This window comes from Amblyomma maculatum, chromosome 7 (genome assembly GCF_055883805.1).
Source record: "Amblyomma maculatum isolate TAMU_Amacu chromosome 7, ASM5588380v1, whole genome shotgun sequence".
Lineage (NCBI taxonomy): Eukaryota > Metazoa > Arthropoda > Arachnida > Ixodida > Ixodidae > Amblyomma > Amblyomma maculatum.
Genome location: NC_139350.1, coordinates 52,531,895 through 52,661,040, shown reverse-complemented (window position 1 = coordinate 52,661,040; position 129,146 = coordinate 52,531,895). Strand labels below are relative to the sequence as shown.

The window sequence follows — 129,146 nt, the reverse complement described above, 5'->3', positions numbered from 1 at the left end:
TACCAAAGAATGCCTATCAGCAGTTTGCCTGAAGCGCGGTGCGATTTGAAGGGCTCGGGTTCCCATCTTGCGTGCTTTAATTGTGCATGCATCGAAAGTTTCTAGTTCTACATACGTGTTATAACTTAGCTAAACGTCCGAAGAAGTTAAGATGAAACTATAGCGTGAATGAAAACGCCGGCGACAGCGCTCTGTTGCTCGCACACATGGTCCTTGGAGCCTAGAATGTGCGTCTAGTATAGTTCTCCATGCAAGTGCAATTGTTTGCACAAAATCCTCAGAAGTCTTCATTACAATACGGCACGTCGGTAGCTTCAGCAGGATAATAGGGTATAAAAAGCAGCTTCGTTTCTACATCGGCTCATGGGCATGCGCGCAAAACTTCGCTCACGAAAAAGAAAAGTCGCATCCGTGGTTATGCCAACAACTCGGCTGCGAATTCAACATTACGACTAAACTGAAATCAAAGACTAAAGAGCGGCATCGCATGTACAAGGCACCTGACAATGAGCATGCAGCGAATGCATTTCGAAGCGCACGGGCGCGCGCGTCGTCTGCTCCGTCAGCAGTGGCGCACTCCGGTTCACCGCAGCGCCACCGCGGCGATCATTCAGCGGCAGCCCCCGCCGCGGCCGGCGGACGACAGACTAGCAATATTTCCAGGGACCCTATCATCATCGCAACTTTTTTCTTGCCTGTTATCTTTTTCTTTGCATTTTGGCGAAATCGTGGACAGGTACGGAAAAGTGCAGCGGCGTTCGTTGGAAATTAGGTTAGTATTTTGAAATTACGCTCTGGTTTTTATTTCTCGATTTGTTTAAATGCATTGTGATAGTTTGTGATTTTCTTCCTCTGCCAGGTTCTTCTAGGCGTAATTATTTGTTCCGTTTCGATTTAAAAATGACGATAACATTCCTCAATGCGAGTCCCAACCTAGTTGCACGTTTATGAGTTCATATAGTCGTTTGTTGGTTTCGTCTTTGTGGCCTTGAGCTATTGCAACCGCGGAGGGACAAGGGACAGAAAGAAATGGTACAGCAAGGGGCGCGGAAATTTAATGTTGCAGTTATCGTCGTTGTTCTCGAGTTGATGGCACATACCTACTCATGCGCTCCGTCCTGTCTGTTTTCTTCTTTGTCCTTCGTGCGGTTGCAATATGCGTTAAAGTACTAACCACCAATTAGCCCCCCTTTCCCTGTTATCTTTGTGTCCGTCTTTAGTCGCGATCGAATGTCTGGTCCTACTAGTGTGGTCTGTTATGCTGTTGATGTCTTCTCATCTTGGCCCCGTGTTTTGCTGCTCGTCCTGATGGTTTTGCAAATGGCAGCGTCTAGAATACCGCCTACACCACCTGTCAGCTAGGCTGCGTCCTACAATACACCAAAGTAAAATTTCTAGTGCCCTCTCTGATGCTTTGCTCTGGGCGAGCAACTCTTGAGTTGCTCGCCCTTGGATGTGGATAGGTCAAGAAAGCTGTACGTACAGTACAGGAAAATGATCAGGGGGGAGGGGAAGAAACCGTAATGACATTCATAGTGATCTTTATCATATTTATCGTATTTATATGCTGTGAGCAAGAACGTTCTGATGCATTCTAGCAATGTGAGGAGGAGAAAGCTGTCTTATTGAAAGGTCAGGACATTGATTGTGGGAAGGTGCTGCTGAGAGGTTTGTGATGACCAGAGCCTGTTTAATTCATCAGCAAGCCTCACTGCACCATAATTACGATATGACATGAACGGCCAACACTGTTAAGTTGCGCTGACATATTCATGCGTTGTATGCATGCACAATGTCCGTCACTTTTGGTTGCTGAGTGGGCTTACACATATTTTTGATGTGATACCCAAAGTGTGAGCTCTTTTTTTTTTTTTTTTTGCCTTCTGTCGTGCAGATGTCCGTGCTTAGGCTACACATGACCACCTCTCTTGCATATGCTCTGGTCGACGGCTGGCAGTGATGCCCGTTTAGGTAACTTTTGGGTCGTCAAACATCGGACCTTCACATTTGGATGAATCCACCGTCAACTGGTTACAGGAGAATGATTCTCTCCTTGCTCCTCCAGGAGAGAAACCTAGCACATCTAATCTGACCCATTTCCTGGCACCTGCACGCCCTTTTTTTGTTGACCAAAGGTGTGGCCGTATTATGAAATACAGAATTGAAGCAACAAATAAATCTCGGCAATCTGCAAAATATGCTTGCACATTTAATGCCAGTATACTTAACCTAGCGATTACATTTCCCGACATTCTGTGAATTGCAATGCACGTCTGCTAATTATTGCGATTGCTGTATGTGCTGTACCTTTGTACCTAGGCAGCTGTTCACCCTCTTTGTGGTGAAGTTGCCAGTCTTCTGTTCGAGCAAAGATTGCGTTACCTCAGAATATTTTCTCACATGCATCAGTGTATACTTTGCTTGAATGCTTCAGTGCACCCTTTTAAAGGGACACTGAGGACAACTCTATTGAGTCATTGGTCTCAGTAAATATTTGATTTCTCTCATTATGGCTGTGTTGTCTGGCAACAATTGTGGCATATAGTATTTATTGATGAGAAAATTTAAATTGGAAGCTTTCCCGTGAGTCGATTCATGATAACCTTGCTGAGAAGGACGTGTCACTGCCACATTAGGGTGGCTCACGGCACAATGTATCTTGCAGTAATCTGCACCGAAACTTCTGTGTGGAAGCATGCATTTTACTTGCAAAATTGGCCGGTAATAGCAGCATCTTTGTTCTGTTTCTTGGTCTTTCCATCCTTTTAAAACCTGTGCTTTTATTTTAAGTGGTCTCTTTAATGGTTTGTGGGGTTTAAAGTCCCAAAGTGACTCGTGTGGTCTCTCTAAGGTTAGAACACTGTATCTTAGCAATACAGGAAAACTGCTTTCCATCCTCCTCAGTGTCCCTTCAAAGAAATCCGACAATAAAACACAATTCACAATAAGTATCTCAATATGTATTGCCATTTGCCTACTTTTTGCCTGTGGCTACTTGGAGCTTGTTTTACTTCACAAAAGGAGCTTTGTTTAACAAAATAAGTATAGTGTAAATTTTACTGGATGACTAATTAACCATATTAACAACTCCCTCTTGTGTCAACTCACTGAACATCTCAAGTGCGTTTTGTCAGCACTTCATTACTTCTGGGCTGCCATGAATGGCAGCTATGGCATGTGGTTTTTATGGTAGGCAACTTCCTTGGCAGGAATGTTGCTTTGTGAGCTGCATCAATTAGTGTCTGCCCAAGACTTGGACATCACTTAGGAATATACACTGTCAGCAGTGGGACTGTGTATATCGGACCTGTGTTGGCAGTCACTTTTTCAGAATTGCAGTGTTGGAACCAAGGACCATATGGCATTACCTTGGCCTGCATGTATGATAACACAACAAAAACAGGACATAACTCCACCTAACTGACAGGATTAAAATCTCCATGCAGGCCTTGTGCTCAACATATCACTAAAGGCAACAAGCACTGTTTGCCATGTCAGTCACAGCAATGGCTCTAGCAAAACTACTTTCGCTGTGTAGTGTTTAATATTTTTAACAGTGCAGATTTACGCAGTTTTGTTACTCTTGCAATGATTTATGTCCAATGTCCATATACTTTTTTATCCCATAGCTGCAGTTGGCTATCATGACAATTGGAGTATTTTGTAACCACCCGAGGGTATTGAATGTCCTGAAATCGAGATGCATGTGTGTATTTTGACACTACACTACCAATATGCAGTCCGCAATAAATGTTTCGTCTTCCGCTGGCAAGCAGATCTTTGAAAATACAACACATCATTAGCATGACTGTGTGAAACAATATGAAGGGATATCAGTCCATATCTTTGCAGTTTTCACAGCTGGCCTGTTTTCCCTAAGGCAGACGAAATAATTACTTGGCAAACTTTGTTTTTGGTGCATGCTGCAACTAGTTGCAAGGGCAATAACTGGACAAATATGGAATCACGAACGCAGCACTGTTTATTTATTGTTTTGACACTAGTCTACATGCTTGTCTACAATGATAAGCACTACAGGGCAGGTAGGAATAGCATCGATCGAATAGGACGTCGTGGGATGGTTTCTGAGAAAAAAAATATAATACAGGAATTCGATACAACAAGAACTGTCTAGAGCTAGGGCAGCTGGAAGATAAATACTGTGCAAAAATACCAGGACTTTCACAGCTTGCGCTTCGAGCCTTCAACTTTAGGAGCAAAACTAGAGGCAGGACTGCGTCGGGAGATGTGGAGAGCATTTTTTTTCTTTGCGCGGGCGGTCTACCTCTCGGCACTCTTAAGTACAGAAGTTTACTTGAAAATATGCCTGGGTTCCACGGTTGCAGACTAGTCCCGTAGGCCGGCAGCGAGTCGCTTGAGAGCTGTGATGAATAGCTGGCCTTCCCGGTTGAGGTTCTATTTACCGGTTAGTCCCGGGCTGGCTACTGTACCGGAGCTTCATAATAGATTAGCTGTGCCAAGCTGCCTGCATCAATTGGACACCGAATTCCTGTTTGTACATCCGATAAAGGCAACAAAAATGGCAAAACAATTGCCCTGCGGATACACCTCTTGAAATCCAGGATAGAGAGGCAATTTCGTACAAATTACAGGCTCCAACCGGCCTTTTTATACTGGTATTTCGAGGTGATTAAAGTTTACCACTGCTACTAAATAGTGGTGTCGAAGTCGAAGACAACGATAAAAATGACAGCGAGATTCCATTCAAGCACTCGATCGGAGACGAGTTTTTCGCATCCCATGTGTTGCGCTAGTTGCGCTGTACACCTCAGTCCAATTGTATACGTACTTCCGGATGATCCAAAGGCAGTGACTGGTATAAATTTCGGGAAATGCAAGTAAGTACATGGAATGCTGACCACACCAGTTATTTGCAACATACTGCAGGCATGTTCCATCGACAAGGGCGGGCTGACACGCATTGCAGAACTAGCGTCGCAGAGTCTCCACAGGTCGGAGACGGTGCTATCTGTAACTAAAAGAACGCATGGGAATATCACAGCATGCCACTTGACGAACAGCAGTACGCGAAGCCGAAGCTCAAGGAGTGTTATAAAAAGTGGAAAGGAACACGGCCACACACGGCCACTCGGCTACGATATTCAAACTACGATGCCAAGAAACCCGTCCGCCACCATCGCCACAGCAAAGTCCGGCTTGCGAGCGATCACGGAGCCGGCGACACTGGCGACCAGCTATCGGCCTATCGCTAGAAACAGCGACGAGAAGCGGCAGACTTTTTGCAAACAAAACATAAAACAAGTTTTACGTCACATCCGGCAAGTTATTCCTCCTCGCTTTTTTTTTTTTTTTTTTTTCAGCTGGCGCATGCGCAGAAGCGACAGAGCATTCCAATAAAGAAGGTCTTGGTATAGTGTTCTAGAATTGGGAAGTGTGCCGTCTTCGGCGCGCGGCAAAGGGAGCGACGTGGTCGCCGGAGCGATGAAAAGCGTAGGTGGCGCTGTCAGCCGTAGGAGCGCATCACAAGCGCGCGCGCCGCAGAGGAAACGCTTGGGGCGTCTGCTTCTGCGGCTCGTTTCCTGCGTGAATTTTGTTGCATCGCGTTGCTTCTCTGGCTGTTGTACTATGGCGCGTTGTTGAGCGAAGAGCGATGATTGGTCAAGCAGGAAAACACATGTTTGCAGAGAGCACAGTAACAGTTCCGTCCGTCTCGTATGACTTTCGCCCCCCCCCCCCCCCCTTCTTTTACTGAATGCTCTTTTCCTTTCTTTCGTTCTTTATTCTTGCTCATTGCGGGCTCTTTCTGCTGCCTTCCCTATTCGCACCCTTCCCTTCTCGAAATACACTCAAGGCATGGTTGACTCAAAGCATGGTTTCCTAAGCAACAGCACCGCGGAAGGCTTTCGGGTAACTTTGCAGTCCACAGTCGACCTCGTTGACTACTTATCTGCAAAATGCGGTTGTGCATACATTATTACATCGAGACGAAGCCAAGACAAACTAGAAAACCTCTTCGGCATCGTGAGGCAATTTAATGGCTGCAACGATCATCCCACGCCGGCTCAATTTTTAGTGACAGTTAATGCCCTGGCATTTTACAACTTAGCGAAACCCCCAAGGACAGGAAATTGTAATGCTGAAATTGTAAATGCCTTACTTGGAATTAGCCGTACAAGCGAGAATCCTACGCAGCTTCTTTCAAATCTTATTGATGAGCTTGACCGTTTGGTTGACGAGGGAAGGCTCGAGGACGTCGAAGCTACTTTGAATTCCCTTCCTTCAGATGACCACAGATACGTCACTAGGCACAGTTCTAGCCGTCTCATAGCTTATATTGCAGGATATGTCGCTAGAAAGTTCATGAAGAAGTCAAAATGCAGTACTTGCTCCGCTTATCTCATTTCAAGCAAATCGTGCGCGGCACAAAAAGAAGAAAATCAATGTATCTCAAACTTCGACCACGGAGGTCTTCTTTATCCGTCCTCGGAGCTTGCAAAGCTCGGGCACACACTGGAAGAGTCTTTCACGGTTTTTTTTTTAGTTCAAGAAAGATTAACGCAAATAGCATGCATGAATTTGCTTTTTTTTTTTTTTTTTGCAAAGCGCAGAGGTTTCCAAGTTTGGTTGCCCTACTCATGACAAAGAAATGACACTTAACATAGTGAAGTTCTACGTCCTCATGCGATTGCGTTTTTATGCCAAGTCGCTAAACCAAGAGCAGACCTCTAAAGCAGAGCAGGTAAAGCACCTAAAGCTGAGGAGGTGCAAGTAATCGTGTTTGAGGACTTTAATCATTCTGCCTTTCTCTTGCGTGTTTTCAAATTTAGCAGCTTAATTTATTCACGCCCTAGTACAGTTCATTAATATTCTCATATAGTTCTGTACAGTTTTATACGTTTGTACCATATTCTTGCACTAAGGCGCGATTTTTTTTTTCACGTCGTCCATTAGTGGTTTCGTTCGTTGCTATGTGCTCTCATTTATTCATTTCGTTTTGAGTAGGACTGCCAGTTCATATGTATTCGCCCACATTTAAATAAAGTCATCAGTAAGCGCTGGCATAAATTCTGTCTTCAAGCAATCTTCGCATACCTCTATTTACATGTGGCGCAAAACGTACGCTAGCCTAGCCTAAAACACCATTCACTGCGTTTTCAGTACGTGCGAGCGTCGATGGAAGACTTCAGTCTAGCCCGCATAAACCGGTGCATCCAATATTAAAAATTTACACGATCATAGAAATACGTTAGACATTCGTCATTGAACCTCCCGCTAGTGTTCGAGAAATAAAGCACCCAATACGTTCAGGAAATATATCTTGCCGTTGCTTGTCAGTTCGTCGGCAATCTGTATCTTACATTGCCTGTACGTATATTGCCGTTCCCTGACGACGGCCGCTTATTTTAAAGGGAAGTAGTTGTATTGCTAAAGACATAACCGTATTAATAAATTTGGACAAGCGTGTGAGAGCTAAAGCGCCTTCGGAGTCCGATTGAACTAGCGGTGACGGTTCACCCAGCTGTCTGCTCCGCGCTCACTGCGCTCCTCCTGCACACAGCGCCCTCTCTCCTGTCATCGCTGAAACGACCAGCTCGCCGGCGGTAGACGGCACACTTCTCAATTCTAGAACACTATAGTCTCGGTAGCTCTCCGGCCAATGATGCTTTGAGCGCCCATGGTGGCTGAGCTACAGTGCCTAGATATTCTAGACCTGAACTGGCCGTCTCCATGCACGGCCGGTCTCGAGGGAGAACGCGTTTCCTCGCCATGTAAACTCCGATAGACGGCAGCACAGCTTTCCCTCTAGATAAGAGTCTACGCCAATAAAGAAGGTCTGGTCCATGGAGAAAGGAAAGAACTTAGGAGAGGCTCTGACGTCATATTTTGGTCTCATTCAACGTTTTTAGATTAGGTCAGTTGGGAAAGAGCGCGCCCGCGCCATGTAGACGGAGCGGGCCCCTCGCGTATCCTGCGCAGCGGCGGCGCTGCTGTGGAGCCTTAGTTAGGATTAGTTAGGATTGCCCCTTCTGATGTCGTCTGCTACGTCTCAGTGTTGAACGGCGGAAGCAAGAAGCCTGCGCATCAACGTTAAGACCTTGAAGCAGCTGGGGTCAGCTGGCTAAATGTTATTTACGCACAGAAATTAATTTCGTGATAGTACACAGGAAAAACAATGCCTAAACTAGGCAACGGCCGAATTAAACAAGCTTGAACCGACTGTTGGGTGGTGGTAGCGGCTGCACCGTGCAGACGCTTTCCACGCTCCCCTCCAGCGCGGCCCTCTTAACACAAACCTTGTTAGTGATGACTCTGCATTGTGGCATCTGGTAGGACACGTCCCTACATCAGGAGAGTATATTCCGATAAGCGGCTGTGTTTTTCAACAAAACTGGCCCGCGGTTCCAACAAACTCATATTTAGCGCATGCGTTTATTTACAAAGCCGACTACGACGTAAAAAGGTATCGTTAATCGCCTTTCACGGTTGCGGCTACCCGTTTTATGCTATATATGGCGCTGCGGTGATATGAATTAGGTCAGTAAACTTGTCTCACTGCTGGGATGTTTATAACTTTACACCGTATTTACTCTACAGATGCCTCCCGTGCGCCGACCTCTTGGCTTTTTGAGTTATTCTGAGCAGCTTGGAAAAAGGCTTCTAATTGTAGAAAAGGAATGACTCGCGGTTAAGTGAAATACAAAGCATGGCTCAATACATAACAATCATAACGTATCTTTATTTACATGCATGCTTTTATGTCCCGTGGATGTATTTATTTGTCCAAAAGGCCAGTCTACATCAACTTCACCTTCTTTCTCACGGAAGCAATTGTGCCACAAGCAGTCAGCTGTTTGCAAGCATCCTTTGCTGCAAAGTGCATTCGCAGGACTACATAGTATTGCAGAAGGTCTGCAGTCAGTGTCCCTGTGAAGCACCCAACACCTAGCACACCACAGCCTATCAGTGAATCTAGAATATCCCAGAAAGTGTCCACACAGAGGCTGTTTTCTTGCAGTAGGGTCGATATCTTGTTTTCAACACTTCTAAACATGTTGAACAGCTCCCATGAAGGATATTTAAGGCATCCTTCCTTGAACTCTCTTTCAAGAGTTAGAAAAGCTTCTGGGCATGCCGTCTGCCACGGGGTAACGTCTGCCTGCCTCCTTCATTCCTCTTCCTTGTTAGCATTTTGAATTGTTTGGATTATATATATATATATATATATATATATATATATATATATATATATATATATATATATATATACACACAATTGGGACGGAGTTTGTGTTGCATATGTCTCCTCCCATAGCCAGGCTCATGTCTGGCGCGGGCCCGTAAATCCAAGCTTCTGGGTGGCTGGAGCGGGACTACAACACGGGTGAGCAGACACCCGAGAGCCCTCCGCGGAAGCGGAGAGGACTCAGCTGTGACCTGATGAAGAGGGACAGGTCAGCCTGGTGGCATTAATTTGTCATCGAGCAAACTAAGGCAGTTTTCCCGATGATGGGTGGATTGACTTTTGGTTGGTCACTGGGAGGGGCTGCGTCCTCCTGTAACCGAGAGGGGTGCAACCATGGGCGATGAAGCTCTGAGGGATAAGGCTGGGAGCAATGGCGCGCTCCTGTAATCGAGAGAGGCCACGCCGGTGAATGCTCAGACGGCCGACTGGAACCTCGGAGCCTTGTGCACTCTGAGGAAGTCTACCCCGCTAAAGCGGGGTAGATTCTCGGGCTTAGGAACTGCTACGCTGGGGCCCACTGAAAATGACAGCCTTTACCGATGATGTACCCTATTGATAAACGGGACTAGGGATAAGGCTGGGGAGCTCCCAACTCCCTGTAATCCAAGGTGGAAGCCGCTGGAGTTGGAGGTGACCACTCCTCGTAGCGGGAAATAAGAGTCTGTTCCCCGCCGGTGCAGTCCAGGGATGGGCTGTGCCGGCTAAGTCTCTATGTATGGACGCCGCGGGGGAATCCCCGCTGACTAATGTCATGAGGGGTAGGGGCAACCCCGTGTAACCCAGCCCGCGAGGAGGCATGGGGGCGCTGTTAGAGACTGTCTTCACTCCACCTCCGGCGTGCCAGGTCCGTCCTGGGAAACACTGAGGCCTTCGGGCGTCTCAGCAGGCTAAGAGAGTGAAGGCGAAGCGAAAGCAGAACTGGTGCAAGCACCCTCTGAGAGTCTGTGAGTAGTACCGCTGTGAGACCAGAGGGGTGGAGGATGAAGCCTCCACTCGCGCTTCCAGTACGTAGGCGGTAGGTCCCAAAGGTTGGAATACGGGGCCGGCGTCCAATCCAAGACGCTTAACAAAATTTGGTAGAATCGGGCTCTCGCGTGGAGCGCAGCACGAAGAGAGTTACCGAAGTCGGGGGCGCGAAGGCGTCTGGCAGGGGTGCACGTCATGGGAGTGTACCACGGGTGTTGCGATCCCGCCTGCCCGAGCACGTGGGTGCGACCCACAACACGACCAACGCGGTGGCAGTAGTTGACAAGTCCGCCACGCGCGCTGGGAGAGCTGCAGGATTCGTTTTCAGCTCGACGATGACCAGACGTAAACTGAGACAAGAGCGGTCCCCGGCGTGGGTGTCCGCCATTTTGTGGGACTTAGCTCTTGGGAAGGGGCTCGGCCTGGGCGATCCCATGTAAGCCTGGGGGATACTTGTTGGCGAGCTAAAACTCTTCTTACCGAAGCGGTGGCCTTGTGGTAGAGTATCCGCCTCGCATTCGGGAGGTGCCGGGTTCGATCCCTGGTGCCGCCGGTAACCCACCGGTTTTTAAATGGGTACAAGCTTTCCCCCGACCTGGTGCTCGGCTCTTCTGAGGTGAAATGCTTGGAAAAAGGGGTCACGGCCCAAATAGTTGCGCCGATGTGGCAGTGATTCGTTCCGCCATCGGACAACAATAAGTCCGCCTTGCGCGGCAACAGCCCATTATGTGGCCCTTTTTTTGACCGAAGGACATTGAAATTACGCCTTATACAATTAGATTTTTGCCTCCTGACAAAAACTCTGTCGTGCCTTACGATCTATTTGTGTTGATGGGACTGTTCAGCCTTTTGAAAAGCCGCATTATCGACAGGCATGCAGAGCCACCAAGATCGTCGAAATCCGTGTTTCGGGAGCAGTGTGCTTTGGTGAGAAGTGTATATGCTGCACGTGAAGAACCTCCAAACTGGATGCCGTATCTAGACGCATGTGTATGTCTCCCAGACTTTTGATGTTCTGATGATTGTGCATTGTCGGGCTGAGGATATGACGGTCTCGTATTAAGCAGCCCGGTAACTTTAGACATGGACATGTTTAAGTAAGTATTGTTCCTTTTTACGGAAGTTTTTCCATGCAATAAAAAAAAAAAAGAAGCGGTGGCCTTGTGGTAGAGCATCCGCCTCGCATTCGGGAGGTACCGGGTTCGATCCCTGGTGCCGCCGGTTACCCACCGGTTTATCAATGGGTACAAGCTTTCCCCCGGCCTGGTGCTCGGCTCTTCTGGGGTGAAATGCTTGGGAAAAGGTGTCACGGCCTAAATAGTTGCGCCGATGTTGCAGTGATCAGTTCCGCCATCGGACAACAATAAGCCCGCCTCGCGCGGCAAAAGCCCAGTATGTGGCCCTTTTTTTTTTTCCAGCACGGCCTTTGCAGACCATGGTTGTTCGAAACTAAGCCCCCGAAGGAGCACAGCAGGGTTAGCAGAGCCTCTCCCAAACGCACACCCCTGAAAGAGCCGGGCGCCGGGCCGGGGGACGCTTGTACCCAATTTGTATATATATATATATATATATATATATATATATATATATATATAATCCAAATTATATATATATAATCCAATATATATATATATATATATATATATATATATATATATATATATATATATATATATATATATATATATATATATATATATATATATATATATATTGGCTGCCACAAGAAGGGGGCAATGACACATGCTGTTCATAGACGACGAAGATTTGAACGGGCGATTCGGAGAAGACGCTGAAGCGAAACGGTGCTCCGCTTTTGTGCTGCCCTGACTGACTGTTGGTGTTCCTCGGTGCCAGAGTACAATATATATATAGTTTTTATTGGGTTTTAGCATATTGACACAACTATCTAAATTTGTGCATCGCATTTCTTTCAACTTAGATTTTGTTGATCAAATTGGTGGTATATTTATTGACTTCTCTAAGGCTTCTGACACAGTGATTCGTTAGAAACTCGATTCACGAACGTTGTATTAAAAATTCATCTTTGGCGAACTGGACATCTCTCTTTCTTTCTCTATACAATTATGGTGAAATCCAGTGTCGTCCCAGTCTCTTCTTGTGTGCCACAAGGACCTGCCTTAGAACATTAACAATTCTTATACTTTATATGAACGACCTGCCGAATAACGTCACATCTGAAATCCGCATGCATGCAGATGACTGTGTTGTGCATGCAGTATCTCATCTATTCCTCCGAGGATCACATGTGATCTTAACTAATCAGCTGCTACATTTTTGTAATGATGCAAAAATTGGCAAATGCCTATCGATTTTTGTAAATCTTTAACCGCGGCATTCTCTGACAGGTCCTCGCCCTCCGTTTTTGCGTATTCAACGCATATCACTTGAAAAGGTTTTTGAATATAAGTGTTTTGATATTATTCTCACTTCGATCCTTACTTATCTTGGTCAAGACCTATTGATTTAATTTGCGGTAATTAAGCCCTTAATAAATTTGGATATTTAAGACGTAATTTAGCTCAAGCTTTATGTGAAGTTAAGTTATTGATGCATACAAATCGTTAATCCTTCCCATACTTGATTATGATTGCATTTTATGGAATCCTCAGGCACTAATAACACGTTATCTCCCAGATCGTATGTCACAGTCTTATAAAGCAACACATAAAGACGCAATCACAAGCACCTCAGGAGAGTGCACCATCGATCGACGACAAAACACACAGCAAACGAAGCAATGAACACGTGCGCCGCGACAGCGGTGTCAGCGGCGATGGCCTCCCACTCAATCTCAACTAGGGTGTCTCGATACCAGCGGCGGCGCGCTACATCGAGGCACCCTAATCTCAACGCGACGGTAGCGCCACCCCTCGGATAGGATACGAGTTAGGGCCGCCTCTGGCGGGGTCTTTTCCAACTGACCCTAATCTAAAAACGTTGGTCTCATTTTTTCTCTCTGCTGAAATCTCGTGAGATTACGGCAAACTGGATGTCTGGCTCTGGCGGCATACGTCTCCGGACCATGTCCGGACTCTCCGGAGCACGTCTCCGTCATAGAGAAAGAGATTGTCTCCGTATCGACAGTTTGCACGCATGCGCAGTATAGTGCCTAGAATATATTGGTTAGTGTGCCGACCGAGGCCTCCCGGGTGTCACCACTAGCGATGAATGTTGGCGGCGCCGCCAGGAGCGCTGCAAACTGGGTGGGTACCAGCGGTGCTGCAGCCTACCGCGCCCTCACATCTTCGGCAAGAGGGCTACTCGCGCTGCATTTTCGCTCTTATTAAGTCGCAACAGACCCCACCTATAACTGAAACCGCTGACTACAAGTTTCAGGGTGTGTTTTGAGTCTTGGACTAGATGCGGCGCACGTATTTTATCGTTTCTTGCTTGCGAAGGCTTCTGCGATAGTCTCGAACATCCCGTGCTCACAAAGGGAAACACGGAATTTTTATTCTAACAACAATTAAAGCATAGGCATTTATTGATATAACATATATTTGTACTTTTTGGAACAAAGTGAAATGCTTCAGTTGTATTGACATGCATTTATGGTTTTTTCTGTGCACTGCACTTGCTGACAATTAAGTAAACACGTATACGCGCAGTTTTATTTATATATTGTATATATGTGAACACTAAAGAAACAAAGTCGCGCAACACTCATTTTATGTATCTGTAATAACAAAAACAGGCACATATGTGGCAAAATTGCATGAACAGCACAGCACACACTTACAGCGGTCAGTCCCCCCGAACAGTTTATACTTCGGGACCTCCTCCTGTAATACTGATAATCATGTATCTAACAATGAAAATAAAGGTGATTATGATGAAGTAAAAAAAAAAAAAGGTACATCGCGGCCTGTGATTGCACGCGTACCATGTTTTGCCAGTCACCGTCTTTTAAATAGAAAGACTAACAAAGTTCCCCCATAGAGCCCTCTTCTCTCACACATATGTGGCACCACTCAAAAGGGAAGCCGCGAACAAGCAGACTGGACTGAACACCGCGCAGAAGCTTTGCTGTCGCCGAAGGTGACGGTGCGTCGCTGAATCGTATGAAGAGTCAAAAACACCTGGATCATTGAAACTGCGCATCAGAGCGTTTGTTTGTTTTTTATACCGCTTTCATTTAACATTTTGCCTTAATTGGTTCGTTCCTACGGTCGAATATAGCTCAAGAACGAACTACATGACCCCGAAAGGAAGCCTCTCAGGATAGCTTTTCTTATTTCTCGTACCGTACTGGAAAATAAACGAGTTGAAAATCAGAGCTCGTACGTGCGGCCGACGGCCAATTGTGTTTGCTAGTCCTGCGCTATTTTCCCGTCGCTGAAACTGGCTATTGCTTTACATTGCATATTTCTGTGGAATACGTACTGGGCTCACAGGTGCGTTTGCTTTATTATTCGTTCACGTTAGCGCTTCCTGTCATAGAAAACAAGAAAAAAGCAGGAGAGTATTGGCTGTTCTGACCACTCGAAATCCTGAGTACTGAGAGGATGGAATCGTATGTGATAAAGTTGTACAGTTGTACATTTAAGCTTAGTCTATAAACGTAGGCCGATCGCACCTGACTTTACACCTGTAACGCGTTAATTGCGCGGTGTTTGCCTGTACCTGTCAGGGCTTAAATCTAATTGTCAGGGCTTGGAGGTCTTATACCTGCCAGTAGTATTTGACAAAGAGATCTGAGGCCTTCCGTGCTCGAATTTAAAGACTACATGAATATAAAGTAGGCAATAATTTTTATCTTGTTGTCAGTGATGGTCTGAATATTAACATTCCTTCTCTATTGTTTCAAAAACTTCGCAGTGTTTTAGAAAGAATCATTAATATATTTTCTGAATCCCGAGACAGAAAAATAACAAGTCGGTTTCGCCTATTCTGCACTCGCGCCAAGTCTCCCCGATTTTTTAAAGCATCGACTGAGCGAACTGTCGATATGCTCGCAGCTCGCGCGATATTTTGGTTGTATGTCGCCAGTCCAACATACCAACCATGCTACAGTGCTCTAACTGCTCTAACCATGCTGTTCTTACTTATTTACACACACATGATATATATATATATATATATTTTCTTCTGGCGTTCACTTGTGCAGCGAAATCAGTCATATTTTGCCCAGACTTTTTATTCAAGTGTATTTAAAGTAATTCATTTACAGAGATAAAATTTACAAGTATTTACTTTTGTATGATCTCGATTCCAGCTACGTTCCTCAATCGATGGCAAAATAATATGACAATTTGGTCTCACGAAAAATAAAAAATACGTTGCAAGTGCCAAAGCTTCATTTTATTGTGAGCTGTTTTCCGTCACATACTGTCGAGGACACTGGCAGAATATATGAATGTATCACTTCCCTTTTTCGAGTATGTGTCATGAACTGAGCCACATTTAAATATTTTCCCCTGAAACGATTTGTGCGCCACCCGCTTTCTCTCTCAGTTACCTTCTTTACTCCCTTTCCATGCAAGCTCGATCCCTCCGAAGGGGCCAAACAATTGCACTGGTGCCATTTGTTTTCAAAATGTGCCATGTTTTGTCAAGATAAAAATATAATTTACATGTGGCTTTCTATTTTACATGCGTGCATTTTTATGCCGTATAAGGAAGAAGATTTTGATTATATATAACTCATTATTGCTTAAATTAATTTCCGCGAAAATATATTTTCAATGGGTTTTCTGTTTTCATATTTCCCCGTGTATGCTCAGAAAATTAAGCAAAGCGCCATTTCAGAATTGATTCGTAGCTGTGCGTTTGCACTTCTTTCTATTGCACGGAAATCAGCCCTTCAACCACTGAAGAGATCAGAAACATCGTCGATCGTCAATTCGTTTCAGGATTGCACCTAAGCTGGCCAAACACGCCCAGAGCTTCGATCTGGACAAAACTGGTCTTTTTGTTTGAAGAAATGAAGTAATTTCTCTTTCTCTGAGTTCTGCAGTTTTACTTCATTGTCGTGTCTCAAAGCAGGGATAATTGTTTGTGTAGTTGTGACATATGTATACCATATTATATATTCGTATTGTTCCGCTTATATTACGCCACAGTCAGAGTTTCGGTACGCTTGTTGCACACAACATAATTATAGCAATTAAATACAGGCAGTAATAATTGATGGCCTCTATTGTTTATTTTAACGAGTGTCCGGAAGTCGTATATATTGTACGTAACCACTAATCTAGAAAAAAAATTAAATAAAATAAAACCTACTGCAGCCAACTGACTTACTAAAAAGATTAGGAAGAAAGGACCTATTCGGTTTTATGCATCTCCATTGCCAGCCAGGCGGGAAAAAAGCAAGAAAGCTTAGGATCGACGCTTACTCAAGCGTTTTTTTTTTTTTTTTTTCGCATTTTAACTCCGCCTTCAATCCGCAAATTTTTATTTTTGTTAATGTTGGGTTTCAGGGAAAGGAAGATGCAGTATCTGTCTCAGTTCTCGGTGAACACCTATACTTACAATCACCAGCATGCAGTCGGAGGTATATGTATATGTCGTCATTATTATAATTTTCATATCGCAATCTAGCCTTCATCTTGTCTAGCAAATGGATATTAAGTTGGAAGCGAAATGATATTGGCACCACCCTGAACACTGCGCAAAAAAAAAGAAAAAAAGATTGCGGCAAAGTTCTTATACGTTAAACTACCACATCTACCACATCTACCACATCTACCACACTACCACATCTACCACACTACCGAGTTCGATTACATGGGTCTGCAAGGCTATTTTGCTTTTATTTTTTGCTTCCCGTCGATTTTCGCGTGAAAACCATGGCAATGCTAACGCCGGATTTTCTCTGTGATACAGGGCCCCTTAATTTATTGCGTAAAAAGGTGGATGTTTATGAGATAACGCCGCAACGAACGCGGCGATTATCTGATCGGCCCTGATCGCCGGCGCCGCGCGTACCGGCGGCGGGCCGGCATCTGCTCCAGGAATCGACGCCAGCGCCACGTCGCGGCAACCGCCTAAAAAGCCTCACCCGGAGGGCGCCGCTTCTGCCACTACAAGGCCTTCTAGAACACTGTATCCGTACTATCCGTAATGTCTGTACGTCTCCGGAAAACGTCATACGTCTCCGGCAAGTTAAATCTTTTTGTCTATTATACAAGCGCACACCTAACTTGATAGAAATGTTAACTATATGACCAGTAAAAATAGCCTTGAGAAATTAAAACAACATTAAAATTAAAAATAAGACACGAGTATTTATATGGTTGAGCGCATTCGACACTGACGGAAAGTAGAGAAAGTTAATCGCCACTTCAATGCACGTGCGGCACGGGCACCTTGCGGGTGGCATCGTTCGTTCTTCGTGCCGTCTCGGCGTCTCGGTACTCGGTGGAAATGAGCTCAAATACGAGTAACCAGCAGCAACAGCTCGTGAACAAGCTTGAAGACTTTGAATTTCCGTACTGTGACGATGTCGCCAAATACGAGAAAATCGCCAAGATCGGTCAGGGAACGTTCGGGTAAGTTTTAGATCCATTTATTTCTGCCCGCTGCTCTACGCTGGTATGATCGCAGAGACGATGATACCCCATGGCCATTAAAAATGGTGTTCTCGGTGGGTTTAAGGTGGCGGTCCCACTCCAGCGATGAAGAGACGACATTTTTGGTGATTACTGTGCCTCACTAGTTTTGTTTAATGACTTAATATACTTGTAAAGCTTATTTCCTCTACTTTCGAATGATGCATTTGGTTTATAAATAACTGCGAAGATGTTTAAGCTGTAAAGGAAACCGCAAAGGTAAGAAACGACTTTTCAGCTCTACTTGTCTCAGGAAATGCAAAATTGCTGAAAACCTTTTACACCTAGAGAAAAACCGTTCGAGATGTTTTGAGATTAGATGCTAACGAACAAAGTTGAGCTTTTTTTTTAGTGTGCATAGCTTAGTTTATTAGCCACGCGCCTTTGAAAAGTGTAAGAATACAATAACTTTCAACATATGCATTATGCTGCGAAAATTTTTTGCACAGTTGGAGGAGGCGACGGGCTGAGGGCCGCCAAAGCATTGCCGCTCGTCGCTGTCGCTCAGTTTCTGGGTTTTTAGAAAATTTCGCGTGTCGCCCGGAAGCAGCTCGCGAGGCAGCCAATCGCAGAAGGCTTTAAAGGGGCTCAACGTCCGTTCTGGCTTTGTTTTTTTATTGCGTGTGAAGTTTGTTTTCCTAGTCCGGTTTGGGCGAAGAACCTGGTGCCTGCACGCGCTCATTCGTCTGATCCGTGTATATATGAGTGCATCGAGACAATTCAGTAAAAGCTTGGAAGGGTAGTGAAAGAAAAAAAAAAGGCTATTGTTGCTAGATATTGTTCATTTTCAAAGGAGCAGGAGAAAGTCACTGCTTGCAATGCAAGTCGGCATCGCAGTGTAGTAGCGCACCGCTGCGCTGTGACCCGCATTCGTTAAAATAAATTTCATCAGTGTTTTATCGTACTTCATGGTGTTCAGTGTTAGTAATGGGATATAGCGTGATTGCACTCCCCTTGACCGAATGACGAGGCGGCGGTAACAGAGCAACGCTGAAAACGCGCCTCTCTGTCGCTGAGCCCCGTTGCTCCGTCATGCACCAGCGACGACAGGCGTTGGCGGCGGCGTACGGGCGTGCGGCGTCGCGCGACGGATCGCTAGGAGCTGTCGCCTCATGCGGTTACCGTTTAAGTGCGCCAGCTCTCCATGAAATTTTAAGCACGATTGAAATGCTCCATGGCTTTTTTTCTTGCGAGTATAACTTAAAGTTTCGGGCTTTCGTTCCTTTATTCAACTGGTAATAATTGTCAACTACAAAGTGTACAAAAAACAAATAGTGAAATAGCAGAACCATACGATGATGATGATGAGTCAGTGGTCATTCCCTTCGTATCGGGAGATTCCCCTGGATCAGACCAAAAAGTTGTAAAAAAAAGTCACTTAAAACACACTGGCACAAATTCACGCACTGGCACACACACACACACACTGTGGCAGTCACTGAGTGCGACATTCAGTCATTTGGCGGTCATCGCCGAGTTATCTGCCACCACTGTTGTAGCCAAGCCTTCGTGATGGAAACACTGCGACTGCGACTTGTGATATAGCATCCTCGATCAACTGCACTGGTGTGCACCCGCTGTCCTCGATCACCGGAAGCGCCCCTTGCCGGGGCAGTTTTTCGTTGCCCCGTCACGCACCCAGAAAATCGGTGGTTCGCAGGGGTGAAATCCCGGCATGCACTGCAGGACGCGCACTGCAGAGAAGCCACTTTGCCCTGCTCAGTGTGCACGCAGACTGACGCGATGGAGAAAAATAGTGCGAATGGTTGCCGCAATCGATAAACTGCTATCAAGATCATCTGGTTACGAAGACGGTATGACAATCGACTTCACACAGCGTAAACACTGTGAATGCCCGAAAGTCGACCAGTGTTTTCATCGGGCCGATCATCTGGCGCCTCAACGATAGCGAGCGGCTGTTTACGATTCCCTGCTTAACGTAGCAGCTGTGCAGAACGTCTGACACGTCAAGCTTGTAACATACGACATGTGCCTTTGAGACGTGAAGTGTGTGATTTATATGCAGTTCTGACAGCATTTCTGGGTGCTTCAATGTGATCGGCACGGCTAGAGAAGTCATGCTTTTAAGCTCAGCGAGGCCCTTACCTAGAGAAGACTGCTGAAAAACCTGTTCTTTCATTTCTTGTTTTTGAATAATCACAATTGTGCGCGTAATTACTGGATTTAACTCATTTATGGTATGTGGGAAACAAAAGTAGCAAGCAAGCTGTCACTATAATATTTGGCATAGCAGAAAATATGCTCTGTATCATTCGACCATGTAGCCGCTTCCATGACATGATTCAGTTCTCTTCAGACATTGCCAAATGATGCCTCATACCGTTGACATTTTTGCTTTCTACAGCGTTGTGTACGGGGCACGGAGTTTGGCGAGTTTGCAGCAGACACTCCAGAAGAAAGGTGTAGCTGCAGGCATGCACCCGCGGGGTGCATTTTGTCCTCGATGTTGAACTTTCTCAGGGTGCCACCGCCGTGGTGCACAAGGCACCGCGGCGGTTTTGGGGCGCACCCAGTGCGTTGTGATCAAGGAGGCTAATAGTGTTCGTTTCGCCCGCTTTGAAGTCCAGTGCGCGCAAGAGGGTGTCGCCATCTTCTGTGTGTCGAGGAGACAACCCGTCGCAGTGGAGCACCAAGTGTTCTAGGAGCTCCTCATGTTTCCGGCAGGCTCTGCAGGTGGCGGCTTGTGCCTCGGCGGAAGCATCGAAGCGCCGGCGGTACACGAGTGTGCGCAGAGCTCTGGCACGCGCCTCGAAAAGAAGGGCACTAGGCACTACCCCCGCTGTTGTCGTACAGGAGCTCAGGGGCAATTGCCTGCTCGTGCGTGCGGTACATCTGGAGCATTGTTTTGGTCTTATAGCGGATTGCCAGCGACAGGTCTGCTGCTTGCACCCGGGTCCGCACCGTGCGTCCGCTCTTCCGTTCAGTTTGCTCGTTGTTCTCTTGGGTGGAGTTTCCAAAAAAGACTGTATTTGCAACGCAACCGCTGTACCCGGGTGCACCATCGCGTTCTGGTCCCCTTAAAATGGACGTACCGAAATACTCGTCGTCGTGCCCATCGTGAGTCTGGCAGTATGCGGAGCCGTTCCTCGAACGCAATTTTACTGCTGGCCTCTCATGCTTCAAACGATGACCAGCCGAGGTCACCCTAGATTGTCTCAATGGCAACTCGCCCGTGACACTCCAGAACTACTCGGCCAGCTTTGTGTTGTCCGCGCTCCAGCCAAGCACGTGTGGAGCCGGTATGCATACCACAGCATTCGCGAATGTCAGGGCTGGAACGTGCACAGCCTTCCACAATTCGCAGACTATCACATATCGGCTGCATCCCCACAGGCACCGTTTGCGCAAAATACAGCACGCTCACTGGGAGGAACGTCGCACATGTTCTTCGTGTGCTGCTTATACGTCTCCCTGGACACTGATATTAAAGGGAATGAACACTGGCCAAAATATGTCATGAGATTATGGTGGAGATGAAAAGATCTTGCCTCATATAGTACAGATCGAGTACTACAATATCTAAGAAAAGTGGCTTTAATTTGCCATTGAAAATTGCGTAAAAACAGCGGAGGCGCTATCTAGCGGAGAAACCCTAGTACTTTCAGTGTAGCCCCCCACGTGATTACATGTCAGCAAAATATTGCCGATTTTCATAACTGCACATTGTTCTTTTTTCTTCTAGGAGTGCTTGCCATAATTTATTATATTTTGCGCTCTCTCCAGTGCGTCCTTAAATAAAAACCACCCCTGCTTTTGCACCGCGAGAGGTATGCTTTCAGATTTTGCCACTAGATGGCGCCGCAGTGTTTGTAATTTCGCGAATGAAGCAATTACAGTGCCCACTAAATCTTTTGTCGATGAGGGTGTGTGTTATTGTTCCGTAACAGCAATGAGTGTGAAACTGAAAAGGATGTTACTGTACGCAAAAAATGTCCGATTACTGCCTGGAGAGTGAAAGTATATTTGTTTTCGGTACGTCTGTTTTGTCGACCACCAGTCGTCATCGCGGTCGCTGCTCATGGTTTCCAGCATCGAACTACATAAAAACGGGCGCACACATTGATCGTGGTGGTCTGAGGTATGGGCTCTCCGCTTTGCAGATGCAGCATGGAGAGTGTGGTGCTGGGGCCCGCGAAGTACAGCACAGCTGATTTCTTTGCATTGAAGGCTAGCCCCAGTTTTCCGAGATGTTCGGCGGAGATGAAGACAAGCTTCTGCTTCCTCCGTGGCTAGAAGTACAATTCTATCTGCAAACACCAGGCCTGGTAGTGTCCAGGACTCGGGAATGCCATTGTGCAAGTATGGAAGGGCAAATCCGACACCAGAGCGGACCAAGTGGTGTTCGAGCTCTGCTGTGTAGAGCATGTACAGGATCGGCGACATTCCTACCAGCACGGGAACAGGGTCGGAGCAGGCATCGGCAAAGTATCCCACCACGGTGTTGTTGCTATAGAGTCGCTGTAGTAGTTCGATCCATCTTATTGGCAACCCGATAGTAGCCATTCTATGGAGTAGAAGCTCGTGGGGAACACTATCATATGCCCTACTTAAGTCCAGGAAGCATGCCACAAGCCCTCGATTTTCTTTGCTGCTATTTCAATGCATTGCGTCAGTACAAAGGTGTTGTCTTCCAGGCGACGATCCTGTCAGAATCCATTTTGCAGCTCCGAAAGCAGGCCCTTCACCTCGGCCCATGATACTATCCAGGTCTTCAGTACCTGGGCGAACACCCTGTAGAGTACACTAGAGATAGTCAGCGGCCTGTAATCCCTGATGGAGCCTCGATCCCCGCCTTTTTTCGGGAGGAGGCATACCTTGCCGCAGAGCAAGTCCTCGGGGATAGGGTCACCAGCGATGATTCCAGTGTATAATTCAGCAAGGTGTTCGCGGGCCTTCTTGTCAAGGCACTTGATCAACCCAGCGAGAATGCCGTCCAGTCCTCGAGCTGTGTTAGTCCCCATGTGGGCGATGGCTTGGTCAAGCGCCTTAGGTGTCACCGACCGGAAGTTGAGATCTGAAGTATCGCTATCGCACGATGTTGATACACATGTCTGAGCTCCAGTGTCGGATTCTTCCTGTTTATCAGCCTGTCCGTATACTGAGTGAAGGTGGTCTGCGAGATGTTGTGCTAGCTCAGTGACCGCTGCACCTGTGGTAGTGTCCCGTAGCACATGAGCTGGTGGCTTCCTGTCCAGGGAGGACACATATGCCCAGCATTTGCGTGGAGCGTTGCGTCTAGCTCTCGTGATTTCTTGTAGCTGTTTTTGATTGCATGCTGCCATTTTCACTTGGACAAGTTGTTGCGTCTCCCTCTTGCGAAGAAGGTACTCTTGCCAGGCCAGCTGACAGTCTTCCACAGTCTTCCACTGCTCTGCAATGCAGGCTGTTGGCCGTGTGCCGCGCTCATAAATGTAGTAGGTAGCGCCATTTACTAAATGCATGTGGAATAAGAATGTCACAAAATTACAAGAGTTGCGCTACAAACACCCTGAATCGAGGAGTATTTAGGAGAGGGTATGATATTTTTACGTTTTCACTCTGCCATTGCTGCTCAACCCACTGCTGACGGGTGGGTTGAGTGGTCGAGTCGAGCTCTAGTGCAGGGGTGGGTTGACTACTCGGCTCCCAGCTCGACCCCACTGCAGAAAGCATGTAAATTGTGTGGAGGCACAGTGGGACATCCTACCATGGATTTGTCATGGAGGGGTCATCCGAACAATTGCTGGAGTATTGTTCACGAATGGACCTTTTTCGAATAATTGCACACTCTTCTTGTGGGCGTCAGGTCAATTACTATTGCCAAGAATTTGTGCAGATATCTGTAGCACTGTGAAAGGCAGAGGAGCTTTTGCAATTGTGCTCCTAAGTGCCTCTTGCCCCTGTGCACTATAATAGAGAGTTGTGCTCATACTGTCACCCCCACCAATTTGGGGGGCGAGAGGAGCATAGGAGCACAATTGCCTATTGTAGTGTGCGCGATCCTGATTGGACCTGGCTTCCTCTACCTTTCGCAGTGCTGCAAACATCTTGTGAGATGAAGTATAGTAATGGGGTGAGCTTATCTTCCAAACAGTAGTTGAGTGCAGGGCTGGTCTGACAACAGGAAGCTAATGAGCCTGGCCGTGTCTTCTCTGTTGAGGCAAGCTGCGGCAGGCATGCGTGCATTCCGAAGGCCTAGCAGATGCAAGCACTGCACGCAATTATTGTGCAGCAGTTTGTGGCGTTCGTTGTTTCCTGGAAAAAAACATGCAGCATGTCCTTTCCCTATTTTCGCAAAAGGTCCATTGCCAGTGTACCCTTGCTTGCTTTGTGATTAATTTATCACCTCTCATTCAGTGTGCCATACTGATTGTGTGCAGAGTTGAAACTGCCGTCAGCTAAAGCTCTGGCGCGTGCAACTGAGGTGCGCCCCGGATACAGCCAACACTGTAGCCCAGCAAAGTACAAGTAGTGGCTTTCATAACTCGTTTTTAGTTTTTTCAGTAACACACATAATGGATGCTTGTGTCTGGCAAAAGCAGGCATCTCGCTGCTCATGAGACTGCCTGGCACGAGAAGCGAATAACCGCTAGCACGCTCAACACGATGGGGCTCAACGCTGCTAAACCGAATGTTGAGCTTTAGCTCAAATGAGGGAAACCACTGTAATCAAGAGTTCGACAAAACGTAGTCTGATCAGGTAGTGGTATAAAGTAAAAATATAAGGTCACTGACCAAGTCAAACTTTTATGAAAACATACTCACGTTTCGGAAGCCTTGACAAAAAGGATGCGTCTATATCTTCTCCAGATACTTTGACTTGATTAGTGACCCTATATTTTCTTATTTATTTTATGCGTGCATGATGTCCTGCCCTCTTCCTAGCTAATTCCGCTTCATGAAGAGCGCTATCCCGCAGACTATCGGAAGCATTGAGGCGTCTATGGTAAACAGTTGGATGTTCTCTGCCAGGAAACTGGTTCGGCTTCATTTTTGCACTAATGCTACTTGCCTGTAGCATCGCCCGCTTCCGCGCTTTGCCGCGTAGGCCGGGGGCGTGGAGCGCTCGGGCTAGTTTGCTCAGGCGCAACGAAGGTGACAATGTTGCTGTGATGATGGCATTGTTTATGATTCTCGTAAAAGAAACCGAAACTCGCTCAAGTGAGCAATAGAGCTAACACTCTAAAAACCAATCGGCAGGCAGACCGTTTCCAAAATAATGTGGCCCTTATCTCAAGTAAGGCAGATCTTGTGTCACCCAGGCGTCCACTCACCCGCCGTCTCAACGACCAGTTTGTTGCGTTTACATTTGAACCTTGCTTTGAAGCAATGCGACTTGTTCTGAAAGATTTTCGATCAGGTTAGCAAAACTGACATAAAAGCATATGAGAATTTCGAAGAATACAAAGAACGTGTTTCTGTTTGCCCAAATGAAGCAAAAACGCTGTACAGCATTGGTGTAGAAAAACTCATAAAATATAGCACATGCCAAATCCGACAGAACGCGATCTGATCGATGCGTCTGATCATTTGGCATTTCCAGAAAAAATATATTTGGTAAGCATAGGTGCTTTTGCATGGAGTAAAAATTGGGCTCCCATTATTATCCTGCAAATGTGTGAATGTACAGGTAAATGCCACATCTTGAAATTATTTACTACCAACGCATGAAGCTGAAAGGTGGGCTCAACACTACAGTATACATGCTTCATACGTGTGTGTGCCCTGTTTATGAGCACGACAATAAAGTTTGGCTCCAAGCTAATCATGCACACTATAGTCCCCTCAATATATAGGTTCAGAAAGCGCATGCATCATCACTGGAAGCTGCAAGAGGACATGGCAGCGTCTTCTATAGCGCGCTACTTTTCACTTTCTACATCAGGTTTCAGTGTAGAGTGAAATGCCACAGGAGAAAAATGTTCCTTGGGGATAGATTAGGTTATTAAAAATTCTAATTGCTTGAAAACAGTCTGCTCCTTCTATTGCATACGCGCTCTCTCTCACAAACACACGCATGTACACACATACACGCGCGTGAATAAATAAAATGACTCCATGGAGCATCCAATTGGGAGAGGGGAAGAGGACAGCATAAGTGCCTATAAAACTGGCCCCTTTCAGGCCTTTCTTTGGCAACGTTCCTGTGCAACACCCCTTCCCCCTTGTACCCATTTCCAACATAGTTTAGTGCGAATCTGCCTCTTCAGTGCCGAAGTGAACATGAATGCCTGCCTGCATCCTGCGTGGTACACAGCCTTTTGATGGATTTCATGTCTGTTTTGCAATATCGACTTATCTCAAAAGGGAAAAAAAAAAGGCAATCATTCACTTATCTGCACTTTGTAACTTGCCAACTCTAGTTTTTAAGGTTGGACAAGCACAAACTAAAAACAAAGGCGAATATTGACTGAAGTTCAGCTAATTATCATATATAGAAATCATATATTTTATATTATATGATTATCATATATTTCATAGCTAAGGAACGAACGATCTACCGAAGAAAACTGGTTGCTCTTCAAACACAAACTATCTGCACTGATAGAGAAACATGTTCCTCTGATTACAATAGCTTATGACATAGAAAATCCATGGTTCAACAAGACCCTCCGTCGATTACGGAATAAAAAGACGCGCCTATACAGAATAGCTAGATCTGCTCCTTCTTCAACCTCGTTGGAAAGATATAAACTGTGTTTGAAGGCGTACTGTTCTGCTGTTACCGCTGCCAAAAACAAATACTTCACTCATGATCTGCCGTCACTTTTGCAGACTAATCCTAAGAAGTTTTGGCAGACTATATCTCCCGAAAGTAAACATGACCTCATACAACTACACAATACTGATGGCTTGCCGCTAGCTGACACTGAATGTCCAACCACGTTCAACAGATTTTTTGCTTCAGTGTTTACTAAGGAAGATTATTCCAGTATGCCAATTGTTCTCGAGTCTGACTACCCATTCATGGAGCCCATCACCATTAGTGCTGAGGGTATCGCATCACTAATTAAAAATCTAAAGTTATCATCATCTGCCGGAGTGGACAACATTAACTCGAAGATACTTAAAAACACCATTTCAATTTCCAGCCAGATTTTGTGTCATATATTTCAGCAATCACTATCCTCCGGAGAACTGCCCACTGACTGGAAAAAAGCCAAAGTCATCCCTGTCTTCAAAACGGGTAACAAAACCTCTCCTGATAACTATCGGCCTATTTCGTTAACATGCATATGCTGTAAATTACTTGAGCATATTATCGCTTCTCACATTTACAACCATCTGGAACGAAATGACTTCTTCTTTTCAAATCAGCATGGTTTTAGGAAAGGCTACTCATGTGATACCCAGATATTTGAATTTACTACTGACCTGCACTTCAACATGGATGATAACCAGCAAACAGATTGCATTTTTTTAGATTTCTCAAAAGCATTTGACAGAGTTGCACATGGCCGGCTTTTTACAAAATTATCTACCCTTTCCCTTGATTCCCTCACATTATCTTGGCTTCGAAACTTTCTCTCATTACGTCAGCAATTCACAGTTGTCAACGGCTCTTCCTCATCCCTATGTGACGTAACCTCAGGCGTACCACAGGGAAGCGTACTTGGACCCTTACTTTTTCTAATCTACATTAACGACCTTCCCACTAACATTTCATCCCGTTTACGCCTTTTCGCAGACGACTGTGTTGTTTACCGTAAGATCGCTTCTGAGACTGATCACCTGACCCTTCAAAATGACCTTGACACTATTGTTGATTGGTGTCAAAACTGGCAAATGATTCTTAACCCTAATAAATGTAAATCAATGACTTTTAGCCGCAAGCATGTTGTTTCTAACTTCATATACTCTATAAATAATACCTCTCTATCAAGGGTTACGTCGTACAAATACCTTGGAATTCAGTTCACACCAAATCTTTCATGGTCTTCTCATATTTCTGCAGTCTGCAACAAAGCGTCGAGGACATTGGGTTTCATACGCCGGAACCTTCGAAACTCACCTAGCTCCGTTCGAAAACTTGCATATTTTACATTTGTTCGCCCACAGCTGGAATTTATCTCACCTATATGGTCTCCCCATCAGAAATATCTCATAGATATGCTCGAGTCCATTCAAAGCAGAGCTGCCCGGTACATTTTTAGCAATTATAGTCCCCTCGCAAGTGTATCCCAGCTTAAAAACCTTAATGACATACAGATACTTGAAATTCGTCGCTCCATTTCACTTCTGTGTTTATTCCATAAATATGTTCACACCCGTCCTTCGTTGTTACCTCTGGCATCACCTTTCCGCTCTTCACAACGCTTACACAATCAACTCAGCTTCAACCGGATATATGGGAAGACCCTGTCGTTTAATTCCTCTGCATTACCTAGAGCAATAAAACTCTGGAATGATCTTCCTGACAACATAATCTCTTTCATTGATCCTGGTGAGTTTAAAAAACATCTATGTATACATCTATTGCCATAGTGATGTTCGAAATGTACAACAGTTTCATTTGTTCTTAACGTTGTTTTTCGTGTCTCGTGTCTGATGTTATTTTAACTCGGTTTTGTATAAATTTCGTGTTCCTTTCTTGTATTTGACTTGTACCGCGTTCTTGTACGATATTCTTGTACCGATTTGCCCCCCTCACCCAATGCTCTTCGGGGCCTGTGAGGTACTAATAAATAAATAAATAAAATAATATGTAATAGCGTTTTGATAAAACAATTTTTTTGTTGTGCCCAAGAGCTGGCAGTTTACACTCCAGTCCAGGAGTCTTCGGATCCCTATTATATCTATGGCATCAACAATAGGAAGCTTTAGAATAGGGGCCCCTACTGCTTAGGGGGATAGGGTAATAGCGCAACAACAATGAGCACACGGAGTACTGTGATGTACAGGCGAGGGGTGCGGTAATTACTCTAGGCATGCACACTTCCCCCTCTAACCAATAAGGTCTCCGTATTCTAAAGCTCATAATCGCGTGATTGCACCATGCGAGGATCAAAAGAACACAAGACAGGCACTGACTTCAACTAAGGTTCATTGACGAAGCCTGCAGAAATATATGCATGAGACACAAACCATTTGCGTGATATCGCCACTTTCCCCTTTTTTGGCATCCGCTTTTCTTTTTCACTGGTACTAAATTTGCACTCTGATCATGTTGACACCCTGTTTTATTTGTGTTTATGGGAGCTAGCCTACTGCAGTCAAAGCCACCTAGACTACTCTACAGCAAAACTATACTTCATCTCACAAGCTGTTTGCAGCATTGTGAAAGGCAGAAGAAGCCAGGTCCAATCAGGATCCCACGCACTACAATAGGCATTTGTGCTCCTACACACCTCTCAAATTGGCAGGGGTGACAGTAGGAGCACAATTCTCTGTTATAGTGCACAGGGGTGAGATGCACTTAGGAGCACAATTGCAAGGACTCCTCTGCCTTTGGCAGTGCTGCAGATATCTTATGAGACCAAGTATAGACAGGAGAGGGAAGGCTCTTGTCAGTAGTGGGTGGTGGGGTGGGGTGAAGAGGAGAGTTGAATGAGGCAGCACATGCCACACAGGACCCGGACAAAAGTTCTTCCCTTCTCTGCCTGGACTTCCCTGTGGAGGCACAAAAATCTTTGAAAGCTTGCGCGGTAACCAAAGAGGCTTCAGGCAGGGCAGATCAAGAAGACTAGGCACTCCAGTTCCTCATTCATGGATTAGGGGCCTAGCCTGGTGGCAGAATCTGAACTACTTTCAAGGTGGCGACCGTGGAATCGCCACCTTAATGCCATTGCCTGTCGAGTTCTTAATGGGTGTTCGTATTTATTTGCTGCCGCAGTGACTTATTTGTTCGGTGTGATCGCGTGCGTTCGCAGAGAAGTGTTCAAGGCCGGACACAAGCAAACAAAGAAGCTGGTTGCCCTCAAGAAAGTGCTTATGGAAAACGAAAAAGAAGGGGTAAGTGCCTTGCAATCTGCCCTCCATTTGTTTCGGTGTAGTGATGCAACATTTTCTCGCAGTTCCCTATCACAGCCCTGCGTGAGATTAAAATCCTGCAGCTCCTCAAGCACGAAAACGTGGTCAACTTGATTGAGATCTGCCGCACTAAAGGTACGTTTTTGGGTCTGTAATAATCACCAACAGGGAATGTCGCTTATCCGAAAGGATGTTACGGCTGTACGCACACATCCATTCTACACTGGTTCTCACGACACGCGTGTCAGGTTGGCAGGCAGATATTTCGTGGGGGCAAACAGCGGTCAGCTGTTTTCCCGCACGAATGTGCTGTCAAATGTGCATGTACCTTTTGAGAAGGCTCCTCAGAGGAAGCAGCGGGCGTTGGTACCAGAGGCGACGTGAAGCGATGGGTGATCAGGCATCGGCGTGCTCTAGCGAGCAGATGGAGGCAAGAGGAGCAAGAAGGCAGAATAATATGGAAGGGAGGAGGGTTTTGAAAGACTCTCTGATGTTCTCTCATGCTCTAGAAGGGGCTGTAGAGGGGAATAAGCAGTTACAATATATTAGAAAAGGACACATAAGCCATATTATTTAGGAACACAAGGATAATGCAGGTGCGTAAAAATTTCACGATTTGCATTAAGAATAAATTGCTGTCTTTATATTACTGTAAGAGCATGTGGTATGAGTGGCAACCACTTTTTGACGGAGGCGAAAGCAAGGCGCCTGTATGCTGTGCTACATCAGTGCTTCTAAAGAACCCCAGATAGTCTAAATATCCGGAGCCCTCCACTATCACGTCTGTCATAGCCTGAGTCACTTTGGGAGGTTACAACAAAAGATTGCAGGGTATAAAGCAGTCGAGGCGAAATGCTAGGTGCCTGTGTACTGTGCAATGTCAGTGCACTCTAAGGAACCCTATGTGGTGAAAATTATATGGAGACTTCCACTATGGTTCTCCTCATAGCCTGATTTTCTTTGCGATGTTAAACCCCATAAAACAAAAATATACAGGCCAGTATTGCAAGGTTAATGTTTGTTTTCAATCAGTGTAGTGTAATCAAGTAACTGCAAGAATAGAATGTTTTGAACCTTTTCTTTTTTTATTTTAATTTTTCAGTATTCTGACTAAAGCTGCTGATGATTGATTCTAATTTGATGATGTCTTGGGAAAGAAAGGCACCTTGCAAGCAGTAATGAGGCAGCTTAGGCTGCCAACTTTGTCTGAATATGTGCATGAAGAAATTTAGGTGTTGCGCATTGTGCAGGGTTTTATGGCAAATAAGCAGCCGAGGCTGTCATGTGCCAAGCACAGGGTTCAGGGTGAAATTTAAGCAAGTGGATGAACAGGGCAACTGGTATGTTAAATTCAGGAAAAAAGCTCAGTTACAAAATCTTGTGTGCACCTCAAGGAATGGTAATGGTGAGTTAGGTATCTTGTATTTAATAGAGCTGTCATAAAGGGGAGGAGGGACAGTGAAAGCACGTATGGATGTCAATGCCTGCCTCACGTGCCAACTCTCAGAGGGGCAGCAGTGTAGGTCGGATCAGAGCTTTGTCGTTGCTCAGTTGGTAATAGTATGATTGTGCTTAGGGTCCTTCATTTTGTTTTACGTGGTACAGAATGAGGCAGTAAAAATTAGGCACTATCTTTGAATTCAAAAACTGGATAAAATGCAAGTTCTTGAAGAAATTCTTTCATAACTGGGTTTGGACTGTTCGTTTGGTTTTATTTTTATCTGTGAACAAATTTTCCTACAGGTCGTGAAATGCCTTTTTCTTTTTTCTGTCTTTTATTTTCAAATTTATTTCCTTGCATTCACTATCACCCCGTGTCAAGCATTTGCGTGACTATACTAGACTTCCTTGTCCTTGCATGTACACCCCAGTGTCAGAAAAATGAAACTTGCAGCGATTGCTGCAAGGCCAGATTATGGGGATCTCATAGCGGCCTTAGCATTGTCATCCTTCATGAGTGACTGAGCACCACTAACACAAGACGTGCTGAACAGTCCTGTCAACTGTACACAGATAGCTTGCAAGTAAACATTGCAGCACAATCTATAAGCATGAAGCCTGGCTTCCGCATTGTATGTCAGTGCAGGTGGCAGTCGGCAATTAGCTTATGTGCCAGTTTTGCCATTGTTGTTTTGGCTTCTTGGGTCACTAATAACATTAGTGTGAACTGCACAAACTGTGCCTGTGATGCTGAAAAAATTGGCTGCGGCGTAGCTCAGCCAGCCCTGGGTATGCAAAATGAAAGTTTGGTTTAGCCTGATTAAGTCTTGGTTTCATTTGGTTAACCTTTGATTTAACTGTAATTATTATACTTAGCTATACACTCGTCGTTAGGCCATGTATGATGGCTGTGCCTGGGTCGGTGGCTAGACATGACTGTGACGAGGCTTGGGTAGACACACTTCGTTAGCCATGCATGATTTGACAGACATATCAGTTGTCATGATAGCATGACATTTATTGTTGCTGCATATATATATCAGTTGTCATGGTAGCATGACATTTATTGTTGCTGCTGTTGGCTGCTGTCTCGAGTTCAGTCCCTGAAGCTAGCTTTGCACGCTTAGCATCGTGAACCCCTCCAGTGAAGCAGCTCACTGGATGATGTCCGCGGGGTGGTCATACTCTGCTTGCTGACGGCAGCTCAAAGCCTTCCGCTCCCGCGCAACGCTCAGAGAAAACATCCTGGCCTCACTGTCATGCATGTAGGTGAGTGTGGCGCTCCTCTTAGACAGGTACGTGGCGAGTCCTGTGGTCTGGTGGGGACCGAGCTGGGGAGAGCGCATGAGCTAAGCCGGTAGCGGCGGCTAGCGCATGCGGCGATGCAGCTTGGCACGACAAGTGAAATGCAGGGGACTGTGGCACAGCCGCGGTCAAATGAACGTCAAATCGCTGGTGGCGACAAAACTCTGCTCTACTAGGTTAGTAAAGCCTTTGCTTTAAAATTATGGTAGCTATTTTAGATGCCACAGTGCCTCCATGGTTTGAGTGCTTATCAAAGATTTATGAAAATTTAGTTTAAGAAGAAGCCATGGACAAATTTGTTTACAAGTATTTCAGCATGCGTTTTGGTATTGGCGTAATGGGGCCAGCTTGATCATTCCAAGTGAGATGTGCACACACGGGTATTTCTGATGTTACTGGTAGTGAAGATTTACCATGAATGGAATAATCTAAGGGACTGGCTGTGTTATGATATGAAAAGCACATTACTCATTTAATCATATTATGGGTCGTTCGCCATTTAGAACACAATCTGGAAAAGATGTTGACGTCAGTTCGTAGTTATCCAATATTGTTAGCACCTTTAACCCTTTGACTGTTGAACATTCAAAAAAAAATTCAACCCCCAGTGTCGAAGTTTTTTTAAACGCCATGCGTTTAGCGCAGTACCCATATGGCCAAAACAATTAAAGGGTTAATCTAACGATAGAAAGCAGCCATCAGCAAAAGTTTGGTCAAGTGTTAGAGTTTGAAAGGGCAGTCTCTAGTATAAATAAAAAAGGTGAACCGAGAACTGGGCCTTTGTGGCGCACAAGGTATTACTAGAATTGAGTGTGAGCTGTGGCCGTCATCATTCATGGATTGTGACTAGCACGCTAAGAGTTCAGTGTATGACAGTACATTGTTGCCAGTGTAGTAATATGGCACTTAAGTTTTTGAAATGCCTGTCAGGAGTCTAGGTCCCCTTCTCTCTGCATTCCTTGTGATGGTTGGGTTTCTGGAGTTAAGAAAAAATTTTCTTGTGCTGCATAGATGTTGGCACAAGTGTGAATAATGTGCTGGATTCAAGATACCTTATTAAGTGATCAAGAGTATATGACATGTTTCATGGTTTTGCAGCAAATTTTTTAATAATATTGGGCGTTAACTTGTTGATGAGGGCCTTTCACCAGATTAGCTGTATTTACCTGTATAAGAGTTGCGCTTTTTCTGACCTAGTGCAACTCTTACACTGGGCAGAGCTTCGGCTACTGGCAGAGACCTTGTTCTGTTGGTGCTACTGGTATACATACTAATGCAGTCACCTGCAGTTGACGTGCAGACATTTCAGTTTTTGTCATTTTCACTTTCTCCACTACTTCATGAGCTGCCCTTATTGTTTCCCTCCCAGAAATTCTTGCACTGAAAACAGGACACAGCGCTGCGCTGTTTTCAGTGTTCCTGTTGTCCCCGTCTTCCTGCGCTAATCCTCCAACTAACTAGCCTGCAAGGATGCATTTCTGTGCTTGTTGCAGAGGTGTGTTTACAGAGATTAAGCCTTCGCTGCTGCCACTTGACACTCCACTGCACCTTTCTAGGTGCTTATTTTGTCATATCAGTTTATTGTGCATCTTTAGACTCACAAAAGCCTTAAACTCATCCGCACTGCCTCATGCCATATCACTCTGGTATGACCTCTCCGGATCAGTTGTTTCATTAAATGACCTTGCTGCATTCTGTAAGCATGTGCTCAGCTTGTACTGTTTAGATAATCCCTCCACATTATTGTACAATCCTGGAATTTTGTTTTGTTATTTATATTTTGCACGCATTTCATCTATTTTGTTCCATGTAACCATTTATATACTCCGAAATTTGATGGATTTGACATTATGCATTGCTTGTTGTTTCGCCCATTATTAATGACATTTTTTTCTTACTGTAACCCCCCTTACACAATGCCCATTCGGGCTTGTAAGGTTCATTAAATAAATAAACCAAAACACAAAAAACACTACCTTAAGATAGTTACCTTGGTCAGGGCCAGTTGGACTAAATAAATGGCTCAACCTAGTGAGTGTGAGTGAGTGAGCCCAAATGAGTTCCTGCAGATGAGTCGCAAGTCGAAGTGAATCGTGAGCCGCAACGAGTTGTTGACTCTGGATGAGTCGCAATTCCGAGTGAGTTGTGAGTCTAAATGAGTGAGTTCATGAGTTCAGTCAGCCTGAGCTTGTGTGGGTATCAGGTTGAGTGAGCTCGCAGGGAGATCAGAATTTGGGAGTCTGGAGTGAGCACTCGTGATTTTGCCAAGGGATGGCCACATCTAACCAAGCAGCACTTTGAAACTATCCCTAATCATTCATGCAGGATCCCGAACATTATCGAAAACAAATTCACTTTTGATGAGCATATCCTTGTATTTTCCTGTAGTGTTGGGCCTCCTGCTCATTCTTGTTAACACTTTGGTGCCATTTTATTCCATGGTCTCAAGATGCACCTACATCACTAGCATATCATCCACGAGCAACTCTCTTGTATTTGTAACATGAAGTGTTAATGTGAAGTTCTTTAAATATAAATTTATTGGTTCAGAGCCCAAATATACATTTCATATGTGGAAGCCCTACAAGACATATTTCATTCATGCTTGAAAATCGGTGCGAAATTGGGCAGTCAGGTCTGTACATCCATTCAAAACCTCTATAGTGGCTTCGAAACTTTTGGACCTTTACATTTATTTCTACATTATGCATGCATCATAAGGTGCTTATGCGTACCACACTACATTGTTATCTTTGCTGAGTTATTTTTCCTCAAATAGCTGCTGATCAAAATGTTAGTGCCTATCAAGAAGGCTGCAACTGCTCTCATTTTGGACCTGTGATCATTTATTTGTTGTAATGCACCCGAGAATGGTCTCTGTCTTTCAATCAGTGTTTTCATATATGTGCACTTCACCTACTTGGTGACAGGTTCTGTTGTGTACTGCTACATGAATTGGGGTGTTCAAATGTTTTTGGCAAGTCATTTATCTCAAGCCAGGCATGTGAAATGAATGCAGAAATTATACGGTGCACGATTTCATATTTAATGGCAGCTCTCGTATGGCTATGGCAAAGACGCATTGAGACTGGCTTCTTTTGCAAGGGTGAATGCTTTAGAAGGTCTTAAATGTGCTGATTTGTTTATGTACTGGCTTCTTATGACAGGAGTGAGCCGAATGCACGGATACCGTGAAGGGCGATGAGCAAGATGTAGAAGTCTCTGCTTTGTGAGACAGTAGAGCATCTGGAAGTCTTGCCACTCGTCACAATTAATTGTGTGGTGTTCCTTCTGGAGCTTGTGGTAGGTGCATCTCTGGCATAGCAGAGGATCGCTCTGCGTGATGTCAACATCTCTTGACTTAGGTCATATGTCATCCAGAGTGCAGGTGGCCTTGGTCTTCAAGGGGTGTTTCATGTTTTTGTGTGTTTTCCTTTTTTTCCCTTGCAGTGTGCAGCTGCCTTCTCCTCTTTCCGGAAAGTTTTACAGCGTAGTTGTGCTTTCCCTTCTTCCTTTGGAGCTCAAGTTGCACTCTCTTTTTTTGTGCAGCTACACCTTTCAACCGATGCAAGGCAACCTTTTACCTTGTGTTTGACTTCTGTGAGCACGACTTAGCAGGCTTACTGAGCAACATCAATGTCAAGTTTTCACTCGGCGAGATCAAGAAAGTCATGCAGCAGCTACTGAATGGCCTCTACTTCATTCACAGCAACAAGGTGGGCTCACTGCTTTCAAAGGTTGGCGTAACTGATGCTTTCCAATGTCAGGTTGCAGTAACAGTGTCAGCTTGTAAACAAGTAGGGTGGTCACTGGAACATGTAAGGTGTAGTTTTTTTTTTATGAAGCTTTTATTGCCAATGATTGCATCAGGTGTGCTTTTAGTGCCACAAATTTGCTTGCAGGTCTACCTGCATCATGTTAGCAAGGTGCTGTTTAGTCGTTCTAATGCATCTACAATTTGTGTGGTGCAGTAAGCAGGGCCCATGGAAAACAACTTTAATGATCTCTAACAAAGCAGCGGAAAATTGAGGCACACAGTCTTGGAGGTAGGTTGGCCATATTAAAAGCATAACCAATGACATCCTAGGCAACAAAAGCTTCTTCACACATTCCATGCATTCTATGTTACAGTGGACACCACACAATGCACCCTGATGCAAGGTTGACTGAGCCGACAAGGAAGGTGCCAAACAGGCACTCGTGGCTCTTAAGGATCGAATATTGATTGACCATAAACAACTTAACTAAAAATGGGGGGCGCTTATGCTTCACCTTTACGGATGTGACATGACAGCGTTGATGGCTTTTGTGTGTCGGTTCCCCTTGCAGATCCTCTTTTGCGTTCATGGACTTTGCTGCTCACTTTAATTACCATTCTTTTAATTTGTGACTCTAATATCCCCACACATAGTCATAGGCTAGCACAGTACATGAAAGACGAACCAACATAGATATATGTACATGATGCTCTGCTTTAGCCTCACTGTGTAAACATACTTTCTTGGCCTAAGGGTCCTGGAGAGCTGGATTCTGATCTTTCCATTTCGAGGGCGAAGCGTGAGTTGACAGTGCCTGCCAACTCTTGCCATGCTGTGTGGTCTCCTGACGTCACACAACCCGGTGACTAGTCGATGCGCGCCGTGTCACCTGCAAACTATCATCTGTTTGAGCCATGCCTGTGATTTTTCGCTCACAGTGCAGACGTCAGATTTCCTGGAGAACGCTATTACATTAAAGTACTACCCAGTGTTTTCATACGCCTGGAATTTATACTAATAATGCCGAGCCTTGTCCAGAGGTCTTCATGCCACGTGCTTTCTTTTCAGCTGTATAGCAAGGTTCCCATGGAGAGGCCTCGCCCTCACTTAACAAGACAATTTAGTCTTCACGGATGCCACAAATAATGCCTCTGTATATATATAATTGCTCAAAACGGCAGTGTATGGCCTACAGATCAACAAAAGATGTGTACGTGAGTCTGTGCTGAGCCTGATGTATAGTTGTGTTAGGCAATGGCACAGTAACATTTTTGTAAACAGTTGCATGTCACCTCTGCCAAATATTACTGAATTGTTAAGTATATCACTGAATGTTGGGCCAGTTGGTACATACTCAGGTCTCTTGCAGGGGGTACCATCACACACAAAAAAAATGAACCCAGGAAAGTGGTAATTGACACGGACAAATGGTGGAAAAGGATTATACCTACTTTGGTGGGAGTGGAGGTGGACCTTAAGAAAAAGAAAAGCGAACTAACCTCGTATACTCACGCTCGTGTGAGGGGTAGGTGATGTAACTGGACTTGTGCGTGTGGCCTTGAGGAGCATTGTTTCACTAAAGCAGAGTTTGTCTTGAGCTTGAACTTCTCTGTGCTTACCACCTATTTCTTGCATTTGTGTCTTTGCAATTTCTGGTATCTTCCATAGAATCTGGATAGGTTAATACTTCGCCCAGCCTTATTTAATCTGTACGTCATGGCTTTGCTGATTTACCAACAAATGCTCTTTATACTTTTTGTATGAAAGCGAACGCATCGCAACTGGAACTGTGGTGCGCTGGATACGTGGAAAGCTCGAATGACGAAGGTGACGAAAAGGATAAGAACACAGAACTGCCAAATTTTTTTAAACAAGCACTGCATTAGCATTGACTTGCATTGTGTGGTGTTACTGGAAATAACATTTTATGGCAAATTCCATTCAGCAGTTCAGAGAAAATGAAGAACTGTTCCAGTAGTCAGTCTGGATTCAGATTCTGAATCTGGATTGGTCTGTAACGGTACAGTTCCTAGACATCTTGCTCCTTTGCAGATTGGGAGAGCTCTGGAATAATTGGAATTTGTCATTATATATATTTACTCCTTTCGAGTGCTAAATTTAGGTAATAGGTGAAACACCTGGTTATTTACAGGTACCACAGTGAGAAAGCCAGACCACAAAATGTTTTGTCACAGCTGCACTCTTTTTGCTTCTGATAGCACTGCCATTTTCTTGTGCTCATGTTCGTGGGGGGTATGCCTTTACTGTGTCTCTCTGCTACCTTTTCACATGTTTCGATGAATGAACTTGCTCAAGAAGAGTTCCATTTAGACCTGCTCTCTGTGGACAGGTGCACTCTGGATATTGGTGCATCTGGCAGTGCGAGAGGGCATGCTCACATATTGCTCGTGCTAACTACACATACAGTAAAATCTCGTTAATTTGAAGCCATTGGGAGAGGGAAAGATGTTTAATTAACCAAAAAAAAAAAAAAATTGGGGCCAGGCAAAATATTTTATTGCAAGGATGCACTGCACATACCTCCCTGTTCGTCCCACCACTGCAGATTGTGTTGTAAGGTTTTTACATGTTATTACAGGTTATTACAGGTACCACATACATACCAGTAAATTAAACGTATATTAAGATGTTGTGGAGTTTTTTTTTTTTATCTGTTTGTGGGTTTTTCGTGTCACTTGCACAGATCCTGCACCGTGACATGAAGGCAGCCAATATTCTCATCACCAAGGCAGGTGTGCTCAAGCTGGCAGACTTTGGCCTGGCACGGGCATTTTCCCTCAGCAAAACAGGGCAGCCTAACCGCTACACCAATCGTGTGGTCACCCTCTGGTACCGGCCGCCAGAGCTCTTGCTGGGCGAGCGCAACTACGGACCCCCGGTGGACATGTGGGGTGCCGGCTGCATCATGGCCGAGATGTGGACGCGCTCGCCCATCATGCAGGGCAACACTGAGCAGCACCAGATCAGCCTGATCAGCCAGCTGTGTGGCTCGCTCACGCCCGACGTCTGGCCTGGGGTGGAGAAACTAGAGTTGTACGCCAAGCTCAACCTGCCCAAGGGCCAGAAGCGCAAGGTCAAGGAGCGGCTAAAGGCAAGCACACTCCTGCAGGGTTCTTGGACTCATTCTCTACTGCTTAAGTGAATGGCACCAACTTGACAGTGGTTATTTACTGTGTGAAATTTAAGCCAGACCAGGTTCGGCTTGCAGTATGTGTTGCGCATCATTGGAATGAGGAAGCGATTCCAAAAAACGTGTGCTGCACCCCATTTTTATTGCAAGCACAGATGTCTACAAACTGCTTAGAGTTGAAAATTGTGGTAACTACTAGTAATTACAGTTAGCTCTTTGGGCTTTGCCAGCATTCTAACTTGGCACGTATGTATGCTGAACAATAAACCTCGCGCTTGTTGACCAAAAAAGAAACAGCTTGACGATAGTAACAAATAGTGGTAGTAGTAGCAGTTTTCATAAAAACCACTAAGAAAAAAAAAACAGTAAAACAAAAGACCATAAATGTCATGTGGATTCCCTCGAAGCTACACCACTACTTCAGCCACATAGACAGTAATCGCAGTTTACTGTGCCCTCGTTGGTAGTCACCTGAATTACTGCACATCATCGCAGGGACAATTCAGGTACACTCATGAACATCCTAGATCAAGCTGTTCGAGCCCTTTTTAGGCAAGTGTCATCAGTGACTTTTATCATGTAGGCAAAAGCCAGGACCATCAGCAGTTGTGTGTGTGCCACGCTTGCTTGTTTTCGAGCGTAATTAGCAATATTTCGACAAGTTGTGGTTGGCTGTACCGAGCGGCGCAACAGGGAAAACAGCGTCATTTTCACAAGTTTCTTGCTGTCGAATAAAGTTGAAAGCATTGGGCAGCAGCTATGGAGTGTAGCAACCTCTTTGGCGGCTGACTGCCTTCACGGCTCACGTTGCACTTCTGCGTTGATTGTTGATCAGTTCAGTTGAGGCTTTTAATTCTCTTGATTGCTCTTTGTTTGTGTGATGAATGAGGCAAGAGCAATTGCCTGAGCTCATTTATGTTTGGTCATGCTCTCAAAGATGAGGATGTTCAGGTTTGATATCTGTGTAACTTTAGGTCAAATGATGTTCAGGTTTGATATCTGTGTAACTTTAGGTCAAATGAAGGGGAGCCGCTGTCAGATCCCATTCACCCTCTCTAGTCTGGACGTTTGATCATGCAGAAAAGAACACAAACTGTTGCCAGTCTCCCGCAGCAGTTACATCGAGCCACTGAGGGCAGTGCTGGCGATGCTGCACCTGCCACAAAATACCACGCCAAAAGCCACTCGACACACACAGGCAGAAAAAAGTATGGTATATAGGGTTTAACGCCCCATAGTGACATCGGATATGATGGATGGAAAATAGGCAGAATAATATCGTGCGGAATAAGATGCACACTTGAATAAAAAATTTAAATATATAGCTGAGCAGAGGGAGTGCAATTTTTGCTAGGACCATGAGGAAAATGTCTGTCCTAAAGTCAAGAATGAGAGCATTTCACTCAAAAAGATACTTTCTCATTAACAATGCTCTAAAATATCTTAGGGAACCTCATCGCAAGCATTGCCAATGTTACAATAATGTAGTGATTAGTGTGTTTCGGGCATTTTTTATGCCTAAAACACTGTGCAGAGCTTACCAGTGCTCAGGCTATCCAAAAAACTCCCTCCACTACGGCGTCTCTCATGGTTTGGGATGTTAAATCCAAACTAAACCAAAAAAACTCGTAGAAAGCTTTTGGAGAAAGCTTTGCAGAGAAATCTTGTTTGCATGCAAGACATTTTGAACTGCAGTTAAACTGGGGAAAGTGGCGATTAAGATTTTTAGAATTGTCTACAACCTCACAAAGGTAATTTCTGAACAGGTGTGGACCTGTCAGCACTTTGCCAGGAGCTTGTCCAGTTAGCAGTTCATCAAAGAGGTGGTCATGTGAACTATTGACCACACAGCATTTGCCTCTTACATATATACAGCACTTTTTATTGTTAGACAATTCTTAAAGAGGTGAGTTCATTACACATGTAATAAAAAATGACCACATTTTCCTGAAAGGTGTTTTTAGGTACAGTGTTAGTCTTATTAAGTCTTGTGATGTGCTTATTAAGTCTTTTGTGATGTGATCCCTGTGGGCTACTTAAGTTAATGAAACATCAAGAGGTAGATTTAAGGAATTCATTACGGTTTTAAAAATTGCTGTTTGCTGTGGTGCAAATTACTCGAAAAAAAAAAAATTACGAGCTGTAGTAGGGAGTGAATAGTATGCATATGCATACACACACGCAAAAAAAAAGAGAACTATAGCAAAGCTGTAGCCTATTTAGCTGGTTCAAGGTACCATCACTACACTAGCATGAGCAGTTACATTTACAGTCGAACCCGGATATATCGAACTCGAAGGGGATCACGAAATGGTTCGATATATCGATAATTCGATATACAGAGATCGGCTTGTGACGGCACTTACGATGCGAAAAAACGATACCGTATTTGTCGCGTAATCAACCCACCAGCATAGTGAACCCACCCTCCACTTTTGCACCCGAGAATTTGAAAAAAAAAAAAAAAAATGCGTTAAGGCCACCTCGCTCACATATGCAAGCGATTGAGCGATCTCAGCGACGAGCGGCAGCGATAGAGCAAAAATTTTCAAACTTGTTGGAACTGCGTTCCTCTCACCGCTCGAGCCACCCTGGCAACTCAAAACAAGTTTTCTGTGTCGCAGCGGCGGCAGAAATCGCGCGCATTTTTGGTTGCATGTCGATGGCGTGCGTCACTCCGTTTCGGTCGTCTCATCCACAGCTCATTGGCAGCCCAAGATGCTGGGCAGCGATAACGTCGCTGCGTGTTTATCTTTTGATAGCTCCTGTGGTGGCGGGGAGCGAACTTGGCAGAGTGCCCGTGATGGCTTGATTGCACAAGCCTGGTTCGATTTATCACGCCGCGCTGGGGTGGGCGTCATGATCACAGCAGCTGACCGCGTGCTTTTGCTGATTCATACATGCAAGGATAAACGATAAATAAAATAAACATGCCCGCAAAAAAAAAAAAAAAAAAACCCTGCTGCTGCTTAATGTCCGCAGCCGCCATATCTTACGCTATGCCGCGCGTACAGCACAACGATAAGAAAAGATGACTCTCGCAAAAAAAAAAAAAAAAAAAAAGACGAGCTGCCGCTTCTTAACGTCCGCAGGCGCCATAGCCACGTCAGCTGCCACGCCGCCGCACGCAGAGGGTTCGCAACACACGCTGGAGAAAGCGTCCGACGTCTGTCTGAAAACGGGCTGAACTGGCTTGGCCCATGTGTTGCGCGTGCTGAAGGAGAGAGATAGCTCGGCAAAAGAATGAGCACACCCACGCACATGGCTTGCAAACGTCATGTGTTGGCGCGCGGGAAACGACAACTGCAGATGCGCGCGCCTTTGGGGAATGGGCACGGCACTGTCCAGACCAACCGTCGCCAAACTGATTGAAAACGTCATGCGGCAAACAGCCAAGGGTGATGCGATCGTCTTTGGGGAAGGCACACTTTCCAGTGCATGGTGCGGAGTTCGATATATCGAACGACCGGTGAAATTGAGTTCGATATATGGCGCGGCTTTCCTATACTTTTACATGGGATTTTCAAGGGGATATTTCGTGAGTTCGATATAACCAAAATTCGATATATCCGGGTTCGATATAACCGGGTTCGACTGTATATGCCAAGTAAGATGGTTTTTTTTTTCTTCAGAGAAATTGTTTGCTACCTTATTAAAGCCGCAATGTGAGCAGTCTGTATCAGCGGCACAGAATAGTTCACTAGGGTTACAATCACATCACAGCAGTTTATGCACAGGCTGCTAGTGAAATGATGTTTATGATATTAGATGCACAGTGCATGCATGCTTTTGACAGGCGATTGACACCAGCACTAATGCACAGTGTGCTGCTGTAACATGAGCTTTAGATAGTTGGAAGAGAGATAGTTTTGCTTATGACACTACTAGTATTCGAGGCATATGTATCTCTGGCTTGCTTATTATGTAGCCCCGCCGGAGTGGTTTCGGCGCTCCACTACTGCGGGATCGAATCCAAGCCTCGGCAGCCACTTTTCGATGGAGACAAAAAACAAGGCGCCCGTGTGCTGTGCGTTGTCAGTGCACGTTAAAGAACCCCAGGTGGTCGAAATTCGCAGCCACAGCTGCAACTGTGGGATTCGCAGCCACAACTGCACATGTGCAACTCCTGTCCTTTGCTGTTATAGATCGGCGTACCTTGCCTCGTGCCAGCCAAGCCCTATTGATTCACTTGCTATCTACCGAGGACCAGCTCATTATCTTCTCCGGCTCCCAGGTGTGCCAGCTGAGGACCGGCGATCATCCTGCACCGCACCGTGACTAGGGACCCCCGTCCAACCACGAGAGGTCGCCGCGCCATCAAACCCTATAAAAATCATCGCCTGGCATTCGCAGCCACAACTGCACATGTGTAACTCGTGTCCTTTGCTGTTATAGATTGGTGTACCTTGCTTCGTGCCAGCCAAGCCCTATTGATTCATCTTTGCTATCTACCGAGGACCAGCCCGGCATCTTATCTGGCTCCCAGGTGTGCCAGCTGAGGACCGGCGATCATCCTGCACCGCACCGTGACTAGGGACCCCATCCAACCATGAGAGGTCACCGCACCATCAAACCCTATAAAAATCGCCTGGCATCATCGCCCTGGGACTTGCAGCCACAACTGCACATGTGTAACTCTTGTCCTTTGCTGTTATAGGTAGGCATTTTGTTTCTTTGTTCTTTCAAAGTTCCTGACCACTGTGGCTGCCAATCCCTATTACTGTGTCTTGATATTTGTTTAAATGGGTATTGGGACGTATGTACGTACCATGCTCGCATTGGTTCATTTTTTGCTCTTCGGTCAATTCACTGCTCCTGTAGTGAGCGTTTCATATCAGAATGTGGCCTTCTACGTATGCTGTGCCCTAGACCTTCGTGTATTGCAATGCTCTTACTCTGTGCGGGCGACGTAGAGGCAAACCCAGGCCCTAAGATTGATGATGTACTGTTGCTGCTAAAAGAGTGCCATGCTGAAACCGCTACGTCGTTAAGAGAAATTAATCAGCAAATCAACTCCATAAATGCGCGAGTGTCCACTGTTGAACAATGTCTGATTGGTGTATCGGGGCTCAAAAACGGCCTTGTCACAATGAGCGACTCTGTGCAGGAATGTGAGGTGAACATTAAGAAAACAAACAATGAATTAATTGGTGTGGTAGAGGACATGAACAACCGCATGCGAAGAAATAATTTGATCATCAAAGGCCTTCCTGAAGTCGAACAAGGATATGCTGGATCCAAGCGCATTGTCAAAGAATTTATTGGTACCTATCTCGGTATTCAAGTCGGCGACATTGAAAGAGCCCACTGTTTAGGACAGCGTCGTGCTGATAGTCACCGGCCGATCATTGTTAAATTCCTTAACTTTAAGTCCAAAACCGAAGTTCTAAGTAATGCATTCAAGTTAAAGGCTGTCAAAACACCAAAAGTCTGGTTGGATGAGGATTTTTCTCCTAAAGTTCTTTACAAAAGGAAAAGGCTTCGCGACTTCGCCAAGGAGCAACGCAGTGCAAACGAGCGTTTCAGTGTGCGCTACAACAAACTACACATGAGAGGCGGCATTTATCGCTATGATTCAGCCTCAGACTGTGTTATCCGTATCTCTGCTTCTCATGTGCAAGAACAAACCGCCTCTGATACTGTCACCGATACTTCTGACTCTCAAAACCAAGAGGAAACCACTGACAGCATGTAAAACCACGTACGAAAACAGCCACACCCAATCCGATTTCTCTGCTCTTGGCAAATTTCCGCAGCATATTTCTTAAACTTGATGTTTTAAAAACAATAATTCACACTTGTTCTGCCGATATCCTTGTGGGAACTGAAACTTGGCTTTCTAACATCGTCGCCAGCAGCAAACTAATGTTCCCATTGTCATTTGTACTTTTCCGTCGAGATAGGATCGGGGCTAGAGGAGGAGGAGTGCTCATTGCAGTAAAGGAACAGTTCCAACCATCGCTCATAGATATTGAATCGCCTCTAGAAATAATCTGGGTCTCTGTTCACTTTTCGCACATTCATTGCATCCTTGGTGCTTGCTACCGACCGCCAGACTGCCACTCTAATTTCTCGGAACTGTTCAGTGACGCAATTGACCAAATCTTGATCAAATTTTCGTGCTGTTTTCTAATCATATGCGGCGATTTTAACTATCCAGCCATAGATTGGAGCACCTCATCTAGTAATAGACAGCATGATCGCACAGAAAATCTTCGGTTTCTTCACTGCCTTCACTACCATCACCTTGCCCAGGTAGTCTATAAACCAACTCGCGGAAATTACATATTAGACCTCATCCTGACAAACAGTCCGGACCTTGCATGTACTCAAATCATGGAAGAAATCAGCGATCACAGAGCCATTCATTGCTCATTGTCTCTACCTCGCAATAAAAAGACAAAAATAAAAAAACAAATACTGAACTATGCGCGCGCAGATACCGAAAGAATAAATATCATGTTAGATAATTTTTTAACTGAGTTTCACTCCTGCTTCGCGAGTCGTTCAACTAATGAAAACTGGTGCTTATTTCGTGATCAGCTGAAATATATAGAAGACTCATGTGTGCCCAAATAAACAGTGTGTGCCCAAAATAAACATCTCGTAAAAGCGACCCATGGTTCTCTCGGGATGTTGGAAGGCACCTAAACAAGAAGAGAGTGTATAGAAAAGCTAGTCGGTCAAATGCCCATGAAGATTGGCAGAAATACAAGGAAATTTCCAGGCTTGCTGAAAAAACAGTTGCTGATGCGAAAAAGAAATATTTTAACTCCCGAATCTTTTAAAAACAGATCCTAAGAAGTTCTGGAACATGGTAAATTCTAAGCAAAATCAGTCGATTCCAGCCATGACAGATACAGATGGCAACGTACTACTACCAGAAGAGTGCGCAGAACACTTCAACAAGCACTTTGCCAGCGTACTCACACAAGAGCATCCAGTCTCCGATTCCCTTAGGCTCCCCAGGCTAAGCATTCCGTTTGCATACCCGTCAATTATAATCACCGCACATAGCGTGAAATCCGCTATAGACCGTCTACCGTTGAAGACTAGCCCATGGCCCAATGGCGCGAGCGCTAAACTTTTAAACCTAACAAGCGAGTTTTCAGCTGTTATACTTTCTCTTATATTTCAGCAATCAATTGATTCCGGATGTGTGCCTGATGATTGGAAATTAGCATATGTTCTACCAATACCTAAATCTGGCGATAATACAGTTTTCAGCATCTACTGGCCCATTTCGCTAACTTCAGTCAGTTGTAAACTGCTCGAGCACATTTTTTACACCCACATGATGGCCCACCTGAATCAAAATAATTTTCTGATAAACAATCAGCATGAAAGCTTCCCTCCGAAGCTTTCATGCCAGACACAACTTTACGAACTAGTAACAGACATTCACACTTCATTGCATCTGATTCATTATGTGGATGGTATCTTCATCGATTTTTCAAAGCTTTTGACCGTGTACCTCACAAACGATTACTAATGAAAATATGCAATCTGGAGGTAGATAATAAAACTAAGATGGCTTGAAGCATTCTTCACCAATCGTCTTCAGGCAGTTAAACTGAACGGTACTATTTCCAGTCCAGCACCACTCAGGTCTGGGGTCTCTCAAGGTTCGGTAATAGGCCCGCTTTTCTTAATATACATTAATGATATAACTGATAATATTACTTCTACAGTTTGGCTTTTTGCCGATGATTGTATAACCTACAGAGATATAAGCAGCCCTAACGACATAATTACTTTGCAATCTGACCTAGACATGCTAACAGAATGGTGCTGCAAATGGCAGATGCAAATTAATGCAGAAAAGACTAAACGTATAAAGTTTTCCATAGGTTCAAAGTCTTCTCCCATTATTTACATGGTTTAATAGACTCGGTCTCCTCGATTAAATACCTCGGCGTCTACCTAAATTCTACATTAAGATGAACTGACCACATAGAGCAAATTACGTCTAAAGCACAAAAGAAACTTGATTTTCTTAAGCGTCGCTTATATCTCGCCGACAGGGATGCTAGACTTGAAGCTTATAATTTCCTTGTACGTCCTTCTCTGGAATATGCATCAATAATTTGGCACCCTTATCAAATCTCCCTAACATTCTTGAATCCGTCCAAAATAAAGCTGCTCCATTCATCTTATCATCCTATTCAGGATATCAAAGCGTTTCATCACTGAAGGAAACACTAACATGCCATTCCTATCAGTGCGCAGAAAAATCACCAGTTTATTGTATTTTCATACACTTTATCATAGTATCGTATTTTTGCACCCCCTCATAAGTCACATTGTGTTGATCATGACCATAAAGGTAACCCCATTTTTTCCCGTAAGGTAAAAGTACAAACATTCACCATTAATTTTATCAATAAAAGAAGAATGAACTGCCACCCAGAATCGTCACGATAACAGAATCATCTTTATTTCAGTCAGCATTGCAAACCTACCTTGAATCATTACACTTTCGGTAAATATATTGGACCACTCTGCCATCTCTTTTCTTACTGCTGTTTTCTTTTTTTTTCATGAATTTTCGCCGCGATTGCATTATACTTAATTTCAAGGATATAATGCTATGTTATCTCTGGGTGTGTTGTTTATGAGTGCTACTTCACCATCACCATTGCTAGTTCTTTTTTGTTGTTTGTTTAACAAAGAATTGTATACTGGCTTATGTCCCCCTTATGTAATGCCTCCAGCGGGCCTTTAGGGTATCTGAATAAATAAATAAATTTCCGGAGTCCTCCACTACGGCACCTCTCAGCCAGAGTTGCTTTGGGAGATTAAATTCCACCAACCTACTATGTAGTGTTTTATGGAGTGTCATGCTTCTGTATTGATTGTGCAAAAAGTTAGCTGGGGAACAGGTATCCTTGGTTTTGAAGAGAGCCCATGTGCTGCTGTGGGCAGCAAATGTGATAAGCTGGGGTAAATCCCGTTTGCGTACCACTGAAGCCAAGCCTTTCATAGTGCAACATGTTTTTTTGTCAACCAATATGAAGCAGCTTTATTTGCCACACTACTTTCGTGGTTTGGTATTAGTTTACCTCAAAGGATAGCATGCACTCTCTCTGCAGAGGGGCCTCAAATTACATTGCTCAAAACAATGCAGTGTGACGGTTATGATGGGTCACTTTGGTCACTGAGCATGTTGCATGCAGGCGTACGTGAAGGACCCGTATGCACTGGACCTGCTGGACAAGTTGCTACACCTGGATCCAAGCAAGCGGTTTGACAGTGACAATGCACTCAACCACGACTTCTTCTGGACGGACCCCATGCCTTGCGACCTGGCCAAGATGCTGTCACAGCATACACAATCCATGTTTGAGTACCTGGCACCGCCGAGACGCCGAGTGATGCAACAGCAGCCACCACAGGGTCCCCATCACGCACCGAAGGCACCCTCTGATGGGCAGTATCACGATCGTGTCTTCTGACCCGAGCCCAGCTGCTTTGCCTAGTGTCATCTTCAGGGGTTGGTTACAGCTCAGGTGTGGCTGAGCATCCGTACCTCTCCGATGCCTGCTGGTGCGCCCATGCACCTGTCTTGCCTCATACCTGGAACTCATGAACATCCACTATCGCCACCTGCCCCTTCGGCCTGGAGTAAAACTCCGACCGTGGGAAGAGTCCATTAAGAACATGGAACACAATTGCATTTGCAGTTATTGGACCATTTGAGGGCACTGTAAGTGCATTGCGTTGTGTGTGTGGAAAGTGTGACATTCGGGATGTGTGGTTTTGTTCTCTCTGCTGATGGTTGAGGCATGTGGTGCTTCTAAAGCCTTAGCAGAATTGCAGTGTGGAAACAGCCTATGGTTGTATCGCACATTTTGTAGCTCTGTTTGGTTGTTCCTCGCACATTTTTTACCTCTTTTTATGGCATTGTTTGTGAACCAGGACTGCATTGTATTCTGGAGGGTCTTGTGGTTTTCTTTTTCTCTCTGCTGGATTACGCACAGTTAAGGATCGCCTCTGCTGAGAACTCTTGTTGTAGTCCTGTGAGCACACCATGTCATTAAAGGCACCAAGTATTATTTCTCTATCAGGTGGCGTGTCTGCAGAGGTGATTTGTCAAAGAGCGTCGTTTAACTTGGGTAGGCTCTCGGACACCTGCTATGCCACAGCCGACCACCTAAGCATTGCCACTGTCACCAGTATCAAATGTCATCTGCAGTTCACATGGCGCAGCTTATTCACCTTTGGGTTCTCACTTAAGTCTAACCTCTTTAACGGATGAGGGAGCCTTTGTTTAGCCGTTGCTGGCTGGAGATGCTTTACAGCGCAAGACCATACGCGCTGCCATATTTGTTCATATGACCATTCCACCATAGCCGGCCTTTAAGCGGCCTTTTGGTTTCGGCAGCCCCTGTAGGAGTGTTATCTTTTCAACCAGTTTCCTCTCTAACGCTCTTTGTAGACAAACCAGTTTCCTCTCTAACGCTCTTTGTAGACAAAGAGTTCACTGTCAAACTGAATAGATTACTAGCGGAGCATGGCTTGAAACCTTGCTTTTTCAAATACTTGCCTAAAGGATGCAAGCATATTCAGGCCACGTTGATGCACATGTATTAAGAATGTGCACAATATCTACTACTGAATTCAGATGCGATATTTTTTACCTCCTGTAAACATTCTGGCTGCTCATAGGCCACGTCAGGCACTCTGCGGTTTTTGCCTGCACTCGAGCGAAAATAAAGGCTAGAAACTGTGCCGAAGTCAGAATCCGCAAGCGTAGCAAGTTGGAACGAGTGGATGATAGTGATGATGAAATTGTTTATTGTGGTGATGAAATTGTTTATTGAAAGCCACATTGGCTTAGTTAAGGGAAGGCTGATCGGATCCTTAGTCCGGGATTATCATCATCATCAGCCTGACTATACTCACTGCAGGGCGAAGACCTCTCCCATATTTCTCCAATTAACCCGGTTCTGTGCTAGCTGCATCCACTTGTACCCTGCGGACTTCTTAACCTCGTCCGCCCACCTAACTTTCTGCCGCCCCCTGCTACGCTTTCCTTCCCTCTGAATCCAGTTTGTTACCCTAAGTGACCATCGGTTATCCTCTTTTCGCACTACATGTCCTGCCCATGCCCATTTTTTTCTTGATTTCCACTATGTCATCAACTTGAGTTATTTCTCTGACCCACTCTGCATGCTTCCTATCTCTTAATATTACCCATATCATTTTTCGTTCCATAGCCCTCTGGGTTGTCCTCAACTTAACTGGGATACCATTGTTACAAGCCACTGCCCGTGCTCTTTCGACGAGGGCTCATTGTTCCTGGAGGTCCGAGCTGGACAGGGCTGCCTCCCAGCCTTCCCACGTTGGCTGATTGTGTCAATACCGGTATTTTGTTGACAAGCCCATACCATATGGCATAGTTTGCCTTCTGGCCACAAAATATATGATATATATTATATATATATATTATATATATATATTATATTATGATCAATTATCATGATGCATTAGTTTGATAAACGCAGCAATTATTACATGTATTGCATCAGTGCTTATCTAAAGCAAGCAGGTTCACTGGCACACACATACTGGCCTTCCATCTGTGCATAGTGAATTTATTACGAATTCATGCCACATTAAGACCCCGCAAAAATAATGCGACAGCAGCACAAAGATGCAATAGATAACTCGTGTGAAACATGAAGGTGGTTCTCTCATTTGCACAGCTATTGCCAGCGTTGAACTAAGCTGGTGTGTGGGGTCCTTGACAGTCTTTTTCCCTACAATTCACAGGCATTATGTCCTCCTAGAAAGAAATGTGGATTCGCAATACACAGAGAAAAATGACTGCCTAGGCCATGATGTGCACCATATGCAGAAAGTCTTCCATTTTTCCGCCAATTAGCCACAAGATCATTAGCTCGACTTCCCCTCTACAGGACAGATGACATCCGCACCAAAGCAGCAGTGTTTAAAAGTCAGTTGTCAGGCTTGCTCAAGCTACGCAGCAGCAATTTGCACTGTGCTCCTATATGTTTTGAAGGCCAGGAATGACTGCTGTTCTAGTGGCGTCACCTATCAGGGAGAGTAGAACTGCACTCTTGAGAGCAGTCTATACTCTGTCTCGGAAGCTGTTTGTAGCACTACGAAAGGCAGGGGTGACCTAGCCCAATCAGGATTATGCGCACTATAATGGGCAATTGCACTCTTAAGCGGCTGTCGCAACACTAAGAGCACAATTATCGGAGTGTGCAGGTGTGAGAGGCTATAACGTGAATGTCTATAACCCTAATTGGGCAAGGTTCGCCCCTGCCTTTCACAGTGCTGCAAACAGTTTAGCTTTCACAGGCCACTGGCCAAGGCAAACAAAGCCACTGGATAGATAAGATAAATGCACTGTGGTACCCGGCTGGTCCCTCTCGCTTCTCCGTTAAGGGAGTGGAGCCGGAGTTTTTGCTGGTGTCACAGATTCCCCCGCCCCCCTGCGATCTTTCCCCTGTGAATCCCACTGCGGCCTCACAGTGAAGTACGTCTTTGACGAGAATTCCTTTTGCACTAACTGCCCAGAATTCTGCAAGAGCACACAAGCTCAAAGCTGAGAACGCACGCGGAGAATGCGTACCGATGCAGAGACGCTCACGTTCGCGATTAGGGCCGCGCAGCTTTGTTACATCTGTGTGCTGCGTGTTCTAACAGACTGTGTCATAGTGGTACCTTTGAACTGCTCCATTGATCTCACTTGTACAGGCCACTGTTCATTAACAAATGCTAATGCAAGAGTCCATGATGTCCCCGGTGCTTCGTTAGTTAAAATGAAAATGAAGCTCCATGTATCCTGCCTGGTACTATGGGCAGAATTGTGGAAGGCTGTCTTTCAGATGTGGCCTGGGTTGTCTCTGTGCATGTCAAAAAAGGGCACTGAAAAGGGAGTCCACTGATGGCAAGAAAAACTGACAGTACTTATGTTGCATTGCCTGCTATCATGCTGTAGTTCCGTTAAGTGTTAGCTAATACAGCTCATTCTGCCGAAAAGGCGTCATTTTCTGCGCAGTTGCTTGTGTGTGCAAGCTGCCAGAAAAATTATACGAATAGGTATGCACTGCGATAGTTACAGTCAGCACTGCGCGTCAAATAATCGGAGGCTGCGTAAAAGAAATATGTTAATTTGTGGTTCTGGTGATTGATGATTAATTGGTGTGTGATAAGCTATGAAATCATTGTAATTGATGAAATGAGAAAAAAAACTAAGATGGGGTTCAGATTTAAACGATCTGAAAGTTGGACTCTGTGACATCAGCTAGCGCAATCAATAGTTCGCCAAGAAATGTGGTGCTTATATGCCAGATTTGCTTTTCTTGTGTCCTGCAATCTTTTGTCCCTAGTATGCCTTTCTTATAAACCAGATTAGAATCTTGGGTCAAGTGCAGTTGTTACGTCAAATTTCAGAATAATGCTGCCTTGAGGAATGCTAGCAATAGCTTTTAGATGAGAAAAGCACGACTGTGATTGTTTTGCATTCCCATCAATGCTTTAGTGAGTGCATGCTGTCGGGAGCATCAAAGCAGATGATAAGGGCCTCCCCAGCATCCTTCACAGTGTGACGTGAAAATGGTGGTGCTTTCTCGCAGCAGCCCGTGTCTCGAGGTGAGCGCTTCATTTTCGGAGCAGTGAAAAAACCACGTGGATGGAAGCGTGGTAAACGTCCAGTACTGCCAATGAGCATCCAAAGTGCCGCGCAGCTGCGATCGGTTAGCTAGCTGATATATGGCCGATAGCGGCCGTATGGTCCCTGGAAACCAGTAGTTTAGTGCTCCAGACTAGAAGCATTGATAATCAAAGTTGTTCACCACAGGAGCGAAGCTCATAAAACCGAAACTAAGTAGCCTGCCTGCTCATCAGAGACGCGGCCATTCTTCACACTTTCTATTGCGCGAATGTTAGAGGTGGCAGTCAGCTCTACAACATACAGCTCAGGTTTAAAGTGCTATTTTGTTTTTTAATTCAAGCACAGTGAAAAGAGTAAACAGGTTGCCGATATACTGATTGTCTAGCGTCGACTATTCTGATGATTGCTTTCAACGTGTTTGGACGCAGCCTAATCTGCAAGACCTGTAGCACCTGTCACAACATGGCCTACCGCCCATACTTGGACGCAGCCAGACCAGTGCAAGACCCGTAGAGAGTCTGATGCATAGCCTTACAGAGGTGTTGGCTGCGACCACGCTATCAGGAAGGCTTATCTGTATTTTCAAATTAACATTCATTGCAATATTGAGCATTTAGTTGCAATTTTTGGAGGTCATGCGGAAGAGAGAGCAGGCAGCTGCCAACCCTCCAGTGACGCCTGCTATCGCATCGGTCATAGCGCTGGTTTGGTGTTATCCATTTCTCCTTAGTTTTACCTTTTCTCCTAGTTTTGGTGGTGTGCAAAGTTGTGACTATGCCGCCCATGGCGTGGGTGTTTGTGACCACGGGCGTCGGGCCGCCCAGACCAACATCCAGATGAAGCGGCACGTAGTTCGAATTATCTATGGCGGAATTGATGAATGTTGGTCAGTCCCGCCATGGAAAATAAAGTAAAATCATCACTTTTCCATCATATTGTCATGCCTGCAAATGTCCGTGACGGTAATATCAAGAAATAATATATGGCTGCTAATATATTATTTTGCAAAAGAAGCTCAATTTTTTTTTTTTTCGTGAAATCATGGAAACTATAGTAGGATACAACTTAAAAACAGCAATTGCTCTAGGCCATGGTACACAGTGTGTGTATTAGTCCAATGAAAAATGAACAGTGTTCGATATTTGATTATAGCTAACAAGCCACATACACCTAAATCCTTGAGCTTCATATGTGGGTAACAGGAAAAGCTTTAGCAGCAGACACTGTCACGCAGGAATTGCGTGTGGGAGCTACTCCAGACTTGAGTTGTATCAGATTGTAGCGGTCCGTCTATGTCATGCTTAGTTCTTCTCTCCCTTCGTGAAAATTGATAGACTGAGCATGATTGATAACTATTTTGGTTTTACTTATTTTTATTTTTTACATGCCTGCATGTGATCATCTTGTCCTCGTTGGTTCCTTTCTATTTTATGATCAGTGCCCAAGTTTGTTGCCCCGCCTAACAACACATGCTAGTGAAAACACTTCTGCGACCTGGAGCATATGCTGTGAGAGTAAATAAAATATATTACTCTGATCTTTATGCAGTGGTGAAGCACTGTACACTGGTGCAGCAAGTTTCTCAAAAAGCGGTTTCCTTGATGTCTTTTGTAAGCTCCCCTGTCTGTGTACCAGTGGGACGAAGGCACACACACACAGGAGCACATTTATGCCTTCTCCTCCTGTGGTTGGTCGAGAGGCGGCAAGAGTAGCGCCTGGCGCAGAGCGGCCGGTGTCGTGGTCAGTCCTTCAGCTCGTCCGTACAGCTGCGCATAGCGGTGCCACAGTGCCTCCAGGGCAGCACGGCGCACTGCCTGCTGCCTCTGGCGGCCCACCAGCAGTGCCAGTGGTGGCAGTGCTCCCCACGTGTCTGGCTGTGTGCACAGCTCAGCCAGGCCTTGGCTGAGGGCCTGCACCGTGAGCGGCTCCAGCACACCGTGGGATGGATCCAGTGCACCACCCAGCCGGCTCACAAAGTACTCCAGCTGCTCTTCCACTGCAAAGTAACAGTGCACTCAGCTCATCAGGAGACGTCACTATCAAGAACCAAGTCTTAAATGCTAAGCCACTCTCTCACCAAATCCTTTACGGGGCTACACAGGTGGTGCGTTACTTCGAACAGGGCCACTTAAAGGTTGCAGGTCGTAGCCAGCAGCTCATAGGCATTCATCTGTTCATCTGCCTACCTCTGACACTAGTTATCCTCAGCCTGACTATGCCCACTTTCTACATCCCTGTCCTGCGTCGACCGTGGCCACCTTATCACTGTAATCTTATTTACCTCACCCACCCACCAAATTCTACGTACCCTGCTACGTGCCTTGCCATTTTCCCAAAGCAAGGGTTTTAAATCTTTGAAGGAGCAGAGATACCACATTTTAGCTTTGTGTTCTGGGTTTAGAATGATGCGCAATTCACTGGAAAACATGGAGAGCCACATGGACTGCTCAAGCAGGCAGTAAATTGCAATCATAATTGCAATCTTTTTTTGGTTTCAGTTTCAACCCCTGAATGAGAGCTGTGACCATCGCAGACTAGCGTGGATCTCAGCCATGGTAGCCACTTTTCAATGGAGGTGAAAAGCAAGGTGCCCATTTGCTGTGTGATGTCGGTGCATGTTAAAGAAACCCCAGGTGATCGAAATTTCCGGAGCCCTCTCCTACAGCATCTCTCATAGCCCAAGCCGCTTTGCGATGTTACACTCGTAAACCTATTAAATTATGCTCACAATGGGTGGGCGAAAACAAATTTTACAATAGCACATTTGCTTCTTTTCATTGCTGCAATTTATGGAAAAGCATCTGTTTTTATTCTGAACTACCTATACTGACCTGAACCGATACTTGAGGGTATAGAAAAATATTTGATACAATTCACAACCAATTTTCTGTATTAGCTTTACATCCAAAAAAGTAATACAGCAGACTCCCCTTTAAAATGAACTTCAGCACACCATGAACATAGTCTTATCAGAGATGCTTGCAGAAATGACATGCCAGCATGTAGAGTGCGTCTAAATACCCCTTTAACTCTTTCCCTACCGCGCCCATTGAGCATCGTTAGCCTGCTAGCAATGAGTTTGCGGGCCAATTTTGAACCCTTCCACGTCGCTCACAGACATGCTATAATATCTTGTTTGTAGTCGGATAACAGAAGTTTCCATTTTGATGCTGTTATATTTTTCCCGCGAAGTGGCTATTTTTCAGCACGCTCCGAACACGCGGAAATGTCTCAGTCACATGCGAGAATGGCGAAATCCGTGTCAATGTGCTTCGAAACTACGCAAATCTGGAAACTATGTATTACCTACGGTCGATTTTATTGATGACCCAAGCAGAAGCGACTCTGAAGATACTGCCAATTGTTAGAATTCAGTTCCGACCCCGCTGACGACGGAAACCAGTCTGGAACACCGGCGGCCACACTCCGGCCCGCTAACGATGACTTCGTGCGCAAACTTTTGGTCATTTTTGTGTCACTCACGAGCACGATATGCCATCTAGCGTGTACTCGGATAACTGATGCTTAGATTTTATTGCTATTGTAAAGAAGAGGTTCCTATTAAGTGGACAGATCACCGAGAAGGAGGAAGAGAAAGTGATTTTGTGGGCCAGCTGACTGCAAGTTAGGCCACCCCTGCCCCGGTCCTGCTCACTACCAGTGCCCGCTACCAGTGCCTGCTACCAGTGCCTGGATCCCCGCTTAACATTTGGTGGAGGTCGTGGGATTTCTCTTCCTCCTTCTCGGTGATCTCCGGCTCCGTCTTGTCTTCCTTGTCCATCGACGACATGCCATCAGAACAGCGCAAGGATCCGTGGCTTACATCACTAATCAATCTTCTTACGAACTCGTCACTTTCATCGGCTCCTCGCGCCCTTTGTCGTCAAGCGCAGCATTTCGCCCTTCGTGACAGTCTTCTCTATCGACACAATTATATGCCAGATGGCCGTAAGTGGCTGCTCGTCGTATCTCGCCACCTCCGAAGTGATATATGCGCATCTTACCATAACGATCTGCAGTGTGGCCATGTGAGTGTATTTAAGACTTATGAACGGTTGCGACAGCGCTTTTACTGGTGCTGTATGTATACCTTCATCAGTGAGTATGTACGTTCGTGCATCGATTGCCAACATCGCAAGCCGCCTCCTCTCCATCAGCCGGCTCCACTACAGCACCTTCCGTGCCCATACCGACCATTCGATCGTGTTGCATCGATTTGTATGGACCTCTGCCGTACACACCTGCAGGAAATCGTTGGATAATCATGGCCGTCATCACCTTACTCGCTATGCGGAGACAGCAGCACTTCAGGATGCTACCGAACCCACTGTCGCGTCCTTTCTTCATCACTTCATCCTGCGGCACGGTGCCCCCCACCAACTTCCAAGTGATTGAGTCAAATCTTTCCTATCAGAGGTTGTTGAAGCGCTCCTACGCGAATGTCAAACCATCCACCGGACAGCCAGCGCGTACCACCCTCAAACCAACGGACTGACAGAGTGCTTCAATCGCACACTAGGTGACATGATGTCCAAGTACATCACCTCCGATCACTCCGATTGGGCAAGATTCTCCCATTTATAACCTATGCCTACAACACTGCCGTTCAAGCAACTACCGGATTCTTGCCATTTTTTCTGCTGTACGGGCGTGAATCTTCGTCTCCACTCGACACCATCCTTCCCTACTGTCTTGATATCTCAGAGTATACATCGCTTTCAGCAGCTGCCAGGCATGCTGAAGAATGTTGCAAACTGGCTCGCTCACTCACTTCGGACGAGCAAGCCCAGAAACAAGCGCACAACGACAGCAGCCACTCTGTCCACCAATTTTCTCCCGGTTCTTACGTGTGGCTCTGGGTCCCATCAACACCACCCGGTCTGACCAGCAAGTTTATTTCCAAGTACCACGGACCCTACCTAGTGCTCAAACAGACTTCTCCCGTGAATTACCTAGTTGAACCGCTAGCCGCATCCACTGACCTTCGCCGCCGTGGGCGTGAGATTGTTCACATCGACCGTTTGAAGCCTTACTACGATCCCGCATTCCTTTAGTCTCCTTGAGTCGCCAGGATGGCTCCTCTTTTCTGCGGGGGCCAGATTGCAAAGAAGAGGTTCCTATTAAGTGGGCAAATCACCGAGAAGGAGGAAGAGAAAGTGATTTTGCGGGCCAGCTGACTGCAATTAGGCCGCCCCTGCTCCGGTCCTGCTCGCTACCAGTGCCTGGATCCCCGCTTAACACTGTTTACATTTCCCCCCGCTCCGAGCACGCAGCAGCGTCGGAGTCGCATGTGGGAATGGCGGCATCAGCTTCGAAGACGCGCGCTTTGAAACGTCGAGCATTTGACGAGTCCGAAGTGTCAACAACCAATTTTATTGATGACCCAAGCAGCAGTGACTCTGAAGATGCTGCCTTATCGTCAGAATTCAGTTTTGACCCCGATGACGATGGAAACCAGCCCGGAACATCGGCGGCCACACTTAGTTGGCCTGTTTTTCATGCGTCTAGGACCGCTCTGGATTAGTTCACTATATTCTGTTTGTGTTGCTGGTGTCATTTATCTCATTTCCAGGGTGTCAACACCATTTGGGCACGATATCTTGCCTCCCGCAAAACAGGGAGTGGCGTTCTGCCCAAGAAGGGAACTGCGCATTCGTTTCGGCATGGCGCTCTGCAGCGGCCCTCGTTGATTGATCATTATGCATCAAGAACACTATTCAATACTGAACTTTTATTTTTTCACAAGGAGTGGCCAATATAATGCTCTGCATTTTGTATATCTAGAAATATTTTCAAAATTTTTCTTGTTTCATTTACAAGTGCATTTCGTAAAGCTTTGTTCAATTCTTTTCTAAAATTTGGTTTTGGGGAAATTATATTGTGTGATGCAACCAAAAACTTCAGATTCAAAGTTATATGCCTAAAAAGCGAATCTATTTAGCTTTCGTTTCGTGTATTGTATAAAATTTTAGACGTGACAGTTTTTACAGAAAACAAAAATTACTGAAACCTACAGAAAACGGCCATTTTGCCCACGGTAGGGAAAGAGTTAAGGGACAGTGTGGTGCCGGAGACTAGTATAAAAATATTGACAATCTCATAGATCTTAGCTCTTGGTGGCAGTAATGAGGGGACAACTCACGGTTTAACCAAGAATTTATATCTTAAATTGATCAGGAAAGTCATGTTCTAGCAGATGGTGGCACTATACTGTGCCCTTTTGTTGGTACTAACATGTCTGAAGTGAGTATCCTGTTTTATGACTATGCCACAGAGTTATACAGACAGGTATTCGTACCCATATCACCTTAAGGCAGCCTACGTTTTTCTCGTTCAATAAATTACAGCTACTTTTATTCTTTAATCTTGCTTGATTAACTTTTAAAATGCGTTAAAAACCGAAAACCACACAACCGAAGACGCTGCTGCCATACTTGTAGCAGCACTGCCATCACCAGCGCTGCTGTAGGCAAAAACGGTCGTTGGTATCTGCAGTGGGATTATGTCATTTATTTATTAATTTCATTTTATTTCAAGCTATTCAGGTACTCAGTTATAGCTGTAGCAAAATCTGACATGCTCTGCATGTGGCACAGTGTGGCAGTTGCTGTGCTTAGAGCTGTAGAGAGTTGTCCATGACATCAGTGTTTGCAGACGTAGATTACCGCTGAGAAAATAAGACTACCATATGAAAAAATTCAGTTTTATATGGTTCTGCTACGTTTCCCAGCTCCACTTTCCATACTCATTAATTTGGAGATGGAGCTTTCCAATGATGCGAGCAAAAAAATTGCTGAATAAGGCAGTAGGTTGTCCCTTTAAGCGAGAATAAATGAATGAAATGACCTTGAGATAAAAACAAATACAGTTGCCGATAGATATTTCAAACGCCCAATTTTCCGGACCTGCCTGAAAATCCGGACCTTGCCATGGCACCACCACGCACTCCATAGAGTCTATGTATAACAACGACCAAATTCTTGGACGTTTCATTCTTCTCGTTTGATTTTCTGAACTTTTTCTTTCGATTCGTGACTCAAGAGCTACCAAAAACGCAAACAACGCCGGTGCCATTTTGCTTTTCTGGCCACTTCCATTTTGGTTTTCTGCAACCTCGAACCCACGTGTCATACAGTCAGCTGATCATGCCATTGGATTCTCGCATATGCAGTATAGCCTTGATAGCAGGCACCGCTTGCTGCACTGTCCCGCCAGCATGGGGAAGGCTGGGCACTAAAGTGGTTTAGCGGTACCGCAGCATAGTCACAGGTTGGGGGGCCAATCACTCAGATGAAGATTATACTACTACAAATTAAAAAGTATCAGTCAACATAAGAAGAATAGACATTTTGATAACTTTGCTTTTGAATGAGGCAAGGTGCTTTATTAAGACATTCTTAATTAAAAGAAAATCTTGCAACACTCTTATCACGCCCCCTTGATGTTGCATCGGTCTTGACGAAACTTTTCAGGCCTTGTTAGGTTCTTGCGAAGAAGGCAACCAGAGGTAACCAAGGCAACAGAGATAATGAAGCTGACGAAGCACGAAACGGTTTCTTATCGCTGTCTGCTGTGGTGTGGGCCTTAGTGCGCCCGGGAAAGCGTATAATTTAGTTCGCAAGTCTGAAAATGTCCCCTTTGCTAAGATTTCGACGTCCTTGCTGGTCGCTGCTCTGTCGCCGTTTAATGAGATTTAATTTTCCCCTGCAACCGTGTTTTCTGGGTTTCGTCCCCATCGACGTGCGAAGTCTTTTTGCGGCATTTATTGCGCTTAGCGCTTTATCGCAAGATGAGCCCACACAAAGTGAGGAAGCGGTGCTCTGTGGCACATTTCGGCACCGTGGACTCAACCGTTGGTGTCTTATACACTGCTTCCCGGCAAACTTTCGCCGGTGAGCAAATCTGGAGGTTGCACACAGACTCAATGTATGCTCTAATGCTCATGTGTTAAGCACATCTGTTGATGCTAAAGCTGTCTGGAAATGCCTCGGCGGTGATCACCGAGATGATTAGTTCGCTTAAACAGCGCTTACTGTTCGTGCTGTCTGCGACATGCATTTTTTATTGTTGTGATTTATTGCTGTATTTGCTTGGTTGATGCGATAAACCAGGAATATGGAAACCGTAATTGTTCACTTCGTACGCTCTGTTGCGAACTAACGACTGCCCGGTTGCACCAGTGTTTCTAGACCACACCTTACTGTGCTGAAGGACAAAGTACATGGCCAAAGTATTTGCATGACTTGCAGCAGTATTTGCATTATGAATTTGCATGCTTGGTCTATGTTTGGAAGTGTTGCTGCCTTTCTATGCTGCCACCTTTGCCAACCAGTTCCATTGTGCTGTAGCAACTGCTTGTAAACAAAGGCGTAAACAACAGAAACTCGAGTTCTTTTAGATGGCAAAGGTTGGCGCGCGCTGAAAGGCAACAACCTTCAAAAGATGCAGGCTCGAACTTGTTTATAATTCGCGCCAAAGTGAACTTGACGTCGTTCGACGTCATGGCCCCCAAATTTTCATTGGTCGCTGGAGCCTATGAGCCGCCATGTTTTGTATATATGGGCGTCTATGGAGCCTTCGCTACCATAGTACATATACCTTGCTGCGAGTGCTGGCGTCGTGCACAGTCGTCAGTCGCCGCGGTTGCCATTCACATGTGCGTTGTGCTGTTTACATCGCCGCGTCAACTACCAGACACTAACGCCAGGCGTTATCCGGTCAAGCGTGCTTAGTCGCATGGTGTTATGCATGGACAGTGGCAAAACCTACAGCGTCGACTTGTCTGCACTCAGCATGCTTTCCAATGCATGGAAAGCGGTGACAGAGGAGACACTGCGGAATTGCTTCCGCCACGCTGGTTTTGCGATCAGAGATGAAGTGCCGTCGTCATCCGATAATGGCGCCAGTGAATCCCATCAGCCATCTTCGTCTGCTGACCTCATTGAGCACTTGCGCGCTGCAGGAGCCGTTCCCATGGAAGTGACGCTGGAGCAGTTTGCTAGCGCTGATAGCGAGATCGAGCTCTGCACTGAACTCACCGACAACTAAGCTGTTCGCCAGGTGCTTGAAAGTGATGACTCGGGCTCTGACAGTGAGGAGCCAGAGGCTGTGCTACCAACTAGCAGTGAACTAACCCGAGCTCTGATAGTGCTTTCGGCTGTGTACAGCAAGAACGTCACGCTTGCCAACGAGCAAGCCGACTTGTACGGCAACGTAGTGCCCTGCAGAGGCATACTGACCACTTTTTCAAGCCGCTTGCTAAATAAAGTGACTTTTTTTTGCGTGAATTCGTTTTTTCGGACTGCCTGATTTTCCGGATGCTATCTTGGCCCCTTGAGGGTCCGAAAAATCGGTCGGCGAGTGTAGCCCCAATCTAAGTATTGATTGCATCATGCCCAAATGGTACATACCAGCTGGGCATTACGCATTCTTTACGGTCACCGAGTCTGTTACGTCCTTCTATGTTTGTTGTGAAAATCGGGTGGTGGCCACAAAAGCAGCCATCTCGCTTAACTTTCAAAGAAATCCTTCAATGCCCTCACACTGTTAAAAAAACTGCACTACAGCAAGCATCAGCTGCATCACAAGTGACTAGTGCAGACTCAGGGTTAATTTGTACATCCACTTTCACTTCAGGCCATCTAATAAGTTATAACACAACCTGTGAATCACTCTCATCTTTCACAACAGTTGTCCCTGCACCTTTTGTGGTATTGAACTTGCAAGCTATTTGAGTCTACAGAAGCTGGCTGGCCGGCACGAACTGCTTCGGCCAATATGTCAGCCTTCTGATGAAGCTCCAGCAGCTTTTATTTTAAGTGATCAGCCAACTGGCCATGGTGGCAACGGACCATTGGCCACCACTGTTTCGGATAAACAACAAAGCAACACTTGACTGGCATCAGTTGATGTCTTGTCTACTGGCGCCATTAGGCGGAGAGGGCGAACAAACACATCATCATTATCATCAGCCTGACTATAATACCCACTGCAGGGTGAAGGCCTCTCCCATATTTCTTCACTTAACCCGGTTCTGTGCTAGCTGCATCCACCTGACCCCTGCGAACTTCTTAACCTCATCCGCCCACCTAACTTTCTGCCACCCCCTGCTACGCTTTCCTTCCCTTTGAATCCAATTTATTACCCTAAGCGACCATCGGTTATCCTCTCTTCGCACTACATGTCCTGCCCATGCCCATTTCTTCTTCTTGATTTCCACTAGAATGTCGGTGACGAGTTATTTCTCTGACCCACTTTGCACGCTTCCTATCTTTTAATGTTACCCCTACCATTTTTCGTTCCATGGCTCTCTGAGTTGTCCTCAACTTAAGTAGAACTCTCTTGGTTAGCCTCCACGTTTCAGCCCCATAGGTGCGTACAAGTAAGATGCAACTGTTGTATACTTTCCCCTTGAGCGATACCGGTAAGTTGCTAGTCATAATCTGTCAGCTAATCATAACAAACACATGCACGCTTACAAAGTCACATCTCCAAAACCAATGTTCAGGGACCTAGGGAAGACAGAATAATATCTCATGCCCATAGCTAATCTCCCTATTCAGCCGGCAACACGAACCTAATGCAGGGGCAGAGGGCACAGATACACATTTCCAATGCTGATGCTGCATGAGAGTGGATTGCTTGTGCCAAAAAGCTTTGATTTTTGTCTCTTTCTTGCCTTTTTTATCAGAAGTGCTCTGCAGATGCTTCAGTACAGTTGTGGGGGTGGAGTGCAGATTGGTCATGAAAGTTCATCTTAATTAATTAGTGCGTGCAAAGTGTTCAAGTGAATCTTTTTGCATAAGCCTGACACTCTTCATCTTACCGTATTTAGTACCCAAATTTAATGCGCACCTTTTTGCGAGGAAAATAAGTTTAAAAATCGCATGTGCGTTAGATTTAGGCGCAAACCGAAACTGCCCCATAGCTGGCCATCGTCATCTCCATTATACGCTGTGTGAGCTCGTGTTGCTGGCAACCATGAGAGCACGTTTGCTTGTCATTTTCTGCACGATATTTGAAACCAGTGTGGGGCTTGTCATTCCTCTCAGTGAGCGTGGCACAAAAGAACACACGGGACGAACCGCCTCACCTCACTTTTGCTACGTTTACGGCACGAGTTGCAAACTAGCGTCTTCCGTAGCACGACGGTGGTGTTTTCCGCCAGCCTCTACGTGTGATATCGTTTTTGAGAATGGATGCCGCAGCCATGAAGCTAACTCGTGTCTGCCACGAGAATAGCTTTAAGCGTAAAGTTATTCTGCACTCAGAAAAGAGCTGCAATAGGCATGCAGCCAGTCATTTTGGTGTGCCAGAGACTTGTGTTTACGACTGGCGAATACTGAAAACTTCAATCTTTGAGTGCAAAATGTCAAGCAAAGGCCGCCACGGATTGTGAGCGGGGAGGTTCCTGACCTTGGAGATGAGTCGGCCGACTTCACTAGGCAGTTGCGTGAGGATCACATATCAGTCACCACCAAGGTGCTCAAGGTGAAGGCCCTTGAGCTTGCGCGTAATCGAGGCCTCTCAAGGGGAGATGCTACTCGGAAAAACATTTTCTTTAATTTTTGTCACAGCTGAATGAAACTTTCATCATTTAAAGAGTTCGAGCTCCTCTTTTCAAATCTGCTTTTAGTTTTTTGATAGCTCATTTGGTTCTTTGTTTACATACCACACAACTGTAAAAACAATGCATGTTTGTGCACACTTGGGTGACAACAGGGAGCCCAACAGAACACCGAAAAATAGCTCACATTGCTCCAAATGAATAGTAGAATTCAATAAAGCATATAAATATAGTGTTCCATTACTGTTTTTTTCTAGAAAAAAATTTAAATCTGAAGTATCACTTTTACCACTCCCAACAAATAAACTTTTAAAATTATCTCATTGAATAAGTTTGATAAATGGTCTGAAAGTTGTTTCTTTGAATTCAGCACATTCTAAAGAATAAGCATGCCAAGTTTCGTTGTGATTGGACAATGTAAAGTGGTCAAATTTTAGTGCACAAACTCCAAAAATGGGACAAAATGAGGAACAGAGAAAAACGAATTTGAAAGTTAAAAAACATGTTTACTAAAACACTAGTCAGTATATACTGATGAAATTTACACACAGAATGTCAGGTAGAGTGTCTCAAAGATATATACAAAGTTAGAAGGCACCAGCCCCATAGGTTGCCCCCTCACAATCCCTGCGAGCCGACTCCTCCATACGGGCCTTCTTCGTTGCACTGCGACGTTCGTGCATCCTGCCTCACCTGCAGTCAGCTGCCTCACGGCGAAGGTATCCCTTGCACTGCCGCGGGCGCACTTTTCATCACTGTTGCACGATCGAGATGCGCGGCTTGAAGTATACGCCGAAGAAACGACGGTTGTTGCACATGCGTCATTTCTGCAGTACAGCTCCAAAAATGATGCCAGTCCTTTTCTTTTCCCGGCCGATACTCTGACCGAGAGATCGCATCGTCTGCAGGCCGGGCACGCCGCGCCGCTGACGAGGTCGCTTATCATGCCGATCTCGCACACAACTGCGCTTCCGCGCTCGTCTGCGCACTTGTTATCGTCGTCAAACATCTTTATCTTCTTCTCAGATGCACTGACAAAGTCATTGACGCTCCGGATAAAGCTTGCGGCATCTAAATCGGGTGTGGCCCCGTTGCCACAGTTAGGCCTAGCGGCAGACGTACCTTCCGTCCCCGGAGCTCTCCGCTTGCGCTTGGGGCGTCTTCCTTTGTACTGATGCCTCGTCAGGAACTTGCGTGAGCGAAAATCACGTTTCTCGCTTGTATCCATGGCGTAGAAAGAATAAAAACTCTGACAGTAGCGTTGGTGCGCGTCTCGGTGACAGCAGAACGAAGAAAGAGCGTCTGCGTTCGTCAGCGCGGTGGAATGCTCGTGGCCAATGATGGCGCTCCAATCATACCACGTGATTTAAAGGGCCAGTCGCAGCGGTCGACTTCGGCGGGAAAGAACCTTTTTTTTTTTATTATTTTGATCAGGAGTGCGCCGCTGCCGATGCGGCTTCTGGGAGAAGAAGGTTGGGCCTACTCCCCCGCGAAAATTCAAAAGCGGGCGACGCCGTAGTGCAAAATGCCGCGTACCCGAAATGCGGTCAAATCTGCACTTTCACGGGCCACCGCGAGTGCTTTAATTGCATTTTTTAATAACTTCCCGTTGATCCTCGGCTTTGATTTTTTTATACATAAAAGAAGAGGCTTTGAGGAATACAAAACGCGAGAAAACACAAAATCGACTTTTTCGAAAAAAATCGCGGTTTTTTCACCCGCATCTCCCCTCAAGAAGCCAATTCAAAGCAAGCCGGAATTGGATAAAATTATTCACGAAGCGCAAAGGATTTGCACTTTTTAGACGGACTGGTGTGTGCCAGAAGCTGCCGGAGGCTTTCGAGGCGAAGCTGATTTTCTTTCAGCGATACGTTATACTGTTGCAACTCAGCAACGCATATCAACTTGGGCAAATCAGGAACGCTGACCAAGCTCCTGCCTATTTTAATATGCCCGCCAATACCACAATGGAATAGACTGGGGCAAAACAAGTTCGAGGGCTTACGTCCGGCAACGAGAAGACCCGGGTAACCGCAACGTTGGCCTGTACTGCAGATGGTAACAAGTTGGCTCTTTTTATTATTTTCAAGCGCAAGATGCTCCCAAAGTCTGCGAACTTTCCGCGAGGTATTATAGTGCGTGCCAACGAGATAGGTTGGATGGGCACGGATCTCGTCATCGACTGGATTGACTGCGTGTGGCGCAAGAGGCCGGGTGCTAGCTTGGGGCTCCGCTCCATGCTTATTTTAAACGCCTTCAAGTGCCATTTAGACCAGCATGTCAAAGACAAGCTTGCAGCCTGCCAGATGGACGTTGTGGTGACACCGGGTGGGATGATTTCCCAGCTACAGCCACTAGATGTATTATCAACTAGCCCGTGAAAGACCGCATTTGGGCACTGTACAGCTAGTGGCTAATGAATGGCTGCCGCACTTTCACAGCTAGCAATAGGCTGAAGCGTGCCTCAATCAAGGAAATGGCCAGGTAGGTGGCTGAAGGTTGGCTTGGAATTTCATTAGTTATAGTTGTGAAGGCATTCAAGAAATGCAGATTTTCTAATGCTATGGACAGTGCTAAAGGCTAGATGTTGTGGTCGGAGAGTGAGAAGATGTCCGAAAGTGACAGTGAATAAGTTTGGGTGAATAACTTGCCCATTCCCACCTGAATATATAGAAATGGTTACATATTTTTTTCATTTGCGGAAATCACATCCACATTAGAAGCGGGGCTTGCAGTTTTTTCTTTTTTTTCGGTCCCCGAAATCGGGCGCACGTTAGAATCGGAGTTTGTATTTTTTTTTGTCGTAAATTGGGTGCACATGGAATCGGGGGCACGTTGGAATTGGGTAAATATGGTAATGGAAGCTACTGTATGCACACATATAAGGTAAGATAAAGCTATAATGGCGGGGATTCAGGTTTTCAGGCAGAATCCCTGCCCTTAGAGAACATCAGCTGTCTGCTCTCGAGATTACATGCCCCTTTCCACTTCTTGGTTTTGGCCAAAATATCATTAACTTGCATTCATTCCCTTCAAGTTCAAGGTACACAGGAGCGGGCAAAGTGACCTGGCAATAAGCACAGCTGTGGTAAGTATGTGATGGAGGCACTAAGGAACAAGAACCCACCAAGGCAGTCCATGTGAGGCTTCTGACGTGCTTCGAGCTCTTCCAGCCAGGGCTCGGTCATTTCGAGCACGGCCAGGCCCGTCCGTGCAAGCTGCAGGCAGTTGAGAAGGTGCACCGACCGATCGGCAGGCGCTAGTCGGCTGGAGAGCTGTTCGCATGCCACCAATGCCGGCTCCAGCACCTGAAAGCACCATTCACCCAATCTGTGAGAAATGGTTGCCCAGCGTGGCCAGGAAGTAAACACCACACAAGCTAGCGCTTTTACAAAATCCTGCAATAAAATGCGGCAGCAGCAAAAAGAGAAAAGAAAATCAAATGGCAAAGTACTGCATGAGCTGCTCTTCTGCGAGTGAAGGAAAGCTTGCAAAGCCAATGACTTGTCCTGTACCTGCCTTGCACTGTTAAAAAAAAAAGGAAGAAAAGCAGCTTAGTTGTGCTTCCAACCTTGAATCTGCACAAGGTTTGACACTTGTACACACAACTGCAATGGGTTTCTTGGTATTCCCAAGCCGTTAGTTGACACAGAGAAAACACCATATTTACTTGAACACAAGAACCTTTTCGCTGAACATAGAAGTGAAAGTAGTCGCTTGCATTATAAATGGACCCTATGCAGAGGCAGTGGTGAAGCCTATATTATACTTACTCACTTTCTGGTCAATGTATCAAACAACCAATTAACTCTGAGCTGCCAACATTTAAGGTGACAGGCATAGCACATCCCTCGAGAGTAAAAACCGTAGCTACAAAGCATAAGGTAATAGCTGAACAAAAAGCACACTGGCCTGAAAATTGCCCTGAGCATGCAGTCAGATACTCTGACGGCAACATCAAGATACAATAGGAGCCTTGTTCCTCTTGGACAGCAAGCAGATAACTTACCGAAAATTGTCGGGCTTTATTTTTATTTATGAAACTTTATTTTTTCCTTAGTCCCATGCTAGGTTTGCTTTTTTTTATTCTGCACAGCATAAAAGCGGGCAAACAATATATCAACGGATTCCACATTTCTACACACGATACTTGTTGTAATGGCCGCACAGAAAGTGACAGCTTCTCACTCCTGGCCCTAAATACAGTTTCAACACTCGTGCTTGACTGTGGTTCCCTGTTGGCAGCAGAAACACTGGCTGGCTGTACAGGTCATTAGGTGTAAACATACGGGCTGGAGCTGCAATGCAAGTGGCACACAGAAGAACATCTTACCTGAGCTAGAATGTGGGGCAGGTCCTTTTGTCTTTGGTCAACTGGAGCTAGTGAGCCATCGCGGGTAGAGAGCAACTCGCGCACCAATGACAGCAACTGCTGCAGGAATGGGGGCGCTCCAAGGTCTCCAGGAGGCAGCTCCGCCTGCGATCACCATGCTTCATGCACGCACACTAGACAGAGCGTTCAATGCAGCACTACGATGACCACAGCATGATCACCATGTCAAAACATGTTCGTCCCGCTGTTGCCATTTAAGTTTTCTGTAACGGACATTTCTGCAACCGCCATCGAGATACTGCCCGAAAGAGCCTACTCAAGGAGAGTGAGAGAGATTATAAATATTCAAAACTAGTTTCTTGATTTTATTTATGCCAATACCATGACTGAACAGCCGGGGATGCAGTGCATTTCCTAGTGGATACGAACTCCTCACTCAGAAAAGCAGTACATTTCCTTCCACTCTCCGACTCCATGAACCCATATTCCACGTGCTTTGCAGCTACATCTTCATGTGTTTGGGATGCAAGGACTCAGCACTGATGAGTTCTGCACATTTTGACTACTATCTAAGTTTTGGCAGCAAACGATGTCCGAGGATGTTATGAGCTCGTAACTGCGAGTGCGCGATGCACGAATCTGCCAAGAATATCAGCCCTGCCATTTCGAACGCTCCATTATACTTGAATTTGGCTTGATTTGATCAAATTTTCAACCCTCTTGAAATCTGAGTTAATGACATTACACTATATACAAAATATGGAGGCTCGGTGAGTGAATCAGGTCTGAAAAATAAGTTGTGGTTTAGCTCTGGTTAACCCTAGTTGAATTGCAAAAGCAACAGCGGAAGCTTCTTTTGCCTGCTACATAATTCCCTTATCATGCCATATCAGTGTAAGGTGCAACAATATTGAGGACACTTACGCTCATCCTTTAAGGGTATGACACGAGAGCGTAACCTACCAGCCCAGATATAAAATCATGCTTCAACCAAGCCGTATGGACGTGCCTGCGTGTCGTAAGGGTAACGAGAATGCAAACAGTTCTGGCAGGCTGATTCTGATGTCACCCTCACATATGAAAGGAGCGACCGGAGTTGGCAGCTCCTGCCAGTAGCATAGATGTAACGTGAATTCAAATGTCATGGCAGGCTGACCGTACCTACGCCTCTTCACTGTGTAGCTACACCTCTTCACGATGTAGCTGCAGCCACCCGAGGTCCCGCTTTGGCTGTCGGAGTATTGCTTTTGCAATAAAAGTCCAAATAACCAAGCAAGTACAAAACATCAGGGGGTTCCGAATTTTAGGTCAGAGACTGCAATGTCGCTCACAAAAGAGTAACAAAGCTGCACAGTGGCCGTGATACCACCAGCAAACACTAGCACCTTTCTGGAGGCGGTGAGAAAAAAAGTGCCAAGCTCTTCTCTGTACCCTGTGCAACGGTGAAATGTCAAGGAAGAGGATCAGGAAGGCGGTGCAGTGACATCACTGCAATTGGGTCGATCCTCTCAGCCACTGTCTCAGCACACACCATCGAACATATTAAGCTTCCTGCAACTGAACCTGAACTCCCAGGTAATACAGTAGCCTTGTGTCTCTTGATACACTGTCAGCAATAGTTATGTTTTATGAACACTGCTGTTCCTCCAAAATATCACTACCATAATTAAAGCATATATAAATATTTACTCTTTTGTGTCTGCAGTGACTAAAACAAAAACTGTTTTTCAGCCTCACACAAACTATTAAAACATAAAATAAGAACTCTTAGCTTAGATGAAAAAGTCTTGAAAGTAAATTGACGACTATCTGAGCGACAGAGCACAACGAGTAGTAACTACAGGCAAAATTCTAGTTTTCTTCAAGTGACGCTGGATGTGCCACAAGGATGAGTGTTGAGGCCACTACTATTTTTTTATTTATATAAATGATATTGCGTCAAATATCTCCTCCGCACTGAGTATTTGCAGATGACTGCAATGTGTATAAAGAAATTCGCAACCAAAATGATGTACAGATTAGATGCCTTCCAGCAAGACCTCAACAACCATAGCCTCTTAGTACCAAACCTGGGAACTTGGCCTGAATACCAATAAATGTTGCCGAGTTACATTTACTAAATCTAAGATCCCTGATGAATCAGCCTATATACTGGACAATATCATCCTACCTAAGGCGAATGAGGCTAAATATTTAGGCGTTGTACTAACTTGCTACCTGTTTTTTTCAAGCCACATCAATATGAATACTGAAAAAACTGAGGGAATGCTTAGCCTGCCTATAGGGATTCTAGGGATTGCCCCCCAGATCCTTATTTCAGCATACAAGTAACCAGTATGTTTGTAATCAGAATATGCTAATATGCTAATCAGAAGGTATACAAAACCATGCAGCAAGATTTATTTCAAAGCAGTGCCTTAGAAATGTGAGCATGAAGCAAAGGCATAAACTGCTACACGCAGTACACGCAGGCACTGAAGCACAATTATCTACAAGCGCGTCATTATACTTCCAACAGGAGAGATCAGTGTTTCCCCCGCAGTATTTACGAGCGGAATAAGCTGCCAATTGAAGGTGTGAGCTCTGATCGAGATAATCAATGATTCGTGACTTCACTGGTTTTGATTCACTGCTACTTTGTCCTACCTCCCTCTTATGCATATTGTTAATTTATTTGTCACTTTGAAATTGTACCCACTCCCCTGCTATTATGCTTCGGCACTGAAGGATGCACTGTAAATAAATAAAACGCTCACCTCACACCAGTGTCTACAAAATGAAGGAACAGAATGATACCCTACTAATGCTCAAGGACAGCGGTGCTGAAATTTTGCACAGAGACGGCGTGTTTTCGCAGCGTGAGGCTATATCTCTCAAGGTTTAAAGGGACCTTCAAGGACAAATAGTAAGGCATGAAATGGAGCCGCAGCAAAATCAGGAAAAAAAAAAAAAAAGCTCACCGACCTAAACAGCCCTGCAGGCAGGAAGCTTATTGCTTCCGCTCCACCAGAGACCTGCACACGGCCAGGCAACGTCAACATTGAGTCATCGCTTTGCCATCGCTCCTGCAGCAGAACAGCGTGCGCGTCTCTCTACCAGCTCATGCTGATTGGTGTGCTAAGCTCTGCCAATTTTATACATCGAATTATCAATATATTGAATTATTTTGTGACCTCCTTCGCATCAGGGATCGGCTGTAGAGCATTGACTGCACTATGCATTTTAAAAGGGCATTTGGCTAGGATTTCTTTTCTAGTCTTTTTTTCTCACTCTATAGCACAACGGCTACTGTTTATGTGTGTTTTCTTCTGACTTATTTCTTTCCAACCTGCTTTGGGCACCATTGGACTTCACAGTGTTTAGTTTATTGCCATCACAGTGAAGCCTTGTTACTCTTCTTTTTTTGCCACGCAGGGCGAGTCATCTAACACCTGTGTCACAGGTAGGCAATTCTGCACACTATGGTACTTTTTATGAAGTACCATAGCTCACTATCAACTATGCTTACAAACCATATTTGAATAATATCCACCCAACAGAGCCTGCCACATCAAGTCCAACAGCTCAATGCACATCACTACCATCACCACTGAGCGCGTTTTGGTCAATCCTTCACATGCTGAGCTGTGTGAAGCTTCAATGCTGTGAGCACTTTTTTATTATGAAAGCAATACTACTCTAGGTTTCGAGCCTTCAGCATAGCGTGGCTGGTAGTCACGTCATACCCATGTGCCGCTGTGATGTCACACCCCACATGGGTTGGCAGGAGCTGCCAACTTGGGTCTCTCGTTTCACATGAGACGGTTATGTCAGAATCAGCTTGCTAGGACCTTGGCATTCACGTTACCCCTATAAGCCACTAAGGCATGCTCATACGGCTCGGTTAAAGTAGGGCTTTATACGTGGGCCGAGGAAGAAGAAAAAGAGAAGAATGCTCGGTCACCCGCAGCTAATGCTTTCGTTCAATGTTTGGTTCAGCAGAGTTGAACCCTTGTAATTTTTTTCCCTCAGGCTCGCAGCACGGAGAAGTGCAACTACATGAAGTGAAAAGAACCACAAAGCCACATGTCTATTTGACGAAACCCTCGTTAAAATGCAAAGGGTATTCAGCGAAAGTAGTCATGGGCTCCAGAACAAAATGTGGTTACACGATTACAATCACACAGCGCTAAGACGAACACTGACAAGAGAGGAGACGCCACAAAGCGCCGACTTCAACAAAACTTCATTGCTGCGAGCAGCGCATATGCATATACAGCACAGTGCGGATGCGCAGCAAAGAAAGGAAAATGAAGGCGCCATGCTTAATCTAGCACCGGCATAGCATTGCAGCAGGACTCGCCCTCCCTCGAACAGGCAAGCAAGACAGAGGCTACAAAACACCAGAATGCAAGATACCAGAGAGACAGCACAAAAACTACAGATTGCTATATCACTGTTAAGTTAAATGCCTATAAATGAAAGAAACACCGATGGTGTGCTAACACAACCGTCTGCTTTCTCCGCGATTTCACAAGCCTCCGCTATCTCTCAGGTTGATTTGTTCACATACTTGTGAACTATCGTGGCTTTTTCCAAGATGGGACTGCTCGCAGTCACAGCAGTATATGCAGAGATGGCGAGATGCCTCAATGAAGCTTTTATTGTGTTCCATCAGCCTCTCGTTGAGACATCTGCCTACTTTCCCCATGTAGGTTCGGCCACAGGGGAATGGTATTGAATAAATCACCTTTCTGGATAAATTTAAAAGCTTCTCTGATGCAGAAAACACCACACGCACCCCTGCTTTTTCGAATATTCTTTTGAGGTTGTGGGCGATGACATGCATGTAAGGAATCACTGCCACTTCCTTCACCTGGTCTGGGCTAGCCCCACCGTTGCTTGAACCAACCTTATTGCTGTCTCTGAGCATGTTCTCAGCTACAGACAGCAACAGAGTACACAGGTAGCCAGAACCTTTCGACCGGGTTACCTGGCTATAGAAGCCTAATTCCTCACATGATTTCAAGACAGCGTCGCAAAAACAAGACTTCACATTTGCCCGTTACTCTAGTCTGAAGTCCGCTGAACCAAAAGGAATCTGTTTCCTCGCGGTGAGTGAGCCTAGCACACGTGGTCATCACAAAAGTAAATGCCTAGGTCAACAAATCTTATGAAGTAGTTTACAACACTACGGGTCATGGCGCGATGCGATGCTGGTGCTAGACTAAGTGTGACAGCTTAATTTCATTTATTTGCTGCGCTTGCGCACTGTACGGTATACATATACAATGCGCGCAGCAATAAAGTTTTGTTGAAGTCAGCACCTTATAGTGCCTCCTCTCTTGTCCGTGTACGTTCTTCCACTGTAAGACTGCAAACATGACTTGACAACACGCCCAGCAAGTGGTTTTAAGGAAAATGTGGTGGGAGGACGACCAAAGGCAACGGGAGACCCCCAGCCAAATTGAGGAAAGATTATGGAAGTTTAAAACTCAATCTACCGTTCTTCCAATTACCATGGCTATCAATGCATGAACCGCCATTGCAGTGCCCGTGCTCTCAAGAGGGTGTTCCGGACATTGTTGCTTGCTAGGCAGCCCACATCAAAACCCCTATCTACCTACTGCCCTCGAATGGAGTCTTCAGCCACGAGCCCATCTTGAGGAAATACAAAATAATAAAGCGCAAGCCTTCAACCAGCTATGTTTAGTTTGAATAGAGGGGGCCTCGTGATTCCTTTGTTGGGCATTTGCCATCTCTGCCCACTTATCAGCTCAGGAAAACGCAGGAAAAAAAAAATAAAGGCACCATTCTTTGTAAAGTAACTGTTACTGATGTAAGGTCTCCATCAATTATTTTTCATTTTGGCTCTGTTTCTGCATGAGGCTTGCAAGTCTGTGAGAAAACTGCAAGCTTTCAACATTACTAGGATTAATTATAAACACGAAAAGGCGTCCAATAAAAAAATAAACTGCAAGACATTGTGAAGTTTAATCAGCTGGGCAGGACTGCTAGTGGACCTTAAATCCTTCGCGTGTGACATAGGTGGTGAGCGAGTGTGTGGGTGCCACTGAGCTTGGCTGTATTGTTTGTTTGTTTTTTCATTGAGCATGCTTTCCACTGAGCACACTGCCTTTTAGCTGAACACCACGCAATTTGACACCAATATCCAGTGTAACGAAAACGGATCAGGTTTTACTGCACTTGCGCGCTGCTCGAGACTTTTGTCCTCTGTAAAAACTGGGGCAATGGCTTCCTGCTCGAGCTACTGCACCCGCAACTGCAAGTGGGACGACAAAGTAAGGCAGGCGTCGCACCTTGTCCAACAGGCGTGTACAATGGCACGTGAGACTGTTGAGGAACATCTTGTGCGCCAGGGCAGCAACCTCGTCGAGACAGGTGGCCAGCGCCGTCCCCGCGCCCAGAGTGGCGGCATAGAAGCACACCACCGACCGCAGGCGGCACAGCACCAGCGGGCTGCTCTCGCCCACAGCCAACTGCTCGAGGCGCAGCCTCAGCGGGGAGCACAGGCCTGCCAGAATGTGGTCCAGGGCCGCCTCCCCACCACTGCACACCAATGCCAGATGTTGAAACTGTGTAGCCGTGACCGTGACTGTGACCGTGATGCTGTGCCAACTGCTCCTGGCTGATTGACCCTTTCAAGCACACTGCACACAACTGTGATGCACTCAACAGCAATTTCTTTGTTCCAGGAAGTTGGCACCCTCCGGATATGTAGGGTGCTTTTTTTATTGATGAATGGTGAAAAAAGTGAACAAGCTCCGTAGAATGTCCTCTACTATTTTTCACGGCAGCAAATTTTTGTACCACCAATAATTTTTTTTTTATTCCTAACCTTGTGTGCACCTTGAAAAGAAACCCGATTCCACAATCATTCAAAACTTTGTTTATTAAATCCTGCAACTCTGCTGTTTTTATTTCAAAACACTGGCACTCTGTGCAAAATTTTGCACATGCCCGTAAGTAACCACTGGAGGCCTGGATATACAGTCAGACTTTGGTTACACGAAATTATTGGAACAATGTTAAGCTGTCGTGTAGACTTGGCATTGTATGACCACAACTTTTGCTGACCTGACGCATCGCATTATAAATGCACCTACTACTCTGGCTGCCAAAATTATTTACAACTTTTTTCCCTATATGTTATGAAACTGGCCATCATCCAGTGAGAGTTATTGTTGTTACATATCTTGTGTACTTTTTTTTTTCTTTAAATTATATCTTTATAAAGAGGATGCACAAGCAGCTTGATTTCGCAAACACATCCTAGCAGCCTTTCTTCCAGTTTTTCCTTTCTGTGAGGCAAATGCCGAGCAAAGGTACTGCTGCCACAGAGTGAAAATGGTTCTAAATGGAGTCTTAGCAGAATGACAGGTTGCTGACGCCGTTCTGTTCTTTGTAAAACGCCTTCAGAGAGTTGGAGTAGACATATCTATGGCATATTGTCCTGCAACATATGCAAGGTGCACGTGATGCCTACTTAACATGTAGTGAGCTTGCTTTGAGCTGTGCATATGCATGTCAATGTCGATGACTGAACTCGTCCCAGTTACTACCCCCCTCCAAAACTTTGCTCCAAAATATAAGCAGACGCCAACACATACCGTCCACCCCACTAACTCACTGCAGCACTCTTTTTATGACATGCATATGCACAGCTCAAAGCAAGCTCACTACATGTTAAGTAGGCATCACGTGCACCTTGCATACGTTGCAGGACAATATGCCATAGATATGTCTACTCCAACTCTCTGAAGGCGTTTTACAAAGAACAGAACGGCGTCAGCAACCTGTCATTCTGCTAAGACTCCATTTAGAACCATTTTCACTCTGTGGCAGCAGTACCTTTGCTCGGCATTTGCCTCACAGAAAGGAAAAACAGGAAGAAAGCCGATTCTTCGTTTACGCATGCAGCACTGATGCAAGACTTGAGTGCAGCCATGCCAGCGGCGCACGTCCTGCAGTGATGCGCATCTCACTGGGTGAAAGTGCACCGCTCGCTCGGTGTCACTGGGCCTAACATGCTAAGCAACTGAACAGTAGCGGAAAGTGCTTTCAGACTAGCCACCACTGACCACGGAAATATCTTATCTTGCTAGATGACAGCACGATAACTCCATGCTATTAGAACATAAAATTTATTTTTGTAACACCTGCATTGGCGGCAAAGCACACAAGGCGAGAGCCGCCATGCGCTGACGGCCGTAGGCTGTAGTATGCTAGATTACGTCGTAGCGCACACTTGCACCCAGCCGGATTAGGATTTGGAATGCACTAAGCTGACGCCTACCAATTAAGTACTCCTCCACCACTTCTCATGCCAGACAGTTCCCACTGACCATCGCACAAAGCGAGGAATCCATAATTTTTCATTGTGTATTTGAGACTTTCAAAGTGTAAATCCTACGAACGATCCGCCAGGACGGCATCAATTCATGAAATGCAGGTTGTCACATAAATGGAAGACACATATTCGGGGCTGCTAGAACTTTGTTTTCTACTGAAATAACGACTGGCACTTGAATGAAGCTGTGACAGAGATGAGGCTGTCTCTGTCTTCATCTTCATTTGAGCACATTTTTTTCCCCCTAACGACAACGACGCGAACTTGGAATATGGGCCCAGGGTCCATATTCTGAGTTTGCGTCATTATCGAAGAGTCGCCATCTCACGTGACCTCGAGTCACCTGATTGGTCGAAATGCCGGAACCAGGTGTTGACACTACGGAACCGGAGGAGGTGGCAAAATCATGCTCCAGCGCTTCCACCAATCAGATGGCTCGTGGTCATGTGAGATGGCGACATTTCGATAACGACACAAACTTGGAATATGGGCCCAGTTGGCATAGCCAAGTTGGAAAGCGCTGCCTACTCTGGGGCTCATTTCATACAGAAGGAAGGGTGAAATGGAAATTGAATGCACTGGGAGCCTCACAAGCATGCTTCTGTCAAGTGGACATCCCATTTTATGAACCTAAAAACAATGAACGACTGTTCAATATTTTAGAGGAATTCCCCATGGTGGGGTAGATTTATAGTAGAAGAGTAATTGCTGATTAGCATCCACTCAAGCGCAGCTTACAACTACAAAGGAAAAGTACAAAGTTCTCTCAGAAACTTTGTAGTTGAAGAAAAATTTGTCCTCATCCAAAGTCCGAACCCACTACCACTGCTTGTCTGGGGCAGTCGCTCTACCAACTGAGCTAACCAAGATGGGTCAAACACCCTTCCCACTTCAAGTTGTTATCAATCTCATTTCACCTTACTATTTGACTGCTGGCCACCCTGGGTAGCTCAATTGGTACATCAATTGCCATAGACAGCTGGTGGACCTGGGCTCAAATTCCGGACCAGGACAAATTTTACTTTAACTATGAGGTTTCTGAGAAAGCTGTGTATAAATTTCCTTTGTAGCCGTACAGCTATGCTTGGGTGTGGAAATCAGCAATTACTCTCCTATTACAGTAGAGCCTCGGTAATTTCAATCTGGTTGATATGAATTCGTGAAATTCCCCCGACCAGAGTGCATTGTGTACAATGTGCAAAATTTCTGATGTTCCAAACACTCTCCCGCACCACTACGGATAATAGGAACATGCCAACTGTGACCGCAGCCTCTAGCACTTTGCACTGCCTGCACATTGTTGAATCTGTGATTGCTAATCAGACTGTACGCACTGCGAGCAGTGTGCGGTGTCACAAGGCTTGCACGCCACCAACGTTGCAATTTCGTCATGCTGTACCGTACGCGCTGCGAGAAGTCTACAGAGGCAGGCAAACTGTACATTGCCAGCGTCGCGATCGTCTGTCGTACCTTCTATGCCACGAAAAGTTTGAAGCGGCACACATCCCACAAATTGCAGATGTTGCAACTGTCAGTCGCGCTACATGCACTGTGAGAAGTTAGCGGCGACGGGCACACACGGTCCGCACATCGTTGACTTCGCAATTGCTAGTTGCACAGTATGCACCACGAGAACAGGGAGCGGCAGCATGAAGCCAGCATGTCACCGATGTCGATATCTGTCGCACTATACATGCCGCGGGTGGCGGACTGTGGACAAACGACCTTAATTAAAAAGCCTCGTCGGCCATAAACAGATCTGCGGGAATACGTTTCCCATGCTTCCACATACTTAATTTTGTTCTTCTTAATGACAAGAATTTTCGAGCGATACAAAGTTTTCCGCAACCCCATGAAATTTGTATTACTGAGGTTCCACTGCAAACGATTCAGAAGCAAGCATTAATGAATGCCATTTCTTTAGACAGGCAATAACATAATCAAGTAGCATGCTGTAGAAAAGTAACACTCACACGCATATGTCACATAAATCTCAATGATTGTCTGTTAATTTTTTCTCCACACAAAATTTTATTCCTGCATTGTGCCGCTATTTTTATCTGTGCACTTATGCTACCATGCCCATATTTACACACAGTTTGTCTAGACTTTACCTTTTACTCTGCTGATGCCGTATTTTCAAGCATAAAGTGAAACTTGCTTCCTATTTCTATCTTTTTGCATATGGCACTCATATGCACCACTAAACTACTCTCTCTCACAAAAATACAAAAATGGTCATGGATGTTGCCATGCCTGGCTAGGAGGTTTTTGCCTCTTTTCGTAACACCACTTTGTGGATGTTAAAATAAATTGATTTGTGCCCCCACGGCGCCCAAACCACCTGTAATAAATCGAACAGTGCAGAACACGAGCAGACAAGTGCGGGTGATTAAAGGCAAGGGACAAATAGAGTCCAGTTCAACTAGACAGGCCACCTCTGCCTCCTCCCTGCTTACCTTCCACGCAGTCCTCCACACTGTGCAAGCAGCTGCTCCAAAAGCTCCCGCTCGGAGGCAGCACACTGATGGGCCCAGGCCAGCATGTCGCCCGCATATCGGAGGGGATCCTTGGCCAGAGACTCCAGAGGCCGGGTGCCTCCACTGCCTCGGGTGAGGGCGTCGATGAGGTGGCGCACTACACAGGCACGGCGCGCGTTGGCATACTCATCAAGGGCATAGCCCCACAACAGGGTCCGCTCGCGCAGGGCTCCAAAGGCTCGAGCCAACAGTGGACCAGGCTCGGCTGCAGTGTCAGAGCCGAGCACACGGCACCTGTTTTGGAGCCAGCGGTACAGGCGCTCGTAGGCTGCCTCTTGCTGCAACAACCAGAAAGCGCCCCTTTTTAGCTGCAGCCCCACCCAGCCACCATGCATCACTAATGTGATCTCATAACTGACTGCTACTGCTGCTAAAGGAGTCATGGCCTCACTTACTACTAGCCTGCCTCTAACCCTACTCCACTAGACAATGTGCGCGGTATCTTAAATAAATGACAGAAACAACATCAAAGCACACAATGAAGAAAATGGCAGAAAGATAATGCAGGACATGACAAAAGAAACAGCACATACACCATCCCTGAATGCCATTGATAAGACCCCCCCCAATAGTAAAAAGATAAAATCCAAAAACTTCATAAATAAAATCGCACATAACCAAAGAATGCCAGGATCAGACATAGAATGGTTTGGTTTACAGGGTTTAATATTCCAAAGCGACTCAAGATACAAAGGACATCGCAGTGGAGGGCTCAGGAAATTTCGACCACCCAGGTTTCTTTACTGTTCACTGACATCGCACAGTACACAGGCATCTTGTTGCTCGCCTCTATCAAAAAAATGGCTGCCACAGCAGTTGAGCACCCTAGCCAGTGAGCTACCATGGTAAGACTGACACAGGGTGAGATGACTTAAAATGGGAATTACATAAACCCAAGTGTCATTCATTTAAAAAACTGGAGAATGCCTGCAAAACGAGTGACATAAAAATTGTGCATTGTTGAAGAAAGCGTAAAAATTTCAGACTACTAAATCAAATGTTGATTTAGATAAGAAAGAGGTGCAGATGAAAAGCCCAACCCTTTCTCAGTGATAAGGGCAGACACGTTGCTTATGCATGTCTCGTCATTCCTTGAACAACTTTTTGACCTTCCCCTGTTGGTGATACATGTACAATAAGACCTTGGCATGGAACAGTGCTGTTACATCCATAAAGACAAATGGTTGCCTGAGCACAGGGTTCTCTCCCCACGGTGAGCGGCAGTGGCTAAGCTGTAAAATGAAATGAAAGGCAAACTTTGCATTTTAGTGTGATGGCTGACTTGCACCTGCCGCCAACCTCTCCAACAAATCACCTACCACCGCCCACCTTTCAGGCTTAAAGTTTGCTATACTTGGGAAAAGCTTTTCAACTGTGCAGTGGAAGGCAACCTTCCGAGACTACACAGTGAAAGCTACGAGCACGAGTGGTCGGCTCCCACAAGCACGCTATCTGCACTCGCTCACAATCTACAGAGGCAGGCCAGATAGCTGGCGGTAATGGCAGATGATTGCAGTAATAATGGCAGTATGCGACCTTCAGTGCACCAATACCGATTGCGCTGCTTATGCTTACGTCGTCAGCTATGCTCTTATCACCGTCCTCTACAGTAAAATTTTGTTAATTCAACCTCCGTTAAATCCAAAATTTGGATAATTCAAACTAAGAGTGCAGTCCTGGTTGACAGCCAGTAAGTCTATGGCATCAGACTCTTGTCGATTCTGCCATGGCCGGGCTTGAACTGGTTAACTGGGACAAGGGATGACACAAAACTTGCAATTGCTCAAATACACTAGATCCTGAATTTTATGGAAAAGCAGTGCCTGCGCAACTCAGACATCCATGTTATGGCAGGCGCAACAACAATCCCAAGTCCCCCAGTTTCAGCCTCGTTTCTCCTAAAATCATACCGCCCCATCACTGCCATCAGGCGCGCACATCTACCAATCACGCTGTTTCAGACACTGCCGCACGCGTCACTGGCCTTTTAGTTTTATTTCGAGATGGTGTCATGCCATTCTAATGCCTACGCATATTCTTCTCTCTTGCATCCGCGTGCTTCCTCCGGTCTTCGAGCACGCTGGACCATTGTCGATTGAGGATGCTTCACTGCATAGCAGGCATGTGCAGGTTGCGTTTGACACAACCTTTCCTTCCTGCTTTTCCATTCTTGCTATGTACTTTCACATCTTAAGTTTTGATGTTACAAACTGTATTTTCAGGCTGTTTTTGAGTCGCTAGTTCATTTTACTGTCTTTGTATTTTGTCAGTGTAATTTTTATGTTTAATTCTAGCCTGTATAAAGATACTGTTGCTACCCCCTTATTCCCTACTCCGAACTGGGGCCGTAAACTATTCCGAATAAATAAATAAATAAAGACACAGAGATGCAGAAACATGAAAAAGAGGCAAAGCAAATTCGACACGAACAAGACCAAGCAATGTAAGAATGAGACAGAGTTGTGTGGCAGAAGCGTTAAGAGCTGGCCGAGGCTAGAAGGTGCACCAAAGTCCCCTCTTTCACAGTATCTTTAATCAAACCTGGCTGCACAAAAAAGTAATGCTTTTGCATGCCCACATGTAAGCAGTCCTAAGTGTCTACCAAACTTTTATTTTTATTTTACACATGAAAGCCTAAAAATATTAAAAATGTAACATGACAGCGTGTTCCATGTGCCTGAATGCGCTGCACTCACAGCACTCTCATCCGAAACTTGCTAAAACACAGCCAGATTTGCACTGCCCATAACCAAGCTTTGATTTGGTGTTGGTTCTGTGACAAGTGTCTACAGCTAAAAAGCAAGAACAGCATGCCATCACCACCTACAGACATCTCGCAAACAACATAAAATAAGTGAATAGTCAAAATTTTAATGAGTAAGAAAAAAATGTCTGATTGGGTGTGCATCTTTTACTGCAACCTGCTATTTCCATGCAAAAAGTAACACCTATATTCCACACAAAAACAAGTATCAATAGTAAACATATTTGCATATTTATTACCTTAAAATATTGCAGGCATAAAAATGACCCAGAAGCTACCCAAAAAAATTGCAAAAAGACAAAATTGTTGGCCTTTTGCTGACCAACCTGATTTCTGCCCCGAATCTTAGCTAAAGAAATACTACCCAACTTTTAAGCCCCAAATTTCAGAAGTAAAACCCAAAACAAACAAAGCACTCATGGGAAACGAAAGCAAAACATTGCTTGGCATGTAAGAAAACCACAGCACACTGCAGAAAAATTCCTGGTTTATGCCTGGGGCACCCTTTATCGCAAGAAATAAATAGTCAAATTAAATCCACTGACACCATCTCCACTGTAATCCAGACAAAAAGAAAATCAGCTCACCTGCGCAGCAAGTGATTCCATGAGCTGCAGGCCCGCCTGAGCCCGGCTACTCCGCAGCAGCAGTTTGCAGTGGTCGTGCATACGCCTACTTTGGGCCAGAGCATCCAGGAACCGCTCGTCTAGTTGGTCCCGTCCAACCGGTCCACCTGTTCCTCTCAGCAGGGCCACCTGCTCAGCTGAGGGCTGGAAGGCAGCCAAGAAGCCCTGCGCCGCCTGCTGCCGCCCTTCCAGGCGACGCGCCTCGGCCCGCAGTTGACCTGTGCGAGCTAGAAGGTCCCGGGTGTCCCGCTTCACTGCATCCAACCGCTCCACCATGCCTGCACAGCCTGCTGACATGGCCGCAATGTCCTCGGACAGGGCACTCATGGCTGCCTGCAAAGTTATCATCGGCAAATGCAACTCGGGTGAAATGACCGCACCAGCCTCATTCACAAGTCCCCACAAAACTTTTGCTATTTTTGACTGCTGTTAGTTCAGAATACATGTATGTTGTGCCAGACTAATAAAATTCGTATACTGCTAGGTCCACATCACTTAAGACAGCCTCCCGAGACAAGGGCTATGTTTACATACGACTGGCGAGGGTAGCACAATTGCCCCAAGAGCAAGCCACCCATCACAGAAGCCGCTGCAGCGTTGTCCTCCTGCGAAAATCCCTGCACCAGAAACCTTGAGACAACAGTCTGCTTCAACTGATAAAATGTCAGTTGAAACCTCAGTACAATGTTCTTTTGAAGACTAGGTCAGGCACCATAAATGCCACTACTGTTAAAACCCATCTGACGACTCTAGGAAGATGCCGGGTGATGCGATCAAGCACAAGAATGTCGACCTAGATTGGGACCTTCTGCTTAGAAAATAGTCTAGCCAAGAAGCTGACATTTTTGCAAATGGTCCATTGCACTGATCTTCCTAGCCAAGAAAATAACTTCATGGAAAGGCAAGTAATTCAACCAAGCACTGCAAGGTGAAAAGGTATGTGAATGTTCCATTACAATCGAAGCACTAAAGCATGCATGCAATGCCTGAAAGGAGCTTTCCTCGTCACCTCCTAATAGCTTCCGCAAGATGTAATAACCTGCCCCCAATGGAACAACAATGCGCTAAAAGCGTCGCAGGCATTTCGACTATTCATGTGCGAACATCTAGTCAACCTTTGATAACTTATTTTTCCAAAACTACAACATGCGAGCACTACAAGAAATAATTGCGACAAATTTAATGCCTGTCTCATGAATGAAAATATTTTCTTTTTTCATGAATGACCCTACAACGTATGATGAGGTCTCCTTTAAACTAAAGCTATTGCGATTGTCAATTTTGATCACAATAGGTCACTTAATAGAGTTTCGTCTAAAACGCGTGGTGCCCCAAATTCTCAAATGCCCAAAAGTCCGTAGCACATCTATTTGCGCTCGAACACATGCGCAATAAGTCGGCTTTGCGGACGTATGGACTTCAATGCTACTTGCCTTGAGGTCGCTGAAAGACTGCACGAACTCCTCGTTGATAGCCAGGCTCCGTTTTTCTAGGTCGCCTCGCAAGCGCCGGCGAGTGCGGATGTTATTCTCAGTGAAGAACTCGGACAGAGACCGCAGGGCTTCGATGGTCTCGCGGTCGTTCTCAAGCCGAGCCTCCAGCAACTTGTTCAGCTTGCGACTCAGAGGATTGTTGCTCGAGGACGTTTTGTCGCCGCCGCTGGCCGCCTCAACGTCATCGGGAACCTGCTCAACAGCCATGGATTTGTCGCCAATAAGTATAGCTTCGTGCAAGTTCCTTCCTAGTCGTGGAATGAAAATGGTCACAGCGCGCTACGCGTCTGGCAGGGTGGTGGCACGTAAAAGCAACAGCAGCTCACGCAAAGCGCAACCAGACCTTCTTTATTGGAATGCTCCGTCGCTTCTGCGCATGCGCCAGCAGAAAGGAGCGAGGAGGAATAATTTGCCGGACGTGACGTAAAACTTGTTTTATGTTTTGGCTCCCGCTTCTTGTCGCCGTTAAGTTTTTTCCTTTCTTCGTGTCGCCGTTTTTAGCGATAGGCCGATAGCTGGTCGCCAGTGTCGCCGGCTCCGTGATCGCTCGCGAGTCGCAAGCCGGACTTGGCTCTGGCGATGGTGGCGGATGGGTTTCTTGGCATCGTATTTTGAATATCGTAGCCGAGTGGCCTTGTGTGGCCGTGTTCCTTTCCACTTGTTATAATACTCCTTAAGCTTCGGCCTCGCGTACTGCTGTTCGTCAAGCGGCATGCTGTGATATTCCCAGTCTCCGACCTGTGAACTCTGCGACGCTAGTTCCGCCCGCCCTTGTCAATGGAACATGCCTCAGTATGTTGCAAGTAACTGGTATGGTCAGCATTCCATGTACTTATTTGCATTTCCCGAAATTATACGAGTCACTGCCTTTGGATCATACTGAGGTGTGCAGCGCAACACAAGGGATGAGAAAAACTCGTCTCCGATCGAGTGCGTAGTTGAATGGAATCTCACTGTCATTTTTATCGTTGTTCTCGACTTCGACACCACTATTTAGTAGCAGTGGTAAATTTTAATTACCTGGAAATACCTGTATAAAAAGGCCGGTTGGAGCCTGTAATTTGTACGAAATTGCCTCTCTATCCTGGATTTCAAGAGGTCGGTTATTGCATCCGGAGCGCAATTGTTTTGCCATTTTCGTTGCCTTTATCGGATGTACAAACACGGAATTCGGTGTCCAATTGATGCAGGCAGCTTGGCACAGCTAATCTATTATGAAGCTCCGGTGCGGTAGCCAGCCCGGAACTAACCGGGAAATAGAACCTCAACCGGGAAGGCCAGCTATTCATCACAGCTCTGAAGCGACTCGCTGCCGGCCGACTGGACTAGTCATGCAACCGTGTATATTCTCAAGTAAACTTCTGTACTTAGGAGTGCCGGGAGGTAGAACGCCCGCGCAAAGAAAAAAATGCTCTCCACATCTCCCGACGCAGTCCTGCCTCTAGTTTTGCTCCTAAAGTTAAACGCTCGAAGCGCAAGCTGTGAAATTCCTGCTATTTTTGCACAATATTTATCTTCCAGCTGCTCTAGCTCTAGACAGTTCTTGTGTCGAATTCCTGTTCTTTCTTTTTTTTTCAGAAAACATTCCACGGCATCCTATTCAATCGATGTTATTTCTACTTCCCCTGTTGCGCTTATCAATGTAGACAAGCATGTAGATTAGTGTCAAAACAATAAATAAACAGTGCTGCATTCTTGATTCCATCTTTGTCCAGTCATTGCCCTTGCGACTAGTTGCAGCATGCACCAAAACAAAGTTTGCCAGTAATTATTTCCTCTGTCTTAGGGAAAACAGGCTAGCTGTGCAAGCTGCAAAGATATGGACTGATATCCCTTCATATTGTTTCACACAATCATGCTAATGATGTGTTGCATTTTCAAAGATTTAAGCAGTCTGCTTGCATGCACAAGGCGGAGCATTTATTGCGGACTGCATATTGGTTGTGTAGTGTCAAAATACACACATGCATCTCGATTTCAGGACATTCAATACCCTCGGGTGGTTGCAAAATACTCCAATTGTCATGATAGCCAATTGCAGCTATGGGATAAAAAAGGTATAGGGACATAAATCATTGCAAGAGTAGCAAAACTGCGTAAATTTGCACTGTTAAAAATATTAAACACTACACAGTGAAAGTAGTTTTGCTAGAACCATTGCTGTGACTGACATGGCAAACAGTGCTTGTTGCCTTTAGTGATGTGTTGAGCACAAGGCCTGCATGGAGATTTTAATCCTGTCAGTTAGGCAGAGTTATGTCCTGTTTTTGTTGTGTTATCATACATGCAGGCCAAGGTAATGCCATATGGTCCTTGTTTCCAACATGCAATTCTGAAAAAGTGACTGCCAACACAGGTCCGATGTACACCGTCCCACTGCTGACCGTGTATATTCCTAAGTGATGTCCAAGTCTTGGGCAGACACTAATCGACGCAGCTCACAAAGCAACATTCCTGCCAAGGTGGTTGCCTACCATAAAACCCACATGCCATAGCTGCCATTCATGGCAATGGCAGCCCAGAAGTAATGAAGTGCTGACAAAACACATTTGAGATGTTCAGCGAGTTTACACAAGAGGGAGTTGTTAATATGGTTAATTAGTCATCCAGTGAAATTTACACTGTATTTATTTTGTTAAACAAAGCTCCTTTTGTGAAGTGAAACAAGCTCCTAGTAGCCACAGGCAAAAAGTAGGCAAATGGCTATACATATTGAAATACTTATTGTGAATTGTGTTTTATTGTCGGATTCCTTTGAAGGGACACTAAGGAGGATGGAAAGCAGGTTTCCTGCATTGCTAAGATACAGTGTTCTAATCTTAAAGAGACCACACGAGTCGCTTTGGGACTTTAAATAATATTCGTGATGACGTTGCCCGCCTGTCCCTTATCGCATACATCTGGTTTTTGCCTATGCCCAATTTCTTCTTTACCGCTTTAAGGCTTCTCCCGTTCTTTACAGCATGTTCAATTTTCTCCATGTTATACTTCCTTATATCAGCCACCTTGCGCTTATTGATTAGCTTTGATATCTCAGCCAATTTGATCTGGTCTGTTCGATTGGAAGCTTTCATACTCTTGTGTTTCTTAATCAAATCTTTCGTCTCTTTAGACAGCATACCGGTATCCTCAAACCGGTATTTGTCATATTGATCGTATTTATATGCTGTGAGCAAGAACGTTCTGATACATTCTAGCAATGCTAGGAGGAGAAAGCTGTCTTATTGAAAGGTCAGGACACTGATTGTGGGAAGGTGCTGCTGAGAGGTTTGTGATGAGCAGAGCCTGTTTAATTCATCAGCAAGCCTCACTGCACCATAATTACGATATGACATGAACGGCCAACACTGTTAAGTTGCGCTGACATATTCATGTGTTTTATGCATGCACAATGTCCGTCATTTTTGGTTGCTGAGTGGGCTTACACATATTTTTGATGTGATACCCAAAATGTGAGCTCTTTTTTTTTGCCTTCTCTCGTGCAGATGTCCGTGCTTAGGCTACACATGACCACCTCTCTTGCATATGCTCTGGTCGACGGCTGGCAGAGATGCCCGTTTAGGTAACTTTTGGGTCGTCGAACATCGGACCTTCACATTTGGATGAATCCACCGTCAACTGGTTAAAGGAGAATGATTCTCTCCTTGCTCCTCCAGGAGAGAAACCTAGCACATCTAATCTGACCCCTACACGCCCTTTTTTTTGTTGACCGAAGGTGTGGCCGTATATATGAAATAAATAATTGAAGCCACAAATAAATCTCTGCAATCTGCAAAATATGCTTGCACATTTAATGCCATTACGTTTAAAATAGCGAACACATTTCGTGACATTCTGTGAAATGAAATGCATGTCTGCTAATTATTGCGATTGCTGTATATGCTGTACCAGTGTACCTGGGCAGCTGTTTTCCCTCTTTGTGGTGAATTTGTCAGTCTTCTGTTGGAGCAAAGATTGTGTTACCTCAGAATATTTTCTTACATGCATCAGTGCATACTTTGCTTGAATGCTTCAGTGCACCCTTTTAAAGGGACACTGAGTACAACTCCATTGAGTCATTGGTCTCAGTAAATATTTGATTATTTCTCTCATTATGGCTGTGTTGTCTGGCAGCAGTCGTGGCATATAGTATTTATTGGTGAGAAAATTTAAATTAGAAGCCTTCCCATGAGTCGATTCATGATGACCTTGCTGAAAAAGACGTGTCACTGCCACATTAGAGTGGATCATGACACAATATATCTTGCAGTAATCTGAACCAAAACTTCTGTGTGGAAGCATGCAATTTACTTGCAAAATTGGCCGGCAATGGCAGCATCTTTGTTCTGTTTTTTGGTCTTTCCATCCTTTTAAAACCTCTGCTTTCATTTTAAGTGGTCTCTTTAATGGTTTGTGGGGTTTAACGTCCCAAATCGACTCGTGTGGTCTCTTTAAGATTAGAACACTGTATCTTAGCGATACAGGAAAACTGCTTTCCATCCTCCTTAGTGTCCCTTCAAAGGAATCCGACAATAAAACACAATTCACAATACGTATTTAAATATGTATTGCTATTTGCCTACTTTTTGCCTGTGGCTACTAGGAGCTTGTTTCACTTAACAAAAGGAGCTTTGTTTAACAAAATAAATACAGTGTAAATTTCACTGGATGACTAAATAACCATATTAACAACTCCTTCTTGTGTAAACTCGCTGAACATCTCAAATGTGTTTCGTCAGCACTTCATTACTTCTGGGCTGCCATGAATGGCAGCTATGGCATGTGGATTTTATGGTAGGCAACCACCTTGGCAGGATTGTTGCTTTGTGAGCTGCGTCGATTAGTGTCTGCGCAAGACTTGGACATCACTTAGGAATATACACGGTCAGCAGTGGGACGGTGTACATCGGACCTGTGTTGGCAGTCACTTTTTCAGAATTGCAGTGTTGGAACCAAGGAGCATATGGCATTACCTTGGCCTGCATGTATGATAACACAACAAAAACAGGACATAACTCTGCCTACCTGAAAGAATTAAAATCTCCATGCAGGCCTTGTGCTCAACACATCACTAAAGGCAACAAGCACTGTTTGCCAGTCACAGCAATGGTTCTAGCAAAACTATTTTCGCTGTGTAGTGTTTAATATTTTTAACAGTGCAAATTTACGCAGTTTTGTTACTCTTGCAATGATTTATGTCCCTATACCTTTTTTATCCCATAGCTGCTGTTGGCTATCATGACAATTGGAGTATTTTGCAACCACCCGAGGGTATTGAATGTCCTGAAATTGAGATGCATGTGTGTATTTTGACACTACACAACCAATATGCAGTCCGCAATAAATGCTCCGCCTTGTGCATGCAAGCAGACTGCTTAAATCTTTGAAAATGCAACACATCATTAGCATGATTGTGTGAAACAATATGAAGGGATATCAGTCCATATCTTGCACAGCTAGCCTGTTTTCCCTAAGACAGAGGAAATAATTACTTGGCGAACTTTGTTTTTGGTGCATGCTGCAACTAGTCGCAAGGGCAATGACTGGACAAAGATGGAATCACGAACGCAGCACTGTTTATTTATTGTTTTGACACTAGTCTACATGCTTGTCTACAATGATAAGCACAACAGGGCAGGTAGAAATAACATCGATCGAATAGGACGTCGTGGGATGTTTTCTGAGACAAAAAAAAAAATAATAAAAAAAAATACAGGAATTCGATACAAGAACTGTCTAGAGCTAGAGCAGCTGGAAGATAAATACTGTGCAAAAATACCAGGACTTTCACAGCTTGCGCTTCGAGCCTTCAACTTTAGGAGCAAAACTAGAGGCAGGACTGCGTCGGGAGATGTGGAGAGCATTTTTTCTTTGCGCGGGCGGTCTACCTCCCGGCACTCCTAAGTACAGAAGTTTACTTGAAAATATACCTGGGTTCCACGGTTGCATGACTAGCCCAGATGGCGGGCAGTGAGTCGCTTGAGAGCTGTGATGAATAGCTGGCCTTCCCGGTTGAGGTTCTATTTCCCGGTTAGTCCCGGGCTGGCTATCGCACCGGAGCTTCATAATAGATTAGCTGTGCCAAGCTGCCTGCATCAATTGGACACCGAATTCCTGTTTGTACATCCGATAAAGGCAACGAGAATGGCAAAACAATTGCCCTGCGGATACACTAACCGACCTCTTGAAATCCAGGATAAAGAGGCAATTTCGTACAAATTACAGGCTCCCACCGGCCTTTTTATACTGGTATTTCGAGGTGGTTTAACAAAACTTCAACAAAACTTTCGAGGTGATTAAAGTTTACCACTGCTGCTGAATAGTGGTGTCGAAGTCGAGGACAACGATAAAAATGACAGCGAGGTTCCATTCAAGTACTCGATCGGAGACGAGTTTTTCGCATCCCATGTGTTGCGCTACTTGCGCTGTACACCTTACTTCCGGGTGATCCAAAGGCAGTGACTCGTATAAATTTCGGGAAATGCAAGTAAGTACATGGAATGCTGACCACACCAGTTACTTGCAACATACTGCAGGCATGTTCCATCGACAAGGGCGGGCTGACACGCATTGCAGAACTATCTCGATGGAGAGCGCGTTTCCCTCGAGACCGGCCGTGAGCTAGCGTCGCAGAGTCCACAGGTCGGAGACGTAAGAGAACGCGTGGGAATATCACAGCATGCCGCTTGACGAACAGCAGTAGGCGAGGCCGAAGCTCAAGGAGTATTATAACAAGTGGAAAGGAACACGGCCACACACGGCCACTCGGCTACGATATTCAAACTACGATGCGAAGAAACCCGTCCGCCACCAGCGCCACAGCCAAGTCCGGCTTGCGAGCGATCACGGAGCCGGCGACACTAGCGACCAGCTATCGGCCTATCGCTAGAAGCAGCGACGAGAAGCGGCAGACATTTTACAAACAAAACATAAAACAAGTTTCACGCCACATCCGGCAAGTTATTCCTCCTAACTTCTTTCAGCTGGCGCATGCGCAGAAGCGACGGAGCATTCCAATAAAGAAGGTCTGGTCAAAGCGCACGTAGACGTTACAAGCGAGTCGCGACGCTGACGCTGCCTTCAAGTTCCGTTGGCTGATGGTGATGGTGATAACGGCTGTCAAAGGCTGTCCCCTTTAATGGGTCGCCTCCGCCTCGCGACGTGGCGGAGCCATGAAAACAAAAAAGTGAAATATTATCACCTTAATGCATGCCATTCCATGCAACGTTACATCGTTACGTTAACGAACAAACTCAGTTTCAGAGCTGGCCGCCACGAGAACTCGCGGCGCTGCAGTCAACTCTTACCTAAAGCCCCTCAATAAACTAAAAGTAGCGCCAACATGTGAAGTTTGCCGCCCGCCTCCTCTCCTGCGCTCTCCTTCGTCGTTCGACCCTCTCATTGGTCGAGCGCCGTCACGTGCGCGCGCGCGCTTTTTTTTTTTGCTGGGCGTGCAGCTTCCTCCTTTCCAGCGGGGCGGGCGGCGCGCGCGCGGCACATATCGCTGTGTGTTTTGCTGCCACGCGGACTGCTACTAAATCGTTCCCGTTGGCTATTTAATTTTTTTTTTCAAGCATGTTGCGCTCTTTGGCCGGCGGCTGATAGAAGCACGGTGGTGAAGGCGAATTCAACCAACTCAGACATCGCGTACAAATGGTGTTGCGCACTGACAGTTGAAAACGGAACCGTTTCAGCGCAAAATATAAAAAAAACTGCTACCACGCTTCTCAAGTTTCACGGTAGCTTACAATTCAGTTCAACCTGCAAAGAAACCACACAGACTGCAGCTTCCGCAGCCTAGTTAATTTTTTTTTCAAGTATGTTGCGCACTTTTGTCAATGGCTGACGGACTCAAGGAGGTGAAGGCGAGTTAAATCGACGCCAAAATCGTGTACGTATGGTGACACACCATGGCAGCTGAACACGGCACCGTCTCAACGCCAAATATAAAAAAAAAAAATAACTGCTACCTCCCTCCCCAAGTTTACCGGTAGCTCACAAGTCAATCGAAGCTGCAAAGACTCCACACAGACTGCAGCTTCCGCCGCCTATAGTTAATTTGATCTGCAGCTGAAGTTGAAAACACATGGAAGACAGCTGCTGCCACACTTCTCAAGTTTACCGGCAGCTCGCAATCCAGTCAACGCTGCAAAGAAACCGTACACAGACTGTTCCAAAATTGTTCCCCTCCGCCGCCTAGTTACAAATTTTATAAAGCATGCCGCTGAGAGTGGCCAAATGTGACGAACTACGGACACACGGAGATGACGGCGAGTTGAACCAACGCCGAAATCGCGTATATGTGGTGTATGACACTCACAGCTGAAACTATTCTGGCGGGAAATCCCTGTCAACATTCGGTAATTATGTTTCAGCAGTGAGTAATATTTTAACCTGAACACATTGCGACAAAATGCAAGGCTCTGGTGAGACCCGGCGCACGGCCGCCTCGATCGGCGCGCGCGCGGCGCTGATCGAGACGGCTGTGAAGGGCGCCTGCTCCGGAGAGCGCGCGCTAGTCGCGCACCCCGTAGGTGGAGCCACGGTCGAAATGCGAGAGGAGGAGAGGCGCCGCCAGAGGAGGAGAGAGGAGATGGCGCTACTTTTAGTTTATTGAGGGGTTTTACTCTTACCTAAAACCCCTTGATACTTTGAAAGTTACGCCAACGATTGAACTTTGCCGCCGCCGCGCTACCTCCTCGCCTCATCCTCGCCCCCTACCTCCTCGCCTCATCCTCGCCCCCTTGCGCGCCCCTTCGCTGAAGGCCGGCTCTCCGCCCAATTTCCTGAGCGACGATTGGTCTCCCTGCCATTGCCATTGACACGGCCGCTCGATGGAAGCGCAGGTGCGGCCTGCTGCATCGCGCCGCCGTCAATGGGCGAGCGTGTCCTTGGGGAGTTTACAGTTGCGCCCGCTGTTTCTGCTGAGGGCGCCACTGTTCAGGGTCACGTCACCGTCGGGATTGCGGGCTCGGGGCGCGCGGTTTTGTTCGTCTCTGGACGCGTTCGCCTCAGGTCGGCGTAATCAACTCAAGTTTTATTGTGTGCGCGTGTGTGAGCTCGTTTACGTCTAGACGGGACGCGTTTGCGTTGTGTGCTGGGCTCGCTTCGTGCTATTTGCTGTGCGCACGTGCGGTGGTCCGTCTCACGCGTGCGGCGCAATGCCGCGAAACCGCTGTGTGCCGCTCTGCGACACAAACGCGAGAAAAGACCCTACCGTGAGGTATCATGAGTTCCCACGCGACCTCCAGCGTAGGGAAGCGTGGCTCAAGAATATCTCCCGCCAAGGACAAGCGGGAAAAAGTAGCAAGTGGGCGCCTAGCGACAGGTCTCTGGTATGTTCCTTACATTTCACAGAGAATGACAGAGAGCTCTTCGAAATTCAGTCACAGCTACTGGTTAAGCCAGTCAGGTTCCTTACTCGTGCACACGTTGAACCAAACAACCTGGAGAAAATGAAAGTTTGCAGAGCCACTCAAATCTTTTCTCCGGCAGTAATAGCAACGCTACAATTTCTTCAAGAGAACCCGGAATGTCATCCTGAAGCATGCCACTTTAAAGACAGCTCGGCTACAATATATTTCATGCGAATGGTTGCGAAATGGTATGCCCTACATGATATCGGTGCAGTGAAGGCAAGCGGGACGCATGAGAAAGCATTCTTTTTAACAGATGATGAACGACTCTCCTGGCTGGAGCTAGATTTCATCTGTTACTTGGAAGACCTCCAAATGAATGCTGGGCGGTCGAGGCGAATCACAAAAGAGACCTACGAAGCCACACTCCTGACAACACGGTCAACAGTAGTAAACACCAACCCATCTATGAGACGGCTATAAACTGTCTTGCCAAGACAAGCAAGATGCCCGATAGATGTCTCAGTAGACCTCTGAGATGGCTACTAAACGTATATAATATGTCTCGACAAGATATGCAAGACATTGCCAGATGTCTTGATATTTCTTGTAGCGATCTTGTAGCTCAGCTAATGCACCCACTTTTTTAGGCTACAAGACGTCTTGCAAGATATCTCCTAGAAATCTGGAAGACAAATAACTTACTAAACGTAAGTCAGTCTAGCAGATAGCTGTAAGGCATCTTGCCCAAGATAAACAAGTCACCTTATAGACATCTGAAGTGGCACCCAAGACAGCTGATAGACATTTAAAAGATGCTTTGACAAGATATGAAAGATGTTTTTATATGTCTTGGTACTCCTTGTAGCTGCCTTCTAGCTCAGCTAATGCACCAACTTTTTTAAGCTGCAAGACGTCTTGCAAGTCATCATCTGGAGATCATTAAAATAGATTCTGAATGTCTAAAATGAGCTCTAGAATCTCCTGCAATGCTCTAAATTATTTATTCCCTGCTATTTCTCACAAAACTGTCTGAAATGCTTATGTATTTGCAGAGGTTTTCAACACCACTGCCAGACAAAAAATATAGTCTCATCAGATGCTACTACAACTAAAGCTGCATTGCCGTCACACACCCAGAGTGCTCTTTCACACATTCAGTTATGATGCAAGCTAAACTGATGTACAATTGTAAATCATTAATTCTCACGCACTACAACTGTTGTCTAGTAATGAGAATTGTATGTTTTTATTACAAAGCGTGCCACATTTCACTGTTAATAACCATCAGGTGCTCTTTAGAAAGTTTGGTAGTAACTGCACCCAATGCTAGAAAATGAGATGAGTAAACTACAGAACTCTTTAATTTCCTCAACATTATACATTGCAAATAGGCAACTTAAACAATCTCATGCATGTTAAAAGCAAGGAAAGCCACAAGCAACAGTATGCAAATGAAAAAATGTGGTTCTCTGAAGCCTAATAATGTACCAAGGAAGAAAACACCACAAAGAGCCAACTCATGAACACATGACATGTAAAGAATGATGCATTGTCATTCATTCTCACAGACATTAAAACTGCAAACAGTAAGTGAGAACTGTACACATTCTTTGTTACAAAACATGCCACACTGTACGGTGGACAGCCATGGTTGGGTGCTCTTTGGGAGATTCGGCAATAACTACAAAAGGTGCTAGGAAACAAAATGTGTAAATCATATATTTGATTTTTTTTCAACAATGCACTACAAAGTTACAAGCACAGAAACTAGACACTACAAGTGGTATGAAAATGACAAAATAATAATGCAGTTCTCTCCAAGCTTAAAATGATCTGTTTACAAAAGAATGACAACATCCATACTCCAAACAAGAACAGGAAATGACTAAAAATAAACAGGGATAGGTATGCAAAAGTGTACAAAACTGGTTGAGTGGTTGAACGAACTATCTGCATAATGTTTGTACAAAATAAAACAAAGCAACAAATTCGAATGAAAAAGCTTCAGTATACAGAAAAAGGCTCTTTCACAAAGGACCATCATCACGTGTTGCATTTCATACTATATGTGCATGCATGACACCAACTGAATGCTGGTCATACATACATCTTGGAGAAACTGCACAAACACTTCAGCAATAGGCACATCAAATCCATTAAAAAATCTACACTGCAAAAAAAGAAGCCAAGACTGCTTCACTGCTGCTGTTCCTGTTAGCATGACTAGAATGCACTGAAAAAAAAAAATGCAATGGCTGCATGCCTGTCATAGTTACATTCTACTATCATAACTAAAAAGTACTAAGGAAAAGGTAGTAGGTAAGGGTCATACATCACTCTACAAGAAACACTAAAAGGCACCATAAGGAAAAAAAAAGGAAGGAGCAAAAGGTTTGCATCCCTGTCATTGTACATACCAACCACTATATTCCATATCAAAAGCTGTTTGCAGCACTACAAAAGATAAGGGCAGCATGAACCAGCCATGATGGCACCAACTGCCCTTACCTTTTGTAGTGCAGCAAACAGCTTGCGAGGAGTACAGAAGGCACAGCAAAAAAAAAAAAAGAGAGAGAATAAAATTCAGTGTTGCACACGGTGCTGCTCTTCACATTCTTCTGGTATAAAAAGAAGGAAGTTAACTGCTGAGATAGTTGGTTTTCAGAAATAAAAAAGGTATTTAGCATAACACAGACACACACAAGAAAGAAGACACCATGTGTACTTACTACAACTGTTTATTTAGGGGAAAGCAGTCGATGCATAGCTTTCACTGCTGATGTGCATGTGTACAAGGCAACAGGAAAACAGCACCAATCTTATCAAAGCAGGTATGAGAAATATCTGTTCAGCCTCAAAGAAAAGCTGGAGTGTCACTGACACAGCTCAAACCTGTTTAATGTATAGATGGTATCCTCTGCTCCCTGAAAGCTTGCTCAGCTAAGCCATCACATAAGCTACGAAAGCAAACAGGTCGGCTGTCAGAAGAGACATGGCCAGCATTTCGTAAAGTGCACCACCGTCTATAAAATTCTACTGTCATGTAGAAAAAGCTTATTTTGCACAAGCAGGATTCTGCGTCAATGGCCAACTTAGGGAACATGCAAAACACATTAACAATGAAGGCGAGCGACTTCTCTTGCACCGTAGGGTTTGCACCAATTGTGAAAACTGTGGGTAACGGCTCATGAAACACTAGAAGCCCTTCATATAAAAAAGCAGGTTACAGCTGTGTCAGCAGCAAATTGTTTTTTCTTATGAGACTGAAGAAAAATTTCTCATGCATAGTTTGACAAAATGGTGCTGTTTCCATGTTGCCTTGTACCCGTGCGCATCACCTGAGTAGGCTATGTATATCGGCTGCTTTCCGCCGCCGAAGTGCTGATGGTGTCCTCTGTCTTGTGTGCGACTGTGTTACGCTAAATAGCCTGTTATTATGCATGGAGAAAAGGCATTGAAAAAAAAAACAAGGTCTGAATACCACTGCCAACATTCTGGCATGAAAGCATCGTAAAATGAGGGAGCTGGCATGGGTTGTGCATCTGTTATTCTGTACAACCCTAGAGGGCAGAGAAAATTGAAAAAAAAAAAAAAAAAAGAGAACTTCCGGGGCTATCAGATCCACTGCAGTCAGTTACAAATTAAGAATGAAGGGGCGAATATCCTCCAAAGGAGGCTTTTCTGCCAATCAGATCGTTCTCAACACTGGTACCACTCCAGCTCTTGTCCACAGCTAACTAGGCTGGGCAGCTTTTTCTTTATCGGTACTGAACACCAGCTGCACTGCCTCTTTTTGTCACCTACTGCTATGAAAGGGTGAATTCCTTTGTGGCTCAATTGATTGGGAGGCTCCTCTCTGTCAATTGTTGGAGGCCTACCTTTGCAAAATTACAAAGCTTCAAACTTGAGTTGTAAATGAGCACAGAAGGTGCCTTGATCCCAGCTGCTTGCTATTGTGGCACTGTTCATGGTGGCTGTGCAGCGCCTTTAGATGTGGACTTGGTCTTTGTCACAAGGCAAACACCAACCACTCTTTTGTGACGTCAGCAAAACTAAGTTTCATTGGTGTTGAAGGCTTTCCATGTCACACCTGCCAGGATTAAAATCAAAAGCACGATTTAGATATATGAGCTCCCAAACAGAAGGAAAAAGTCCCACTGTTGGCAACTCTAAGTTTTTGGCACAGTCAAACCATACCTGTGTATTCAGTCAGTAGCCCGCGACTGCCCAGTGAGATGTCAGTCCTGTGGCCCTCATTGCTAAGTTGTGTTTGCAGCACAGACAGGAAAAGGATAGTTGCTAGGCAGCCGTGGAGGTGGTGGCAACCTGCAAGGTGTTCCAATGCTTTAAAGATTTCTTGTGAAGTTTAATAAAGCAAATCACTGACTACAAAACATAGGATAAGAATTTAACCTTAAAATATGTCACATAAGGTTGAGAGTACTGAGTACACAATAGAAATATGTTTAACCAAGACACGCACTAGCAGCACAAAATAGTGCTGAGTATAATATATGTATATTAATAACTCCTTGATGACTCGAAGGCTAAAACATTTTCTTGTCTTCACCAACAGACACACCTGAAGAGAACCACCATTTTCCTGATTTATACATTTCTTTTTTTTTTTATTGAGAGTCACTTTCTATGCTGGGTAAGGTTCCTGCCTCTGAGTTTGCTAAGTGTTTCATTCGACATATGTAGAGAAGAAATAAATCTATGTATCATGTATCTATGTATGGATGCATTACCTATGTATGTATCTATGCATGTATATATGTAGGTACCTATGTATGTATCCATCACCAGTTTTTCCTAGAACAAATGAAAGCAATATTTTAAACAGTGAGCATGCACACAGAGCAAAAAAAAAAAAAAAAGAATGCATAGCTCACTTGCTTGAGCTGTTGGGTAAGTGTTTTGTTTACATGAAAATTCGCACAGACACAAAACAACAAGAGCACCAAACACAGACACAACAGTACAATGTGAAAAAGAGCATTAAATTCTAAATTCTAAAGTTAATTCTAAGTTAATTAATTCTAAAGTTAAAGCTCAGCTACTTTGGTCATCTGATGAGAAGAGAGCAGTCGCTGGAGAAAGATTTGATGCTGGAAAAGGTTGAGGGTTGCCGGAGAAGGGGTAGGCAGCGAACGCGATGGTTAGATGGCATCCTCGAGGCACTGCAGAGGAAGTTATGTGATGTTAGGAAGATAGTGAGAGACCGGAAAGCGTGGCGTGACATGGTCCATAGGGTCACGAAGAGTCGGACACGACTGAACGACTGAACTGAACTGAACTGAAATTAAATGAAGGTATTTCACCTTTGATGCCAAACACCTTCACTTCGGGAGGAGTCCATATGCTATCAAAAGGCTTGCGTGGAGTCACAGCTTTGTTGTTGAGGACAGCCAGAAGGCATACACTGAACCCATTTATAACATGGCTACATTCTATACGCCTTAAAAGTAAGTTATGATTCAGTACTCTCTTTTCTTTTCCCAGTTCTGGATAGGAAGAGTCTATTGGCCCTGAAGCACGAAAACAAATGAAATTGATATGTTTTTGTGTATTATAATAGGCTTTTCGTTATATGAGGTCCGTCCGAAAGATTTGCTTTCGATTTCTTTCTGTACCAATTCAACTGAAGCTTAATTTCTTAAAACATTTCCGCCAATAAAAAAAAAAAAATACCTGAGGACCAAAGCAAATAGAGCACCAGCACATCACACAGCATGCAGTTCAGGAACTTAAAAAGAACTAAATTGTGCTTTCTGACTATATGAAAATGTAAAATCACTTAATCACGGCAATGTAATGGCTGACTGTAAACATTTTATGAACTATTAAAATTAAATCACTGCAGAATGTTTGTACGCCGTTCCTATCTCGCTATGTGGTGCCTGTGAACAGGCCGAGAGTATTTTGCTAGCAGTTGGGAGAGTCGCTGTGGCCAGAATGCACCTTACCCTCCCCTCTAAGGCGGCTTATTGAGATCGTTCTCTTTCTTTTTCGCAACCGCGGCATAACTTAGCGCGTATAGAGCTCTGCAGGCTGACAAACAATGCACGGCTTCCACTCGACGGTGCGTATTTTCTGTATCTTGCTGCAGAGTGAAGGCCACACTAAGCATGCAGACTTTCGTGCTCAGTTGTGTTTCCTGGGAAAGTGTTAGAACCAGCGGCAATCAACGAAAGACGTCGGATCGCCAAGCTCATTTTGAAGAATTACATCGCGAGGTTCCGCCGCCAATGGCAGTTCACGAAACGCGGCGAGTGGAATTACAAGCGAAAAACCTTCCTGAATGCACAAAACTGTAGATGCGCCATAAAACACCGCCTTTCGTACTGACTAAACGGTCCGCGCGCGCTATCTTGCTCGCCCATACAGCCTGCGCCGGCGGATGCAAACAACGGTCCTTGCAGCAATTTTTATCGGAAAAAGAAAATACTCAGTCACTTTACTGCTCCATTAAGTGACTCACTTAGAAGAAACAATTTCTTACTCACCCGGCGAAGCTTGCCTTGCAGCCAGAAGTAGCAGCCGCTGTGCGGGATACATTTTCAACGCAGTCACAAACCAACGGCCTAACGTGCAGACACGACTAGACACGCAGAAAATTTGAAATGGCCAGCCGCCGAGCAGCGCATTGATACAATAACTTTAAAAACAATAGAAATCTGAAATATATTTCATAAAACAAGCTATACAAGTAAAATGTAACTGTTGCTTATGACGTATTTGTTTCAAAACGGTAAATACAACCTGCGTCTTGCGTAATTATTTTGGCGCACTATTTTCTATCTCGCTGTAAAGAGGAGGGGTGCGAAAAGGCCACGGCGCGCGAAGTTTGGGAATGGCGGATCGTGCATAGCTGGCGTTCCTTATTAACATCGGCGCAGCAAATCTTTCCTCTGTGCGAACTGCTGGCTTTTATCACACACGTATACATCGCTAGCTTGCTTTGTCGTTGTGAACACTCGGAGTTTGGAGTCTTCCGGCGGACTGGACTGCGCCCAGCGAGGTCGAACACAGTACGCGTGTGGCTATCGGCTGCAGAAATGAAGGTGTCAGCGGCTTTTGTACATTATGTTCAGATACCCATCGCCTAAACAGCATTTCTTGGTGCCATATTGGTCCTGCATGCTGGAAACAGCCCAAATTGCATGCTTAATCCAAAAGCGCAGGCACTTTGGATACAGTATTTTGCAAGCTGAAAAATTGCTAGAACAAACCTTCGACAATTTATACATAGAATATGCAGAACAGTGTCGTCCAGTTAAATTGTGTACATATTGCACTATAGGCGCATATGTGACCCTGAAACGTCTTGTTAGGAAGTATGGTAGACTTCTGAAGCAGAACTCTAGAAGACATCTGGCGTAAGCCGGCTAATAACTGTCTTGCGTAGCTGAAGACATAAAAATTCTTCACTAGACAGATTCCAGACATCTTGCCGATGATGTCTTCTAGACTAGCACCAAGCGACGTCTTGTAGATGTCTTTGATAGCTCAAGATATATGTGACCAATATAGACATATCAAGACAGCTACAAGATATTCTGTGCTCAGTGGGGATTGAATATCTTCTTGACCACCTAAAGTAGGTTCTTTTTTTCTCGGCTCAGTTTTACGTTGTTTGCAACAGGTTACTCAAATGAATTTCATAATTGCAGCTTCCACTATGTCTTAACACGCGGGCTAAACAGTGACCCTGTGGAATCGCTGTTTAGCTGTCTTCGGCAGTTCAACGGCGGCAACGACCGGGTGGATGCCAGAACTGCACTTTTGACAGCGGAGAAACTGCTAAAGGTACTGCTTAAAAATATTCCAAAGTGTGCTCATCAAGGTCACGTTAACATGGTGATCACTTGGGCCAGTTCTTGTGTCCCCGTGTCTTTCGCTGGTACAATATGCAAGGTCACATTCCTCTTTTTTTTTCTTTTTTTTTCAGGTTGGCATCCTTCAAGCAGCGAGAAGTGGCAATGCACCCACTTCTTCTGAAATGAAAGCAGCGCTGAGGGCAACAAGTCCAGATGCTGAAACATATGCCCTGCCAACTGCCATTGAATTTGCTACCAGGGAGCTGACCAGTGAACTCGGATTTTTAACGCTGTGTTCTGAAGCAGAGGAACACTTTGAGGTGGCACCAGTAGCGTTCCTCGCTGGTTATGTTGCGAGAACATGTCAGGAAAAGGTATGAACTGTTTTTTTTTACATAAACATACACATTGTTATAAAATTTCCTCTTGTCTGAACGGCCTTGGAAGCAAAGAAACCTGTGCATGCAATATTTGTTTATACTCTTGAGATTGTCTGAGTAGGAGCCAATGCGATAGCGTTAAAAGCCCCATTCCGCAGAAACAATGGTGACCGCCTTGTCATCAAAACGCCGTGAGAATGTCTGTGGCAGGAGGTTTTTTACAGGTGATGTGGCCGGACCCTGATTGTTCGGCGGGATGTGTGGTGCAACGAGACCACATGACATGATAAAGTTGGCAGGAGCTGCGAACTCTGCAGCTTCATTAAGATGAGAGGGTGAGATGGGAATGGAAACCGGGATCCTTGGATCATGAGTCAGGCACGCTACACCGAGACTACACAGGGACGTTCGTATGAGTTGGTTAAAGCGGGGCTTTATATCTGTGTCGGGTGGTATATTTCACATAATGTGGTTGCCTCCGACTGTATAGCTAAAGAGTATGTATGAGAGGGATAGAGGCGGTAATTAAGGGATGTGTTTAATAAGCGGGTAGCAAGTGCATGTATGCTAACGAGGATCCGTAAGGGGAGAAAGCTCCAAATTTGTCTACCACTATACCAAGTTGTTGGTTTATGTGATATTTTCTGATGGTTTTCAGGTGACGTGCGAGTCGTGCAAGACCCTGTTGCAGAAACCAGAGCCAACAGACCCTGTTTACGGACTAATGAAAAACATGGACAACGGAGGCTTGGTATACCCCAAAATGGAAGCAATCAAGCTTTGTCAGCTTACGTGCGTCTTCATTAACAGGATAATGAAGTCTCAAGAGGTCCGGCGAAGCAGCAAGCTGTGCACCCAGACGGCCACTGACGTCCGACGGACAGCCGAACTCGGCCGCAACTCGGCGGCCGATTTCGGACGTCCGCCGGAATTCCGGCGTACGTACGAAAGCGGATGGTCGAATCCGTTCGCCCAGCGGACAGCCGCCGTACGTCCGCCACTGGATTTGGTTTTACACAGCTATGATATAGTTTGTAGTCGTCGTGCTCGTCTGAACTGCGTATAAATCAGTAATGCCGTCAAGTCTGCATTATATGATGCCAGAGCGAATCGATGCGATAGAAAGCGTTTCCATTAAACAGTTTTTTTTTATTTTCCGCATGTTTCATCGTTGAATTCTTCCATCAAAAATTTTTGATTAAAAGTTAAATGACCATTAAACATTTTTCTATCATGATGCTTCGGTGAAATTTTAATCAGTGGCTGAACAGACGCAGAAGCAGCAAGCTCAAAAAGAACGAAACCGAACCTATCCTAAAAAAAATCTGAAATGAGCCAGTCCAATCCACCTGATGGCTTCACGTTTCCGTGTTCTGCATTTTCTGCGCAGTTACAAATACCTACGGCTGTAATGCACTGCTAGCATTGTTTTTGCTGTGGCTTGGTGCGGCTGGCACACTTTGTTCACCCGCCGATTCCAAAGTAAGTATTTCACCGAACTTTTGTTTCTTTAGTGGAACTTTTCGATGCACCGATAGTGGTGAGCTTTTGGGCAGCCGAACGGTCGAGTATTTTAGGCGAGACTGAAAGGATGGCTCCGCGCCGACTAACTAAAGTGCAGCCTCAAGTCTGAGGGCCATCTTTCTCGGCATTACTGGACGCTGCGCCAGTAAGCCGCGCTACTTCTCTGTCTCTGATAAAGGAGTGCCCGCCCAAGCTTTAAAGGAGTTAATTTGTTAACCATGCGCAACGTGCTGAGTTGTAAAAACTATACGAGAAAACTTTTGCACTCCTCGAGCCCATCGTGCGACATGCCTACACTTGTGAAAACGTCGCGAGTTTTTTTTTTTTTTTTTCTCCTTTTTTTTTTTTTTTTTAATGGACAGCCGCTGATCTTTCTCTCTCGAGCTTTACGGCAACTACAGTTTCTAGAAGGAACGGCTGTAGCTACTAAATAACTAAAGGTTTAGTACTCTCCTTCAGCTTTGACAAACCAGGACAACACCTTGCGTATGTTGGTTATGCATGTGGGATCGAACCGCGCAAAACAACCGGACAAGGAGATGAGAGAAAAAAAAAAAGTCAGCACTTGTCTTTTTCTTGACCCGTTGTTCTGCGCGGTTCTGGCAGGAATTTGACATACCGCCGCCGCGATACAGTTGGGCTGTGAGCTCTGGTGCCTGCAACGCCTTCTCTTATGCAAAACAGGCATACTGGGAGGCCATGCAAGCCGCGGGCTCAAAAAAAAAAAAAAAAACGAGTTGAGCAAAAGTGAGATGAAAACAAAATTGTTGTTGCTTTGACCTTACAGATATTCAAAGGCTCCTCAGAACTTCATTGCATTATTGACAGCGAGATAATGCCAAAGCTACACTAGAGCCATGCAGCACCTTATAGTGCATGATACTGAGCTTATGTCTCGCACTGAAAGCTCTTACCATGTTCTTAGATTATCATATTAAAGTAGCTTTAAACCCATGCTTGTTAATACAGTGATAGCCATAAATTGAATCTAGGGCATCATGCTCACATACAAGGCTTCTGATAACTGCTGGTCACATGATGTGGGCTATAGCAGAAACCTGTACCTGGTCATCTTACAAGCATTTGTGCAATTGATGCTTTTAATGTGTTGTAAAAGTTTTTGTGTTCTGTTTCTGTATGGGAATGCTTTCCTTATTGAAGGCTAACATTTGGCTTGCTACAGCAAAGCCTCTACCTAGTCATCCTAAAAACAGCACCGCAGTTGGTGCTTTTAGTATGTTGTAAAAGTATTTGTGTTCTGCTTCTGTATGGCAATGCTTTTCTCGTTGAAGACTAGCATGAGGCTTTCAAAAATTTTTCAGATGCCATTTGCTGTAGCCGATTTCGTAAGCCAACAGGAAGCAGCACTTTGAACATGGAAAACTGTCATCCACGGGGGAAAAACAGCAACATCCCTTTGCATTCTCATTTCTTTGGTATGGCTAAAAGTGAGTATTGTATCATTATCTATATTATTAATATTGAATCATGATTGTCAGTGTTGAAGTTGTTTGAGCGTGATGATTTTAAACACACAGGACATCCCTTCGACATTAAGGTTTTAGCTTGTTTACATGTAGGATGTAGAACTGGTTTCAACAAACTTTATGCAGCAAATTCTTTTTACTTTGTCCACCATGTTACTTTTTGTCATTGTCCGTTGAAGTAAATAACCAGTATTTTACGTTTACACAGTCGTCCACTCTTAGCTTGAATGGGAATGTGTGGCATGCAGTTTGCAAAATAGCAATGCATCCGTCACAGCCATGCATCAAGGCTAAGTGGCTTGTGCGTAGAGGGACTAGCCGCTCCAGCTTCACGTCATCTGCCTCTTTGCTCCGGTGTGCAGACGTGCATTGAGGCAAAGTGGTTTATGTGTAGAGAAACCAGGAGCTTCTTTGTCACATCTGGCTGTTTGTTACGGTGTGCAGATGCACATCGAGGCAAAATGGCTGATGTGTAGAGGGACCAGGAGCTGCTGCTTAACGTTCTTCGCCTCTTTACTACAGTGCACAGCCGTGCATTGATGCTAAGTGGCTTGTGCATGGAGGGCCCAGGAGCTGCAGCTTCACGTCTGCCTCTTCGCTCAGGTACGCAGGTGCGTATTGAGGCAAAATGGCTTATGCATAGAGGGACCAGGAGCTGCTGTGTGGCGTAGTCTGTATATTTGCTATGGTGCGTATTGAAGTAAAGGTACCATGTGTAAAGGTACCATGAGCTGCTGCGTCATGTCGTCTGCCTCTTTACTATGGTGCGCAGGCATGCATCAAGGCAAAGTGGCTTATGCATAGAAGGACCAGGAACTGTTGCTTCACATCTGCTATGATGCGCAGCTGCGTATTGTGGGTGGTGGTGGAAAACATTGCCATCAGATACAAATACAGGAGGTTACTCACTAGCTGACCCTGAGGGGGCCTGTCCTGACAAAAACAAGGGGTCCCTAGTTTGGGACCCCAGTGGTGGTAGAGGGACTAGAGGCTGGTACTTCATGCTGTCTGCCTCTTCGCTACGGTGTGCAGCTGTGATGGATGCAGTGGCATCTCAAAAAGTGCATGCCACGCACTCGCATGTTCAGCCTGAGTGGACGACTGTGTACCTGCTATAGCTTTGTTATTCATAGAATAAACCTAGGCCAAGTTGGATAAATTATAGCTCACCTCATATGTGGTCAGCAAAGAAAAGCCACTCCAGAAAATCTGATGCATTTACTGTCATAGGATTCTTATTCATATACATGCTACTGACAAGTCAGATTCTTCACCCTCAGAAATGCCAGAAAAATAACCAAGGGTGCGTCTGCAATAGTCTAGCTTGCTCTTTCTCTGCAGACTTGAGTCAGATGTGTGTTCCATTGCTGTGGGTGGGACAGGTGTGAATCTTTGATTTTAAGCTTGCAACAAGTATGTTATTGTAGTTTAAAGGCAAAACGGTACTAATAATCGCAGCCCCCCGTGGCCTTTATCCCCCTTTTAATAGTGTTGCTAGACACTGAATTATTAGTTTACTCTGCACTGTTTCTGTCTAGTTAATGTGCGGAGATGTACATATATTTATATGACTTGGAGTTGTCGACTTTGCACTTAGAAACATTGTAGCGTTATCTGGTGTGTTGCTTTCATTTCTTTAATGATTTCTGTAAGGGATCGGTGGGTATGCAAGGCACCATTATTAGTCTGCTCTTTTTGGGTCACCTGTTCAATGCCCAGCTGCGGCCGTCTCCCACTTGCCCTCGGACAGGAGGCGGAGAGACGCGCACAGAGAGGCAGCTACAGCAGCTACAGTGCTTAACGGAAACGTAGGCAGAGAGGGAAAGAAGTCCCCTCTTCCGAGGACTTTGCTGTCGCACTCGAAGACGCGGGGACAGGCAGTTTGTTCTCGTTGCTGTGTCATGTAGGGGGCTCATTTTTATTTAAGGAGCTTTACGAGCAGTATACAACTAAGGGGTCCTTAGTACTAAACGTACTAAGGGGTCCTTAGTACGCTGACTGGACCCATGACCCGGAGGCAGCACAGCTTTGAAACGAGCACCTCTTTTGGAAGAACTGCTTATCGTTCAAAGAAAAAACACTGTCAGGTTGAAGGGTGTAAGGCCCGCTTCCTTGTTGGGGAGCCCATAAAAGTGACAATTATTCAGTGCAGGCGCGCTGAGTGGGGTCTCGTTGAGGATTCCAACCCTGGATGTCAACAATGGTGGGAGATGGCGGCGTTGAGAAAGGGCAAGTGTGTAACAGTGACAGTATGATGCGGAGCGGGAGGATGTGGGTTGGCTCTTCTGATGTGGTCCGCAATGGTGCTGACTCGGACGCCAATAATTGCAATAATTGCCCTGTAAAAGGAGCCACCAAGGATGCAAGCTTTGGGCAATGGTTGCGCACGTGGGACACCGTTTTGATGGGTTCTAATTTTTTTTTTTTTTTCTTAGGGGAGAGAGTTTGGCATGTGACCTAGTGAGCCAATCATTTCGAGGTCCATTCTCTAAATTCTGTTTGTTGTGAAACGAATTTGTTGTCCCTTTTGCATTGCTTGTATTAGGGAGAGGGTGAAGAACTTATGAAAGTGGAAAGACATGCCAAAATGTTTGTTAGCCAGTCATGTTTGAGTTCGTTGTCATTGGGGATGAGAAATGTGGGCGGAGTCCCGAAGTTAATGAAACGGCCCCGCGGCCTGGAGAACTCGTTCTGAGCTAAATTTTGATCTCTTTCCTCTTCGGCATAGATCATGGTCATTGTTTCACCTGTTGTAAATACGTACATTCATGTATAAAATTTTCAGTTCATCTTCCTCTCCGTGTGCAAGTTGTTGTGGCCAGATGCAGTAAATTCACTATTTTCATTTCTATATAACGTGCCTTTCTGAAGATGGTGAGCTCTTTTGTCTAGTCCTGTAAGAAAGCAGCAAAGCGCTCCCAAATCTTCCACAAAACTGTGTGATATCTTTAATACTAACTGCGGCTTGGTGTCACTCAAAACATGTAGTTGAGGTAGATTTCTTCCCCCCCCCCTCTTTTTGTTCGTTCAAATGAGGACCAGCGGACACTAACTCTTGCTTTTGTAATGCCCTAGGCCCCGCCTTAAGGCAGTACTCCAATGTCAATACCATTTTTATAGCTATGGCTGTCCAACAGCACTAATGTCTTTTATACACTTCTTTTACTAATCTCTTACCCAAGTGGTGGCTTATACTGCGGGGGTGAAAGTCTCTGGACAGTATGTGTAGATTTTGTACTAGAATCGCGATGTAAACGAATTGTGACCTTATTTCTCTTGCACACATGAAAGAACTAACGTTCAACTTTCACATCGACAAGTATGGTCCGAGTTTCCTGGTTGATGTGAAAGTTATGTGCTTTGATTGCAGTTTGTGTAGTCCACACACTTGTCCCCGATATTACATAGGGGCAAATTAGGCGCCTTTACAGGGGCAGTTTCTTTGGCGCCCACTACCTTCCCCATAAATAAGCTACAGTGTTTCTTGTGAACAGCTGGCTGCATTTATAAATACCATTTTTTTTTGTAATTTGTTGTGCGTAGTTGAGAAATCCATGACATACATGCACAGCTGGTTGCCAGAATTATGCAACCATATTTCAGTAACTAAAATCCATGCTGCATGCTGCCGGTAATACATCAGGAGTTTGTGGTTGTCAGCTTTTTGTGTTTTGTGTGACTATAAGCCTTGCTATTGTAATGTCACATATAGCGCTGTGGGTAAACAAATAACTTTACTTTTAACTCTTGTAGAAGCATGAACACTGCGCAATCACTGCGGCGGGCTATGCTTCCACATTGGGCTTTAGCCACATGTCAAATGTCTATCTTTATTCTGCTGCAGCAGCTTGCATGTTATCAGATAAGTTACTTCGTCGCAGCTGCTCTAAGGAGACGCTTTCTAGACGCTTGTAGCCTAGATGTTGATGTCGATATACCCCCGACACGCCCAGGGAATGTCTTCGGTAGAGGGCACATGGAAACCAGCGAAATGTGCAGTTTACAGAACAAAAAGGTAACAATTTTAAATGATGTTATTATTGATCACTTCTTTTCAGAGCAGGAACAATGACTTTAGAAATCTGCCTGTTAAACCGCTCAAAATGCAGGTTTCTGCTGCCAATGCATACCTGTGTAATACTGCAATGCTCTGGCTGTGCTTTATGTTCATATACAGCATCCTTTATGCTTAGTTTCTCTGCATGTGCACTCCATGTCTTGGGCATTGCTGAGGGCGCATAGCAGCAAGCATAACATGCCATGTTTGGTCAGAGTGGCATGTTCAAAAAGACGACATAAAAACATTAAAATACTGAATGCCAGGTTCTGGTCAAACTACGTTTGTATCTTTTGTTATTCTGTATGGGTTTTGCTGCAGTTATATGACCTTTCTATATAGTATGTGACAGTTCTGAATGGAGATGCATGCGTACAGTGCCACCTGGAAAAAGCAATTGAGAGAAACTGGCAGTTGCCCTTGGAGATGTGTAATCAAAGTTCAGCACAGATAACTTGAATTTCATTTTCCCTTCTATTGCAGGAGGAGCCCAGCCTGCTCTTTCCATCTTAGGCCTGAAAGACCAGCAACAGCTGATCGAGCAAATGCACAGGATAGTAACTGCTCCTGGAATCCCGGCCTGCGGAGGCCGCCCACAGAGAACTCGATCATCTCCTCGCTAATTCCGAAATATTAGGTTTCAATAAATACCTTTTCCTCCACCACCTCCCCAAGGGAAGGGCTGTCACGGGCAAGGATAATTAAAAAAAAATTATTCAAGCAGATTCTTAATACTCCAGTTGGCCTGCATTTTACCATGCCATTCCTTAACATCGATATTTTTTTAGTGTAGACTATTTATGCATTCAGTTTTTGCAATAAAGCAAAAAAAAAAAATGCTTTTTTTACAACCTCGCATGCTGGTATGCCTATGCACTTAGCATGTTTTCAGGAATGGCGCATTTGTGTAAAGCTCAGCTAGCATATGTGCCTCTTTGATGGAAGTTTTAATTGCACACTACTGTTCAGTGCTTTGTGTGTGAAAGTAAAGCAGACAACAGGAAACTTGAACCTGTTGCATATTCTATTGTCTGCTTTACTCTCACGACAAAGGCATTGAGCACTAGTATGTGACTGAAATTTCCATGGCACATGCTTGCTGAGCTTTACACGAATGTTATTGGCAAGTTTTTACACCAATAGCGGGCCCTGCAAGCATGTTCCGGGAAACGTCCGAATGTCCGCCTCCGGCTGCCCGTCGGACGTCCGTGGGACGCGATCCGGATCCACGAACGATAGTCCGACGGACGTCCGCTGTACGTATATCGAACATAACCGGACTTCCGTCGGATGTCCGAAGGTCCGAAAAAGGACGTCCGTTGGTCGACCGTCGGACGTCTATGGCCGTCTGGATGTGAACTGTTCATTTCAGTATTGCTTCCGCACTTTACACAGTACCCGCAGCTAATCTGCGAAAAAAACAACCGTGCCCACACTGAGGAGCTTTGCAAGATATTCCTAAGTTGCTGCGCCCACTGATAGCGAACTGGGCCGGGAATCTCAACGCAACAGTGGAGCGACTTTTAAGGTTATGCCATAAACCTCTCTCCAGGAAGGTTCTCCGTTTGTGAACGTCTTCTTCCTCTTTTTGTGTAACTGTGCAATAAATGTATCTAGTCTTGCTGAAGCAGTTTGTGGTTTCCTCGGCTCCAGTTGCGCTTAGAAAAATTCACAACTTCACTATACTAAATGTATTTGTTTTTCTAAATTACAACAGTTTACAACCTTGATGTTCCACGGAAATGTGCTGAATATCAGCGAAGCATTAAGCAATTTTTCTGATCGCGGGTAAGCTAGTTTTAAACTGGAAGACTTGATGCGCAATCTTGAGACTAGAAATTGTTTAATGCTATAGCTCTGTAAGTTGCACAGTAGAGTACAGTCGCCCAGTCACAGTAGGATCACATTTTGTTATTGGATTGCGCTGGCAGCATAGAAGAGGTTGACATCAATCTTTTGTATACGCATTTTATGCAAGAATGAGTAAACGGTGTGAAAATGACACGCAAGGAATTCGCGACATTGTGATGTAAAGGATAATGCATTGTGCTACCTTGGCCGCTGTACAGCTTCCAATTGCTGACAGACGAGTGAAATTTTCATCTGACAACCAATTTGACCCGAATGCACATCACGGTAAAGCGCGAACTATCGAGCGGCTTTGAACTACCGTCACAATAAGTTTTTGGTGTACACGCCAGTATATACATCCTTGCGAAGAAAACGCGGTAGTGCTGACATGTTCACACTAGACATGACAGTATATAGGAATTCATGTTTCAAAATTGTGTGAAACGGAGCTCTTAAATCCTTAAAACAGTAAGCTCCGACCGTACCGACACCTCGCTCAAAGCGCAGCCAGGCGCAGCGCTCCGCGCGCGGCTGTCCCTGAACGGTGGCGCCGCGGCGGTGGCGACGGGAAGTAGGCGCCTCCCGCGGGTTTCGGGCGATGTAGCAGGCCGCACCTAGTGCGCGCTTCCATCGAGCGGCCGTGCCATTGAAAACCGACGCGCGTCCGGCGTTTTCCTTGTGTTTTCTTTTTCCTTCGCGCCATTTTTCTCCTAGTCTCGGCGAGCGAATATTGCGCGCTGTGCTTTTATTGCAGCGTGTAAGCTCTATGCCGTGCTGTTGCGCGTACAACTGCAGCAAGCGACCTGAAGATGGTTATGCGGTATTCATGATATCTCAAGGCAAGCGTGACGGCTTGCGCACGAGTCAATGGATTCACAAGATTAGTCGAAAGACGTTTATTCCTAGAAACAACAGAGTTGTTTGCGACGTCGAGTGCCTTTCTCACTCCCCGTAATAACGCGTCACCTGACGCTGCGTTTTTTATTCCTGCTTGCTGCTCAATATTTTTGCGGCGGCAGCATGTTCATTGTATAAAAATAAGGTTGTCCTCTGCAGCATGCTGAATATTCTGCGAGGCTCCAAGGCTCCATCATTTAACACGCTTCGACTTCTGTACAGTCAGAAATAGGGCGCTATAATCTGCTTTTTGCTGTCAGAAATAACTGGAAAATTACAGTCTCTCGATTGCATTTGTCGCGATTATGCTAGGATCCCTGGCCTCCTTCACTAAAAATCAAAATTCGGGCTTGTAGAGGAGCTAGCCTTTCCAGCTTTTACTTGTAGTGTGCGTCGGTTACTCGGGAGCAATGAATGCTGGCCCTGAAAAACTCTGGCAAGTAAACCCGAGGTATTGCGGGTAATCTGCACTAGATAGGTTGTATGGCATTTTTTTTTTTCAATTCTTGAATGTGTCTTGCCATGCGACGCACACGTGGGTTAAAAAATATGCGTTCGTTTTATCAGGAATACGGCCAATGTGCAGGAGGTGTTCATATGATCACACACGCTTCACTTTGACCATGACTACTAGGCGTTGGCATGTTACCTTCGCTTTGAAAGCTGGAGCTCTAAAAGCGCGATTCCGCGTATTGATTTATTGCGAGAAAAGTTATCCCATCGATGTCAAATCAGCCGGAATCATTGCATCAATTTTCTGTATTTACGAAACTTAAACAATCAATAATGATTATAGTTATTATGTAAAAATAGGGGAACATTTTGCGAGCAACAATTCTTAACACTGTAACATATTACTGATTTCAATTGTATGCAAGATTTTTTTTTCACCTAGCCTGAGTAATTATCTCATCGCTCTATGTTCTAGCTACATTTCACTGAAGATCAGTTTGAGCCGCCAATATTACACGAACTCGAAAAAAAAACAGACCAAACGCAGTTCCATCAATTTCCTCTCACCGACCTCTCCTGAAGTAAAGGAAGCCTCCTCGACAGAGACATGAACCTCGCGCTGATAGTAGTCAGTTATTTCTGTGGCTTGCTCGATTCCCACCTCCATTTATGAGAAAACAAGAAAGTATAAGAATTAAAAGTCAATGTATAGTTGTCTCGTCAGATATTATGAGATAATAGAGATATGACTGACAACGTAAGTCAATGAAAATTGAAGTATATCAACGGGTCATGGGACTGTATCAGATTAAATAGTGATGGTTATGAATAGTGGTAGGTAATGATGGTGACTGTTACGGATAATAATAGTAAATTATAGTAATAGGCCCGGATAGTGAGGTGATAGTGTTCGTTGCGGATAGTGACAGTTACGATAGGTCTCTGGCATTAGTAGATATAGTGATAGATAGGATAGCGATAGTTAATGAATTGGCAGTTATATGCTTTCTCATTTCCGCACGTTGAAGACCTATGTGCACCTTGTAATTTTTTTATTTGATTGTTGCGTTCAATGAAATCAAGCTCTTTTACACAGCACATGAGACCACAGCATGCTTGCCCCAGAACTTCAGTGTATCGGCAATAGGGCCCACCACTTCTCCCAGTGTACCCTGCTGTCTTTTAACCACACGCGAAGTCAGTGAGGGGCCATGTACTCATAAAATTATTTAATTCCTCCATCAGCATCATATCAAGACTGCCGTGGCAAACCTGTTCCTTGCCTCGAAGCAGCAAGGAACAGCTCAAAATTTGATTTTATACAAAATTAACTAATGAACGCAGATTATCGCGGATCGCTAACTAGCACAGTGCCATTACACTTGGCCTAAGCTTTCCAACGGTACACGGTTCGGTGTTGCAGCTAAAAGTTAGATTTTAATTGCAATTTACTAAATATCAATTAATTTGGCCCAGTAATTGATTGAAATACATGTACAATTAACCAATAATCCAATCTCATGGTTGATCACGTGACATATACTATGCTTAGAGAGATAGCTTGACAGTAGCGAAATAGACTAAGTCCTGCTTTAACCTTCTCTAATCTTGAAGTTCAAAGCACCAGCCTGGATCGTTTTCTGAAGTTTTACCACGGTGACAGATTTCACGCTCTAAAAAAAACAAACACAAAGTCAGAGGCAGTACTAGATTAAGTGCACAAAGTAAAACCTTATCATGAGACTTAAAAAGTGTCTGGAGCACAGAACTCGCCTGAAAGCTTTGATTATCAGTATTCCCCATTCAAACAGTTCTAAGAAGAAACCAATCAATTCATGAACTTTACTATCGGCATTCTCAATGCTTTTCTCGCAATTTTTCAAAAATTTTGTGCACTCCTGGAGCGCAGACCTGGCCCAAAAGCTCGCGCTTCACTCACTGGTGCGGCCGGCCGGCGGGCGTCAGGGGGAAAAAGCGTGTCGTGCGCAGCGCTCGCCGCCGCTGCGCGAGGAGAATCGAGGAGGAAAGCGCGGCGCGGAGGAGAGTGTCGCTACTTTCAAATTATCAAGGGATTTTTCTTCGGCGTGACGTCACACAGAGGTCACGCGAAAGGTGCACATGCGAGGAGGAATCGTTTGTAATTTGGCGGATGTGCCGTAATACACTGTTCATTTTTGTGTTTTGCTTGCGCTTACTCTCAGACCCAGAAGCTTTTCTTTCGCCGACTCCGAAACCGCGTTTTTTTTTTTTTTTCCAACTTTGGCGCGCAGCGGCGATGGATGGCGGGAGGTTCGTTTGCATCGCATTGTTTCAGATCGACCGGACTGAAATGGATTCTGCAAAATAGATTTGGTGGCACGCATCCCTGCAGCTTTCTCCAAACTTTCGTGAGTACTGCGAAATACAGCGCAAAGCACGTGTTGCATACCGTATACTTGCCTCGCCAACTCATTGCACCGCTGTCCCCTCGTTACAGATTGTTTGGAATTTTTTTTCTGCATCGACGCGCTATTGTTAAGCGATATCAATTATTTTTTCGTAATCTTGCTGTGAGTCTATTCAGTGACTTCAAGTGAAGTGTAGATGAACTAGGGAGCCCTTTTTTGCGCGCTTAAAAGCAGTCCCGGCGGCTCGCACGAAAGGGCTTTCCTTTTGTAGTTCACTTTCGAATACGCCTCCGTTTGGCCCCGGCTAGCCCTGTCCCAGCAAGAGCAACCATTTCGGTTTCCTATCAGTGTGTACCGAAATAATCTTGATGCACGGCGATTGTGAGATCTTGGCTTCGTTGCAGTTTCTGCTCATGGCCTCTTCCGATGGTATGCCTTGTGCCTCATGAAAAGGTGAGTAGCACTTACTTGAGTGCACCCGCTTGTAAAAATATGTGCTGGCAAAAACCGGTTGCTCCACAAGGGTGCTGATATATGGAATCAAACTGACTTTATTTATGAAGATAGTCCACAGCATGACTTTGATGTGGCCAGGGCATGAATTTCGATCAGCACCGCCACAGCCAAAGCAATAAAAAGTGGGGGAGAATCGAAATTAATGGTGGCCCAACAGCGCAAAACATACGCAGACCAAGAAAGAAACGAAACGAGACACACGAACAGCGTTGAACTTACAGCTGATTTTTTTATTGGGAAGAATCACATCATATACATGTACGAAGAAACAGCGCACATGCGCAGTGTCAACGACCTCAAGTTTTGGTAAAAAGGAAAAAAAGCATTTAAAAGCACGAGTGCATCGGCAGAACTGCTGCCCACTGTGCAGCATATTCATTTCACGAGGAGATAATGTGACAAAAGGCGTACTCATGCACCCTTTACTTTTTCTGATATGAAAAGCTTTGGCTACTTCTCTAGTGCACTGATAAGAATGAACGAACAAAACATTACTGTCATAAAAAAAATGACATGCATTCGCATGTGGATCAATGCTTCGCTAGGTTAGTTTCTTTCTTTTTCAGCGGATTAGCGTGCTCCATGAGCCGCACTTTAATGCATTGCACAGTCTGGCCTATGTAGGTAAGGGGCCACAGGACAGAGGGATTTGATATACTATGCCAGTCTTACAAGGAACATATCTATTTTCATGATTTATGTTGCACATATTTCTTCTGCGCCCCTCGTGCATTCTTTGAACCGCGGCTCCCACTCTTTCTAGTTTCTTAGGAGAAGGAAACAGAACTTTTACCCTATGCTTGCTTCCTACTCTTTTAATTCGGTGCAGTACATATGGCATGACTACTACCTTTCTTCTTCCTTCCTCTGAACCCCTTTCCCGCCCTCACATGCTTAAAGAAGATTTTAGCGCGCGGAGGACTTTGTCTGCACTCCAGACGAGAACTGCGTTCAGGAAACCAGCTTCCCTACATTTGTCCGCCTGAGTTAAGAGACTGGACATCATTTTATGATAAGATTTCTTCACTGCCATGCCTAAGCATCCTGTAATTCAGAAGGGGCTTTTCACTCCTAGGTGAATACTGCCAACAGACATGGTGGGGTTGGAAAGACAATTTTAAATCGAGAAATTGTAAGGCTGTTTCTTGGGGGACTTCATGCGTGAGCCTTAGTCCCGACCCATTACATGCAAAAACATCAAGAACATTTGACACAAATTCAGGATTCACAGAGCTAGCTAGCGCTAGAAAATTTTCCAGGGAACGGAAAATGTGCATGCAACAACTGGCTAAATCATTCTCAACTTTCATATCAACCCTGCTTAGATAAATGTCGCTGAGGATGGGAGCTACCTTGGCACATATGCACACACCAGATTTTTGCGTATAAAGTCGACCATCGCACTCAACAAAGGTGTTACTCAGGTAGTAAGGTAACATTTTCAAAAAGGATTCGGTTAAGATTCCACACTCATTTTAGAACCAGCATTCATCATTGTCCTCTGTAAAACATTGCTGAACATACTGGATGAGTTGAGAGTGTGGAAGAGATCATACAAATCAACCACATCTATGCTAAAACCAGCACTGTATACCAAGCTTTCATTCTGGAGCAAATCAGCAACTGCCTCAGAATTAAGAACGAGAAATGGATCCTTTACGCGAAGTGACGACAAATGTTTGCAAATATAGTAGACACAACCAACTGCCATGAATTGCAGAATTCATACTTTCATTCATTATACTTTCTGTGTTGTAACAAAATCCTTCACGTCTTACCTTTCCCAGGAGTGGGCATTTATTGCATTGTTCTCATTTCCAGGTCCTTCCCTGTCTTTGGTGCGAGTGCTGAAACGGGGATCCTTTGGAGGCAACCTGCAGCTTTCTTCTGTGCTTTTGATTCTGCCTTAGTTTCCATCGGATAGCTGTGACTGGTACGTGTGGGCAAAGGCGTTTCATATTTGCAGACCAGCTTATATATGGTCCAGTGCTTGTCAAGCCAACAATTTTTTTCGTTACAAAGTATGATGCTGCTGCAGTTCCACAAAAAAAAAATGTTTTTACAATTTTTAGACAGCTTACCTTCAAGTTCTTCGATTTTGTGATGGTGTATATATGTTATGCTACCACTGTTTGTTTTTTTTTTCCTGTCATGCTGATGCATCAAGGATAATGCTAGGCTGTTATGGCTAGCATGATCTGCTAAGGTAAAGGTGCCGGTTTCATTCTACACCAACTGATACAGGTTGTGGGCTCGACCATCCTCAATTTCATTTTAAAAAATTATAGCAAATTGTATTACTATGAAGAATATTATCCCAGCTTATTTTTGGCGAAAAAATATTTTCCGCCCGTGACCACCATCTTAAAGGAGTATAGACACCAAATTTTGGTGGCATTTTTGTAAGACATTCCTGTATACGGATCGCCACGTGGTTTTCGCCTACGACCGGTAAATAATTCTCAGTTTAATTTTTTTTTTTCTCTCCAGTTTCGGTTTCAGCAGCTGAGAAATGGCTGTAACATCACAATCAAGTCCAAGCCATGCACGGCATGAAAAAGCTGCAGTATAATCGCCAGCTCTTCACTTGTGATTCCGGTTCTTGAGGCAGGATGGCTTCAGCGTTGTAGTGAATTTAAACATCACAGGATTTCACAATTTTTTTTTCACCCGTCACGTGACCTAGACTTAACTTTGGCGTCACAGCCATCACACGGCTTTTGAAACCGAAACAGGTGAGGAAAGAAATTCAATGATAAATTGTTTAGCGGTCATAGGTGGATATCACCTGGTGCTTTCTGTACAGTAATACCTTGCGCATCATTACAGCTAATAAAACACGAACCCAAAAATTAGGTGTCTATAGGTCTCCCTATCAAAGCAATCAAGGTGGCACGGCAGTCGTCTATGGCCCGAGAGCAGGCGGAAAGCACAGGAGCGGCACTGTGGTGCCACCCCACTGCTGTGGCCATGCTTGCCAAGAGCATTTTATTGTGATATGCAGGCACCTTTTTGGCAGATAAAATACCCTCGCGCTGTGCGAGTACTTCGTGAACCTCGGTAGTGAGTACAAAAGGAATAATTGGAAAAACTTCATGTACACAGCATGCATCGCCTTGTCCTGCACACCGTACCAGACCAAAAGCGGGTTCAAAGTACACAAGCGAAGTTGTTGCTGCCTTGAAAATGAGCAGCGTTGATTGATATCTATTTGCTATTTGCCCAGCACATTAGCCGCAGAATGCATCGAGGATTGCAAAGCTTTGGGTGCGTACAACAACTTTCAGTCTGGTAAGTAGAATGCGATTTTTCTCGCTCGTAAACAGCGCACGCAAACCAGGTAGGAAGTACTCCACTCAAAACATCATTGCATTCTCGGATGATTCTTCATACCGAGCACCAAATGAGCGTTGTTGGTAAGCATGGCAACAGTAGCAAGGGCATTGTGCCTTGGCACCGTACAGGTTTGATTATCCTTGCATTATTCCTTTAAATCACCACGCTGCACGCCTATCTGTTCTGTTCGTGTGAGGTTATTGGTGTCAGCGTTTATAATTTCTTCATGGGTATTCAAGCTTTTAGCTTGCATTACAAGCTGGAGCATCCACATGCTGGTTCCGTAGTTAGGGCTACCCAGTTCAGTCCCGGCCGCCGTGACCACTTTTCTATGTAGGATAAACTCGTAATGCGACAGTGTGCCATGCAGTACGTAGTTGATGTAAAGATTAAAGATCCTCAAAATCTGAAACGGGCCCATATGTCACTCGGGACGCTCAACCCCACAACTCGCATTCAAAATTAGCTGCAGTGAATACCACTCAAACCCCTCGGTATAATAAAATTCAGCTCCAATTGAGCAAATCAGTGGCTGTCAGCGCACGCACATTTCATCACAAAATTTAAAATAATTTTAGGTGAACAAAGCTAATGTTAGCCATACAATATAACCACGGAGGAGTGCAATGCAGATCGCTTGCGCAGCAGCTCATTATGCACATAACACGTACAATTAGAAAGTGAAAAACAAAAATTTTCTTGAGGAATTGTTTACATTATAAACAGATCTACGCATTAATATACTGGCTGCCTCGTCAACATTTTACGTGCACTCACAAAATACCATTACGCGTCATAAAGAAGGCCAAACTCGAGTTATGACCTTCGAGCCCATAACCGCTCTGGCGTAAAGGTGTCGGTATCCAGCCTTGGCGCCTCGCTGCGATGGCCCACTGTTTACGACGACCGTCGTCCGTACGAAGCCTGTGCAAGTTTATTAAACTTTGCGTTCTTTACCTTCCAGTACATGCCAGGGTGATGCAACTAGTCAGCATGGTGCTTTGTTTTTTATTTTTTCGGCTGCAGCAAACCATCGCACAATCACAGTAGGCGAAAGCATCTGAAGCATTGTTTTTCCTACCACGCGAAAGTTTGTAATTACGACAGCGCCACCGCATCTTCATGACGTAGCCAGAGTGAAGGTGGTCTATACTCTTTTAAGTTTGCAAGCGATAGCAAAACCTAGTCACGCAGATAAATTTGCAAAAAGATTAACTTTTTGATGCATCACTATAAACAAAAATTTTCATATTAATAAAATGCATTGTTCTTTTGATGTGCAGGAAATAAACAAACTCGGCCTTATATTTGTTCAAATATAAATCGTAAAATATGGTACAAAAAGCTGAAATTTTGAAATGTTTATCAAATGTTATATTCTTATGGTACTAGGCACTAGACTAGAGTTCCAAAGTGCCTGGGTTCGAATCCGACTGCCGGCAGCTGCGTTTCGATGGATGCAAAGCGGAGAGGCATCCATCTGTGCGATGTCAATACATGTTAAAGATCCCTAGGTGGTCAAAATTACTCCGTAGCCCTCCACTATGGGGCCTCTCTTCTTCCACTTTCGCTCCCATCTTCCTTTCCTTGCAGCGCGATTCAGGTGTCCACGGAAAAAATTTTCCTTTCCTGTAAACCAATTATTACTGTTATAGTACTCAATCTATTTCTCCAACTTTTTTAGAAGACAAAAAGCCTATAAAAGAGATCAAACAACTTCAGGTGCACTTGCAAAAACATTATAAAAGAGATCAAACAATGTAAGGTGCACCTGCAAAACTATTCTAAATCCGAGAAAATTACCTTATTGAGGTTTATTTCTCCGTCAGTTATGTAATGAAGTGGCCGTATTAAAAATATGAAAAATACTAGTTTGCACAGAGCCGTTCATTGCCGTTTAATTCTGAACATTTAATCAGGGTGCTTTTAAGTGAGAAAATAATTTCTCAAGTTGAGCCTTTGCTGGCAACCACGGTGTTGCTCTGTGCCCACTTATCGCAGCAGCCCACTTTTTGCTGGCTACGAACTAGCAGTCCACTGCTTGAGTGCAATGGTGCTTTAGGCCTGGGCACTGTCAGCTTTAAATGTGCAAATTTTTTGCAGTTATATATGTATATATATATATATATATATATTACATGACACAGTACCATTCTATGGCATTTATTTTTTAGAGCTTAATCTAATTTGTGCTTTAGATGAATAAAAAAAAAACATTTCCATTCCGCAATCGCTTTGAACCCTGGCGTTGCTCTGTGCTTGCTCTTCACTGCAATGGATGCCGGAGCTGACGTCAAGGAGACATGTAACAACACCTTGTGGGGGTTCTCACGGGACTCGGGCTCTGTGCTCAGAACCGAACGCCCCGCCGCTAGCTCTGACCACATCCGTGGCAGGTAAGAACGAAACACTGAGGCAGAGCCACCGGGTTGGGATGTTTATTGGGAGTGCCCAATTTTTATCCTTGGTCATAGCAGTATCCGCGCGCTCTGGCATCGCGGCGTCGTCTCCCCCGGATGAGATGCTGTGCATCGATATGAGAGGGTAGGGGGAAGGAGGGGTCGCCCGGCATGCTACGCCAGTTCTCACGCCCCTGCCCTCTCTGCCACTGCTTCAGGGGAAGGAGAGAGATGAGGTATCCCCGTGAGGCAGACAGAGGGGGTGTTCGTCATGTCGTGCAAGCGCGAAGAATCTTAAATTCCCACACCCTCCTCCCTTAATCGTGACCTCCACCTGGGTGCCGTTTTCCCCTTTGGAGTCGCACGGCTGGTCCTTCAGCAGGCCCATGTAATACAGGAATCAGGGCAGGGGTCGGGACTTGGGTTGTTGGGCTCTGGTCCTGGTGCTGCTGCCAAATCAAGGAAGGCCACCCCCTAAGCTGAGCGGGCCCCGCATGCAGCCCGTACATCCGACTCGTTCTGTTGAAATCCTCGTCGCCGCAGTCACGAGGAAACACAAGGGGGCGAATTATCATGGCTCGCCTCCCGGTCATGGGCCGCCAGTACGCCCGTGGTGCACTGCTTTCTCACGGCTGCGCCGACTTCCCGCAGGTCGTAAATCAGCATCAGACTCCATCCCGATAGGAGCTCCATACTGTTTTTGTTGAATGCCAGTCTCTGTGCTCGACCTCAAACCGAATATGGCACCTGCATTTGATAGCCCTCCTCGCAGCTGCGAGCAAAGAACAGTCTTCTCTGCAGCTTTTTGATCCACACCTCAAATTACTTTGCGGGGAATTCTGATCCTTGTGCCGTACTAAAGCTTCATTTAAATTTTTTTTTGTGTCCGTGGCCTTCAGCAGATTCCTTTATTGTCGAAGCTGGCAGTGCCCAAGCCTAAAGCAGCATTGTATTGGAGCAGTGGAGTGCTGGTTCTGTGTATATTTGCAGCCGGCAAGAAGTGTCCTGCAGTGAAGAGCATGTAAAGAATTTACGGCGTTGCAGTGGAGCACCAGAACAAGAGTACCAGCGTGGCAGGCTTCTCGAACCGAACAGCCCGTGCCGTGCTTGCTCACTGAGCACACGCTGTTCAACCTTATTTTCTTTTGCTGGCTGTGAACGACGATCTTAGTGCCTCCGCTTTGCAGCGGCGCTGTGCGCTACAGGGTTCCCCGACCAAACGGAGCGGCGAAATGTACGAGCTAACAGGGCAGGGATGAGGGTTCCTCAGCGGCAGGCATGTCGACAGATAAGCGAGCAACATCCGAGGGGAGCTCCTGGGGAGGCATTTCCATGTATTTGGGTTTAAGGCGATCCAGGGAGACTACCTCTTCACGACTATCCAGCAGGATAGTCGCCGACTTTGTGGTCTTGTTAAAGACGCGGTACGGGCCATCATAGGGGGGGCTAAGAGGTGCCTTTACAGTGTCTCGCCTTAGAAAAACATGCGTCGAGGAGGCAAGATCTGGGTGCACAAAGGTCTGACGGTCAGATGATCGAGGTGGGACTGGGTTTAGGTGTTGAATGCAGTCCCAAAGGCGTTAAAAATACTGCAGGGGCTGGGACGAGGAAGCCAAAGGAACGAACAAGTCTCCGAGATGACTTCGGCCACCGAACAGCCAAGGTCGCGACGATAAATGGTGCGTAGGCCAAGAGACACCATAGGAAGGTGACCAGCCCAGTGCTCGCGATCTAGGCGAGCAATGAGTGCAGTCTTGAGCTGACGATGGAGCCGCTCAACTATGCCGTTGGCACAAGGATGGTATGCTGTGGTGCAGCAGCGTTTAGTCAGGCCGCGGAAACTCAGGGGCACTTCCGTCCCGTCTAATTCTCCCAAGCGGGGGCGAAAGGAGGAAAGAAAAAGCAGGGAGGAGGACTTCTCCCTCGCGCCTAAATTTTCCCCTCGCACTGACGGTGCCGCCGACTGCGCTGCGTGGCTTGCTTCGTCCTCGCGTGAACCGCTGCGACCGTTACGACTCCGCTCGTTTTGAATTAGAACCGTCGTCTGCGTCGGTCGTCTGCGTAGCCTAGCGCTGTGAATTCTCTGCGTGTTGGCTTATCGGCCAAAGTCACGATTTTTCGTTGCGGTTCTTTACTCTGTGCATCTCATTCCTGCTGGCACTTCGCCCCTTCGGGAGACGAGAGACTTGTCTGCGTGCACCTCCAGTTCCGTGGACTCATCTCGTCTGCTGATTGTGCTGGCCATTACAGTCGGCGATATCCGCTGTGTTTCGTGTTGTTAAACTTGTTACCTTCATATACTGTGGAGAGACGTGCGTTTCGAAGAATACGGTTCTTCCAGGAAGGGTAGTGTAAATTTTTAATCAAGCATTTTAGTTATGTATAGCACAGTGACATGTGATTACTTGCATCAAATACCAACCACTAGGTAACTAGAACGCAGGTATTTGCTCATGTTTCTACATTGCTTTGATGACCCCGCCGGGGTGGCGCAGTGGTTACGGCGCTCGACTACTGTTCCCAAGGACGCGGGATCGAATCCCGGCCTCGGCGGCAGCTTTTCGATGGAGGCGAAAAGCAAGGCGCCCGTGTGCTGTGCGATGTCAGCGCACGTTAAAGAACCCCAGGTGGTCGAAATTTCCGGAGTCCTCCACTACGGCGTCTCTCATAGCCTGAGTTGCTTTGGGACGTTAAACCCCACAAACCAAACCAAACATTGCTTTGATGGTATCGAATGCGTAGAATGAATATGTGCATCATTTATTAAATTTCATATCAACTGTACACATGCTGACAGAAGCAGTGCCGGCAAATTGGGTTCTTTTGTAGCGATAAAGCAAGCATGCAAGATTACAATGTTAGCGCAGAACACATAACACTACTGTAAACTGTTAGCTATGTAAAGTGCGTGTGTGTGAGGGATACCTTGTCGCATCTTTTCATTTTTTTTTTTCACGTGCAGTTAATAAAAAAGGGAAACGATATCTGCTGTTCTCTGTGCTATTTCTTGCTGCGGTCGGGTACGCTTGCTCGCGAGCGCCTGTGCCCTCGAGAGCGCTATGCTTGTGGTTTTTCTTTCCATCACACTGTTCCTGCCGCGAGCCGGTCGCGCCGCGGCAGAACGATGATGCGGTAGAAAATCCACGGGCACAGCGTTCTCCTGGGCGCGGGCGCACGCGAGCGCGCGACCTGCTCTGCTTGAAGCAACCTACCGACACCCCCTTCAGCGCACCTTTTTTTTTGACCAGTCCGCTATACGGCCTCCCCCGTTAAGTCCATTTTTTATGCGCCCCGTCCCGCTATAATCCTATAATGGGGAGTTTGGCGCTAGCGTCTGTAATTCGTGGCCGCTGGGAGGTATAGGGAGTTTCACACCCCTGGTTTAGTGCCGAGCAGGCTGGTAAGGGAAGTGAAGAGGATGCAATCAAACTGGTGGCCACGATCTGTGGTAACAGCCAAAGTGGGAAATCCATGCTGAAACGAAGGCTTTGGCAACTGTTTGCGCCGTAATGTCCAGAATGGGCACTGCTTCGAGCCAACAAGTGAAGCGGTCAATCATCATCAGAATGTGCCGGCAGCCATTAGACGGAGGTGGTGGTCCAACGAAGTCAAGGTGAACGTGGTCAAAGCAACAACCAGGTGGCAGGAAAGACTGGGGCGGAGTCTTTGTATAGTGAGTCATTTTGATGGACTGGCAAGCAAGACACGAGCGAGGTAGAGCCGATGACAAGTCTCACCAGAGCAATCCGGTCACAAGCGGATGAGGCACGAGCTGCAGACCGAGGGCACGGGGGTGGTCACGCAGGGCTTGAAGCACAGGGTCCTTGTTATGTTGTTAAAAATTTAGAAATTTCATCTTTTTGTACCTTTCTTCTGTGACTTATACATAAAAAAATGCTAAGTTGGTTTAATTTACTGCATTCAAAAGTGCAATGTATTTTATATGTAGAAAAAATTTTGATAATTATGCATCAAAAAAATATTTGTTTGCAAATATTTCTGTGGGACTAGGTTATGCTACCTCCTGCAAATTCAAAATGGTGGCCACAGGTGGAAAAATATTTTTTCTCGAAAGCAAAAGATAAAGTTTGTCAGTAGCACAATGTGCCATGATTTATTTAAATTGAAATTTAAATTACACAGCCTGGATCTGTTGACAAGAATGATCTGGGAAGGTATTCAAGTGCAGCTAGCTTTTAAGTGATAGCTTATAAAGCTCGTTTGGTTGAAACGCCATCGGCGCCAGGATAGTAGTTGTCGACACCAGGTGTCTGGAAGAACTGGGGCTAGGCAAAAAAAAAAATTGTATCATGGTAATTTTGGTTCTGTTGAATGATTGTGGTGTGGTAGGCAATCACGAGTTAATGAAATCACTGTATTTAATTGATAATTTTAAGAAATAAGATATGAAAACGTTGAGAAAAGAAGGTTCAAAGGTGTCAAAATGCTCAGAATTAAAAGCAACTGCTTCATGATGCTAATTACAAATATTTAGTGCGTAACTGATCATTATTTATCTGAAATAATTGAAAAAAGGAGTTTTAATGCGGCAAAATGCTCATAATAAGTGCCTGTTAATTGATCAATTGACATAATTAAAATGAAAAATTGGAAAAGCGAGATCAAAGGTGTCAAATACTCACAATGAAAAACTATTGCTTGATGAGGCAAATTAAGTTCAGATTGTAATTCATCAATTACTTGAGAAAATGAGGAATCCACTCAAAGGTGTAAGACTGCTCAGAATGGGAAGTGTATGTGTGCTGACTTAAGTATCGGTGTATAAAAAAAATAAAAAGCAAGATTTAAAAGTTGAGAAACATTGTCCGTGAGTGTGAAACGTGATCGCACCATAACCCTTAACTGCAAAGCTGAGGTGTCCCACAAATTTTTTTTTCTAGCTATGCAGGCCCATATCCAAATTAAGTTTCATATGTCTCTTTTGAGTGGATCTGGTTGGCTGAAATGGCAAAAATGCATGCAGCAGGTCATCCATTTCTGGTGCTTCGGCCAGTCAGGTGTTACCAAAATGGACATTTTCAACAGGGATGCAAGTGAGCATATGATGCTTGGTGGTACCTTCTCATTTAGTATCATGCTACACTGTCATTCAAATATATTTGAACTGATTTGAATATGTAGTTGTGAAATGTGGACTAGTATTGATGCTTGTTGGTTTGAAGTTACAGACAGGCTGTACAACTAAGCTTTGCAAATATATAAAAGCAGCCTTTTCAGATCCACAAAATACGCCTGGAAGCTTTTGAGGAAGACTGGGTACCCAATTTGCATTGCAAAGGCATCAGTAGCAGTGTTCTTGCAGTGACGTATGTTGCATTGGCTGACCACATGCAGCCTGTACATGCAGATACTACTTGCAAATGACCCTAAAAGGGCAACTAGGGCAATGTGAAGTTGTCCTGTATCGATAGACTGCAACACCCTAATCACAAAGAGCGCACTGTTATTGACCCTCTCACTGCCAAGATTTTTTGTTTTGTTTTTTGTGACTGCTCCTCACTTCCTTCCAGGTTCTTTCTTCATCTGTGTTACTTTCATCCGACTCAGAATTCGGTTTGGTTTGGTCAGGAATTCAGGAACTGTTGATTCAGAATTCATCAACATTTTCTGAATTCTTTCATCTATCATAGCATGGATGAACCTGGCACACTGACTCGCCATGACTCTCTGCTGAAGCAACAAAGTGACATGGTGATTATAATGATGCAGATCTAAAAATACCTAATCCATTTGTAGTTTAATATGAAGGCCCCGCCTTCTAAAGAATGGGTCCGCGAGTCAGGGCCTGGCCCGACTACTAGTCACAAATTCACTTGAATTCCATTCTGCTCCGAAATACCAATTGGTGAAATATGAGAGATGCCTTCAGCCTGCAGTGGGTATAGTCTGGCTGATGATGATGATAAAAACGCCAGTTTATTTCCGGGTCAGCAGAGAAGCACTTTGCAAAGATACAACACTGCACGCCGCTGCAATGCGAAGCATGTGGTCGAGGCTCATGACAGGACTATGCTTTGCTACAGAAGTAAGGGGCCAGTGCTTTTACATGGTAAGACAAAACATAGTGGGGTGTAAAGATGGCCTATGTGACATGGCAAAAGGGGCTCCAAGCAGTACGAAATACATTGCTCCTCGCGTGGCTGCAACTCAAACAAAAAACCCAGCTCAGGAGGCATCGCTTCTGTCTTCATCCTGCTATTGCTCTGCTCCACAGTCCATTACATCAGGATGCTTCGTGCTGGTCGCCAACAGCTAACAACATGATCGCTCCCCAAGCAGGGCTCCCGTCAGACTCCTCTGATTCTTCCATTCTGTCCCTTTATCTACACTTTCTGTCGCGTCAAGCGCAAATCGCGTGCCGCGATAACCTTTGCACATGCACAGTTCAGCTGCCCCTCCACGGGGTCAGACAGAGAGAAAAGAGCGCGTTCAGTTTAATTAAAAGACGAATTGAGGCGTTGAAGCCGCACATATATTTACGCTAAATGTTTTATGAATTTGTGAAGCCTCTTCGTAGACAATACGACATGTCAGCAATATTTCTTTTTTGTGGCAGGGAGTTATGAGTATACTCAAGAGGAGAGATGAAATGCTGGTGTCACCGTTGGCGACAGATTTCTCAAGTGAAATGTACATGTCAGCATTGATTTTTCGAGTGCAGATCCCAAAAGTTATGCTGCACGGCCATTAATTTCAGAGTGGCGGAAAACTGGCCATTTTAATGAGGTCATTGCAAGTTTGGTTCAACTGGTGGGAAGATTTTTTTTTAATTCAGTTTTTTCTGTGATAAAAGAGCCCTTTGTTGCCATACGGTTTTTCTTTGTCCATAGCTCATCATCATTATCATCATTAGCTGGACTATACCCACTGCAGAACGAAGGCTTCTCTCATAATCCTTCAGTCAACCCGGTCTTGTGTTAGCTGCACCCACTTGACCCCTGAAAACATACTAACCTCGTCCACCCACCTGACTTTCTGCCGCACCCTGCCACGCTTGCCTTCACTTGAAATTCAATTTGTTACTCTTAGCGACCATCGGTTATTCTCTCTTTGCAATACATGTCCTGCTTGTGACCATTTCTTCTTGATTTCGACTAGATTGTCATTATTTAGAGTTGATTTCTTAGACCCACTCTGCATGCTTCCTATCTCTAGACTACACTTACCATTTTCCATTCCTTAGCTCTATGCATCTACTTCAACTTAAGTATAACCCCTTTAATTAGCCTTCACATTTGAGCCCCATAGATGAGTACTAGTAAGGTGCAACTGTTACTTACTTTTCTCCTGAGTTATACCGGTAAGCTGCTAGTCATGAGCTGCAAGAACTTGCCAAATGCGCTCCATCCTAGACTTGTTCTACAGGCTTTCCTTCTGAATTTAATCCTAGTGCCAGCGGAAATAATCTGAGTGCCACCAATTGATACAATCTGCACACCGTGTAATTTAATTTTAGTGCCAAGCATTTAATAAAAGCGGCAGTGTATTTAAGTCGGGGGTCCCACTCCGGCAGCGCGAATGTGCCATTTTAGGCAATGTTTGCGTGAGCATTCTGCGTGTTGTTATTTTTCGAACATCACAATGTAGGCATCATTCGAAAGCTTAATATACGCTCTGTCAAATGATGCGCGCTGCTTTAGTGTGCCAACGTTATCAAATGCATGAGAGGTGGTATTGCAGATGACAAATTCAATAGCGTCGTTGATATACCCTACTTCGGATTAATTTGCTGAAGAAACTGTTGCACTTAGAACAGTTTCCTTTGGCCTACACATAGAATGGGTATTTATATTAGGGAACATGGTAAAGTTTGGCTATTTTGGGCATGAATATCTGCGCTTTATCAACGTGCACAGCAGTAAAAGTTTTACCACTTCGGGCGCACATTATAATAGTTGAGTGTATGAAGTTTCATCGAAATTTATTCGCTAGTTCGTTTTTAATTATCTTTCCAATTTGAAGAC

The 129,146-nt window shown here is 45.2% G+C and overlaps 2 protein-coding genes, 2 long non-coding RNA genes and 1 pseudogene across 5 annotated transcripts; 3 read left to right on the top strand and 2 right to left on the bottom strand.

The window, feature by feature from the left end:
* Positions 1-17,324: 17,324 nt before the first annotated feature.
* On the top strand, positions 17,325-54,420 carry LOC146183197 (cyclin-dependent kinase 9-like). 2 transcript variants are annotated; one of them, XM_084609078.1, is made up of 7 exons: positions 17,570-17,709; positions 26,887-26,956; positions 29,640-29,721; positions 29,784-29,874; positions 36,034-36,200; positions 38,947-39,354; positions 48,570-54,420. In XM_084609078.1, exons 3-7 carry the CDS (start codon positions 29,701-29,703, stop codon positions 48,846-48,848), a joined length of 966 nt encoding a protein of 321 aa, XP_084465204.1. In that variant the 5' UTR covers positions 17,570-17,709; positions 26,887-26,956; positions 29,640-29,700; the 3' UTR covers positions 48,849-54,420. The 2 variants fall into 2 exon arrangements, with proteins under 2 accessions (XP_084465203.1, XP_084465204.1); XM_084609077.1 differs by lacking the exon at positions 26,887-26,956 and having other exon boundaries at positions 17,325-17,709.
* A 145-nt stretch (positions 54,421-54,565) lies between these two features.
* On the bottom strand, positions 54,566-85,207 carry Cog6 (conserved oligomeric Golgi complex subunit 6). The gene is made up of 7 exons (XM_084609076.1): positions 84,650-85,207; positions 83,182-83,549; positions 79,750-80,108; positions 75,240-75,489; positions 68,941-69,084; positions 67,735-67,915; positions 54,566-55,037 (listed from the first exon to the last, which is right to left on the bottom strand). Exons 1-7 carry the CDS (start codon positions 84,918-84,920, stop codon positions 54,709-54,711), a joined length of 1,902 nt encoding a protein of 633 aa, XP_084465202.1. The 5' UTR covers positions 84,921-85,207; the 3' UTR covers positions 54,566-54,708.
* Positions 85,208-93,694: 8,487 nt separating this feature from the next.
* LOC146183193 (uncharacterized) lies at positions 93,695-110,941 on the top strand (annotated as a pseudogene).
* Positions 95,395-100,653, bottom strand: LOC146183195 (uncharacterized). Its single transcript, XR_014708755.1, has 3 exons — positions 100,561-100,653; positions 98,249-98,377; positions 95,395-98,141 (listed from the first exon to the last, which is right to left on the bottom strand). It is a non-coding gene; the product is annotated as an uncharacterized LOC146183195 (long non-coding RNA).
* Positions 103,605-109,984, top strand: LOC146183194 (uncharacterized). The gene is made up of 3 exons (XR_014708756.1): positions 103,605-103,736; positions 105,101-105,226; positions 109,806-109,984. It is a non-coding gene; the product is annotated as an uncharacterized LOC146183194 (long non-coding RNA).
* Positions 110,942-129,146: the final 18,205 nt, after the last annotated feature.

Coding starts and splice junctions, on each gene's coding strand:
- LOC146183197 (XM_084609077.1), top strand. CDS start 17,585: ATGAGCTCAAATACGAGTAACCAGCAGCAACAGCTCGTGAACAAGCTT. Junction 17,710..29,639: donor ATCGGTCAGGGAACGTTCGG/GTAAGTTTTAGA, acceptor GTGCGTTCGCAG/AGAAGTGTTCAAGGCCGGAC. Junction 39,355..48,569: donor AGGTCAAGGAGCGGCTAAAG/GCAAGCACACTC, acceptor TGTTGCATGCAG/GCGTACGTGAAGGACCCGTA.
- Cog6 (XM_084609076.1), bottom strand. CDS start 84,920: ATGGCTGTTGAGCAGGTTCCCGATGACGTTGAGGCGGCCAGCGGCGGC. Junction 75,490..79,749: donor TGTGGAGGACTGCGTGGAAG/GTAAGCAGGGAG, acceptor ATTGGTGTGCAG/TGGTGGGGAGGCGGCCCTGG. Junction 67,916..68,940: donor TGCCCCACATTCTAGCTCAG/GTAAGATGTTCT, acceptor TGGTGCTTTCAG/GTGCTGGAGCCGGCATTGGT.